This window comes from Meles meles, chromosome 2, assembly GCF_922984935.1.
Source record: "Meles meles chromosome 2, mMelMel3.1 paternal haplotype, whole genome shotgun sequence".
NCBI lineage: Eukaryota > Metazoa > Chordata > Mammalia > Carnivora > Mustelidae > Meles > Meles meles.
This window is the reverse complement of record NC_060067.1, coordinates 89,400,170-89,522,065: the sequence shown is the minus strand read 5'-3', so window position 1 is coordinate 89,522,065 and position 121,896 is coordinate 89,400,170. Positions and strand designations below refer to the sequence as shown.

General features: G+C 35.9%; 2 protein-coding genes across 3 annotated transcripts; one reads left to right on the top strand and one right to left on the bottom strand.

Annotated features, from left to right (window-relative positions):
- The first annotated feature begins 16,140 nt into the window (after positions 1 to 16,140).
- On the top strand, positions 16,141 to 79,531 carry ADAD1 (adenosine deaminase domain containing 1). Of its 2 annotated transcripts, none has more exons than XM_045997537.1 (11): positions 16,141 to 16,312; positions 17,488 to 17,676; positions 20,311 to 20,478; positions 32,195 to 32,263; positions 37,248 to 37,373; positions 41,245 to 41,368; positions 43,853 to 43,990; positions 45,590 to 45,819; positions 58,597 to 58,834; positions 66,262 to 66,394; positions 79,418 to 79,531. In XM_045997537.1, exons 1-11 carry the CDS (start codon positions 16,141 to 16,143, stop codon positions 79,529 to 79,531), a joined length of 1,701 nt encoding a protein of 566 aa, XP_045853493.1. The 2 variants fall into 2 exon arrangements, with proteins under 2 accessions (XP_045853493.1, XP_045853492.1); XM_045997536.1 differs by having other exon boundaries at positions 43,820 to 43,990.
- Positions 79,532 to 109,141: 29,610 nt separating this feature from the next.
- On the bottom strand, positions 109,142 to 114,022 carry IL2 (interleukin 2). Its single transcript, XM_045997539.1, has 4 exons — positions 113,873 to 114,022; positions 113,722 to 113,781; positions 111,038 to 111,184; positions 109,142 to 109,258 (listed from the first exon to the last, which is right to left on the bottom strand). The coding sequence occupies exons 1-4, from the start codon at positions 114,020 to 114,022 to the stop codon at positions 109,148 to 109,150; spliced, it is 468 nt and encodes a 155-aa protein (XP_045853495.1). The 3' UTR covers positions 109,142 to 109,147.
- Positions 114,023 to 121,896: the final 7,874 nt, after the last annotated feature.

The window sequence follows — 121,896 nt, the reverse complement described above, 5'->3', positions numbered from 1 at the left end:
CTTTTTAATATAGCGTTACTCTGAGGTGCAGGAAACATAACAAGCTTTCATAACATGCAAAAGATAGAAAGTTAGCCAAAATGACAAGATGGGGGGCGCCTGGGTGGCTCAGTGGATTAAGCTGCTGCCTTTGGCTCAGGTCATGATCTCAGGGTCCTGGGATCGAGCCCCGCATCGGGCTCTCTGCTCAGCGGGGAGCCTGCTTCCTCCTCTCTCTCTGCCTGCCTCTCTGTCTACTTGTGATCTCCGTCAAATAAATAAAGAAAAAAAATCTTTAAAAAAAAAAAAGACAAGATGGAGGAATTCTCCCCATAAAAAAGGTCAGAAAGATATCGTAACTAGGGACTTGCTCAAAACAGATATAAGCAATATATCTAAACAAGAATTAGATCAAAAGTGGTCATAAAACTACTAGCTGGCTTGAAAGAAGCATAGAAAACACCACAGAAATGCTTGTTGCTGAGATAAAAGACCTTAAAACTAGTTAGGCTGAAATTTTTAAAATGCTGTAACTGAGATGCAGACTGAATATAATTACAATGAGGATTGAAGAGGCAGTGATAATAGGTGATATAGAGAGTAAAATTATGGAAAATAATGAAACTGAAAAGAAGAGGGAAAGAAAACTATTACATCACAAAGGTAGACTCAGGGAACTCAGTGATTCCCCAAAGAAAAATAATATCCGTATCATAGGAGTCACAGAAGATCAGGGAAAGGGACAGAAGACTTATTTGAAGAAATTATAGCTGAGAACCTCCCTAATCAAGGGAAAAAGAGGCATTCAAGTCCAAGAGGTACAAAGAACTGCCCTCAAAATCAACAAAAACAGGTCAACTGCATGAATATCATAGTGAAACTTGCAAAATACAAAGATAGAGAATTCTGAAAGCAGGGGAAAATGGTTCTAAACTTATAATGGTAGAAACATAAGGCTGGCAGCAGACCTGGCCACAAAGACCTGATAGGCCAGAAAGGACTGATATATTATGTCAGGAATGATATATCATGCTAAATGGGAACAATATGCAACCAAGAAACTTTATACATCAAGCTATCATTCAGTATAGAAGGAGAAATGAGGAGTTTCCAAGACAAACAACAATTAACAGAGTTCATGAAAACTAAATCAGCTCTGTAAGAAATATTAAAGGGGACTCTTTGAGCAGGAAAGAGAAATCAAAGACTAGAAAGAAACAGAAAATCTACAGGAAGAGCAACTTTACAGATAAAACAATGGCACTTAATTCATATCTTTCAGTACTTACTCAGTGTAAATGGACCAAATGCTCTAATCAAAAGATACAGGGTATCAGAATGGATTAAAAAACAAGACACATCAATATGATGGGTCTCTTATAAGAGACTCATTTTAGATGCAAAGACACCTCCAGACTGAAAGAGAGGGGGTAGAGAACAATTTATCATGCTAATGGACATCAAAAGAAAGCTGAAGTAACTATACTTATGTCAGACCAACTAGATTATTAACCAAAGGCTGTAATAAGAGATGACGAGAGAGACACTGTATCATAATAAAAGTATCTATCCAACAAGAAGATCTTACAATTATAAATATTTATGCCCATAACCTGGGAGCAGCCAAATATATAAATCAACAACAAACTTAAACTCACTGATAACAACATAATAATAGTAGGGGACTTTAACAGTGCCCTCACAGCAATGGACAGATCATCTAAGCAGAAGATGAAGAAAACAAGGACTTTGAATGACATACTGGACCAGATGGACTTAACATATATATTCAGAGCATTTCATCTTAAAGCAGCAGAATACACATTCTTTTCAAGTGCACATGGAACCTTCTCCAGAATAGACCACATACTGGGTCACAAATCATGCCTCATCTGGTAAAAAGACTGAGATCATACCATGCATATTTTTAGACCACAATGCTATGAAACTTGAAGTCAATCACAAGAAAAAATTTGGAAGGACCACAAATACATAGAGATTAAAAACATCCTACTAAAGGATGAATGGGACAACCAGGAAATTAAAGAATTTTAAAAAAATGGAAGCAATTGAAAATGAAAACATGTCTAAAACCTTTGGGATACAGCAAAGGCAATCCTAAGAGGGAAGTATTTTGCAATCTAGGCCTTCCTAAAGAAGCAAGGAAAATACACAAATACACAACCTACCCTTATACCTGAAGGAGGTGGATAAAAGAAAAGCAAATAAAGCCTAAATCCAGCAGGAGAAGGGAAGGGAAATAATACAGGTTAGAGCAGAAATCAATGATTTAAAAAAAAAAAAACCACAGTAGAAAAATCAATGAAACTAGGAGCTGATTCTTTGAAAGAATTAACAAGATTAATAAACCCCTAGCCACACTTACCAAAACAAAAGAAGGCAGGGGGGAGTGAAGAGAGAAAGAGAGAGAAAGAGAGAGGGAGGGAGAGAGAAAGGACCCAATAAACAAAAACATGATTGAAAGAGGAGATGTCACAACGAACACCAAAGAAATACAGTTATAAGAGAATATTATGAGCAATTATATGCCAACACATTAAACAATCTGGAAGAAATGGATAAGTTCCTGGAAACATATAAACTACCAAAAGTGAAATAGGAAGAAACAGAAAACCTGAACAGACCCATAACCAGGAAAGAAATTGAATCAGTAATCAAAACTCTCCCAACAAACAAACAAACAAACACACAGCCAGGGCTGTGTGGCTTCCCAGGGGAATTCTACCAAACATTTAAAGAATTAATACTCACTCTTCTGAAACTGTTCCAAAAAATAGAAAGGGAAGGAAAACTTCCAGACTCTTTTCATGAGGCCAGCAGTACCTTGATCCCGAAACCAGGCAAAGACCCCACTAAAAAGAATGACAGACCAATATCCCTGATGAACATGGATGCAAAAATCCAATCAGATCCAATAGCATATTAAAAGGATTATTCACCATGACCAAGTGGGATTTATTTCTGGGCTGAGAGGTGGTTCAAATTAATGAACAAATAATTAACAAAAGGAAGGATAAGAACAATATGATCATCTCAATGGATGCAGAAAAAGCATTTAACAAAATACAACATCCTTTCTTGATAAAAATCCTCCACAATGTAGGGATAGAGGGAACATACTTCAACATTATAAAGGCCATATATGAAAGACCCACAGCTAATATTGTCCTCAATGGGGAAAAACTGAGAGTGCTTCCCCTAATGTCAGGAACATGATAGGTATGTCGACTCTCTGCTGTCCAACACAGTACTGGAAGTCCTAGCCTCAACAATCAGACAACAAAAAGAAAGAAAGCATGCAAATCCGCAAGGAAGAAGTCAAACTTTCACTCTTCACAGGCAACATTGTACTCTTGGTAGGAAACCCGAAAGACTTCACTAAAAAATTACTGGAACTGATATAGGAATTCAGCAAAGATACAAGATAAAAAAATCAACAAACAGAAGTCTGTTGCATTTCTGTACACCAATAATGAAGCAACAGAAAGTAAAACCAAGGAATCAATCCTTCTTTCAATTGCACCCCAAACAATAAGAGGTAGGTAGGAATAAACCTAACCAAAGAGGTAAAAGATCTGTGCTCTGAAAACTAAATCACTTCTGAGAGAAACTGAGGAAGACACAAAGAAATGGAAAAGTGTTCCATGTTCATGTATTGGAAGAACAAATATTGTTACAATGTGTATAGCTACCCAGAGCAATCTACACATTCAGTGCAATCCCTATCAAAATAACGCCAGCATTTTTCACAGAGCTAGAATAAACAATTCTAAAATTTGTATGAAACTAGAAAAGACCCTGAATAGCAAAAGTAATATTGAAAAGAACACCCAAGCTGGAGGCATCACAATCCCAGACTTCAAGCTCTATTACAAAGCTGTGATCACCAACACAATATGGTACTGGCACAAAAACAAACACATAGGTCAATGGAACAGAATAGAGAACTCAGAAATGGACCCTTAACTCTATGGCCAACTAATCTTCAACAAAGCAGGAAAGAATGTCCAAAAGAAAAAGAAGAGCTTCTTCAGCAAATGGTGTTGGGCGCCTGGGTGGCTTGTTAAGCGTCTGCCTTCGGCTCAGGTCATAATCCCAGAGTCCTGGGATCGATCCCTCCTCTGGGCTCCCTGGTCGGCGGGAAGCCTGCTTCTCCCTCCCCCACTGCTTGTGTTCTCTCTCTCTCCTCTCTCTCTGTCAAATAAATAAATAAATAAATAAATAAATAAAGGTGTTGGGAAATTTGGATAGCAACATGAAGAAGAATAAAACTGGACCACTTTATTACCTCATACACAAAAATAAATTCAAAAGGGATGAAAGACCTAAATATGAGACAGGAATCCATCAAAATCCTAGAGCAAAACAAAGGCAGCAACCTTTTTGACCTCAGCTTCATAAACTTTCTACTAGACAAATCTGCAGAGGTGAGGGAAACAAAAGCAAAAATGAACTATTGGGATTTCATCAAGATAAAAAAACTTCTGCACAGCCAAGGAAACAATCAACAAACCTAAAAGCCAACCTTCGGAATGGGAGAAGATATATGCAAATCACATATCAGATCTAGGGCTAGTAACCAAAACCTATAAAGAACTTACTAAACTCAACACCTAAAAGCCAAAAAGTCCAGTCAAGAAATGGGCAGAAGACATGAACGAACGTTTCTCCAAAGAAGACATACGAATTGCTAACAGACACATAAAAATGCTCAACACCACTCATCATCAGGGAAATACAAATCAAAAACCACAGTGAGTGGTCAGAATGGCTAAAATGAACAACTCAGGAAACAACAGATGTTAGTAGGATATGGAGAAAGGAGAACCCTTTTACGCTATTGGGTGGGAATGCAAACTGGTGCAGCCACTGTGGAAAACAACATGGAGGTTCTTCAAAAGGCTGAAAATAGAGCTACCCTATGATACCACAATTGCACTATTAAGTATTTACCCAAAGCATACAAAAATGCTGATTCAAAGGGATGCATGCACCCTGGTATTTATAGCAATATTAACCACAATAGCAAAATTACAGAAACAGCCCAAGTGTTCATTAACTGATGAATGAATAAAGAAGATGTGGTATATATACACAATTGAATATTAATCAGCCATAAAAGTAATGGAATCTTGCCATTTTCAATGGTGTGGATGGAGCTAGAGAATATTATGCTAAACAAAATAAATCAGAGAAGGACAAATACATAGGATTTCACACATATGTGGGATTTATGAAACAAATGAGCAAAGGGGAAGAAAGAGGCAAAGCAAGAATCAGAATCTTCATTGTAGAGAACTGGTGGTTACCAGAAGGGAAGTAGGTGGAAGGATGGTTTAAATAGTGATGGGGATTAAGGAGGGCACTAGCTGTGATGAGCACTGGGTGTTGCACGGAATAGCTGAATCACTATATTGTACACCTGAAACTAATATTGCACTGTCTATTTTTTAGAGATTTTATTTATTTGTTTGATAGACAGAGATCACAAGCAGGCAGAGAGGCAGGCAGAGAGAGAGGAGGAAGCAGGCTCCCGGCTGAGCAGAGAGCCGTATATGGGGCTCGATCACAGGACCCTGCGATCATGATCTGAGCTGAAGGCAGAGGGTTTAACCCACTGAGCCACCCAGGCACCCCAATGTTGCACTGTCTTAACAGGCATATAAAAGCTTAAAAGAAAAAGAAAAAAAGGATGATAAAGCAGAGAAGGGAGACATAAAATATTTGTAGAGAAAGGGATTAAAATATCAGATAAGATATTTAAGGAATACCTCACTAAGAAGACTTCTTCTAAAACCCTAATGAAAATTAACCTTGATCAATTTACCTGGATTCTGAGTCTCAATTTATTTCTTCCTCTGCAAATAGGCATATCATCATCTACTTCACTGGGAGGAAAGTTGCTAAATAGCATAGTACCTTTTACCCAGTAAATGCTTGGGATTATTTTACTTCACATATGAATAAGTACTAAAGTTTTAAAGATAACTAAATTTTAAATGTTTATCACAGAATTTAGTACATAAAACTTCCATGACGGAAAAATAGATGGTTTAACCCTCATTTCTGCAACCGGTCATAAGATTGTTGTTAGAATTTGTTATTTATTTCTTGTACACCATTCCATGTCTGTTGCCTCAATCACTGTCTCAGATTATTAAGGTTCCTTATTCAGGGAAATCAAGAAGTGTGAAGGGTTTGAGAATTTACTCTGCTTGAAAGCTTTAAAGTTTGCTAACCCAGTTTCATGGATGCTGGCAGAAGACATGAGCCTCCTGGGTCTGAGACTAAGGAAGGACTTTTTTATTCACAGCATGGACATCTGCATGTCTTTATAGTTCTGCTTATCTGGATCATATGGAGGTAACATGTATGGGTCCAGATTAATGCTCCATACACAGTGGGGTGTGTTACAGTAGAAAATCTCTGAACTAAGGGAAATCTAATACTTAACAAGGACAGAGGAAACACTGTATCTTCCAGGGCTGTAAGCAAATCTACTCTTTGCACTGGGGGTAGATACTATCTCTGTTTACCAAGGTTGTTTGATATACAAACGTCCTTGAAAATATTGTCCCGAACAAAGAGCAGTTAGATGTGCTTGCTAAAAATGCAGAAATGTGGGAGACCCATTGAAAATATCTTCCACCATAATCTGATTTCTCTTTCTGAGCGTTCTGAGCATTTATGGGAATGCATGGAGTTGCTCTACTCTGTTACTAACTTAGGGGCGCTAAGAGACTTTTCATCATGGAGCTATCTCCATTCCTCTTTGCCTCCATTGTGTAGCAGCAACCCTATTTCCCCAATGATCAGAATTAGTCACTATAGCCACACCTATTTACTAGTTGAACCAGTTCACACTTGCAAACCCACATAACTGGGTGGCAGCCTTCGATTCTAATTTAATAAGACTGTTGTTGCATTCCTAGGAGAAACATTCCTCCCTTGTATACTAAGAGCTCTTGACAGCAGAATCGGACAGAAAGCATAGATTTCGAAGGAGCTTATTAGGCATAATAGTGAGAGGTGACACTTCTTCCTTAAACCCTCAGGTATTGTACTCATGTATTCTGTTTATGGGAGGTATAGTATGAGATACTGATGACGAGTTTAGAACATCTACTACATCCTATAGGGCAGCACCCCAGCTTTATCTTTCCCAGGCCAGGGAACTACTGAATCTTCAATAATCTGTTCCACTGGTGTAAGTACAGCTGCATCTGGGTAATGGCAAAACTAGTGAAACCCATGGGCGTCAACTTTCTTTTATTGTAAAGTAGGTTAATTTTCATTCTTTAGCAGGAGACCATAACAATAAAAAATTATTTAAATAGGAAACTACTACTATTCATTTTTGATGCTTAAGATTAATAAATATTGTCTTATTCCTCTTCAAAGGCTGAAATTCATAAAGACACACAGATATATGTGTGATATCTCCATATCAGAGATATGGAGGTTTAAAAAAAAGTCAGGTTTATCGCTTAAAGAATCAAAATCGGAAAATGTGGCTATTTATATGGCCAAATGGGGTTGCTAATGCTCTCTAAATACACAAACTTATTCTATTAATGCAAGCTGGACAAATTCAGCTTTCTCCCTTACAGCATGCACATCAGGGGAAATCAGATTTGCATCCTCCTTGCAGGCAGGCTAGCTTCAAAAGATGAAAAGAGAGGGAGGGGCTGAGTTTATTTTCTTAGCTCCAGAGCATGAAACAGGCCAAGTAACTTCTGGGGAGTAACTTCTGGGGAGGAGTAAACGAAGTACTGAGAGGAAAAACTGGGTTATTCTCCTCATAATGGAAACATGAAGCCAGGGGAAAGGAGCTAATCAAAGAGAATTAGTTTATAAATTTTTGTCTATCCTGTACCACTTCACTTGCCATTTGACTTGATAACCTGACCAGTCAACCTGTATTTGACCTGAGAGCCCAAGCTTTGTTGCCATCAATCTCCTGACATCACTCTGCGTATCTAGGCCAATGCATATCCACTTAATGAACTGGCAAGGGTCTACTTGCTATCACTCTTGATAGCACTTGCTCTCTTTCTGTGCTTTTTAATAGCACCTCATTCTGAAAATGCTTCTCAACTTCTGATACAGATGAATCTAATTATATTGTACTGCACTTGATTGCACCTTACAGATACCGTATTTCTTACGAATTGATGGTTTGTGGCAATCCTGCATCAAGCAAGTCTATTGGCACCATTTTTCCAACATTTGTTCCCTTTGTGTCTCATGTTTCATTCTGATAATTCTCACAGCACTCTAAGCTTTTTCATTATTATTATACTTATTGTGGTGATCTCTGATTATCAGTCTTTGATATTACTATATAATTGTTTCAGGGTGCCAAAAACCGCACCCATATAAGATGGCAAACTTAATTGATAAATGTGTGTATTCTGACTGCATCATTGACTAAACGGTTCCGCCATCTCTCTCCCTCTTCTCAGACCTCCCTGTTCCTTAAAACACAAGTTGTGAATGCAAAGGAAAGTTCTTGAAGGAAATTAAAAGTGCTATTCTGATAGCCATTTGTATGTCTTCGTTGGAGAAGTGTCTGTTCATATCTTCTGCCCATTTTTTGATATGATTATCTGTTTTGTGTGTGTTGAGTTTGAGAAGTTCTTTATAGATCCTGGATATAAACCTTTTGTCTGTACTGTCATTTGCAAATATCTTCTCCCAATCCGTAGGTTGCCTTTTTGTTTTGTTGACTGTTTCCTTTGCTGTGCAGAAACTTTTGATCTTGATGAAGTCCCAAAAGTTCATTTTTGCTTTTGTTTCCTTGGCCTTTGGAGACATATCTTTTTTTTTTTTTTAAAGATTTTATTTATTTATTTGACAGAGAGAGAGATCATAAGTAGGCAGAGAGGCAGGCAGAGAGAGAGGAGGAAGCAGGCTCCCTGCGGAGCAGAGAGCCCTATGTGGGGCTCGATCCCAGAACCCTGAGATCATGACCTGAGCCGAAGGCAGTGGCTTAATCCACTGAGCCACCCAGGCGCCCCTGGAGACATATCTTGAAATAAGTTGCTGTGGCTGATATCGAAGTGGTTACTGCCTATGTTCTCCTCTAGGATTCTGAGAGATTCCTGTCTCACGTTGAGGTCTTTTATCCATTTCGAGTTTATCTTTGTGTACGGTGTAAGAGAATGGTTGAGTTTCATTCTTCTACATATCGCTGTCCTGTTTTCCCAGCACCATTTATTGAAGAGACTGTCTTTTTTCCATTGAATATCTTTTCCTGTTTTGTCGAAGATTATTTGACCATAGAGTTGAGGGTCCATATCTGGGCTCTCCACTCTGTTCCACTGGTCTATGTGTCTGTTTTTATGCCAGTACCACGCTGTCTTGGTGATCACAGCTTTGTAGTAAAGCTTGAAATCGGGTAACGTGATGCCGCCAGTTTTGTTTTTGTTTTTCAACATTTCCTTAGCAATTCGGGGTCTCTTCTGATTCCATACAAATTTTAGGATTATTGCTCCAGCTCTTTGAAAAATACTGGTGGAATTTTGATCAGAATGGCATTAAAAGTATAGATTGCTCTAGGCAGTATAGACATTTTAACAATGTTTATTCTTCCAATCCAAGAGCATGGAAACGTGTGTTGGAGAGGATGTGGAGGAAGGGGAACCCTCTTACACTGTTGGTGGGAATGCAAGTTAGTGCAGCCACTTTGGAGAACAGTGTGGAGACTCCTGAAGAAATTAAGAATAGAGCTTCCCTATGACCCTGCAATTGTACTGCTGGGTATTTACCCCAAAGATACAGATGTACTGAAAAGAAGGGCCATCTGTACCCCAATGTTTATTTATTGCAGCAATGGCTACGGTCGCCAAACTGTGGAAAGAACCAAGATGCCCTTCAACGGATGAATGATAAGGAAGATGTGGTCCATATACACAATGGAGTATTATGCCTCCATCAGAAAGGATGAATACCCAACTTTTGTAGCAACATGGACGGGACTGGAAGAAATTATGCTGAGTGAAATAAGTCAAGCAGAGAGAGTCAAGTATCATATGGTCTCACTTATTTGTGGAGCATAACAAAGAACATGGAGGACATGAGGAGATGGAGAGGAGAGGGAGTTGAGGGAATCTGGAAGGGGAGATGAACCATGAGAGACTATGGACTCTGAAAAACAACCAGAGGGTTTTGAAGGGGCGGAGGGGGGGGTGGGGTGGGAGGGAGGTTGAGGAACCAGGTGGTGGGTAATAGGGAGGGCACATACTGCATTGAGCACTGGGTGTGATGCCAAAACAATGAACATTGTTATGCTGTAAATAAACAAATAAATGAATAAAAAAAATAAAAAATAAATAAATAAAAAGTGCTATTCTGGTGAATACACCAATGTTAAGAAAGCAAAACGGCCAGATTGCTGATATGGATAACGTTTCAGTGATCTGCATAGAAAATCAAACCACAACATTCCCTTAAGGCAAAGCCTAATCCAGAGTAAGACCCCATTCTCTGATTTTAAAAGGCTTTAGAACTGAGGAAGCTGCAGAAGAAAAGCTTGAAGCCAGCAGAGGTGGTTCATAAAGTCTGAAGAGAGAAGGCACCTTCATCACATAAAAGTAAAAGGTGAAGCAGCAAGTGTTGATGTTGAACCTGCAGGAAGTTATCCAGGAGATCCAGCTCAGATCATTCACGAAGGAGGCTACACTAAACATATTTTCAATTGTAAACAAAACAGCCTTCTATTGGAAGATGATGTCATCCAAGACTTTCAGAGCTACAGAGAAGTTAGTGCCTGGCTTCACAGCTTCAAAGGACAGGCCAACTCTCTTGTTAGGGGTTAGGACAGCTGGTGACTTTAAACTGAAGACAGTGCTCATTTGCTATTTTGAAAATCCCAGGGCTCTTAAGACCTGTCCCAAAGCTACTCTGGAAGTACTCTTGTGAGCACTTCGTTGTTCAATGGAACGGCAAAGCATGGATGACAGCACGTCTGTTTATAAAATGGTTTAATGAATGTTTTAAGCTTATTATGGAAACTTACTGCTCAGAAAGATGATACTTTCAAAATAGCACTGCTCATTGGCCATGTACTTGATCACCCAAGATTTCTGTTGGAGATATATGATAAAATTAAAGTTATTTTTGGTAACACAACATCCATTTTGCAACTCATGGGAAGATTAATTTCAACTTTCAAGTCTCAACTAAGAAATCCAGTTGTAAGGCTAGAGCTGCCATAAATGGAGCTGGGCAAAATAAATGGAAAACCTGTTGGAAAGGATTCAGCATTCTAGACGCTATTAAGGACATCCATTATTCCTGGGAGGAGGTCAAAATATCAATATTAACAGGACTTTGGAAGAAGTAACTGCAGATGTGGTGTAACTAACAAAAGAACTAGATTTAGAAATGGAGCCTGAAGATGTGACTCACTCGCTGCAATCTCACTGACAGACCTTGAATGGGTGAGGAGTTGTTTCTTATGGGTGAACAAAGAAAGTATTTTCTTGAGAAGGAAACTACACCTAGTGAAGTTGTTGTAAAGAGAGTTGAAACGACAACAAAAGACTTAAAATGGTACATAAACTAAGTTGATAAAGCAGCAGCAGGGTTTAGAGGATTGACTTCAAATATGAAAGTTGTGTTACTAAAATGGTTTTGAGCAGTACTGTGTTCTCCGGAAACATCATTAGTGAAAGGAAAAGTACTGATGCAAGGAACTTCATTGTTGCCTTAAGGAAACTGCCACAGCTACCCAACCTTCAGCAACACCCTCCTGGTGAGTAAGCAGCCATCAACATTAAGAATTAAGGCAAAATTCTCCACCAGTCAAAAGATTATTACTCGGAGAGTGGTAGCATTTTTTAGCAACAATGTATTTTTAAAATTTTGGTATGTACATTGTGTTTTTAGACATAATGCTATTGCACACTTAATAGACTATAGTATAGGTTAAACATTACTTTCCCATGCACTGGAAACCAAAAAATTCATTTGACTTGCTTTATTACTTTTTTCAAAGATTTATTATTTATTTATTTGACACACAGAGAGAGATCACAGGAAGGCAGAGAGAGAGAGGGGGAAGCAGGCTCCCTGCCGAGCAGAGAGCCCAATGTGGGGCTCGATCCCAGGACCCTGAGGTCATGACCTGAGCTGAAGGCAGAGGCTTACCACACTGAGCCACCCAAGTGCCCTGACTTGCTTTATTTCGATATTCACTTTATTGCAGTGGTCTAGAACTGGACCTGCTATATCTATGAAATATGCTTGATTTAAAAGTTGCTAAGAAAGTATATCTTAAAAATTTTTATCACAGAAAAGAAAATAATTGGGGGATGGATGTAACTAGAATTATTATTGTAATCAGTTTACAGAATATACAGGTAACAAATCATTACACTGTATACCTGAAACTAATTTATGTCAATCATATCTCAATAAAAAAGAAACTGAGCTCAGAAAGCATATTTAAAAAAAAAAACACACACAGTAATAACTGTTTCAGGCAAGACCCAAAGAAGAATGAAAATTATTGAAACTCTAGGGTGAAACAATGTATTTGTATACTTCTAATTATCTTCCTCAAAATATTTATTGGTATGGTGGGTTTAATATATGTCCATAAATTCTGTGATACTCCTCTCTCCAGGAGGTGGATCTCTATTTCCCTCCTCTTCTGTGTAAGATGGAAGCCTTCTACCAAAAACAGTACACAAAAGGAAAAAAACCAGTAACTTTACAGTGGATAAAAGTGGATAAACCTGACAGCCTTAACCAAGTCATCAAGACTAATATTGTCAATAGTTGCTGACATCATGTACTCCTTAATATGCTATGAGAAGTGCCCTTCATCTATGTTTTCGTCTCCCCAATACCGTTAACTCTTGTATAACCACCAGAAAACATCAGGCAAACCCAAAATTGAGGGCCAACCTACAAAATATCCAACCATTACTCTTCAAAAGTGGCAAGGTCATGAACGCAAGGAAAGTCTTAAAAACTTTTATATGAGACAGATGACTAAGACGTGACCACTAAATGCAATGTAATATTCTGGACTAACTCATGCAACAGAAAATGGACATTAATTGAAAAACTGGTGAAATCCATATGATGTATATAGTTAGTAATGTTGTACTAATGCCAATTTCTTAGTGTTGATAATTGTGCAATGGCTATGTAGGATATTAACATTAGGGAAAACTGAAGGGAAGGGTATAGGGGAACTCTTTGTGTTATCTTTACAATTCTTCTGTAAATCTAAAATTATTTCAAAACAAAACATTGTATATATACCCACTTCATCTTTAAGAGTAATTTTTATTGGAGCACCTGCGTGGCTCAGTTGGTTAAGCAGCTGCCCTTGGCTCAGGTCATGATCCCAGGGTCCTGGGATCAAGCCCACATTGGGCTCTCTGCTCAGTGATGAGCCTGTTTTTCCCCCTCTCTCTGCCTGCCTCTCTGCCTACTTGTGTTCTGTCTGTCAAATAAATAAATAGAATCTTTAAAAAAAAGTAATTTTTACCCATTCCTTTTACTTCTTGAGCTTCTGTTTCCATTTCAAGTTCCTCCTCAAATTTGATCCTGATGCAATTGTGTTTTTTTGTACTCAGAACTTTCATTCATTATCCCTATCATACTTCTTGGCAACAGTATTTGAATTCTTAATTTGTTGTAAGCAAAGGTCTCCAAACATTAAGGAGAAAAAGTTCTGCTTTGAGTTATTATTACAATTATTAATGGGCATTTGATCAAACCAACATATCAATACATTTTGATAATCACTAAAGAAAAACAAGATTTATTGAAAATGCATTGCTTAGGGGCACTTGGATGGCTCAGTTGTTTAAGTGTGGACTTTGGGCTCAGGTCATGTTTCCAGGACCCTGGGATAGAGTCCTGCATCTGGCTCCCTGGTCACTGGTGAGTCTGCTTCTTCCTTTTCCTCTCCCTGCTTGTGCTCTCTCTCACTTTCTCTCTAAAATAAATAAAATTTAAAAAAAAGAAAAGAAAAGAAAATGCATTGCTTTATGAAAGGAATGAAGCTTTTCATTCTTCCAATTAGCCCATATGTTTTTGGGTAGCTATTTCCTCTTGTTGTAATGAGGTAGAATATTATCAATTTTATTGTTTTCTTTCTCTTTCCCTTTTTCCTTTAAAACAATGTAATTCTTGAGAAATCTTATCTATATAAAAAAGCAGGGGGTCGCCTGGGGGGCTCAATCGGTTGGCGTCTGCCTTCAGCTCAGGCCATGATCCCCGGGTCCTGGGATCCAGTCCCACAGCAAGCTCTTTGGTCAGTGGGTAGTCACTTCTCTCTCTCCTTTCCCTGCTGGTAGTCCTCTCTCTCTCAAATAAATAAATAGAATCTTAGAGGAAAAAAAAGGGAGGGACGCATTTATATATTGTTATAATGCTGTCACTCAATTCCTTGAATTCCTTCTGGGTGATAAACCAAACGGTTGGTAATTTACTAAAGAGAAACTGAGCCAGGCATTAGCCAGAAGATAATTAGTCATAGGTGTAGTGTGGTCTTGTTTTAATATTCTGCTTGAGCAGGAGGGGAGGGCTCGAGCCCTTTTTTTTTTTTTTTTAAGATTTTCTTTATTTATTTGACAGAGATCACAAGTAGACAGAGAGGCAGGCAGAAGAGAGAGAGAGGGAAGCAGGCTCCCTGCCGAGCAGAGAGCCCGATGCGGGACTCAATCCCAGGACCCTGAGATCATGACCTGAGCCGAAGGTAACAGCTTAACCCACTGAGCCACCCAGGCGCCCGAGGGCTCGAGTCTTTACAAAGTGCTTACTTTACACAACCATAAGCAATTGAGGTTATTTTAATAAAATCAGCTCCCTTGGATTTGGGCTAAGGCCAAGATTGACCTAGGGCATATCGAAATCTTGTCTATAACATAATGTGTATAAATAAGAAAATCAATTGCCTTCATAGGGAAATATATACCATCTGTCAGCTAACACCTCCATTAGGGTCTCCTACATCTTCCGAGTGCAAAGAACTGAAAACACCCACGATGGGTTTGTCATTGGGTTTCAACCTCCTGCCTGTTCTCATGAGAGTTCGTTGTTTGGCTCCTCCAGGGAAACTCATGCAAGGAGTCCAAGGCAGTTTTTTCTATAAACATTAAAGACACGGTTGAGGCCAAACCTTGTCCACAGGGGCCTCCTCGGAGTATAACCAGGGTTAGAGCCCAAGGTTTCCTTGAAACCACCCCCACACTGGCACCCCAGGGACAGCCTCTAATCATTCTGGAAAAGGACGCCCCAACACAGTGCTTTGTGAGGGCAGTGGTGAGCAGGGTGTGAAGGGCACTTGGCAGGACGGTGAACGGGCCACACCACGCAACTTTCATCTGAATTCTGTGGTAGCGACCGCCCCAGTAAGCTTGAGTACGCAGGCTCACAGGGCCTCGAATGCGCGCGCATGACGTCTGACGTCTCTCCGCTTGTTGACGCAGGCAGGCCTTAGAGCGCGCAGCCGCCTAGCCAGCCTAGCCCGAGGGGAACTGTGGGGGCGCGAGCGCAGGGCCGGAAGCCCTGCCGCGGAGACGGTTGGTGATTGGATGAGGCTTCGTGTGGGGGTGTTGGTCCGGGTACTGCGGGGATGCCACGAGGCGGATTTTGAAAGACGCAACCTTGGGGCGCGTGGCTCTCACGCAGAGCGCCCCAAAGCCAGAGATTGAGGCCAGGAGGAGGAAGCAACGGCGTCGGCGGCTGGGGCCGGCGAGCCCCGGGCCTGTGGCTCGGTCTCCCGCCTACGGGGCAGGAAGGACAGTTTTGGTGGGTGGGAGTTGGGCTGGGAATCGGGCCGTTGAGGGTCTCCTGTTTTTATTTTTTAATTATTATTTTTTTCTTTCTCTCTTTCTCCCTGAGCCCCGAGTAGTTGTGAGGACCGCCCCTGCGGACCGCTTTGACCCTTCTTTGCCCTTTTGTAGCAGTGCTTTCGAAGGGATGTAGGAGGGATGAGCCCCGTACCTGTTAAAACTCCAGGCACAAAGCAGTCATGACAAGAGTTAAGAGATTTAGTCCTGTGTCGTGTGAGTGACTTTAAGCCATGTAGGTGTATTTTTAATTTCAAAGTATTTTTATCTAGTACATTTTTTTGTTTTCTGCCAATTTTCTTAACGATTTGCAGGTGAGAAAATGTCTGGCAACAATGGCTGGTTTCAGAGTTCCCGGGTCCCTAGCTTTGCTCAAATGCTGAAAAAGAACTTGCCAGCTCAGCCATCAACCCAGACGGTATCTACACCCACAGGATATTCTTCAGAAAGTTACAGCCTGTCGAATATGGCTTCCAAGGTTACGCAAGTGACTGGTACGACTTTTTCATTTGCAATAATGCCTTGTTTCTTTAAGATTCTAGGGTGGCCAATAAGTACTGCTGAGCCTCCAGTTTAAATGTTGCCTGTATACATACCCATTTACTAGGGGCTATGTCCCTCCTGGAGCTCCGATTTGACTCTAAACACCGTAAGAGGCCTGTGGAAATCCTCCTCCTTGCTGCTCAGTTATTCTAACAGCTTCAAGCCTGTCTTTCCTTTTTTTTTTTTTTTAAAGATTTTATTTATTTATTTGACAGATCACAAGTAGGCAAAGGCAGACAGAGAGAGAGGAAGGGAAGCAGGCTCCCTGCTGAGCAGAGACCCCCCCCCCCTCCCCATGTGGGGCTTGATCCCAGGACCCTGAGATCATGACCTAGGCCCAAGGCAGAGACTTAACCCACTGAGCCACCCAGGTGCCCCCTGTCTTGCCTTTTTTTTTTTTTTTTTAAATTTATTTATTTGACAGAGAGAGATCACAAGTAGGCAGAGAGGCAGGCAGAGAGAGTGAGAGGGAAGCAGGCTCCCTGCCGAGCAGAGAGCCCGATGCGGGACTCGATCCCAGGACCCTGAGATCATGACCTGAGCGGAAGGCAGCGGCTTAAACCACTGAGCCACCCAGGCGCCCCCTGTCTTGCCTTTTTAAGGTGAGGTTGTGTTGGTCCCTTCAGGGAAGAGACTGGGCTTACACTGGTTTATAGTCCACATACCGCTTAGCGTAAGTCCAAACACTTAAATTCAATTGAATTCAATATTAAAAGTAATGTAAAATAGTGAGTAGGAAATAGAAATGGACCTTAGTCCCAGGTCTGTGTCTTTAGGCCAGGCCTTCGTAAAACCATGTGTAAAAAAAAAAAAAAAAAAAAAGGATTTGAGGGCCTCTGACAACCTTGACATCATTAAAATTCTGTGATTCTTTGATATCACTTCACGTTATGACAGTGATAGCCCTTCTTTGCAAAAACCCTTTGGTGCTCCAAAAAGTATATGCATCAACAGGTTATAGTTGTCATGTGTGCAAAAATTTTTTTAGTAGAAACTTACTTGTAATGAAGAATACATATAATAGATGTATCAGGGACAATCTTCCATTTTAGGGGAGGGTTTAGTGTTTTTACTTTTTCTTTTTTTTAATTTTACTGAACTGACAACTCTAACCATATATTTTTAGGTAATTTTCCAGAACCATTGCTTTCCAAAGGCCTTTCATCTATTTCAAATCCTGTCCTTCCTCCAAAAAAAATACCTAAAGAATTCGTAATGAAATACAGACGTGGAGAGATAAATCCTGTGTCAGCTTTGCACCAGTTTGCACAAATGCAGCGGGTTCACCTTGATCTTAAGGAAACTGTAACAACAGGCAAGTGCCAAGTTGTATCTGGTTATTACAATACTGGAAGATATTTTCCTGTTAAAAGCAGAGCATATAAGTACTACTAAATTTGATTATTTTCTACATTCACATAATCTTGGGATTAGGTAACTACTGGTATGTTTTAACAAGTATACTTCAGAAATTTTTATATTCATATTTTTCTGCAAATAACTTACATGTACAAAGTTTTTATAATCGAATTTTAATTTTTTTGTGTATGGCTAGTTGAACTGAAATCCCATCAGCCTTGTGGGTTATTTTCAGGTGTAAGTACTTGTAGATTAAACATGGCTTTTGAAGAGTTGTTAAATATTTGGATTCTCTAATGAGAAAGATTCTGTGATGATTATACCAAACAAAATTATGGTCTAATTTAGCTTCTGAAATTCAAGGTATAGAGGTGAAAATAGCACTTCCATGATTGATACTTTATCTGCAGACTTGTCTGTGACTATTTTCTCCATTCTCTCTTAAACTTCCCTCCCAATCTGTGGAAGGCTACAGTAGTACAGATCAAAAAAAGGCAAAAAGCAGCCTCTAATCTCTTAACGTCATGAACAGTGATTAGAAAGAACTTTAGAAAAGTGAAGGAATAAGAGAATAAGTGCTCTTAATAGACATGGACAAGCTAAAAGTATCAGAGTCAAAGAAACACAGTTGTTAAAAATACATATATGTGTGTACGTGTGTGTGTGTGTGTGCGCGTGTGTGTGTTTATATATACAAAGACATTATCAAGTAGCTTGGTTTTTTAAGTTTTCTCTTACTGTTGCTAACTTTCACCAATACGGGTCTCAAGACATCCTTGAAAAAGAATTCGAAGCTTTTGAGATTTTAGCCAAGACTGTCATAGTAAAGTCACATCTCCAGTCAGTTGTTTTGGAAGAAAAAAACAGTAAACAGGTGACAAAAATAGTCATAATATAGAAGGTGGAGTTTTCCTAGGTACAGTTACTGTAGGTTGGATTACTTCATGATCAATACTGTGAACTTAATTTTTGTGTCACTATTTTTCCCTCCATTCTTCTCAGACTGTTCTTGGAAAATGTAAACTCGATCATAATAAGAAAAAGAAGTGTTAAGGGCAAATCTTTATTGATCTGAGTAAAAGCTACTCAAAAACACAATCCACTGATTAGTAATGGTATTCACTTTGTGTTCATAGTACTAGCTGAATAATCTGAATCAGTAGGTTTAATGATGAGACCAGAGTATCAGTATTTTCACAATTCTATAGGTGATTTAAATACATACTAAAGTTTGAGAATCTGAATGAAGGATGAAGCTTAAAGGCTCAGCACTCTGACACCGAGTACTTAACAAATTTGATGGATGCTATCTCACACATAAAAATCATCAGGGCCACTAGTTAAATATACAAAATACTCTCAGGTTTTGTAAATTTGGATTGGAACCTAGGTGATCATAAGGAAGGAACTTGGGAAACTGAAGTCATAAAGAAAATCAGTTTACTCAGATGCGGTGAGGAGTTTCTTGTAAAACCTTGATGTACATCTTTAAAAAATCCAGGGATGCCTGGGTGGCTCAGTTGGTTAAGCTGCTGCCTTCGGCTCAGGTCATGATCGCAGCATCCTGGGATGGAGTCCCATATCAGGCTCCTTGCTCGGCAGGGAGCCTGCTTCCCCCCCTGCCTCTGCCTGCCTCTCTGTCTGCCTGTGCTCACTCTCACTCCCCTCTCTCTCTGACATATAAATAAATAAAATCTTAAAAAACAAACAAACCAGAAGTTAGTGTAATATGCAAGAAAATAATGATGATGACGACGACAAGGCTTATGTGGAGTGACATTGTACCTAGCCATCCATAAACAGGGTAGAATCTTAAGTTGACTAAAGGTCTTCTAAAGTCTGAATTATCAACAAGAAAACTTGAACTGGAAAAATCTTTGCCCTGTAAATTTAGATGATTCCATTTCATTTTTCATTAGGCAAAAATGAAAACTAGGTAAAAATAATTGTGTAAAGGTAATCCTTCTAGGAATTTTGGATGGCTGGACATTGAGTTTAATTCTTTAGCATGTCTTCTATTGTTTGTTTTGGTTTTCCTCGTGGATTCTCTCCCTCCACTTGCCCTCAAGGCTATGGTGGTGTGAATAGCTTATCAAAACTCCCTGATAGACTCACAAGATTTCTGCAAAAGGATCCCTTTTATTCTGGAACTTATATAAATGAGTGTCAGAGCACTCAGAAGGTGGGAGAAATTGAGCTTTATTATTGTTGAATTTCAAAAGAAGAGAGATGTGGCCAGAGGCTCCACATTTTACCTCTCATTGGTCATTCATTAGATACTTGGATGCTTACTATTGCCAGGCTTCATTATATAAGACATTGTTGCTCCATACATGATCTGTACTCTAAAGCTGTTTCTACTGTTCATGTTGAATCTGGAGCCAAACTGGCTGCCGGATAGGTTCCTCAGAACTAGTTCAGGGGCTCACCCAGCTTTACTTTTAACTTGCATTGTAAAAAACAAAACACAAAACTGATAGGCCAAGATCGTTTTCCACAACTTTTGTACTGGGATATTTTTCTTATCAAATGTCATTTGCAGGATCATATTGTGAATTATTGCAGCATTCATTCTGACTTCTTTTTCAAGGTAATGTTATGGGACCATATTTTGCTTTTTGTGCTGTGGTGGATGGTATTCAATATAAGACTGGACTGGGACAAAATAAAAAGGAGTCTAGATCCAATGCAGCGAAACTAGCTCTTGATGAGCTTCTACAATTGGATGAGCCTAAACCAAGAGTTTTAGAAACAGCAGGTAAATACTCTTGATTATTATTTGTAAAATGTATCTTTTTCCAGAAGAAATCACCTGAAGGATTTGTTTTTGAAGAGTTTCATGGCAACTGCAAGATAGAAGTTGCAGAATTTATTTCCTTCCATTGCTGATTGCTGACATGTTTAATATTAGTTAAAATGTTCTCGTAGAGGGGATTAAAAGTACACTTATGGTGATGAGTACTGAGTAATGTATGGAACTGTTGAACATTATATTGTACACCTGAGGTTAATATAATACTGTATATTAATTGTACTGGAACTAAAAATAAAAATAGCAAAGAAAAGAATAAAAAAATAAAGGTTTTATATAAAAGAAAAAAATACTCTTGTATATTTCAGCACCATAAGCTATAAACATGTTGAGTGAATTGTCTCATAATTTGTCAGATTCCCAGTAGCTTCACATCCAGAAACTTGATTTTCTCTACAATTTATTGGATTTTTATTATGCTCTTAATACAGTACATTTAATAGAGGATTTTAAAGGCAATTTTTTTGAAGTTTATCTATTTTTATTAAATTCAGGAATGGTAAAGCTACTTGAAAAAATAATGGCCTAAAGCAAACTCCAGAAATAGATTATGTAGGTTGAAATATTGACCATGGATAGGCATGTTATTTGCTTTCTAAACCTGTTTCATCATTTAAAACATGGGGACATTAAAAAAATAAGTAATAAAAAATGGTGACTCTGATAGTAACTACCTCCTATGGCTGTTCTTAGGATTAAATATGCATGCACAGCTCTCAACCAGTGCTTGGTGAATAACTTTTAATGTAAATGATAGTAACTCTTATTAAATATTAATCATATATTAAATGGCAACATATTGAGGAACATATTCCTCAATATGTTGCCATTTTATATATGTGGTAGCATAATAAGCAGTTTTTGTCAGTGGTCCCTTAATGGCAGATTATATTATCTGTAAATAAGTTAACTTTAAAAAAGAAAAACAAATTTTATTTAAGCAATGATTATAAATTCATTCTTTTTAAATTCAAATTATTACTTTTATTGTACTACTGGGCTTTTTTGGCTTTTAGTCTATTCATTTTCTTTTCTAATACTTAATCTCTTTTTGTTCTTTCTCTAAGTTTAACTCTTATTTCACGTATTTTATTTTTGTTCAATTAAAACCATTATTTAGTAATTAAAATGATTTATTTTGCTACATGTAAGTTTTGATGTGGAGTTTTTTTTTCATTGTTTTCAAATATTTTTTCATACTTTGGATTTATTAAGTACTTAGGAAAGTATTGTGTTAATTTTCATGTTATTTTCTGTTTACTATTTTTCAGGTTAATTTTCAGGGCTAGGTATGATTTTTGTCTTATACGTGCTGGCACTATAAATGTCATATTATCCTTATTTTATTGAAATACTTAAATTCTTACATGTTATTTGACTTGTAAAGAGAAATGATGCAGTGATTTAATTTTGTTGGAGAGTATACTTTTTAAAAATTCAATATAAAATTATTTCTTTTTTATCTTGCATATTTTATATATGTTATGTGTTTTTGGTCTTAAATTTCTTTTAATTCTCACAGTGCTACTTTTAGTTACCTTTTGTGTTTGTTTAATATCTTTATCCTGTTTGACCTTTAATGATTTTCTATTGTACATAAAATTATATTTTTTTGACATAAAGAATATTTCAATTAAAAAACTTCAACATTTGGGCGCCTGGGTGGCTCAGTGGGTTAAAGCCTTTGCCTTTGGCTCAGGTCATGATCCCAGGTCCTAGGATCAAGCCCCATATCGGGCTGTCTGTTCAGGAGGGAGCCTGATTCTCCTCTCTCTCCACCTGCTGCTCTGCCTACTTGTGATCTCTGTCTGTCAAATAGATAAATAAATAAAATCTTAAAAAAAAAACTTTAACATTTGCATTTATTATGAATGGTAAGTGTCATATTATTTTTTTTCCTTTTGTCCTGTAGATTTTTTTTGACTTTTTTCCCTTTAAATATTTGGAGGGTATGTACTGATTTTAACCTAGAAATTCCTCTTTCTGATGTGAATTCAATTTTGATAATTTTGAGTTTTGATTTTATTTCTTGATAATTTTGCTGTCGTATTTACCAGTATTCATATTTGTCCATCATTCATTTATTCAGTCTCACTGATTCATTCTCTGGGTGAACAAATCTTACTCACCTGGCACGTAATGGTGATGAGTGATTTATTTCTTTTATAGATATATGCCTTTGCCTTTCCAGAGTCTTCAACAAATTAAGGTGAAATGCAGAGGTGGCAAGAAATATTCTTAAGACATTCCTTCAGTTTATTAATGGAAATTCTTTATATGTGATTATCGTATCAGCTATTAACCCACCTAGGTATATCCTTATATTTTCCCAGTTTCCTTCCAACTATAGTATGCAGTAGAATCAGTAAATCTATATTTTCAGGATATGCTGAGTTCCAAGGACTGTGGTAGGTATTGGGAATTTAGAGTCAAGTAAGATCTGTCCTCTGCCCTCAAGAAACTAAAATGCTTTGTTGAAATTAAAACAAGTCTACAGAAATTCCCAACTAATTTAATTGTCAGAAGTGGATGTTTATGATTGGCTTGTAATGATGAATACTTTTTTCCCAAAGGGTCTTTAAAATGCTTATCTAGGGCTAGCAAATGTTTTGCCTGGTGGATTACAGTTTTTAGTTTCTAAGTATTTATCTTTTGCCTTCTCTAAAAATTAAGGTAGCACTTTTCCATATCCACTGATGCCCCGTTTATATTCACCATTGTTTTCTCAAAGAGTACCAACAGTACCTTAATTAAGACTAAAGGTTTTTTAATAATGTATTTTCTCTTGTCACAGAGCTAGTAATAATTTAATTTAATAATTTAATTAGGTCACGTTTTCCCTTATATTCTTTAAAATGTCCTAAACAGCCGAGTTTAAAGATTTATTTTTACTTGTGAAGGGTATGCAAGATAAGAGGTGAGTATTTCTTTGCTGTGAGCTTTATATCAGTTTTTCTGATCTGTTCATTTATAACATAAAACTTAAAAACTTAATTTTTTAAAAAATTTTGAACTCATCAAAATTATTTTCCACCGGTATCTTTTCATATTTTATGTGTGGTGTTTTTAAAGTATAATCTTATTTTTTTAATTGTACAAAACTTCTTACTCTAATTTTTTAAGTTTTGAAAATCTTAACACTTCTTAAAAAACTTTTTTTAAAAATTTTTATTTGAAGTAAGCTCCATGCCCAACGTGGGGCGTGAACTCAAAGACCCTGAGACTGAGTTGCATGCTCTACCAACTAAGCTGGCTAGGCAACCTGAAAATCTATTTTCTTACTTTTTGACACAATGAATTAAGAACCTGGTTCTAAGTTTATTTCAATACTCCTTATTTAAAAATCATTTAAAAGGCTTTTAGTGTAGTCAAATAGAATTTTATAATGCATATATATAAAACAAATTTTAGTATCTTAATGATTTTAAGTGTACAGTTTAGTGTGAAATACATTAACTTTGTTGTGTATCCCATATCCAGAACCCTTTGCATCTTGCAAAACTGAAATTCTATACCCATTAAACAATTATTCCTCATCCCCCCCCCTTTTACCCCTTTTACACCAAGTTCATGGCAATTACTATTCTACTTTCTGTCTGTATGAATTTGACTACTCAAGGTATTGCAAAGTGGAATCATACGGTATTTGTCTTTTCATGGCTGGCTTTTTTCACTTATAATGTCCTTAAGGTTTATCTCCATTGTAGCATGTGTGAGAATTTCCTTCCTTTCTAAGACTGAATAATATTCTCTTGTAGTATATACCACATTTTGTTTATTTTTCACCCGTCGGTAGATACTTGGGTTGCTTCAACTTTTGACTGTTGTGAAAAATGCTGCTATGAATGTGGATGTACAAATAGCTATGACATTCTGGTCTCAGTTCTTTGGGTTTCATATCCAGAAGTGGAATTGCTGGATCATATGGTAATTTTATATTTTTTTTAAAGAACTGCCTTACTGTTTTCCATAATGGCTACACTGTTTTCCATTCCTTCCTGCAGTGCACAAGGGTTCCAGTTTTAATACATCCTCACCAATAGTTGTTATTTAATGGGTTTTTTGTTTTGTTTTTGATAGTAGCCCTTCTACTAGGTATGATGTGGCATCTCATTGTGGTTTTGACTTGCATTTTCCTAATGATTAATGATGGTGAGCATTTTCTCACGTGCCATTTTATATCTTCTTTAGAGAAAGGTAATAATGCCTTTGCCCATTTTTGAAAGAGCTTATTGTTTTGTTGTTGTTGTCATTGAGTTTTAAGAGTTCTCTATAAGTAATTCTTTCCTTATTCATGGTTTCACTTTCCACGGCTTCAGTTACCTGTGGTCAGCTATGGTCTAGAAGCAGATGATCCTCCTTCTGACATATCAGAAGGTCAGTAGTAGCCTAACACTATGTCACAATGCCTATGCCATTCACCTCACTTCATCTCGTTACATTTTTTTTAAATTAATTTATTTTTTCAGCGTAACAGTATTCGTTGTTTTTGCACAACACCCAGTGCTCCATGCAAAACGTGCCCTCCCCATTACCCACCACCTGTTCCCCCAACCTCCCACCCCTGACCCTTCAAAACCCTCAGGTTGTTTTTCAGAGTCCATAGTCTCTTATGGTTCCCCTCCCCTCCCCAATGTCCATAGCCCGCTCCCCCTCTCCCAATCCCACCTCCCCCCAGCAACCCCCAGTTTGTTTTGTGAGATTAAGAGTCATTTATGGCTTGTCTCCCTCCCAATCCCATCTTGTTTCATTTATTCTCCTATCCCCCTACCCCCCCATGTTGCTTCTCCATGTCCTCATATCAGGGAGATCATATGATAGTTGTCTTTCTCCGATTGACTTATTTCACTAAGCATGATACCCTCTAGTTCCATCCACGTCATCGCAAATGGCAAGATTTCATTTCTTTTTATGGCTGCATAGTATTCCATTGTGTATATGTACATCTTCTTTATCCATTCATCTGTTGATGGACATCTAGGTTCTTTCCATAGTTTGGCTATTGTAGACATTGCTGCTATAAACATTCGGGTACACGTGCCCCTTCGGATCACTATGTTTGTATCTTTAGGGTAAATACCCAGTAGTGCAATTGCTGGGTCATAGGGTAGTTCTATTTTCAACATTTTGAGGAACCTCCATGCTGTTTTCCAGAGTGGTTGCACCAGCTTGCATTCCCACCAACAGTGTAGGAGGGTTCCCCTTTCTCTACATCCTCGCCAGCATCTGTCATTTCCTGACTTGTTAATTTTAGCCATTCTGACTGGTGTGAGTTGATATCTCATTGTGGTTTTGATTTGTATTTCCCTGATGCCGAGTGACGTGGAGCACTTTTTCATGTGTCTGTTGGCCATCTGGATGTCTTCTTTGCAGAAATGTCTGTTCATGTCCTTTGCCCATTTCTTGATTGGGCTGTTTGTTCCTTGGGTGTTGAGTTTGCTAAGTTCCTTATAGATTTTGGATACTAGCCCTTTATCTGATATGTCGTTTGCAAATATCTTCTCCCATTCTGTCAGTTGTCTTTTGGTTTTGTTAACTGTTTCCTTGGCTGTGCAAAAGATTTTGATCTTGATGAAATCCCAATAGTTCATTTTTGCCCTTACTTCCCTTGCCTTTGCCGATGTTCCTAGGAAGATGTTGCTGCGGCTGAGGTCGAAGAGGTTGCTGCCTGCATTCTCCTCAAGGATTTTGATGGATTCCTTTCTCACATTGAGGTCCTTCATCCATTTGGAGTCTATTTTCGTGTGTGGTATAAGGAAGTGGTCCAATTTCATTTTTCTGCATGTGGCTGTCCAATTTTCCCAGCACCATTTATTGAAGAGGCTGTCTTTTTTCCATTGGACATTCTTTCCTGCTTTGTTGAAGATTAGTTGACCATAGAGTTGAGGGTCGATTTCTGGGCTCTCTATTCTGTTCCACTGATCGACGTGTCTGTTTTTGTGCCAGTACCATGTTGTCTTGATGATGACAGCTTTGTAATAGAGCTTGAAGTCCGGAATTGTGATGCCACCCACTTTGGCTTTCTTTTTCAATATTCCTTTGGCTATTTGAGGCCTTTTCTGGTTCCATATAAATTTTAGGATTATTTGTTCCATTTCTTTGAAAAAAATGGATGGTATTTTGATAGGGATTGCATTAAATGTGTAGATTGCTTTAGGTAGCATAGACATTTTCACAATATTTATTGTTCCAATCCAGGAGCATGGAACATTTTTCCATTTCTTTGTGTCTTCCTCAATTTCTTTCATGAGTACTTTATAATTTTCTGCGTATAGATTCTTAGCCTCTTTGGTTAGGTTTATTCCTAGGTATCTTATACTTTTGGGTGCAATTGTAAATGGGATTGACTCCTCAATTTCTCTTTCTTCTGTCTTGTTGTTGGTGTACAGAAATGCAACTGATTTCTGTGCATTGATTTTATATCCTGACACTTTACTGAATTCCTGTACAAGTTCTAGCAGTTTTGGAGTGGAGTCTTTTGGGTTTTCCACATATAGTATCATATCATCTGCAAAGAGTGATAGTTTGACTTCTTCTTTGCCAATTTGGATGCCTTTAATTTCTTTTTGTTGTCTGATTGCTGAGGCTAGGACTTCTAGTACTATGTTGAATAGCAGTGGTGATAATGGACATCCCTGCCGTGTTCCTGATCTTAGCGGAAAAGCTTTCAGTTTTTCTCCATTGAGAATGATATTTGCGGTGGGTTTTTCATAGATGGCTTTGATAATATTGAGGTATGTGCCCTCTATCCCTACACTTTGAAGAGTTTTGATCAGGAAGGGATGCTGTACTTTGTCAAATGCTTTTTCAGCATCTATTGAGAGTATCATATGGTTCTTGTTCTTTCTTTTATTAATGTGTTGTATCACATTGATTGATTTGCGGATGTTGAACCAACCCTGCAGCCCTGGAATAAATCCCACTTGATCGTGGTGAATAATCCTTTTAATGTACTGTTGAATCCTATTGGCTAGTATTTTGGCGAGAATTTTTGCATCTGTGTTCATCAAGGATATTGGTCTGTAGTTCTCTTTTTTGGTGGGATCCTTGTCTGGTTTTGGGATCAAGGTGATGCTGGCCTCATAAAATGAGTTTGGAAGTTTTCCTTCCATTTCTATTTTTTGGAACAGTTTCAGGAGAATAGGAATTAGTTCTTCTTTAAATGTTTGGTAGAATTCCCCTGGGAAGCCATCTGGCCCTGGGCTTTTGTTTGTTTGGAGATTTTTGATGACTGTTTCAATCTCCTTACTGGTTATGGGCCTGTTCAGGTTTTCTATTTCTTCCTGGTTCAGTTGTGGTAGTTTATATGTCTCTAGGAATGCATCCATTTCTTCCAGATTGTCAAATTTGTTGGCGTAGAGTTGCTCATAGTATGTTCTTACAATTGTCTGTATTTCTTTGGTGTTAGTTGTGATCTCTTCTCTTTAATTCATGATTTTATTTATTTGGGTCCTTTTTTCTTTTTGATGAGTCTGGCCAGGGGTTTATCAATCTTATTGATTCTTTCAAAGAACCAGCTCTTAGTTTCATTGATTTTTTTCTATTGTTTTTTTGGTTTCTGTTTCATTGATTTCTGCTCTTACCTTTATGATTTCTCTTCTCCTGCTGGGTTTAGGGTTTCTTTCTTGTTCTTTCTCCAGCTCCTTTACGTATAGGGTTAGGTTGTGTACTTGAGACCTTTCTTGTTTCTTGAGAAAGGCTTGTACCGCTATATATTTTCCTCTCAGGACTGCCTTTGCTGTGTCCCACAGATTTTGAACCGTTGTGTTTTCATTATCATTTGTTTCCATAAATTTTTTCAATTCTTCTTTAATTTCCTGGTTGACCCATTCATTCTTTAGAAGGATGCTGTTTAGTCTCTATGTATTTGGGTTCTTTCCAGCTTTCCTCTTGTGATTGAGTTCTAGCTTCAGAGCATTGTGGTCTGAAAATATGCAGGGAATGATCCTAATCTTTTGATACTGGTTGAGACCTGATTTGTGACCCAGGATGTGATCTATTCTGGAGAAGGTTCCATGTGCACTAGAGAAGAATGTGTATTCTGTTGCTTTGGGATGAAATGTTCTGAATATATCTGTGATGTCCATCTGGTCCAGTGTGTCATTTAAGGCCTTTATTTCCTTGTTGATCTTTTGCTTGGATGATCTGTCCATTTCAGTGAGGGGAGTGTTAAAGTCCCCTACTATTATTGTATTATTATTGATGTGTTTCTTTGATTTTGTTATTAATTGGTTGATATAGTTGGCTGCTCCCACGTTAGGGGCATAGATATTTAAAATTGTTAGATCTTCTTGTTGGACAGACCCTTTGAGTAGGATATAGTGTCCTTCCTCATCTCTTATTATAGTCTTTGGCTTAAAATCTAATTGATCTGATATAAGGATTGCCACCCCAGCTTTCTTCTGATGCCCATTAGCATGGTAAATTGTTTTCCACCCCCTCACTTTAAATCTGGAGGTGTCTTCGTGTCTAAAATGAGTTTCTTGTAGGCAACATACTGATGGGTTTTGTTTTTTTATCCATTCTGATACCCTGTGTCTTTTGATTGGGGCATTTAGCCCATTAACATTCAGGGTAACTATTGAGAGATATGAATTTAGTGCCATTATTAGCCTGTAAGGTGACTGTTACTGTATATTGTCTCTGTACCTTTCTGATCTACTACTTTTAGGCTCTCTCTTTGCTTAGAGGACCCCTTTCAAGATTTCCTGTAGAGCTGGTTTGGTGTTTGAAAATTCTTTCAGTTTTTGTTTGTCCTGGAAGCTTTTTATCTCTCCTTCTATTTTCAATGATAGCCTAGCTGGATATAGTATTCTTGGCTGCATGTTTTTCTCATTTAGTGCTCTGAATATATCATGCCAGCTCTTTCTGGCCTGCGAGGTCTCTGTGGATAAGTCTGCCGCCAATCTAATATTTTTACCATTGTATGTTACAGACTTCTTTTCTCGGGCTGCTTTCAGGATTTTCTCTTTGTCACTAAGACTTGTAAATTTTACTATTAGGTGACAGGGTGTGGACCTATTCTTGTTGACTTTGAGGGAGGTTCTCTGCATCTCCTGGATTTTGATGCTTGTTCCGTTTGCCATATTAGGGAAATTCTCTCCAATGATTCTCTCCAATAGACCTTCTGCTCCCCTCTCTGTTTCTTCTTCTTCTGGAATCCCAATTATTCTAATGTTGTTTCATCTTATGGTGTCACTTATCTCTCAAATTCTCCCCTCATGGTCCAGTAGCTGTTTGTCCCTCTTTTGTTTGGCTTCTTTATTCTCTGTCATTTGGTCTTCTATATCACTAATTCTTTCTTCTGCCTCATTTATCCTAGCAGTGAGAGCCTCCATTTTTGATTGTACCTCATTAATAGCTTTTTTGATTTCAACTTGGTTAGATTTTAGCTCTTTAATTTCTCCAGAAAGGGCTTTTATATCTCCAGAGAGGGTTTCTGTAATATCTTCCATGCCTTTTTCGAGCCCGGCTAGAATGTTCAGAATCATCATTCTGAACTCTTGATCTGATATATTACCAATGTCTGTGTTGATTAGGTCCCTAGCCTTTGGTACTGGCTCTTGTTCTTTTGTTTGTGGTGATTTTTTCCACCTTGTCATTTTGTCCAGATAAGAGGATATGAAGGATCAAATAAAATACTAAAAGAGTGGCAAAGACCCCAGAAAAATGCTCTGTAACCAAATCAGAAGAGACCCCAAATTGTGGGGGGGAGAAAGGGGATAAAAAGAGGTTCAGAAAAAAAAAAGAAAAAAATTTTAAAAATAAATAAAGAAAAAATATAAAAAAGAAAGAAAAAATATGTATATTTAGATAAACTAGTCAAAAAATGTTAAAGAAAAGGGTAAAAGTTTTAAAAAATTTAGCAGAAGAAGAAAAAAGAAAAAAGAAAAAATCATCTCATTACATTTTAAAATCATTACAAGTTGGGTGAGTATAATATAAGATATTTTGAAAGAGAGAGAGAGACTATGCTCATGTTTTTATTACAGTATATATGTTCTATTGTTTATCTCTTATTGTGCCTAACATACTTTATGATTAAACTATCATAAAGACATATGTATTGGAAACGTAACATATTTAGGATTTTGTATTATCTGTAGTGGAACCAATCCCCTCATATAGGGGAAGACTACTATATTTTCTGGATATCAATCCCTTATCAGGTACGTGATGTGCAAGTATTTTCTTTTTGTGATTTGCAGTTTTACTCTGTTAATAGTGGTTTTTGATTCATAAAAGTATTTAATTTTGATGAAGTCCCAACTTTTTCTTTTGTGCCTATACTTTTAGTGTCCTATCTAGGTAGTTATTGCCAAATTCAGTGTCATCCTTAAACTTTTCTCTTGGGTTTTCTTCTAAGAGTTTTATGGTTTTCACCCTTATGTTTGCGTCTTTGATGCATGTTGAGTTAATTTTTGTATATGGGGTTAGGTGGTGGTCCATCTTCAGTCTTTTGCATGTGGCTCTCCAGTTTTTGCAGCAGCACTTATTGAAAAGCCTGCCCTTTCCCCTTTTGATACTGCCCCCCTTGTCAAGAATCATTTGAGAAAATGTGTGAGAACTTATTTCTGGGTTCTCTATCCCATTGATCTATGTGTCTGTCTTTATGCCATTACCATACTGTTTCGATTTATTATCACTTTAAGTTTTGAATAGGAAGTGTGAGTCCTCCAATATTGTTCTTTTTCAAGATTATTTTGCCTTTTCGAACATGGTGCTTTAAAATGCAGGCCAACTTGTGCAGTCCCATTTTTTTATTGAAATTTTTTGTTCTTGAAGAACAGGATTTAATATATTTGGTTTTCGTTCTACCTGAGCCCAATTCTCCTGATTAAATGGAAAAAAACCATCTTTCTCTGAGTTTTTAAAATTCTGCTTAAAGTCCAGAGTGTATATATCTAACTCTAGTTAGCCTTTTGCTTAACTAACGTAAGCTGCAAGATGACATTGCCAGTCTTTCCTTGCTAATTTTGGTATGTTCAGTCAGTATTTTGTCGTACTCAAAATTAAGTCCAGAGTAGCAGTATTGTTTGCTTCCTTCATTCTTATGAATGATTCTTGAGAGATACTAATTAATTCAGTTGAAACTTTGCTCCTGGAAACTCTTCTTTTAATCTTTTCTGATCTTTTTTGTTGTTGCTGTTTCTTTGGTTTAATGTCATGTTCTTGTTTGTTTGTTTGTTTTTCCTGGATTCCCCATGTCAGGATCCAAATTGGAAAGCCATTGCAAAGAATGAGACTAAAAGCTTTGAAAACTTTGAACATAGTATCCCCCTAGGAAAAAGAGTAACTTTTACTTACTAAATTGTGACAGGATATTAATTTTAAATATTTTGCATAGTAGTGTAAGTAGAAAATTGTTCATGAGCATCTGAAACAAGGTTTCATTCTTAACTCTTTGGAATATGGCATCTGTGACAATGCAAACTGTATAGCAGCATAAGATAAGGAAATCCAGGGCTGTGTGTGTTTAATTTCATTATAGGTAAGATATTTATCAAGACTGAGCTAATGAATATTTGGTGGCCTAGAGTTGGCAGAACTATACAGAAAAAATAATCATTTTAAGATTGCTGTTTCTTATAGAATAGTAAGGTACCTGTTCTTTGGAACATTGAAGTTTCATGTTTCTTTTCTTTTCTTTTTTCGTTTACAGGTCCTCCTCCTATCCCTGCAGAACCTGTTGTTTCACCCGAACCAGTATATGTCTCAAAAGTACATTATGGTAGGAAAGTCCTTTATGATATTCTTATTTCTTTTGTTCTTTCTTTAATTTTTTTAAAGATTTTATTTATTTATTTGAAAGACAGAGATCACAAGTAGGCAGAGAGAGAGGAGGAAGCAGGCTCCCTGCTGAGCAGACAGCCCGATGCAGGGCTTGATCCCAGGACCCTGAGATCATGACCTGAGCCAAAGGCAGAGGCTTTAACCCACTGAGCCACCCAGGCACCCCTATGACTCTTTTTTAGAAGAGTAACCCAGTAAAAAATTAAAATTAAACATATAATCAAAATATGCTTTAGGTATTAACATATACATTAGTATTTTATCATTCAAACCTGTCACACTTCTACAAGGAGGAGATTTTCCTTCTGTATTCTGCTAAAAAAGAGAAATAAGTAGGGGAGAGTAAAAATTGAAGAAATGGCTATTTTTCTATATGGAGGTGGTTCATCAGTTTTGTATAGCTGCTCTTTTGAGAATGTTTTGCTTTGGTAGGCTTGTCATTAATGAAAACCAATGGCTTTCTGGTGGTTAATGGTTGGGACATTCATTTTAAATAATCTATTTACTTGGGCGCCTGGGTGGCTCAGTGGGTTAAGCCTCCGCCTTTGGCTCAGGTCATGATCTCAGGGTCCTGGGATTGCGGCCTGCATCGGGTGCTCTGCTCAGCAAGGAGCCTGCTTCCCCCTCTCTGCCTGCCTCTCTGCCTACTTGTGATCTCTGTCAAATAAATAAAATCTTTAATAAATAAATAAATAATCTATTTACTTTTAATGGCAATTATTTATCACTCAAGCCCAAGAAAACTAACAATTGCAGTTACTAATTGTATCATCTACAATCAGCTACTTCTCCATGCACATTAATTTTTCCATCTATAAAATGGCCATAACAATAATTACCTCATTGGGTAATTATGAGGGTTAAATGAATTCATATATGTAGATACTTAAATCAGTGCCAGTAGATGCTTCCTAAATAGTAACCTTTTTTTATATCACTTTCTCATATTCGACATGTGTTGTAGTTGTATCCATTTCCTATCAGAGTATGAATCCTCTGAAAGTCAGGAAATTATTTCTCCATTGTTTACATAGTGGTTAACACTCAGACTCCAAAGTTTAGAGTGCTTATAGAATTAAAATGAAAATGAACCTTTTGCTTCTAAATCTGGAGATTAGGATTTATTTATTTATTTATTTTCAAAGATTTTACTCATTTATTGGACAGACAGCGATCACAGGTAGGCAGAGAGGGGGGTGGGGAAGCAGGCCCCTCTGAGCAGAGCGTCCAGTGCAGGGCTCAATCCCAGGACCCGAGCCTAAGGCAGAGGCTTTAACCCCTGCGCCACCCAGGCGCTCCTGGAGATTAGGATTTAAAAATAAACTTTATACCTATTCAGACTTGGTTTGTACATTGTCTTTTTTAATTTACATTGTCTTTCTAAAACAGAGGAAGACTGAGTTTGTTTGGAGTAAAAGGACCAGACCAGGGAAAATAGGCCTATTCAAATGGCAAAATTTACCAAAGTTTAGTATAGTAATTTGATCTAACAGTCCTAAGAATTGAAGAAAAGAAGGGAAGTGTGAGGTGAATCTAGCAATAATCATCCTTTAACATGGGAGAGGGCTCTAGTCTGTCTTTTCAGCCTCTGTGGGCAACTTTAATGAATAGTGGAATAAAAACTCTGATCAGTGACTGACAATATAGTTTAATATTACCCTGAGAAAACAGATAAATCTGTGAGGAAGAAAGAAAATGTGGTTAACAGTATGTTTAAGGAAGTACATGATTAGAGCCAAATTTAGTAGGCTCAGACAGGAGTCAAGTTGTCAGAACATGTAGAGCAAACCTTATCCTTCCAGCTTATGGGTAAACACAGGAGTTAAATGCTGTTGCCTTTGGAGAAAAAAGATTTGAGGCCCACAGTAATTTCCAAAACAGATCCTGGTTGGGCCAGTTACAGAGTGTATCACTATTTCACAGCCTGTCTGCATTGTCCTATTTCTAATTGGACCATATTTCATTAAAAATAATTATATTTTGGGGTACCTGCTTGGCTCAGTCCATAGCTTCGACTCTTGATTTCAGCTCAGGTCATGATCTCCAGGTTGTGAGATGGAGATCGGCATTGGGCTCTATGCTGGGTGTGGAGCTTGCTTAGGAGTCTGTCTCTCTTTGCACTTCCTGCCCCCCTCTAAAAATTAAATAAATAAACAAATAAATAAATACAAATTTTTAAAGAGTGGTATTTTGACTCTGAAGATAGGTTTAGGTTATTCATGATACTGAAGATTACTTGAAATTAGCTACTCGAAATTAAATGTTAAATGGCATTATGCATGTCACATTTTTAAAAATTTATTTATTTAACAGACAGAGACCACAAGTAGACAGAGACAGGCAGAGAGAGAGGAGGAAGCAGGCTCCCCACTGAGCAGAGAGCCCAATGTGGGGCTCGATCCTAGGACCCCGGGATCATGACCTGAGCCGGAGGCAGAGGCTTTAACCCACTGGGCCACCCAGGCGCCCTGCATGTCACATTTTTATCTTATCTTTCATTTTCAGTACTTTAGGAGAACATTTTATTTCCTTAATAGTACATTACACATATACATGTATAAGGAAAATGGTATTGCATTTTCTATTTTTTAGAAGAGATACATTTAGTAACTGAGACTTGGTTATATTCACAATATTATTTACCTTCAACACTGAATTAAGATCAAGAGGTATACTGGTATGTTGTTAAGTCCCAAATGTGCTTTATGATATTTAGGTATAACCTTTTAATGTGTAGCAGAACATTTTTTTTTGTTTTGCCCCATATACAATTCTTGTTCTATACTAATCACAGTGTGTTTTTTTACTCTGTATCATAATGCAGAACTTGCTAACTCTATATGATATGATCAAACAAATTACAGTTCACTCATTCTATGGACCCATTAAGGATAAGGTAATACTAATGTCTACCCTTGAGTGATGTTCAAGACCAAGTAAATGCAAAAAGTGCATTTTAACATGTCCCATTTTTGTTTTTTGAAGTGATACATATATATATATATATATATATAGATTCTCAAAATTTCTATTAGAACTGGTAACATTGCCTGCATTTGGTGATGCAACTTCTGAATGTATATTTTTATATTGCTGTTTCAGTTTTTTTAAAAAGCTAAATTTGGGGTGCCTGGGTGGTTCAGTGAGTTAAGATTCTGCTGTTGTCTTGGGTCATGATCCTGAAGTCTCAAGATGGAGCCCTGCATCAGGTTCCCCAATCAGTGGGAAGTCTGCTTTTCCCTCTGACCCTCCCCCATCTTGTGCCCTCTTTCTATCTCTGTGTCTCTCTCAAATACATAAAATCTTGGGGCACCTGGGTGGCTCATCGCTTAAGCATCTGCCTTTAGCTCAGGTCATGATCTTAGGGTCCTGGAGTAAAAGGACCAGATCAGGACCCACATCAGGCTTTTTTTTTTGGAAGGGAATCTGCTGCTTTCTCTCCTCTGCCACTCCCTATGCTCATGCTCTTTCCCTCTCGCTTGCATGCAATCTCTTTCTCTCAGGTAAAATAAAATCTTTAAAAAAATAGATTAAAATATTTTTTTAGAAAGTTAAATATCATTAAATGGATACTGCTTCTTCTGTACCATGAGTTTTTGGTGATACGCAGAGACAAGTTGTGAGTACTTCTCATATTTTTACTACATAAGGACTAAAAGCTAATTTGTGCACCACACAACGATGGTTTTTTCAGTATCAGTTTTAGTGAAATATATGCTAGCATGCAATTACGGTAATAACTAGCACCTCCACATTATATATTTTGTGAGGAGATAGAAGAATATAACTACTACTTCATTCTCTTTTCTCTCAGAGCTTCATTTTGTAATTTTGTGGTTCACATTCTTCTTGATAATGTGAATTTGTTTTTGGCAAGAAGATAGCATTAGCAATATTAAGAGAAAAATTAAAGTTTAACAGATGTAAACAAAAATATGTAAATGGCCTAACTGAAATGTATTGTGTCCTATTAGCAGAATGTTAGCGGAGATTGCCAACATGAAACTTTTATCATTTGTGTGGTTTTTTTTTTAACGTAATGGTTATTAAGCAGGTAGAAAGAATTTCTGTGGAAATTGTATTCATTTCATATGTAATGCATGACAGGAAAGTTGTTTCATTGCATTTTTTACTCTAAAAATATGAAATTGACTGCAAGCCACTTGATAGACTACTGAGGAACCTCATGAAACACCAGGAACTATCAGTGGCTTACAACTAAACTTGGAGAAACACTGTGTTAGGTCATTCTGCAACCTCTCATTCTCCAAAACAATGGTTCTTCAGTAGGGATACCAAAGCAACAAACGACCAGGGCCCTATCCAGAATCTTAATTTTAAGCTCTGTCATGTTTTTTAAAAAAAATGCATGGGTAACTTTGATGTATATTTTCTTGGTTATAAACTGTCCTCTAGTGATCCTAGTTAATTAAAACTATCTTTATCCCCTTTCAAAGTTTAGGACTTTTTTAGTAGGAACATGGACTATATCAAGGGTCTAAGTGCTTAGTGCTTTGCAGTAGTTCTTAGTGGGGCAAATACTAAGGAGTGTATTTTAATTATTACATTGTTGAGGGAAGACTGCTGGCATTCAGTGAGATGTTGGTTGGCAATATGGGAGCATCTTATTCAAAGAATAATGACTTGTGTCTTGTAGGACTTTTGAATATTTCATAAATATCAATAATTCTTTGATATGTAATATTAATTTTTTAGGAGTTTTCCATAAAGCTCAGTAATGTAGTTGTTTTATAGAATTGAATGCTTTAAAATATCAATCATGACATAAATTATAATTTACTCCCTTATCTATAAATAACAAAGTCACTCAATTGCAGTTTTATAATAGGAATAATAGAGGCCTCTGGGAGAAAGCAGTGTGTTCTTCAAATTCATATTCCATTTGATTTTTTTTTTGCCAGAGGGGAGACATATTCAGTATGCAAAGATTTCACAGATTGTTAAAGAAACATTTAATCACCTAATTTCCAATCATTCAGAATACCTGAAATGTAGCAATTCGTTGGCTGCTTTTATAATTGAAAGAGGTAAGTCCAAATATTTGGCCTTGTGGAAAAAAGTATTAAATATCCTAATCATTTGAGCTGTATATAGAAGTGTTTTAACTGACTATCTTTGGCCGTTTTTATAATGGTATTGCTTTGATTGATTTGAAGTGGCCTTTTCTAGTGAGTGTGGATCATTAACTACAAAGGCTTTTAGAGTTAAAGTATATATATATCTCCAAAAATGTATGAGAATTCATGGACAGTTGAGAGCTGACAGAGTTAAAATATTTGGATACTGGGGCACCTGGGTGGCTCAGTGGATTGGGCCGCTGCCTTCGGCTCGGGTCATGATCTCAGGGTCCTGGGATCGAGCCCCACATCGGGCTCTCTGCTCCGCAGGGAGCCTGCTTCCTCCTCTATCTCTGCCTGCCTCTCTGCCTGCTTGTGATCTCTCTCTCTGGCAAATAAATAAATAAAATCTTTAAAAAAAAATATTTGGATACTGAAACTTTAAGTTTTAAATTTAAGTTAATAAGACTTGAATAAATGGAGGAGAGAGAGAGAGGAGAGAGAAATAGAGGAGAGAAAGAAGAAAGCAACAATGAGAACAGTGACAATTGTTTATAGTACAATAAGAAATTTATTACTAGTGCAGAAATATATATATTTAGTCCATACATATGTATGTGTGTATATATATGTGTATATGTGTGTGTGTGTCTGTGTATATAAAGTAATACAGAATATACTTAGGTTGATAAGATTTACTGAATTATGGAGTCATTTAAAATCCAGTCAGAAGTTGGGTTTAATGAGAAAGATAGTAATGGTGAAAGATTTTTGGTCAGGGATTGACTAATTGTTGGGAGTGGCACGAGACTTAGCTCTGCTACTTAAATGACTTTGAGCATGTTATATAATTCTCTCCAGTTTTCTTCTAATTTCTTAAAAGTAGAAATAATCTCTACTTAATGAAGTTACTAGGATTAGATGTGATAATATAAATACTTGACACAGTACTTGGCATTTAGGAAAAGCTTAAATTACATTTGTAATGATTAAAATAAGTTGATGTTTAAGCAATAATTGCCAATAGTTTTTTTTTTAATACTACAAGGGTTGGGGCTGAATTAAGGAATCATAATTTAGGTGATTGTGATGCAGCTGCTTACGTTAGAGATGAGATAGAAACAAACGGAAAGAAAATATTTTTTAGAAATTGATGTGATAAGATGAAAGTGACAACAAATGATAGATGAAGTGGGATGAATAAAACATAACATTTCAAGTTTACATTAAATGTAAAAAAGCACAGTGGTGCTTTCATATACACAGGAATCTGAAAGCTGATGTGAAGTGTGAATAGCTTGGATGAGAGTAATAAATCTGGTTTTGGAAATACAGTTGCGAATGTGGGGTAGGAAAGGACTGAGTAAGGTTAAGTACGTGTTCCTGGAGTAACTCAGATAATCAGTACATACTTAAAATGTATTAGAAACCTCAGATGGGTATTCCTCACTGCCCAGCCAGCCTGTGTCTCCAGTAGGGTTGCTCACACATTCCCTGAAATGTCCATTTCATACTTTTCTTTGTCTTCAAATATCCTACATCCTCTCTTCCATCTTCCTTTCAGCTAATGGGCATGTCTCATAATTTTTTACTGTGTCTGTAAGAAACTATCAAATCCAAACTTCTTTCTGTTCTCTACCATCAAACCTATGTAATTCCTTGCATTTGTGCTCATCTTCTCCACTGTGAGTGGAGGAAGGATCTTTCCTCTTATAGCTAATCCCTTCATTTAAATTTTGGTTCTATTCCCTATCATATCTTGAATTTCTTCTTTTGGTTTTCCCCTCTTTTTCTTGCATTATCCAGCTAGTATCTCACTGAAACACGGCAGGTCGAGTTACAGAGTTGAAGTAGGAACTGAGTTTCTATTTGTAAATCAGAGCTTTACATCTCCATTTCAGAACTTACACTGACACCCTATAATTCCCTTTTACCATCACCATCCTCTCCTTACTGGAGCAGCTTTGTTTGTGATAATGGAACTTTATATTTTTCCCATCTAATTTTACTCCTACTCCAGCTTTCTCCATCTGAATAAATGGCATTTTCCCATTTGCTCAGACAGACTAAAAGGCTACGTCCTTTCCCTAGTACTCTACAGTTTATCTCTAAGTTCTGTTATGTCTCCAAATTCTCAGATCTGATTATTCTTTTCCAACCACCCTTCATCACTCAAATCTTAAGTCATGTCTTCAGCTTCTTGGACTTACAGCATTCTCCACATTCTCCACATAAAGAAGTGATCTTAAAATGTAACCCAATATTGTTTTCACTCTCTTACCTTCAGTAGCTTCACCATAGCTCTTGGGTAAAACCGCAGACTCCTTAGCATGGTTTATGATGCTTTATTCTCTAACCTCATCTTATGCCATTCCTTTCACTCTTTATTGGAGCAGCTATACTGGTCTCCCTCTGACCAAGGACTGCACAAGCTCTTTCTTTTGACTGCAATCCCCTTTACTTCACTCATGCTGCTCACTCCTCATACTGAAACTTAAATTTCAGTTTCATAAGGAGAGATTCTGCAACTAGTTTGCATAGGTAATCCCCCCCCATTATTCTTTACATTGGCCCCATATTTTTTTCCTTTAAAGCATGTATCACAGTTTGTGGTTTGTTTAGTCTTTTTCTGTCTTTCCTATTAGAAGCTTAATGAGGGCATGTCTTGCTCAGCATTTTATTCCTAGCATCTGCTTTAGCACCTGGAACTTCATAGGACCTCAACAGTTTTTGTCAAATTAATGAAAGTCCTTTAGGTATTTGCAAATGTGACACTTTTTTCTTTTTTTAAAGAAAAGAGTGTGTGCAAGCATGTGAGCTGGAGGAGAGGCAGAGGGAGAGGGAGAGAGAGAATCTCAAGCAGACTCCCTGCTGAACCTCCCGACTCAGGGCATCATCTTGTGGGGCTCCAACTCAGGACCCTGACTGAGATCATGTCCTGAGCCAAAATCATGAGTCCTGACACAACTAACTGAGCCACCCATGCACCCCTGAAACTGAACTTTATCTGAAAGTCTAAGAGACTTTCTGAAATCATCAACACAGATGTAGAAGAAAAAGCAAGAGGAGAATATTCCAGAGGAAAAAGAGCAATGAGCTTAGTGACTATGCTATAGAAAGGTCTTATACTTAGGATGTGAAAGGAAAAAAGAAGTATATAAGGAAACTCATTCAGCAAAAAGCAAATGGAGCAAAACTATTAGAAAAAGAATAAGGTGTTTTTTCTTTAAAACAGTTTCAGGGGTGCCTGGAGGACTCAGTTAAGCATCTGACTTCTGCTCAGGTCATGATCTTGAGGTCCTTGGATTAAGCTCTGGGTCAGGCTCTCGGTCAGTGGGGATTCTGTTCCTCCCTTTTCCTCTGTTCGTCCCCGCTGTTCATTCACACACACTGTCTCTCAAATAAATAAAAAGTCTTTTAAAAGGCAGTGTCAGTAGAACAGGGAAACTATAATTTGTAGAGAATTTGAGTGGATTAGGAAAAAAAATAGAGCCACTATAGATAACTTTAAGGCAAAAGTAAAATAGCAAATGAAGTCTCTAGTAAGCCAAACATATCTAGATGTAAAAGAAATAAATGCATGTTTGAAAACTAAGGATATCTGATGATTCTATTGATTGTGGTAAAATTTTAGATGAACTGTTATAAAATGTCTTTTTAATTGAAATATTATTGAAGTATTGAAAATACTGGTTCCTAGAAGACTCAAACTCTTATTTGAAACTGTGAAATTTTTCCATTTTTTGGTCAATATAAGTAATTTTAAAATGGTAAGGTAGAGGTTGAACATATGGACGAGGGAGGTCATAATAACCTGCTACTGTTAACCTTTTCCTTTCAGCTGGACAGCATGAAGTTGTAGCTATAGGCACAGGTGAATACAATTACAGCCAGTGCATTAAGCCAAATGGAAGAGTGTTGCATGACACTCATGCTGTTGTTACAGCAAGAAGGTCTCTCCTTAGGTAAGATAACACATATATATATATATATATATTTTTTTTTTAAAGATTTATTTATTTGACAGATAGAGATCACAAGTAGGCAGAGAGAGAGAAAGGAGGAAGCAGGCTCCCAGCCAAGCAGAGAGCCTGATGCGGGGCTCATGACCTGAGCTGAAGGCAGAGGCTTTAACCCGCTGAGCCACCCAGGCGCCCCGATAACACATATATTTAATGCCACCAAATGTTAATGCTTTCAGTCCAAAGTAACCACATAATGGTGTCTTTATTTACAAATGGAATTTTACTGATCATTAAGCCATGGATATGACTGTCCCTTACTTATCCAAGTCCTTTGATTATTTCCATGTCATTTTTTTTTTTAAAGATTTTATTTATTTATTGACAGACAGAGATCACAAGTAGGCAGAGAGGCAGGCAGAGAGAGAGAAGGAAGCAGGCTTCCTGCTGAACAGAGAGCCCAATGCGGGGCTCGATCCCAGGTCCCTGGGATCATGACCCGAGCTGAAGGCAGAGACTTTAACCCACTGAGCCACCCAGGCGCCCTTCCATGTCATTTTTTAAAATCTTACAGTAACTACAGTGTCTATAATTGGTGGATTTTAGTGGCTTCTATTATCAAGAACTTATGAACTCAGTTTCAAGAGTTCTACAGCTTTTTTTAAAAAATACATCATCTTTTTTATCAAAGTAATTGGAATATATAGCTTTATATCTAGACCAAGTAGACTTGGTAATATCATCCCCCCCAAGTTAGTCATAGTTATCCAAAGGTATTACCTGAAGCTGGTAAGTTTCTATATAAGGTCTATGCAAAGTTTACCATATAGCAGAACGTAGATACGATATTCTTTTTTTTTTTTAAGAATTTATTTATTTGACAGAGAGAGATCACAAGTATTCAGAGAGGCAGGCAGAGAGAGAGGGGGAAGCAGGCTCCCCGCTGAGCAGAGAGCCTGATGCGGGGCTCGATCCCAGGACCCTGAGATCATGACCTGGGCTGAAGGCAGAAGCTTAAACCACTGAGCCACCCAGGCGCCCCGATATTCTTTTTTTTTAACTAAAATGTAGTTGACATACAATGTTAAACATGTTTATGTTCAACACTTACCACATTCACCACCATGATAAATATACTCGCCTTCTGTCACCATATGATATTATCACAGTATTATTGACTATACTCCCTGTGCTATATTTTTCATCCTCCTGACTTGTTTTATAACTATAAGTTTATAGAGGCTGGCAGATCTCAAAGAGGGAGAAAAGGGCTGAGGTGAGCATACCTAGTTTCTTTTCCCAAATTCTTCAGTAGTTGCTCTGCTCCTTACGAAAGGAGTGAATAGCAGGTGGGAGAGAGAAGCCAGGAATGTTACTCCTTAGAAGTCTCTTTGTATGAAAAGTGAGAAATCTGTAATTTTCTCCAGGATCCACCAGATTTTGGTTCTGCTAAGGCATTGAGCTTTTTATAAAACTTTATACAGAAATTTTCAAACATAAGTAAGAAAAAGATAGTGAATTCTCCCATTCAGTTATCAGCATTCTGATACCAGTATCCAATGATCATATCCAGTTACCAGCATTCTGCTCTTCTTATTTAACCTATGCATCCACACTTTTTGATGGTGCTATTTTCTTTGGTAGAGTATTTTAAAACAAAGTTAGACATTATTTTGCCTGAAAAACTAAGTACATGTCTCTAAGGAAAGAATCCTCTAATCTTAAAAGGAAGGTTTTGAGGAAATCCATGAAGGTAATGCAAGTCATTGTCTTTTAATCCTCGGTGCTTATTGAATTACATGATCTCTTTAAGATTACCTCTTTTACATTTATTTCTTCCCATGCTTGGCACTATTATATGCTTGTGCTGAATTTTCTTATTTCCGATGAAAGGACTAAAATTGTGTTTTTTATTTAATAAGCAAAATAGTATTTGTCCCTTGATTTGATTAATATTAATTTTTCAGGAGACTTGTTTCACTTTTTAGTATAACTTACGGTCTTCATGGTATTGTTCTTGTATTTCTGTGTTTTTGTCTTTAAAACCACTAAGGAGCAGGAACCACAGTTGTTGTTTGTTTTGGTGGGGAAAGAAAAATAGAAGCAAGGCAGAATTTTGACACTTCAGGTAGGAGACTGAGAGTAGAACTGTCTGAGAACAAAGAGAGGGATCAGTAGAGAAATGGGGATATGACAGTTGAGGACCCAAATGTGAAATGAGTGGAGTGGTAGTCAAGGAGTGGCACTTTTAAGCAGGTCACATGTCAGACTGGGCTCCAGTTGAGGACCTCTTGCAGGATTTAACGCTTCATTAAATAAGGCTCAAGTTATTTTAGGAGTTCTTATCACTTTCTACACAGGGAGGGACATTGCTCAGGACACTTACGAATATGACGCTTAAGATGAATTACTTTAAAATTTCATGACTTGATAAAGTTATAACCTTTTTTTTAGGTATTTTTATAGACAACTTCTACTCTTCTACAGCAAAAATCCTGCTATGATGGAAAAATCAATATTTTGTACAGAACCAGCTTCTAATCTACTCACTCTGAAACAGATTATCAACATTTATCTCTATATGAACCAGTTGCCTAAAGGGTCAGCCCAGATTAAGTCACAATTGTAAGTATCATGGGAGTTGTTTTTAAAAGCAGTCAGGAGGAGTGCCTGGGTGGTGGCTCAGTGGTTAAGTGTCTGCCTTCCGCTCAGGTCATGATCCCAGGGTCCTGGGATCGAGCCCCACATCCAGCCCCACACTGGGCTCCCTGTTTCGCGGGGATCCTGCTTCTCCCTCTCCCACTCCCCCTGTTTGTGTTCCTGCTCTTGCTCTGTGTGTCTCTGTCAAATAAATAAATCTTTAAAAAAAATGAAAGCAATCAGAATGGCTATATCATATATTCTGAATCCCTAGAGCAATAGAACATGGAAATTCGTATCTATCTGAATTCTCTTTCTGGCTTGAGGTGTTATTTGTGGCCTGCTAGAGGGCCACTCAATCTAATCTGATCTATTACTACTTCTCTACTCCTCCCCTCCACTCAATCTGATCTACTACTACTACTTAAATATTCCATGTACTTTACCACTTTCTTTCCATGCTGTTGAAATCTTTTTCTGTCGAGTTTTAAGACTTCATAAATGTTAGGAAAGCATAGATTTGTGCACTATCACATACTAATGCAGGAGCTAAGAAATTCCATTTGTTTTTCTGGTCAATCTGTAGCTAAAACTTCATTATCTTGATGAATGGTTAGCATCAGCATAATATTTAAACAGAACAGGCAAGCACAAAGGAGAAGCAAGTGTGACTATGTAGAGATAACCATGGTTAATATTTTGTTACAGATTTTTCCAGTTACACCTTTGAAGACAAAGGGAAGGAGTCTTTCTGGGGAAAAATTTCAGGAAAAATGATTTTATGTTTTTTAACATATTTTATTGGAGAAGAATTGAATACAAATTGTCAGTGTTTTTTTCCTGCATTCTTTTTGTAGTTTTAAAAAATTTCCATACAGAGAAAGACAATAAGACTTTCGGTAGGAACAAAAATTTTTAAGGGACATAAAGGCAGTAAAAATAATTTATCTTTACCAGAAGCTGTAAATATGGTTAATTTCTATTTGGTATTTATCTTGTGGGACCAAGTCACTCCATCCCAAACTTGTTTTAGTTTTGCATTTGTTTTTATTACTAAAATTACTAGTTTTGCAATTGTTTGTATTACTAGAATTAAATGTACCTGGCAAGTTAGACATGTTTGAAAACAATTCTTAAGTACGTATAGATTTTATTTTTAAAATTTTTAATTTTTTAAATTTTTAATTTAAATTCCAGTTAGTTAACATACAGTGTTATATTAGTTTCAGGTGTACCATATAGTGATTTAACACTTTCGTACAACACCCGGTGCTCAACACAAGTGCACCCCTTAATCCCCGTCTCCTATTTCACCCATCCCTGGAAGCCATCTGCGTATTGACAATAGTTAAAAGAATCTGTTTCTTGGTTTGCCCCCCCCTTTTCCTTTTTCTCATTTGTTTCTTAAATTCCACATATGAGTGAAATCATATGATTTGTCTTTGACTGACTTTCACTTAGCATAATACACTCTAGCTCCCTACATATCATTGCAAATGGCAGGATTTTGTTCTTTTTATGGCTAAGTAATATTACATTGTGTATACTTTGTTTTTTAAAAGAAAAAACTTTTCCTTTTTCTAGGCGTCTGAATCCACATTCTATATCTGCATTTGAAGCCAATGAAGAACTGAGTCTCCATGTGGCTGTTGAAGGCAAAATTTATCTGACTGTCTACTGTCCTGCAGATGTTGTTAATAGAGTAAGCAGTATGTCCTCAAGTGACAAATTGACAAGATGGGAAGTGCTTGGTGTACAGGGAGCATTGCTGAGTCACTTTATACAGCCAGTTTATATCAGCAGTATACTTGTTGGTGAGTGGGATTTTATTACCTCCTGGCCTCTCTCACTAAGTAAATATATTTTACTTAATCAGAATAAATTGAGATTTTGCATACATGATCCTTTATTTAAGGTAAAAAAAACATTGTTTCATTGAGATTTTCGTTTCATAGTAACTTGCGATCATACTTTGTGTAATTTGACTTCTATCTTCTTATCAGGAGGAGGACAATTAATATTTTAAATTAGCCAGTTAGATGTATTATACTTTGAACTTACACATTTGTTTGCACAACATTTCAATTTTTCCCCTTTCTTTGGGAGAAAGATGTTTCCTTGAACTTCTCAAGTCTAAAAGCTTATATTTAATTATCTTTAAAATAAGAAAAGTCTTAAATGCCCATTTGGTTTTTTAGCTACCTTTTTCACACATTTGGTTATGATCTGGGAACTTTTAAGTTGTCAAATGAGTAGACAGTAACTAGAACACAAGATAAATAATGGGAACTAGTAATTCATTCTTCGGTGGGAGGTATTACCGAATTATGTAATTACATTTGAATGGTTTTTCAACCATTGTCAGTAAACAATTAGGGGACTCATTTGTATAATTTTCATAAAACCCTGAGTGTTGCAAAACTTTAATTTATACCTGTGAAACACCTTAAGTACTGCTGTTACTTGGTTCTTCTTTGCTTGCCATTCCTTTCTGAAAACAATTGCCTGTATAAGCCTGAGATCCTCAGATAGGTAATATTTTTGTTTTTAGGTGGTGGTATTTCTGTTTTTTTTTTAAAGATATTATTTATTTTTTAGAGAGAGAGAGTGCACAAGTAGGGGGAGCAGCAGGCACAGGCAGAAGTAGGATCCCCACTGAGCAAGGAGCCCAATGTGGGACTTGATCCCAGGACCTTGGAATCATGAACTGAGCCAAAAGTAGACACTTAACTGACTGAGCCCAACCCAAGCATCCCGATATCCCAGTATGCTCACTGTTTGAAAGACCATTTGGGGTAGCATCTGGGACACCATCCCAGAAGACCCTAGAGTCCTTTTTTCTTAAAAATTATTTTTATTAACATACATTGTATTATTTGCCCCAGGAGTACAGGTCTGTGAATCATTAGGCTTACACATTTCACAACACTCACCATAGCCCATACCCTCCCAATGTCCATAACCCAATCACCCTATCCATACCCCCCATCCCCCAACAACCCTGTTTGTTTTGTGAGATTAAGAGTCTCTTATGGTTTGTCTTCTTCTTGATCCATCTTGTTTCATTTTTTTTCCTTCCCTATCCTCACAACCTCCCGCCCTGCCTCTCAAATTCCTCATGTCAGAGATACCATATGATAATTGTGTTTCTCTGATTATTTCTCTCAGTGTAATACCCTCTAGTTCCATCCACATTGTTGCAAAAGGCAAGATTTCATTTCTTTTGATGGCTGCATAGTATTCCATTGTATATATATACCACCTCTTCTTTATCCATTCATCTGTTGATGGACATCTAGGTTCTTTCCATGGTTTGGTGATTGTGGACACTGCTGCTATAAACATTCAGGTGCACACGCCCCTTCGGATCAGTACATTGTATTTTTAGGGTAAATACCCAGTACTGCAATTTCTGGGTCATATGGTAGCTCTATTTTCAACTTTTAAGGAAACTCCATGCTGTTTTCCAGAGTGGCTACACCAGCTTGCATTCCCACCAACAGAGTAGGAGGGTTCCCCTTTCTCTGCATCCTCACCAACATCTGTCATTTCCTGACTTGTTAATTTTAGCCATTCTTACTGGAGTGGGGTGGTATCTCATTGTGGTTTTGATTTGTATTTCCCTGATGACGAGTGACGTTGAGCACTTTTTCGTGTGTTTGTTGGCCATTTGGGTATCTTCTTTGCAGAAATATCTGTTCTTGTCTTCTGCCATTTCTTGATTGGATTATTTGTTCTTTTGGTGTTGAGTTTGATAAGTTCCTTATAGATTTTGGATACTAACCCTTTATCTGATATGTCATTTGCAGATATCTTCTCCCATTCTGTCCATTGTCTTTTGATTTTTGTTTTTCTGTTTTTTTTAAGATTTTATTTATTTTTTGTCAGAGAGAGAGAGGGAGAGAGAACGAGCGAACACAGGCAGACAGAGTGGCAGGCAGAGGCAGAGGGAGAAGCAGGCTCCCTACCGAGCAAGGAGCCCAATGTGGGACTCGATACTAGGACACTGAGCCAGAGGCAGCCGCTCAACCAACTGAGCCGCCCAGGCATCCTGGTTTTTGTTTTTTTTTCAAAAGCTTTTGATCTTGATGAAATCCCAATAGTTCATTTTTGCCCTTGCTTCCCTTGCCTTTGGCAGTGTTTCTAGGAAGAAGTTGCTGTGGCTGTAGTCAAAGAGGTTGCTGCCTGTCTTCTCCTCAAGGATTTTGATGGATTCCTGTCTCACATTGAGGTCTTTCATCCATTTGGAGTCTATTTTTGTGTGTGGTGTAAGAAAATGGTCCAGTTTCATTCTTCTGCATGCGGCTGTCCAATTTTCCCAACACCATTTGTTGAAGAGACTTTTTCCCATTGGACATTCTTTCCTGCTTTGTCGAAGATGAGTTGACCATAGAGTTGAGGGTCTGTTTCTGGGCTCTGTATTCTGTTCCTTTGATCTATGTGTCTGTTTTTGTGCCAGTACCATGCTGTCTTGATGATGATAGCTTTGTAATAGAGCTTGAGGTCTGGAATTGTGATGCCACCAACTTTGGCTTTCTTTTTCAACATTCCTCTGGCTATTCGGGTCTTTCCAGTTCCATATAAATTTTAGGATTATTTGTTCCATTTCTTTGAAACAAATTGGTGGTATTTTGATAGAGATTTCATTAAATGTGTAGATTGCTTTAGGTAGCATAGACATTTTCACAATATTTGTTCTTCCAGTCCATGAGCATGGAATATTTTTCCATTTCTTTGTGTCTTTCTCCATTTCTTTCTTTTTTTTTTTTTTTTTAAGATTTTATTTATTTATTTGACAGAGAGAGATCACAAGTAGACAGAGAGGCAGGCAGAGAGAGAGGGGAAAGCAGGCTCCCTGCCAAGTAGAGAGCCTGATGCGGGACTCGATCTCAGGACCCTGAGATCATGACCTGAGCCAAAGGCAGCGGCTTAACCCACTGAGCCACCCAGGCGCCCTTCTCCATTTCTTTCACTAGTACTTTATAGTTTTCTGAGTACAGGTTCTTTGCCACTTTGCTTAGGTCTATTCCTAGGTATCTTATGGTTTCGGGTGCAATTGTAAATGGGATCATCTTCTTAATTTCTCTCTCTCCAGTCTTGCTGTTGGTGTATAGAAATACAACTGATTACTGGGCATTGATTTTATATCCTGACACTTTACTGAATTCCTGTATGAGTTCTAGCAATTTTGGAGTGGAGTCTTTTGGGTTTTCCACATAAAGTATCATATCATCTGCAAAGAGTGAGAGTTTGACTTCTTCTTTGTGATTCAGATGCCTTTTGTTTCTTTTTGTTGTCTTATTGCCAAGGCTAGGACTTCTAGTACTATGTTGAATAGCATTGGTGACAGTGGATATCCCTGCGGTGTTCCTGACCTTAGGAAAACTGAGAGGAAAAGCTCTCAGGTTTTCCCCATTGAGAATGATGTTTGCTGTGGGTTTTTCATAGATGGCTTTGATGGTATTGAGGTGTGTACCCTCTATTCCTACACTGTGACAAGTTTTGATCAAGAAAGGATGCTGTACTTTATCAACATCTGTTCGCTTTTTCAACATCTGTTAAGAGTACCATATGGTTCTTGTTCTTTTATTAATGTATCATATTGATTGATTTGCGGATGTTGAACCAACCTTGCAGCGCTGGAATAAATCCCACTTGGTCGTGGTGAATAATCCTTTTAATGTACTGTTGGATCCTATTAGCTAGTATTTTGGTGAGAATTTTTGCATCTGTTCATGAAGGATACTGGTCTGTAATTATCCTTTTTTTTTTAAAGATTTTATTTATTTATTTGACAGACAGAGATCACAAGTAGGTGGAGAGGCAGGCAGAGAGAGGAAGGGAAGCAGGCTCCCTGCTGAGCAGAGAGCCCGATGTGGGGCTTGATCCCAGGACGCTGGGATCATGACCTGAGCCGAAGGCAGCGGCTTAATCCACTGAGCCACCCAGGCGCCCTGTAATGATCCTTTTTGATGGGGTCTTCGTCTGGTTTTGGGATCAAAGTAATGTTGGCCTCATAAAATAAGTTTGGAAGTTTTCCTTCCACTTCTATTTTTTGGGATAGTTTCTGGAGAATAAGTATTAATTCTTCTTTAACTGTTTGGTAGAATTCCCCTGGAAAGCCTTCTGGCCCTCGGCTCTTGTTTGTTCAGAGATTTTTGATGACTGCTTCAATCTCCTTACTGGTTATGGATCTGTTCAGATTTTCTGTTTCTTCCTGGTTTAGTTTTGGTAGTTTATACGTCTCTAGGAGTGCATCTATTTCTTCCAGATTTTCAGATTTGCAGGCATATAGTTGCTCATAATATGTTCTTATAATTGTTTGTATTTCTTTGGTGTTGGTTATAATCTCTCCTCTTTCATTCATGATTTTATTAATTTGGGTCCTTTCTCTTTTCTTTTGGATAAGTCTGGCCAGGGGTTTATCAGTCTTATTAATTCTTTCAAAGAACCAGCTCCTCGTTTCATTGATTTGTTCTCCCGTTCTTTTGGTTTCTATTTCATTGATTTCTGCTCTGATCTTCATGATTTTTCTTTTCCTGCTGCATTTAGCTTTCTTTGTTGTTCTTATTCCAGCTCCTTTAGGTGTAGGCTTAGGTTGTATACTGGAGACCTTTCTTGCTTCTTGAGAAAAGCTTGTATTGCTATATACTTTTCTCTCAGGACTGCTGTTGCTGTGTCCCACAGATTTTGAACAGTTGTGTTTTCATTTTCATTTGTTTCCATGAATTTTTTCAATTCTTTTTTAATTTTCTGATTGACCCATTCATCCTTTAGTAGGACGCTCTTTAGCCTCCATGTATTTGAGTTCTTTCCAACTTTCCTCTTGTGATTGAGTTCTAACTTCAGAGCATTGTGGTCTGAAAATACGCAGGGAATGATCCCAGTCTTTTGGTACCGGTTGAGACCTGATTTGTGATCCAGGATTTGATCTGTTCTGGAGCATGTTCGATGTGCACTAGAGAAAAATGTGAATTATCTCTTTTGCCTCATTTATACCAGCAGTAAGAGCCTCCATTTTTTATTGCACCTCCCTAATAGCTTTTTTGATTTCAACTTGGTTATATTTTAGTTCCTTCATTTCTCCAGAAAGGGATTTTATTTCTCCAGAAAGGGATTCTCAAATATCTTCCCTGCCTTCTTCAAGCCCAGCTAGCACCTTGAGAATCATCATTCTGAACTCTAGTTCTGACATACTAACAATGTCCATATTGATTAAGTCCCTGGCCTTTGGTACTGCCTCTTGTTCTTTTTTTGTGGTGAGTTTTTCTGCCTTGTTATTTTATCCAGATAGGAGTATATGAATGAGAGAGTAAAATACTAAAAGTGTGGTAGAGACACCAGAAAAACAATACGTTAACCAAATCAGAGACCTGAAACTGGGGGGAGAAGATAGAGGGGAAAAAAAGATTAAAAAATAAAAAAATATATATATATTATACTGGTGAATAGAACAGAGCCACCCACTTGATTGGTGTATTTTTGTCTCTTAGAAGAAACTACTTTCCAAAATTTTAAAGAAAGAAAAACCTATATGTATAGAAATAAGGGTAAACATGATGAAGGGATGGACTATGACTGTAAAGATGAAAATTTAAAAAGATTTAAAAAAAGAATTGATAAGCTAAGTTGATTGGAAAAAGAAAAAAAGGAGAGAATGTGATCAGGCTGGAGCTAGATTTAGGGTATATTTTGATCTATTAGAAGAAATTATATCCCAAAATTTTAAAGAAAGAAAACCTGTATGTATACAAAAAATAAAGTTAAATATAATGAAGCCATAAAATACAACTATAACAATGAAAATTTAAAAAGCTTTTTTAAAAAAAGTATTGATACGATAAAATAATTTTAAAAAGTTAAAAGAGGAAGAGGAAAAGTTAAAAAAATAGAATAAGAAAATAATAAAATTAAAAAATTTAACTTTGCAAGACTGAAGGATCATGGGAAAAAGCCATGAATTCTATAGGTTCCTTTCCTCTAGCCCTGGAGTTCCGCAGTTCTCGTTTATCGGTAAACTTGGTCTTGGCTGGATGTTCTTGCTGATCTTCTGGGGGTGGGGCCTGTTGCAGTATTCTCAAATGTCTTTGCCAGAGGCGGAATTGTACCACCCTTACCAGGGGCCAAGCTAAGTAATCTGTTCGGGTTTGCTCTTGGTAGCTTTTGTTCCCTGAAGGCTTTCTGTAGAGCTTTGGAGGATGGGAATGAAAATGGCAGCCTCCCAGTCTCTGGTCTGGAGGAGCCAAGAGCTTGAGGACCCACTCCTCAGTGTGCCCTCAGAGAAAAGTAGTCAATCCCTCCTGTCTCTGTGGTCTCCGGCAGTGCTCTGTGCTTACCCGGCCTGTGACCAAGCCTTTCTATCTCTGGCACACAGCCCCTTTTGGAATCTCCAAACCCAGCAGATTCCCACCGCGCGCTCCCGCATGCCGCTCCTTCCAGAGGAGGAGGGAGGGGGTCTCTCCAGATCTGCCACTTGTGGTGTCCCTGCTTGAAGATCAGTGGCCCAACTCTGCCTTGGATCAGGGTTTAAGGTAACCCTGACCTGAGAGTTCCCACCTTGTCTCCCATCTCTTTAGCCGTCTGCTCCGCTCTGATACTTGGGGGCTCTGCCACACTCAGACACTCCCAGTCTTTCTGGGTCCTGAGATCACACTGTCCCCGTGAAGTCTCCAACCCCACTTAGCCTCTGGAGCGATGTCCCTCAGTAGATCAGACTTCTAAAAGTCCTGATTTTGTGCTCCACTGCTTGCAGGAGCCAGCCCCTCCCCCCATGGTTTATCTTCATATTACTTCAGATTCACTTCTCTGGACATCCTACCTTCCCGAAAGTGGTTGGTTTTCTGTTCCTAAAATTGCTGCTCTATTTTTCTATCTCCTGTTGCATTTTTAGGTATTCAGAATGATTTGGTAACTATCTCGCTGAACTCCTGGCACCTAATGCTATTTCAGCCTGCCACTACTCTACCATCATGCTTCCTCCTTGATATTTTTTTATTGATTTTTTGTTTATATATTTTATACCCATTTCTTGGAAATTTCTCTTACAAGTAATATTTTTTTCAGTTTCATGTGTATACAAGGTGCTATTTTTGTTTGGCTTTAATAAACTGTAAAAGGGAAATTGGTTATTTGTTTTCTAATTAAGCTTATTATCTTTGTATAGAAAATATATTACTTGATTCACAATTCAAAGGATTCAGAAGGGTTTTCAGTGAAAAGTTTTTTCCCTCCTATCCTAGTGCCCCAGGCACCCATTTTTCTTCTGTGGCATTCATTGTTCCTAGGTTGTTGTTTTTCTTTCCAAAGATAGTTTATACTTAAAGAAGTAAATGCATATTCTTTTTCTTTTCTTTTTTCTTTTTTGTATTTTGTATGAATAGATAATACAATTCATACCTTGATGTGTTTTGTTTTTTTCATTTAATAATATATCTTGTAAATATTTCCATGTCAGGTATGTAACGAATTTCTTCATTATTAATTGTGTCTCGTTGTATGGTATTTCTTTGTATAAAGGTATCATAATGTATTTAACCACTTGTAGGTTGAGGGAATTTTAGATTGCTTCCAATTTTTTTCAGCTACTAAAATGCTATAGTGAATGACCTTTTTATATTATTTGCACATGTATGAATGCATCTGTTTCTAAGATGAATTCTGAAAGTAGAATCACGGGCAAAAATGTATGCATTTGCAATTTTGAGAAATGTTACTAAGTTACCCTTCAAATCACATTCCCACTGGTAATATATGATAATGCCAGTTATTCTTACCCTCAAAAGTAGTTACTTCTAAATCTTCTTATTCCAAATACATATTGTGGATGGTACATTTCTTAGATTTAATTTGCTTACTGAATTTCTTTGCCTTGTTTTCTTTTGGTCTCATACATTTTCAGGATTTAAACTTTTCTCAATTTCCTTTAAGAAAGGACTTTTTTCTTGAATGTCTATTAAGTATATAAGAATTGTCTATGCTATCTCTAGAATCACAGTTTTCTTTGAGATTGGTGAAGAAAATACTGTAAAACTTGTCATTTTATATAACATAACTCCATACTATATTTAGTTTCTTAAAAGAATGGATATAGGCTCTTGTAAAATTATTTAGTATTTAGCTAGTGGTTTGAGACAGGAGCTTAAAAATTAAATCTCTTGTCATTTTGAGTGTCTTCTTGCTCCTAACAGTGAGGAATACCAGGTAGCAATAAAAACACTATAGACTTTGTAAAATTGTTTCTGCTCTTTTTCTTGGCATCTTTGTGGGACACATCTTAAGCTAATTGGTGTTCTTCGTGGTATAACCTAAGTGATTTTAATGTGTTTAAGTTGTTGGTTAAAAATGCCAATTTTTGGACCTCTTAAAGATCTCTATTCTGTGTCTGGGGGAGGGAGTTTTGAGACAGAGGAATATACATGTAAAAGCACCACTGGGTGATTCTGATACAGATGATATTAATGGTTCTGAGAAATACTCATTTAAAGTTTCTGTACACTAGGAGAAAACCTTCAGAGTTCAGTGAACTTTATTTGTAGTCTAGTAGAGCTTTTCACTTAGTAAGTAAACTCTTTTTATACCATTCCTGATAGAGTATCATCTAGCCCTATTTTAAAACTGTAATATATGGGTAGTGGTATTAAAATGTAATGTGAAGTGTAGGATTTAAAACCAATCTGTTCTATTAATTGAATAGCCCCAGTTGTTTTTTTTAAAAAAAGTCTTTTTATTTATACTTGAAATTTGCTTCCTGTAAATCTATACTGACAATATAAGTTAAATCTAATTCTTTGAGGATAATTATATCATCCTGTTCTCTTATAATTCTTAGGAAATCTTTTACAGTTCTTTATTTAAAATTCTTAAAAACCTTAATTATTGGATCCATTACCAGTGGGGAGAGTATTATATTTTAACTTACTTAACTTTTTAGAAAGTTTACAGAAGCCAGTTTTGTGCTGTGAGTGTTCTTAGATATTCATTTTATCACTTTATGGTGGTAGTATTCTTTTTTAGGAAAAAAGTCTTAGGCTTGTTAAAAAGACATTTACTATTATTAAAAAGAAAATAATCCAGAGTAGGATTTCCTGGGTGGCTCAGTCAGTTAAGCGTCTGACTCTGAGTTTGGCTCGGGTCATGATCTCAGGGTTGTGCCATCATGGGGCTCTGTGCTCAGGGCCTAGTCTGCTTGAGATTCTCTCCCTCTGCCCTGGCCCCTGTTCATGCACATGTACTCTCTTTCTCTCTCTTAAATTAAATAAATAAATAAATAAAATCTTTTAAAAAATCCATATAAAGAAGAAAATCCACTTTGCTTAAGTACTTAAGAGCTAGATTTTATTTTTTTAATTTTCAAGGTTTTTAAGGTGTATTTTGAAAATTTGGTATTCTATTATGGTAAGATCCTCTGTCTAAATATTTCAAGAGTGTTCGTACAGAGGTATTTCTGTCCAGTTCTTTTAATACACTAATTTGAATTTTACATTTGGATTATAAAGAATACCAATTTCTAATTCCCTCCTAGTGAAAGAATCTGTTTTAAACATAGTTCATGGACTTTAAAGAAACATTTGATAACCTGAGAGATTCTGTATTTGTTTCTTTTTTTTTTTTTTAAGATCAGTAATAGGTTCACAGTGTTAGTAAAATAATTGTCCCAAGTCAGTCAGTTTGCCTATTGGCAGAGCCTGTACTCAAAACAGTTTTATAACTTCTCATGCTGCTGCATTTTGTATTAAATTGAGTTCTGATAGCTTTGTCTGAGCATAGCGAGTGAGTAGAATCTCACTGCTTTGTCTATTAAACTTGACATTCTTGAAAGCAGGTGCTTTGACACACTCCTCTTGGTCCAGTTTGTGCTAGGGGGTCAGTAAATGCTTCATGAATAAATAGTTTGAATCAGCATGTTTTGCTTTTGAAAGTGCTCTTTTTCTACTTAAAACTAATTCTGCCCAGAACACTTAAAAAATAAATTTTATTTTTTATGCTTGTTGTATTTTATGCTAACCCAGGAAGCTTTTAAAATAATGTGAGAATGGCATTGGTATTAATATCCCAATCCCTCAAGAGTCTAATATGCATCCAGGATTGATAATTACTGGTCTCTGATAATCTAATCTTTTATATTCTTGTTTTCATCAGGTACTTTTTAAGCCCCCTACTATATGCTAGGTGTTATATACCATTGCATTACTCTCAGGGGTACCATTCATACAGTAAAATACAGAGTGGTGAGCATTATGAATACAAAGCTAGATGCTTCTTGCCTTTATGTCTTCTCCTAGCCACACATTTGTGTTTCACAGGAACTTGAATTGTTTTCTCTGGATATTCTGTAATATATGGGTGGTGGTGTTAAAATGTAATACCTCAGACTAATTATAATGTTCCAGATGTAAGACCAGTGCATAGTTCTTTAATGTTTGATTCTTTGATTTATATACTATATTCTTACTCATGCATCCTCAGTTTTTAATAGCTGTTTCAGCAACCATTTCTGCTGACTTACATTACACTTATTATAGATTAATCTCCTCAGAATCTTTTCTGTATAAAAAGGTGTCCAGTCAAGTCAGCTATGGTCCTCGATTAGATTTAATTGTTGACTTTACCTTGGGGTTTCATGTTATTTTAGATGACTCAAGATAAATCAAACTTTCCTTATTATATGACAGTTTTAGAGTTGTATTTTTCCAGGAACAAGATGTAGCCTCAAGATATAACCAAAACCATACTTTGGATTTAGTTAATAGTTAAAGTGTACACATATAAAGGGAAAAATAAATTTTCTAATATTAATATACTTTTTTCTATTACATTACTGCTGTTATACCACCTTGTTGAAACATTTTGGTGAAACAGTTTGGTATGTAAGAAATCCCAAATGGAATTCTACTTACAAATTCCATTTGTTTGTTTTTTTACACATGTATCTTGGTATTTTAGGCACAAACAGCACCATTATCTCATTACAGTATGTCTTAGTCTGTTTGGGCTGCTACAATAAAAATTCCACTGATACTGTAGCAGGAATGAGAGCCTCTTTTTAAGGGTTCCTCACAAAGGCCTTACTATCTCATTGGAAAGGTTTAACCTATTAATTTTATTGGGACACATTTATTCTGTAGCACAGTGTGTAATAATATGTAACATTTTCTTTTGAATCTATGTCTTCTGTTCATTATAGACACAGTGACTATTCCATAGACCTTATTTCTTTTCAACTATTTGGGTCCAAGCATATTTTTAACTAGTCTTAATTTGTCAGTATTTCTTAATTTGGGTTATTCAAAGGAATACTTAGTGTCTCCTGATACATGAATAAAGAAGATGTGGCATATACATACAATATTACTCAGCCATCAAAAAGAATGAAATCTTGCCATTTGCAAAAGCATGGATGTATCTAGAGGGTATAATGCTACATGAAATAAATCAGAGAAAGGCAAATACCTATGGTTTAACTCATGTGGAATTTCAGAAACAAGCAAGAAAAAAAAAAAAAAGACAAACCAGAAAATAGACTCTTAACTCTCATAACTGTAGAGAACAGACAGAGGGGGGAGGAGTGGCAGGTGGTGGGGAGGGATGGGTGAAATGCATGATGGGGATTTAGAGTACACATCTTGATGAGTGCCAAGTTATGTATAGAATTGTTGAATCCATATATTATATGCCTGAAACTAATTTAACACTGTATGTTAACTATACTGAGATTAAAAAAAAAACAACACAAAGGAGTGCTTAGAAAAAGGGTGTCAACAGTAATTCATGTTCTTTTTACATCATTTTCTAGTTTCCAAATAATCATAGTGAGTGTAAGACCACTAGCCACCTCAGCAGTTCCAATGTATGGAAACAAAACTTTGTGATATAATGTCTAGTGGTATGTAAAATGTGTCTTTGAGAGAACTTCTCTAAGGAGAAAAGAGATCCAGTTCTGAATTACTAATTTTTAAATAGGAATGACTTGTCCAACTTCTATTTTAAGTTTGATCTACCCACTATATTATACTACACTAATGATATTATACCTTTTTAAGCATTCTTTCAACAATTATTTTAACTGAAAACTCAAAGATTTTGATATTAGCCACAACTGTAACCAGAAATGGTCATTATTTAAATTGTTTTGTGAAAGTGGAACACTGTGGTACTGGAATAGTTGTAATTTGTGGCTCATAGATGTGGAAAAATAACTTAATCTTACCAACCATTTCTCAGCCACATTTATTTCTTGTATTATTTGCTAGTTTCATGCTGTAATCTGAGAATTCAAGACAGGATGAACTAGTTCTCTCTGACAGAACCTTGTAAAAAGCACTATATTTTTTTCTGGGTCAGTTCTGGCTCTTCACTTTTAATCACTGGAATGTCGATTTGTTATTTTCTGTAGAATGTTTTTTTAATGGAAATTATGACCATTGTTACTTTGTCCAGGTTCTGGTAAAAGATACAGAAGTAGCTGCTGAGAAGTAGGAAAGGATAGGTTGCAAGAAAAAAGTAAATAGACTTTAGACTGTTTGCTTTTTTTTTTTTTTTTCCTTTTGGTCTTTCGATATTGAACTTCTGGGTGTTTTGTTTTTACTTTCTAGGTGATGGGAATTGCAGTGATACTAGAGGTTTAGAAATTGCTATAAAGCAACGTGTTGATGATGCACTCACTTCAAAACTTCCAATGTTTTATTTGGTCAACAGACCTCATGTTAGTTTAGTACCTTCTGCATATCCACTTCAAACGAACTTGGAATATAAATCCCTGAGTCTGAATTGGGCTCAAGGGGACATTTCTTTGGAGATTGTGGATGGCCTAAGTGGAAAGATCACTGAAAGGTTTGCATTATTAATTTCTTTTAAAATCACATATTTAAGTAGGACACTTGTGATGAGCACCGGTTGTTGGATATAAGTGTTGAATCACTAAATTGTACACCTGAAACTAATATTACACTTTGTTGACTTACTGGAATATAAATAAAAACTGAAAAAAAATCTTAAGAGAAAATATATTTACAGTACTGTATTTATCAGGAAAAAATGTGCATATAAATGGACCTGTGCAGTTTAAAACTGTGTTCAAGGTCAACTGTATTTGGAAGGGTCCTGTGCAAGTGTAAGGAGCCCAGAAGGTTAAGCTTCACAATAAATCTACCTCCATCTTTATCTATACTATAATAAAAACAGAACAAAACCCATAAAAATATTAAGCAAAAATTCATTTTAATGGAACTTTAAAAATTATTCTAAGTTCAGTTTTTTGAATTTTGAACAATAATAATCATTGAGTGTGACTCTTTTGTAGGCATTGTACTAATTTAAAAAAACAACAACAAACATTTTTTTTTTCCTGATGAGAAGACAGACCTGGAGAAGTTCTATAACTTACTGAAATTGCATAGTAAGTTGAAAGGAGAGAGTATTTAAAATCAGTCTCCAGAACCTATATTTTTCTAAGTATCATTTCATGATTTTAATTGACACTAGAATCATATAATGTTTTGTTTTTTTTTATTTTTATTTATTTTTTTAATCTTTTTTTTTTTAAGATTTATTTTTTTGACAGATAGAGATTACAAGTAGGCAGAGAGGCAGGCAGAGAGAGAGAGAGGAGGAAGCAGGCTCCCAGCCAAGCAGAGAGCCCGATGCGGGGCTCGATCCCAGGACTCTGGGATCATGACCTGAGCCGAAGGCAGAGGCTTTAACCCACTGAGCCACCCAGGCGCCCCATATAATGTTTTGTTTTAAAAATTCATTTCCTCTTACTGAATCTGAATTTCTCTATCTAATTCTAAGAACCTGTATTTGACCTGTGTTTTCAAATATTACTTATATATACTTGAATGTGAAAACTAATATACTATGTTTGTGCTGCCTTCTTATAATAACTCCATAGATTAGGTGGTAGTGTTGATCTTTTACAGATGAATTGCTTCAAGCTAGGTTTAGTATCTTTTATAAAGTCTCCCAAATGGTAACACATCTGGGATTCGTATCTGGACATTTTATTTCCAAAGCCCTTGTCAGTAACCATAATATGCTATGCCTTTTAGACATTTCTTTATAACATCCTTGCCATTCATTATCGAGTAAAACTAAAACTGTACTTTTAGCGTGACCATACATTTATAATGAGGTAATGAATAATGTTAAAATTTTAAATGCCTAAACTGCTTTCTTTCTGAAAGATGGGTTTAAACTAAGACCACATACAAATGTTTCTCGTTATGAACTCAGGCATACTACTGATTACTTCAGCTAGTATGAATTACACTATTCTTACCTTGAATCATCTGTTAATGAACAAACTATACACAGACAAACAAAACAATTCTTTGTTAAAACATTAAAAAATGTTTTACTGAGAGCAGATAAAATATAAGCATAACAAAGCTGAAATTAATGTAAAATGAGCTTAATTAACTTATTATAGCTAAGTGGTACAAAGAGAGCAGATGTGATCTAAACTTTAGACAAGACATTGTTCAGCTCCAAAGCATTACATAAGGCAGAGGAAACTATTACTAAACTGTGTAATTCACAAGGAAGAAAGAATAGTTATGGATAACTATGCAACAAATAGCATAGTATCAACATTCATAAAGCATACGTTACAGAAGAGGAGGAAAATAGAAATCCACTACTAGTTGAGACAGTAATTGACCTTCCAGTTCATGATCAGATAGATAACACAGTAAGGAAGGATATAGTGGTTTTAAATAACAAAAAGGTAGATTTGATTAACTTACACAAAACTCTGCACCGTAAAAATATAAAATACACCTACTTTTGAAGAACCTATAGAAAATTGAATATAGAATATTGAAAAAAACTGATCCTATGTTAGGACACAAAGAGAATCTCCAATTCTAAAAGTTAGAAGCAATGTGAGAACCCAGAGGTAGACCCTCAATGCTATAGTCAGCCAGCTAATTTTCAACAAATCAGGAAAGAATATCCAAAGGAAAAAAAAAAAGACAATCTCCTCAACAAATGGTTTTGGGAAAACTGGATAGAAACATGCAGAAGAAATGAAACTAGACCACTTTCTTAAAACCATACACAAAAATAAATTCAATAAATAATAAATTCAAAATAGATGAAAGCCTTAAATGTGAGACAGCAGCTTTCTACTGACAGTCTCCATAGGCGAGGGAAACAAAATAAAAATGAACTATTGGAATTTCATGAGATAAAAATCTTCTGCACAGCAAAGGAAACAAACCTATAAGGCAGCCTATGGAATGGGAGATGATATTTACAAATGCCATATCAGATCAAGGGCTAGTATCCAAAATCTATAAAGAACTCAACAAATTCAACATCCCACAATCAAAAATCCAGTCAAGAAATGGGCAGAAGACATTCACCGACATTTCTCCAAAGAAGACATACAAATGGCTAACAGACACATGAAAAAATGCTCAAGACCACTCATCATCAGGGAAATAGAAATCAAAACCACAATGAGATAACGCTTCATCCTGGTCATAATGGCTAAAATGAAAAAGTCAGGCAACAATGGATGTTGGTGAGGATATGGAGAAAGGGAAATCCTCTTACTCTGTTGGTAGGAATGCAAACTGGTGCAGTCACTGTGGAAAACAGTATGGAGATTCCTCAAAAAGTTAAAAAATAGAGCTAACCTATGACCCAGCATTGTACTACTATGTATTTATCCAAAGGACACAAAAATAGCGGTTTAAAGGGGGCACATGCACGCCAAAGTTATAGCAGCAATTTCCATGATAGCCAAACTATGGAAAGAACCCAGATGTCTGTCAGGAAATGAATGCATAAAGAAGATGTGAGAGTTAGGCATACACACACGGAAATATTACTCAGCTATCAGAAAGAATGAAATCACGCCATTTGCAATAACGTGGATGGAACTAGAGTGTATTATGCTAAGCAGAATTAGAGAAAGACAAATACCGGTATGATTTCACTCATGTGGAATTTAAGAAAGAACAGCATAGAAAAAGAGAAGGAAAAATAAGATAAAAACAGGAAAACCATAAGAGACTCTCAAACTGTTGGAAACAAACTAAGGGTTGCTAGAGGGGAAGTAGGTAGGGAAATGGGGTAACTAGGTGATGGACATTAAGGTGGGCACTTGATGTAATGAGCACTGGGTGTTATAAACAGCTGATGAATCCCCAAACTCTACCCTGAAACTAATAATACACTGTATGTTAACTAACTTGAATTTTTTTTTTTTTATGGCGTGGTGCAAAAACAATGAATACTGTTACGCTGAAAATAAACAAATAAAAAAAATCCTTTAAAAAAACTAACTTGAATTTAAGTTAAAGTTAGAAGCAATGTAGATAGTATTTTTTGATTATGATATAGTAAATCTCCAAAGAAGAAAATCAGTATACTAGGAATTTCTTTCATTAGGGATAAAAGTCCTCTAACTTTTGGCTCTAAAGAGGAAATATAAAATGAAACTGCAGATATTTAGAAAGCAAGGATTTTGAAAGCATTACATGTCAGAACTTGTAAGATATATGCAGCTAAAGCTAAGCTGAATGGAAAAGCCAGTTCTTCAGATGCTTAGATCAAGAGATAATGGAAATAAACTTAGGAGAATGTAGAAATCAGCAAAACTTTAAATGTAATTTAAAGAGCTAAATAATGAAAAGTCAGAAGTAATAAAAATCTGATTCTGTGGGAAAATGTCACTAGCTAATCTCATATTTAATAAAAAGGGATAATTAACAAATAGAAGATTAAGATAATCACAAAAGCTTATTTGCTCAACCATGTACTTCTAAAAACCTTGTGAAATACATACATTTCTAGGAAAAATTATTTCCATAATGGTACAAATGAGGGGGAAAACCTAAACAGTTTATTTTCATAAGAAAGTTATCAAGAAGGCGCTCTAACTATTCTCAAAGTACCATTCTGAGGAGGATCAGAGGAATTTTTAAACTTTTAAATAGAAATTTCCAGTGCTATCTAAGATGTAAAACATTAAAATCCTTTTATGGAGCAGATGTATCACTGCTACTTAAATCTGATAGAACGTTGCTGCCCTCTCTCCACAAAAGTTATAGATGAAACTTTGTTTTATATCCAAGCAAAATATCTCAATAAAATATTAGGAAGCAGAATGTAGCACTACATTAAAAATATATATATTTTATACAACAATACCAATTGGTATTTTTTATAAAAGTGAGGATAGTAACATAATAGAAATAATACCAGATTAGGAATTCTTATTAAAATTGTCTTATTAATTGATCTAGGGATACCACACATTCATGGCTCAGAATTCTAAGAAAGCATATAATATAGCACTTCAGCTAGTCTAGGTAAAGATAATAAAAAGGAAATTGTTCAATACAGATAAAAATCTGTGTTTACAAAACAAACTGAGGGTTGCCTGGGGGAGGGGGGTAGAGAGAGGGTGGTGGGGTTATGGACATTGGGGAGGGTATGTGCTATGTTGAGTGCTGTGAAGTGTGTAAATCTGGCAATTCACAGACCTGTACCCCTGGGGCTAATAATACATTATATGTTAATAAAAAAATTTAAAATGTTTGTTTATTAGTCAAAGTATCATCATGATTGATGATAACATCTAGAACAAGACACAATTGTTTACTATTGTTAATATTTTATTTAAAGCATTTGGATAAGAGATATGAGAGATTATAAAATATTGGAAGGGAGGAGGTAAAATTACCATTCTTTGCATTTGGTGTCATATTATACTTGACAAGCCCAGGAGAATCATTGGGAAAATGACAACAAAAGGTATCATGGTGAAACTATTAATGGAGAGATCAATATATTTTATACACAGGCTCATATGTTAACTATTTTTGTATATAAAACTACCCCAAAACTTAGTAACTTAAAATAACCATTTTTGGGGTGCCTGGGTGGCTCAGTCAGTTAAGCGTCTGCCTTGAGATCTGGTCATGATTCCAGGTTCCTAGAATCAAGCCACACATCAGGCTCCCTGCTCTGTGGGGAAGCCTGCTTCTCTATCTTCTACTCCCCTGCTTTGTGTTTTCTCTCTCTCTGTCAAATTAATAAAATCTTTAAAAAAATAACCATTTATTACTGATTACAAGGTTTTAGGTCAACTGAGTTGGATTTTATTGGGCTCCCTCATTCATCTGGGGTTAACTCTAGGCTAACTGAAATTCAGCTTGGCTGATCTTAGAGGTATGACTGCTGTGGTCCACGTGTTTTCTCACCATTTTGTAGACTAGTCCCAGCTGGCTCATTTGGCATTCCCTAGAGAATGCACACAAACCTATGAGGCCCAGGCTCAGAACTGACACATCCTCTATTCCAGTCACCAAAATAAGTCACAAAGCTTGCCCAAATTCAGGGGGAATGGAAATCAACCACAAGTTACTGAAAGGAGAATGTGAAAAGTCACATTATAAAGAGTGTGGAGTAATGCTGAGTTTGAGAAGTTCTTTGTAGATCTTGGATATCCAGCCCTTTGTCTCTAGTGTCATTTGTGAGTATCTTCTCCCATTCCATGGGTTACCCCTTTGTTTTGTTGACGGTTTCCTTTGCCGTGCAGAAGTGAACAGACACTTCTCCAATGAAGACATAAAAATGGCTAATGAAAAAATGTTCATCATCGTTATCCATCAGGGAAATTCAGATCAAAACCACATTGAGGGGCTCCTGGGTGGCTCAGTGGATTAAGCCACTGCCTTCGGCTCAGGTCATGATCTCAGGGTCCTGGGATCGAGCCCCGCATCGGGCTCTCTGCTCCGCGGGGAGCCTGCTTCCTCCTCTCTCTCTGCCTGCCTCTCTGCCTACTTGTGATCTCTCTCTCTCTCTCTCTCTCTCTCTCTGTATCAAAAAAAAAAAATCTTAAAAAAAAAACCACATTGAAATATTACCTTACACCAGTTAGAGTGTCAAAAATTAACAAGGCAAGAAGCAACAAATGTTGGAGAGGATGTGGAGAAAGGGGAATCCTCTTAAACTGTAGGTGGGAATGCAAGTTGGTGCAGCCACTCTGAATAGTGTGGAGATTCCTCAAAAAATGAAAAATAGAGCTACTTTATGACCCTGCAATTTCACTACTGGGTATTTACCCCAAAGATACAGATATAGTGAAAAGAGGGGCCATATGTACCCCAATTTTCACAGCAGCAATGTCCACAATAGCCAAACTGTGGAAAGAACCAAGATGCCCTTCAACAGATAAATGGATGAAGAAGATGTGGTCCATATATACATATAATGCAATATTACTCATCCATCAGGATGAATACCCAACTTTTGCATCAACATGGATGGGAGTGGGCGAGATTATGCTGAGTGAAATAAGTCAAGCAGAGAAAGTAAATTATCATATGGTTTTGTTTGTGGAACATAAGGAATAACATGGAGGACATTAGAGAAGGAAGGGTAAACAAGGGGGGGACTTTTGGACTTTTGGAAGGGGGAGACGAACCATGAGAGACTGTGGACTCTAAGTAACAAACAGAATTTTGAGGGGTGGTGAGCCTCATGGTGGGTATTGAGGGCACGTATTGTATGGAGCACTGGGTGTTATACCTAAACAATGACTCTTGGAACACTACATCAAAAACTGATGGTGTACTGTACGGTGAATAACATAACAGTAAAAAATAAAGTGTGGAGGTGAGTGAAAGATTTGGACAATTTTGTGAATACAAGAACAACTAATAAGATATAGTGAAGAGAGTTATAGCAAAAAATTTCATGGTCTATGGACCCACTTTTATTAGAAACAAAAATATATCTTCGTGCACATATGTATACATAGGTGGAAGGAAGGTCATAAATATATATATATTTAGTAAGTTCAAATTTATATGCAGTGACATGTACTGTATAGTTAATAACTTTTGATACATGAATATGCCTGTATAACCATCACCCCGTTAAAATATAGGACATTTTCATCATTCCAGAAAATATTTCTATCCCTTTTTCCAGTCAATTCTGCTACAACCACTCTTCTTATTTGGATCAACATAAATTAATTTTGCTTCAAACAATAAACTGTTCCAGTATCCACCATCTTTAATTTTTAATACAACACTATAATAATTTAAGCTGTAAGTTAATAAAAGAAATTAGCTTCAGGAAGTAAATTTCAGAAGATTTTTGTGTAAAAATCACTATCTTCGTTGTATATAGTTTAGAAAAGTATTTGTAGATTCTGTGTTGATTTTAATCTCTACAATTGTCAACATAAATTCTTGAATAATGATTAGTGGATGTTTCATTCCTTTCTACTTTAGTTCCCCATTTAAAAGTGGCGTGTCAATGGCAAGTCGACTTTGTAAAGCTGCAATGTTAAGTCGATTTAACCTCCTTGCCAAAGAAGCTAAAAAAGAAGATTTACTTGAAGCTAGTACATATCATGCAGCAAAGGTAAGTCCTTAAAGGAATGAAACTGACCATAGAAATAATATTTAAGATAACAAAAATGTAATTTTATGATAATGAGCTATAGGAGAAGTTGCTTGAAATAGTTAACTAAATATAAGATACTGGTACTCGTACTGGTAGAATTAATTTTTAAATGAATATGCCAGAAATTGAATATGTAAGTGAATGTTGCCACCTACAGTAGCCACTTTAGTATGGTGTGTACTTATTTTGATGATATTTTATCAAAACCTGCTTTCATACCCAGAGAAACAAAATGATAATAAAATTTTTTCTGTATGTATTAACTTTCTAACTTTAGAAGTATTCTAAAATAATACAATAAGATTTCCATATAAATTAATTTTCCTATTTTAAAGATGTGAAACTGCTTTAATTTCAGTGTATGACTTGGGCCTGATTAAGTAGGTGATGTATATAGCCTTTTTCTCTCTTTAAAAATATTTATTTTTTTAGTATTACAAACATAATGCATATTTACAGAATTCAGCAATTTTTTAAATACAGAGGAAAAATACTACTTGTAATTCATCCTATTCAAATTATGATACCCTTAATCCTGTAAGCATGTTATTTCAGTTTCTTGTGTTTTGCATATATATATATATATGTGTGTGTGTGTATTTATGTATGCATATATTTTAGAATATTATACTGGATGTGTTTTTTAATCTGCTTTTTTTGTTTGGTATAGTCTGAGATGAACCATGTTATAATATGACATATGCAAGACATCAAGTTATTAAATACAAATTGTTTCTGATAACCTAAATTTAGTTTCAGTCAGTAATCTGGTATTGTATGGAAGTCTCTTAATTTCAACAATATCTTAATGCTCAGACTGTATATTCCCAACCTGTGAAACAATTTACTACAGATTTGTGGGTATGTACATACATTTTTAAGTATAAAAGCTTATCTAGGCAATTTCTGTCTTTGGTGGCATGAAGTCACAGATCCTATTTAGAAAAGCACGTATAAAAACTGGGCAAAATTGTCAAAAAACCACCTTTCACAACTCTGGAAGTTGAAGACAGAAGTGTGTATTATTGAAAAACAGCTTGGGCTTTGGATAAGAACAACAGGATTTTGTGGTACCTTCATCCAAGGGCTGGCTGTTCCTGTTCTTTCTTCCTCTTCTGTGCTAGTTTAAATGGCAAGAACTATAGTTTTCACTAGAGTGAAGATGTAGTAGTTTGTTTTTTTTTTCCCTTTTTATTAATTTTTTCAGCGTAACAGTATTCATTCTTTTTGCACAACACCCAGTGCTCCATGCAAAACGTGCCCTCCCCATCACCCACCACCTGTTCCCCCAACCTGTAGTAGTTTTGCTGCTTGAGGGTAGACTTAATTTGGGGCAGAGTGTAAAAATTGGAAGCTTTGTCAGCTACAAGTGCCAAACCTAGTAGGAAACAAATGGGGAAAATCAATAATTTTGTTGCCCTGAGGTTGCAGTCCTTGTTGGCGCAAGTGATGGACTAACTAGTAACTTACTTAGGTAGATTTTTAAAATGAAAGAGCCATGGAAGGGCTGAGATAAATTCTCCATATATCCTTGGCTGAATGAGAACCTACACTTGTGCAGGGAAGACCCTAGAGAAGGTAAAGAGTGAAACTATAAAAGAGAACTGGCTGCAACATTAAATCCAATAGTCCCTCCTTATTCTTGGGGGATACTACCAAGAACCCCAGCGGCTGCCTGAAACTACAGGTAATACTGAATCCTATATATATTGTTGTTTCTTATATATACATATCTGTGATAAAGTTTGATCTATAAATTAGGCACAAGAGATTAACAACAATGATTTAAATAGAACAATTTCAACAGTGTATTGTAATAAAAGATATAAAAAAAGATATATGATCTCTTTCTCAAAATGTCTTGTCATACTATACTCAGCTTTCTTTTTCTTGTGATGAAATGAAATGGTAAAATGCTTATTTGATGAGATGAAGCGAAGTGAGTGATGTAGGCATTGTGACATAGCGTGAGGCTACTGTTGACCTCCTGATACATCATAAGGGGGATCCAGACTGTGGTTGACTATGGGTGACTGAAAACAGGGAAAGCAAAATCATGGATAGGGTGGAGGGACTATGTACACAATCTCCTCCACCAATACACACACACATTGATGAGAAGGTAGATGCCTTATAAGTTTAAGGTGTTTGAGCAGTGTCTGCTTAAATCATTTATCATTAAGCTGTGCAGGTATAGCATAACTATTAGTAAACCAGGCTAAAATATAAAAATAAGTAATAAAAAAACTGGGAAGGGACAACAGCAGCTGCATACCATGGAGAAAACAGATCTCACAATTTAAGCAAGCTAATTTAAAAATAAAAAACTTCAGAAAAAAATAAAACCACATCCAGAGTTTCTACAATATGTTGTCTAGAAAGTTTAAGTTTTAACCAAAAAATAAAGGATATGTAAAAAACAGGAAGGTGAAATCTATTCTCAGGAAAAAATAATAGTCAATAGAAACTGGTTCAAAGTGGGTCCAAATGTTAAATATAGCTAAAACTTCAAAGCAGCTATTATAAATATGTTCAGAGAATTAAAATATAACAGTGTATCAAAAAATAGGCAATCTCTTTTTTTTTTAAGGATTTTATTGATTTTTTTTGACAAAGCGAGCGTGCGCACAAGCAGGGGGAGCTTCAGGCAGGCAGAGGGTGTGGAAGAAGGCAGGCTCCCCGCCAAGCAATGAGCCAGATGTGGGGATCCATCCCAGGACCCTGGGATCATGACCTGAGCCTAAGGCAGCCACTTATTGACTGAGCCATCCAGGGGCCCCAACAAATTGGCAATCTCAGTAGAGAAGCAAACTACAAAAAAGAAAACCAAGTGAAAATTTTAGAATTGAATCAATATTTAATAAGTGAAACATTCTTTAAATGGGCTCAACAGCACATTTGAGATGGCAGATGAAAATCAGTGAACTTTGAAGATAAATTAATAGTTATTTTTTAAAGACAGAATGAAAACAGATTGAAGAAAAATAAGCAGAGCCTCAAAGATTTGTGGAACAATATTAAGCACACCAATAGGAATCTCAGATAGAAAGGAGGGAGACAAACAGGAAAAAAAAGAAACAATGACTGAAAAAATCAGTCATCCAACTGGATGAAAAACATTAACAGATTCAAGAAACTCAGCAAATCCCCAAGAAAAGAAAAAAATTTAAAAAGATCCATACCTAGCACTGGGTGTTGTGCAAAAACAATGAATACTGTTACGCTGAAAAAATAAATAAAATGGAAAAAAAAAAGATCCATACCTGCTAAATCCATCCATTAGAGAAAGACAAATACCTTATGATCTCACTCATATGTGGAATTTAAGAAAGTAAAAGACTTTTAAGTATAGAGTACAAACTGGTAGTTGCCAGAGGAGATGTGGCTGAGGGGTGGGTAAAATAGATGAAGAGCATTAAGAATACATTTACTGTGATGAGCACTGAGTAATGTATTGAATCATATTGCATACCTGAAAGTAATATAACTTTGTATATTCATCATAATGGAATTTTAGAACATATTATTTAAAAAGATCCATACCGGGCGCCTGGGTGGCTCAGTGGTTTAGGCCGCTGCCTTCGGCTCAGGTCATGATCTCAGGATCCTGGATCGAGTCCTACATCTGGCTCTCTGCTCTGCAGGGAGCCTGCTTCCCTCTCACTCTCTCTGCCTACCTATGATCTCTCTCTGTCAAATAAATAAATAAAATCTTAAAAAAAAAAAAGAAGATGGAATAAAAAGATCCATACCTAGACATGTCCTATTCAAACTGTTTGAGACCAAAACAAAGATTAATCCCATCATTAATCATTAGGGGAATACAAATAAAAACCACAGTGATTTACTACTACTTATGGTTATTAACCATAGGGCAGTACAACTAAAGGTTGATTTCAGCAACAATGGAGGCCAACCTAAAATAGCCAGAACAGTCTTGAATAAGAAGAATATAGTTGGATTATTCACACTTCTGATTTCAAATCTTACCATAGAGCCACGGTAATCAAGACACTGTAATACTGGCTTAAGGATAAACAAAAAGCTCAATAAGATATAATTGATAGTTAAGAAATAAACCCTAACACTTATGGCAGTTGATTTTTAAGATTACCAAGATAATTCAGTGGCAAGAAGTAGTTTTTTCAACAAATAGTCTTAGGACAACTTGATATCTACAGGGAAAAGAATAAACTTAGACCTCTACCTCATACCATGTACAAAAATTAACTCAAAATGGATGATAGACCTATATAAGAGTTAAAACTATAAAACTCTGAGGTGAAAACATAGAAGAAAATGTGTGTATTCTTAGGTTAGAGAAAGGTTTCTTAGATCTGATACCAAAAATACAATAATCCAAAAGAGGAAAAAAAAATGGTACTTTAGACTTTATTACAGTAATGACTTTTGCATTTCAAAAATTAAAATGAAAAGGCAAGCTACATACTATGAAAAAATATGTGCAAATTACGTATCTGATAAGGGACTTGTATCCAGAATAAATAAAAACTCTTGCAACTCAGTAATAGATACATGACCTAGTTTTTAAAATGACCAACGAATTTGAATAGACATTTCTATAAGTAAAATAAATGACCAATAAGAATATGAAAAGATGTTCAACATCATTAATCATTAGGGAAATACAAATAAAAACAACAGTGATTTGCTACTTTACACATACTAGGATATATAAAGATATTAAATGTTGTCAAGGATGTAAAGAAATCAAAACCATCACCATTGCTGGTAGGAATGTAAAATGATGCAGCCTCTTTGGGAAACAATTCAACAGTTCCTCAAAAGTTAAATATTGAGAGGTGCCTGACTGGTTCAGTTGGATGAGCATGTGACTCTTGATCTTGAGGTTGTGAGTTCAAGCCCCACATTGGGTGTAGAGATTACTAAACATAAACTTTAAAAAAGTTAAATATAGAGTTATCATGTAACCCAGGAATTCCCCTCCTAGGCATATTATTAAGAAAATTGGAAACACATGTTCAGACGAAAATTGTAAATGGATGTTTGTAGCAGCTGTATTCATATTCAAAAAAGGTGGAAACAACCCAAATGTTCATCAGGTGATGAATGGATAAACAAATGTGGCATATATCTTTAATCATCCATAAAAGAGAAAATGAAGTATTGATACATTCTACAACATGGGTCAACCTTGAAAACATTATGTTAAGTGAAAGAAGCCAGACAAAAGGCCACAGATAATATGATTTCATTTATATGAAGTGTCCAGAATAGGCAAATTCATAAAGATAGAAAGTACATTAGTGGTTTCCAGGAGCTGGGGGGAGGAGAGAATAAAGATTGATTGCTAATGGGTATAGGATTTGGTTTTGGAGTGATGAAAAAATTCTGGAATTACTGGTAATGGTTATACAACTCTGTGAATATACTAGAAGCCATTTATTTATTGTATACTTTAAAAGGATGAATTTTATGATATATGAATTAGGTCTTAACAAATATGTTAGAAAAGAATGCAGTGAATTGATGTGCTTATGGATTGGAGGAAAAAAATACTGTTAAAATGTTTATATTACCCAAAGCAATCTACACATTTAGTGCAATCCCTATCAAAATACCACCAGTTCACAGAATTAGAACGAACAATCCTAAGGTTTGTATGGAACCACAAAAGACCCCAAATAGTCAAAGCAATCTTGAAAAAGAAGCAGCTGGAGGCATCAGAATTCCAGACTTCAAGCTATATTACAAAGCTGTAGTCATCAAGACAGTATGGTACTGGCGTAAAAACAGATAGATAGATCAATGGAACAGAATAGAAAACCCAGAAATGGTCAACTAATCTTTGACAAAGCAAGAAACAGTATCCAAAAGAAAGAAGTCTCTTGAACAAATGGTGTTGGCAATATTGGAGCACTTTTTAAATCATACACAAAAATAAATTCAAAATGGATGAAAGACCTAAAAGTGAGACAGGAAACCATCAAAATCCTAGAGGAGAACACAGGCAGCAACCTCTTTGACATTGGCCATAGCAACTTCCTACTAGACCTTTGTCAAGAGGCAAGGGAAACAAAAGCAAAAGTGAGCTTTTGAGACTTCATCAAGATTAAAAACTGCACAGTGAAGGAAACAATCAACCAAAAAGCAGTTTACAGAATGGGAGAAGATATTTGCAAATGACATATCAGATGTTAATATCTAAAATCTATAAAGAACTTATCAAACTCAGCAATCCCCCAAAACCCAAAAAAAATCCAGTCAAGAAATGAACAGAAGACAGCAATAGACACTTTTCCAAAGAAGACATCCAGATGGCCAACAGATACATGAAAAGATGTTCAGCCTCACTCATTATTAGGGAAATCAAAACCACAATGAGATACCACCCCAGCCCTGTCAGAATGGCTAAAATAACAATACAGGAAAGGAGATGTTGGAGTGGAGAAAGGGGAGCCTTCTTACACTGTTGGAAATGCAAACTGGTGCAACCACTTTGAAAAACAGTATAGAGGTTCCTCAGAAAGTTAAAAATAGAACTACCCCATGATCCAACAATTGCACTACTAGGTATTCACCCAAAGGATCAAAAATACTGGTTCAAGGGGCACATGTACCCTGACATTTACAGCAGCACTATCAACAATAGTCAAATTATGGGAAGAGCCCAAATGTCCATTGACTGATGAATGCATAAAGAAGGTGGTGTGTTTGTGTGTGTATATATATATATACACATATATGTATATATATGATACATATATAATGGAATATTCAGCCATCAAAAAGAATGAAATCCTGTCATTTGCAACAATGTGGATGGAGCTAGATTGTATTATGCTAAGCAAAATAAGAAAGAAATATCATATGATTTCACTTATATGTGGAATTTAAGAAACAAACGGAGGGGGAAAAAAGGGAAGCAAACCATAAAAGATTCTTAACTACAGAGAACAAACTGAGGATTGCTGGATGAGAGGTCAGCAGGGGAATGAGTTAAATGGGTGATGGGTATTAAGGAGGGCACTTGTGTTGACCACTGGGTGTTATACATAAGTGATGGATCACTAAATTCTACTCCTGAAACCAATATTACATGATACGTTAACTGAAATAAAATTTTGCGAAAAAAAGAAAAGAAAAATATGTTTAAAGTGCTGAAAGAAAAACCTGGTAACCAGGAATTGTATGGCAAGATAATTCTTAAAAGCAAAATAAAAAAAATCCCCAGGCAGACAAAAATAAAGAAAATTTGTTAGTATAACTTACTTAAGAGGAATTCCAGAGGAAGTCCTTGAACCTTGGAAGAAATAACACGAGCTGACATATAAATCTACAGAAAGGGACAAAGAATACTGAAAATGGTAATCATGGGATAAATATAAAAGGGTGTGTGTATGTGTGTGTTTCCTCTTATTTTCTTTAGAAAGTGGAAGTTCTTTAATACAATTTTAACTGTATTAATTTGTAACAAAGGTAGATGCAATATAGACAGTGATAGTATAACAAAGGACAGAGAAAGAAATCAGTCAGTATTGGAACAAAGATACTGTATTTTACCAGATTAAGTCAGTATGAATATGAAGTAGGATATAGTAAGACACAGAAGCATAGGGCGCCTGGGTGGCTCAGTGGGTTAAACCTCTGCCTTCAGCTCAGGTCATGGTCCCAGTGTCCTAGGATCAGGGCCCACATCAGACTCTCTGATCAGCAGGGAGCCTGCTTCCCATCTTTCTCTGCCTGCCTCTCTTCCTACTTGTGATCTCTCTCTCTCTCTCTCTGTCAAATAAATAAATAAATAAATAAATCTTTAAAAAGGAAAAGATACAGAAGCATATTGTAATTCCTAAAGTAACCATGAAGAAAATAACTGAAAGCTGCATGCAGAATATCAGCACATGAATTAAAATTGTATATTAAAATTAATTTTTGAAAAAAACTAGAAGGCAATAAAGAGGAAGCAGAGAAATAAAAGACATGGGACTTGGAAAACAGTGAAATGGCAGACATGAATTCAGTTTATCAATGATCACATTAGGTTCTATTAGACTAAATGCTCCAGAGAAAAGGCAGAGGTCATCAGAGTGGGTTAAAAAAAGGGGGGGGGGCAAGATTTAACTCTATGCTGTCTGCAGGAAACATGAAATTCAAAAACACAAATAAGTTGAAACTAAAAAGATGAAAAAAACATATGCTAACTGTAGCAATAAAGAGAGCTGAAGTGTTTATATTAATATCAAATATATGTTGAGAAATATAAGACAATGAGTGATGTTTAATTGTAGTAAAAAGGCTAATGCTTTGAAACATATAACAAATACTTATGTAATAATTACATGTGTTAGTAACAACAGAACCCAAAAATACATAAGCCAAAACTGACAGAATTGAAAGGTGAAATCGATAATTCTACAATTACAGTAGGAATTTTTTTCCAGAAAAAATGTACTTTTTAATTTTTTTATTATGTTAGTTACCATACAGTACCTCATTAGTTCTTGATGTAGTGTTCCATGATTCATTGCTTATGTATAATACCAGTGTTCCGTGCAATCAGTGCTCTGCTTAATACTCATCACCAGGCTCACCCATCCCGCACACTCCCCTTCTAAAACCCAGAGTTTGTTTCTTGGAGTCCACAGTCTCTCATGGTTCTTCTCCCCCTTCGATTTCCACCTTCTCTTCATTTTTCCCTTCTCCTAATGCCCTTAAATTATGTAAGAGGTTTTAATAGTCTTATTTCAGCAGTTGATAAAACAACTAGACAGAAAATAAGAATATAAAAGGCTTAAAAATCAGTGCCTGTACTGGCCTGTATTAAACACTACGTAACTGAATATACATTATTTTCAAGTACACTGGGAACTTTCTCCAGTATTGGTAATAAAGCAAGTCTCAGTAGAAATCAGCAGTGGAATGAAATCTGGGAAGTTAACCATTTGAGAATTAAGCAGCTTAACTTCTGAATAACCTGTGAGTCAAAGAAGAAATTATAAGCAAATTAAAAAAATTTTTCTGAATCAATCAAAAATCAACTGAATGAAAATACAACATATTAAAATTTGTGGAATATAACTGAAGGAGTGGTTAGAAATTTATAACTTTATTCACATATTAGGAAAGAAGGGAATTGTAAAATCAGTTATTTGAGCTTCCACCTTGAGATGTTAGAAGAAGAGCAAATTACAAGTAGAGAGGGAATAATATAAAATGGTATAGAAAATTCTAGAAAAAAAAAGATCAATGAAATCAAAAGTTGGTTCATTGAAAAAAAATCAACATTGATAATCCTTTAGACTAACTGATAAAATAGGACATAATACAAGCAATCAAAATTTGGAATGAAAGATGAGTCATTACTACAGACCCCAAAGAGCTAAAATAATGATGAGAATATTATGAACTTTTTTTTTTAAGATTTTATTTATTTGTCAGAGAGAAGAGAGCACAAGCAGGGGAAGTGGCAGGCAGAGGGAGAGAAGCAGGCTCCCTGCTGAGCAAGGAGTGAGTTGCAGGACTTGATCCTAGGACCCTGGGATCATGTCCTGAGCCAAAGGTGGACACTTAACTCACTGAGCCACCCAGGCATCCAGTATAAACAATGTTTTTTCAAAAAATTAGACAAGTCAGATGAACACATTCCTAGAGAGATACAAATTATAAAATGTGACTAAAGAGAATATCCAGATTGAAATAAAGTAGTTGAATTGTTAACTAAAATTCTTTTCCTAAAAAGACAAACCAAGAAACAGACTCTTAATTATAGATAACAAACTGATGGTTACCAGAGGGTGTGGAGGGTATGGGTTAATAGATGATGAGGATTAAGGAGTGCCCTTATCTTGAGCACCAAGTAATGTATGGAATTGTTGAATTGCTATATTGTATACTTGAAACTAATAAAACACTGTATGTTAACTGGAATTAAAAATAAAATTCTTTTCCTAAAGAAAAGCAGAGTGCAGATACAGCTTTACTGGTGAATTCTATCAAACGATATGTGAAACAAAAAAGAAGCAAAAATCCTACAAAAACCTAATAAATAGAAGAGAGAACACTTGCCAACTTTTATGAGGTCACTATAACCCTTATATCAAAACAGGATTAAAACATCACAAAAAATGAAGACTACAAACTTTATCTCTCCAGAACATAAATGCAAAATTTTTAAGATATTGGCAGAGTAAATCCAGCAGCCCAGAGAAAGGATTATACACCATGACAAAGGAGGTTTGTTCCAAGAATACAAAGTTGATTAAACATCAGAAAATTATTGGATGTATTACCATTATATGAATAGAGTCAAGTTCAAAACCCACATAATTACCTCAAAAGATGTCCAAAATGTATTTCACAAAATCCAACAGCTATTCATAGTAAAAATACTGAATAAGAAATAGAAGTAAATTTCCTCCAATGAAAAACCTACAATTGACATCATGCTTAATGGTGAAAGAATACTCTTCCCCTTACCCCCAACACGATTAGAGAAGAAAACAAGAATGTCTGTTCTCATCTCAATTCTATTCAACAATACTCCGTACGTCCTAGCAAGTTCAGCAAGTTAAGAAAAAGAAAAGGCATTGAGACTGGAAAGAAACAGAAAAACTCATTTTATTTCTAAATAATGTAATCTTGTTTGCAAAATATCCTGTGGAATCTATTAAAAACAACTATATCATATGTGAGTTTAGTACACATTGTAAGGACAATATAGAAAAACAAATTGTGTATATGTATATATACTAGGAATGAGCACTCCTAAAATTGGGAAAACTGTTTTCTCCAGAATAGCATAAATAATGCTTAAAGATGATTTTAACTAAGTATAAGATCTATACACTGAAAATGATGAAACGTTGCTGAGAGTAATTGAAGACCCAAATAAATGGAGAAATGTACCATTTAATGGGTTGGAAATAAAACATTTTAGGATGTCACTTCTTGCCAAACTAATCTATGGATTCAAGGCAAACTCTTACTAGAATCCCAGCAAGCTTTTGTGTAGGAATTGACGAGCTGTTCTGATCAAAATTGAAATGTAAATCCAAAGGACATAGAAGAACCAAAACATTTTTTTAAGATTTTATTTACTTATTTGACAGTGAGAGACACAGCAAGAGAGGGAACACAAGCAGGGGGAGTGGGAGAGGAAGAAGCAGGTTTCCCACTGAGCAGGGAACCTGATGTGGGGCTCAATGCCAGGACCCTGGGATCATGATCTGAGTTGAAGTCAGATGCTTAATGACTGAGCCACCCAGGTGCCCCCCAAATCAATTTTTTAAAAGCAGATTTACACTACTTAGTTTCAAAATTCATCATAAAGCCACAGTAGTCAAGACAATGTATTGACGTAATGATAGACATATAGATCAATGGAACAGAATAAGAGGTAGAAATAAATCCACACACTTATGGTCAATTAATTTTATATAAAGGTGCCCAGGTAACTTAATGGGAGAAAGAATAGTCTTTTTAATAAATAGTGCTGGAACTGTTGGATATTTGTGGACCAAAAAAAAAAAAAAAAAAGGAAATTAACTTAGACTCTATGAGTCATACAAAAAAATTAAAATAGATTTTATTTCTGAGAGAGCTAAAACTTAAAAATTCCAAAAAATATCAAAATATTTGTATTCTTAGGTTAGGAAACAGTTTCTTAGATGTGATATCAAAAGCACAATCTGTAAAAGAAAAAATTGATCATTTGGATTCCAGAATGTAAAACTTGCTTTTCAAAAGTCATCATTAATGAAAATACAAGCCATAGACTGGAGGAAAAAATGGGCTAATCATACATTTGATAAAGATCTTGTATCTGTAATAATACATAATGAACTCTTAAAAATCAATATTGAGAGGGCAAACAACCAAGTTTTTAAAAGTAGCAAAGAATATATACAAACGGCAACTACACATATTAAAGATGCTCAGCCTCATCGGTCAGTAGGTATTGACCATACTATACATCCACTAAACTCCAAAACACTATATACTAGGTATTGTTGCAGAGAAACTGGAGAACTCTTGCACTGCCAATGAGAATGTAAAACAATATGGTCTTCTTGGAAAATAATTTGGCTGTCTTGCAAAAATAATCATATAGTTACCATGTGATCCAGCATTTTCACTGGTGTCCATCCAGGAAGAACAGAAACGTATATCCACAGAGGACTTGTACATAAATGTTTACAGCAGCATTATTCATAATAATGCATAACTGGAAACATTCAGTTGTTCATCAGTTAGTGAATCTATAAACAATATGATAAATCCATATGATGGAGTACTAATCAGCAATGAAATAGATCAAACTACAAATACATGAAACAGTATGAATGAATCTGAAAGCATTATGCTAATCAAAAGAAGCCTGACACAAAAGAGTTCATATTGTGTTCCATCAATTTTTATGAAATCTCTAGAAAAAGCAAAACTCTAAAGACAAATAAATTCATGGCTGGCTGGATCTGGGAATACAGACTGGACTGCAGATGGGCACAGTGGAACTTTTTTGCAGGTGATAGAATTGGTTTACAACTTGACTGTGGGATGGTTGCATACCTTTATAAGTTTACTAGGAATCATCAAACTGTATATTTGTGAGTGAATTTATGGTATGTTATTATACTTCTGTAAAGCTTTTTTTTAAAAGTTCATCTATAAGTTGATTTATAGAAAATGAAAGAAACCAAAATGATGATTATCTATTATTTGTGCCTTATACACAGATTTTATTTTCTTCTTTATATTTTCTCTACTTTTAAAGTTTTCTGTGATGAGTATGATTATTTTAATAAAAAATGTTCAAAAAGTTGTCTTTAAGGAGTGTTGAAAAGGAAAATGTTTAGTTTCAAAAACAATGAGAAAAATAGGAATTCAAAAATATTTTAATTTTTAAAATGTCAAACTTAAGAAGCAAGATTAGGGTTACTTAACTTTTCATAAACCAAATTCTGCTTATATTCTATAATTCAATTTTTTCTCTTTCTATAGTGTATGTCTGGATCCTATCAAGAAGCTAAAACTTTGCTGAAATCGTACTTGCAGCAACATGGCTATGGCTCCTGGATTGTGAAATCTCCCTGTATAGAGCAATTTAGTATGTGATTTAGGCAATCCATTGTCATATTAAAAATCTTTTGTTTTTTGGTGTCTTTGACTAGTAAATATATTTTAAAAATCTTGGTGGTTTTCAGCTTTCAAAACCAGAGTCTTGTAACAGCAGTGTTCAGATTGCTGAAAATAATAATTTATATTAAAATATTGAGTTTTTTTCTGTTTTTTTTTTTTAAATTATTACCTGAGTCATTATGCAGCTATTTTGCATTTGTTTTTACAGGAATTATAAAGCCACTGCCCTTTTTATAGTTTAAAAGAAAATTTCTTTTTTTTTTTTTTTTGATGAGATTGACTTTATTTTTTTTTTATTTATTTTTTCAGCGTAACAGTATTCATTGTTTTTGCACAACACCCAGTTTTGCATGGAGCACTGGGTGTTGTGCAAAAACAATGAATACTGTTACACTGAAAAAATAAAAAAAATAAAGTCAATCTCCTCATCAAAAAAAAAAAGAAAATTTCTTTAAAGTTTTTGCTTTTAAGCTATTTAGCAAATATATTCAACATTGTTTCTGGTATCTTACTCAGGTTGTTTCTTTTTAAATTAAGAATTAGAACCCAGGAATACAAATGATAATTTTTGCTCATGTGTTGATTAATTCAATGAACATATGAGTGCCTAATATTTGCCAATCACCATGCTTGTGTGATAGTGAAAAACAGCAACCAGAACACCATTTCTCATGTCCAAGAAGTTTATGAATGCAAAGTGCACATATATATGCAGAAAAATGTTAACATGTTAGAGAATAATTTCATAAATTAGTTATTCTGATTAAAAGTCATCATAAAGGCTTTAAATAAGATTGACCATTTTCAAGTGTTGTGTAAGATCCATCCAAATGTGATTTAATATTTATAATTTAGGTAAATAGGGATTTCTGATAATCAACAAAATATTATTTAACTTTACATTTATATTTGTTTATAAAGTGATTAGATCAAAAGACAAAGTTTGGTTATACTTGAGTTAGGCTAATGTATCTTCAGTGAAATTGTGGGTTTGTTCCATACTTCAGCTTCTTAAACCTATTCCTTAGTTTCATTCACAGATGACTTAAGCATTATTGGTCTCAGACTTTATTCCTCTTAGCTTGGGTCTTTATAATCTCTGATACGGTCTGTGTAATTTTTTTGTTTTGTTTTGCCTATTCTAAAAATATCTTTGCAAGACAAATTGATACTAGTGGTTGGCATTCTTTGTTCAGAAATATAAGCTTGATAGAAAGGACTCTAGACTACCTTACATGAAAAGCAGCAACGTTTATTGCCTCTTTTATGTATTATGGTCTTATAAGATATTTGCCTGAAGAAAAGCAAACTTCTAAATTCAGACTTCTAAACTTTAACTTTTAAAATTGTTCAAAAGCCACTAAACTAGTTACATCTAAATTTAAGTCCTCTTTTAGCTCTCAGGTTCTGTTATCTGAGATAAACATTAAAGGATAGATAAAAATTGAGAAAGCTGAAATGGGAGGGAGGATATATTACAGTTGGAAATAATAAACCAAAGATTAGATGGGAAGTGTTAGTGTTTGAGGCTAGAGTATAGAACACTGGATGGGAAAGTTGAGGGTTGAGTCTAGCAGATGTTCTCATTTGGGTAGTCAGATGGGAAACCTTGAAGGATATTCTGTAGGAAAGTGATGTACATTAAGGCACAATTCCACAACATTTTTTTTGTTTACTTATTATGGAAATTTCCAAACATACAAAAATAGAACAGTAAATGAATCCCCATGTACCCATCACCCAGCTTCAGTAATTATTAAAACATAGCAGTCTTATTTTGTATATGTTGGATTATGCTAGAAAAAATGCCAGACAAGTTATTTTTTTTTTAGTTTTATTTTTTAAGTTTTTATTTAAATTCCAGTTAACATACAGTGTAATATTAATTTCAGGTGTAGAATATAATGATTTAATACTTCTCTGTATGTCACTTGGTGTTCATCACATCAAGTGCACTCCTTAATCCCCCTCTCCTATTTCACCCATTCCCCCACCCACTTCCCTCTGGTAACCATCAGTTAGTTCTCTATAGTTGAGTCTGTTTCTTGGTTTCTCTCTCATCCGAAAATACTTTGGTACACATCTGTGAGACATAAGAACTCTTTAATACACACACACACACCTTTATAGCCACAATCCAGTTAGCACACCTTAAAAATTAATAGTAATTCTCCCAATATCTCTCTTAAGGATTGTATAGATTGTTGGAATCAAGATGAAAACCAATATCCATATGTTGGACTTTGTATGTTAAATGTCTCTTAATCTACAGATTTCCTCTCACTTCTTTTAATTAGTTCCTGGGGGAAAATAAAACAACAACATTCTTAGTGGAGTCTTACACGATCTCATTTTTGCTGCTTACATTTCCATGATGTCATTTAGTGTGTTTCTCTGTGATCTGTATTTCCAAAAATAAATAGTTAAATCTAGAGGCTTTCAAATAGAGGTTCAATTTTTTTTTTTTTTTCAAAAATACAGGTAGTATTGTATACATTCATCACAAGACACAATGTGCAGGTTTTCTCTTTTTGTAATATTAGCAGTCGTTATCATTGCCCAGTTCCGTTATTTCACTGGAGATTGCAGCTGATAAATTATCTCATTGGATGGAATGCTTCTGTCAAAAGAAATGTTTGCTTATAGATGATTTGATGACCTGGGGTATAATTAGTACACAAAGGCTAGATTGCCTCTCTGTCTTTATGTTTTTAAAGTAGTTGGTTCCCTATCATTTTTTAAAGTTCATAGAATTTTTTCAATATCATTATGAATTTAAACATATTTGTGTTTCACTCATTACAATTCATATTCATATTGTTCTTGTGTGTCAGTTGGAACCTATTCTATACCTCTCAGTGTTTTTCTTTTAGTTTATGTTTCTAATATCATTTTGTATCTTAAGCGGAGATACTCAGCAATTGGAAACACAGGTCTAGAGACCTTTGAGAACATTTTAGAGTAAGGATAAAAAATTAGGAATCACTTGCAAAGAGGCAGCTCTCAAGTTGTGAGAAAAGATGTTTGCTTTTTCTTGAGCATGAAAAAAATATTAGGGCTAGATTCCCAAGAAAGTCTTATATTTTGCATTTGGAAAAATAAGAGGAAGCAACAGATGAGTGAAGAATGAGGTTGGAAGAAAGAGAAATTTCAAAGAATAGGGTAGGCATTCTCAGGTGCTCTACAGGTCAAGGAGAATGAGAACTACAAAAATATCACTGGAATTGGCAACCACAGTTGTCACAGATGGCTAAAATAGCAGTTTCCCAAGCTGATTCCTCAGAAGAGGCATCACTCCAGGGCACTCTGATTGAGCAGATCTTGGAAAAGCCCCCAAATCTGCATTTTAACAAGTCATTGCAGATGATTTGATGTGGGTAGTACATTGACCATACTGAAAAACACCAGCCTGCATAGTAATAAAAGTTTGGTGGTGGCAGAAAGATTGTCCACAATTAAGGAATAAATGAGAGATGAGGATTTGGAGTCAGTGATTGAATTCAATTCTTTCTTGCAGTGTGATGGTGAGACTAATATGGTTGTGTTTGGGTTTTTTGGATCTTTTTGCTGTAAGATGGAGAGTTCATCAATGTGCATGAATTTACAGTAGAGCCATCTAATGTGATATTGATGACTTTGGGGGAGAATAGTGGATGTCAGTTCAGATAATTGGCCTGGTTGCAATCAGATCAACTCTGCTTAGAGAATTTTGGATGATATGAATGTATTATTGAAATGGCTCAAGCCAAAATGGCGGGAATAAACTATGAGTAATAGAATTAAGTGAAGTAAAGCAGTTTCACTGAGAATGCGAATATAAGAGAACAGGAGATTTTGTATTCAGGGTATTTTCAAAGTTCAAACTCATAGGTATTTAACATTCTGGCCTGTATTTTGTCAGATTTCACCTTCAATCTAACCCAGTTATTAGTTGAAATCTAGGCATAAAAAATGGCTTATGAATTGAGATTTAGTGTTCATCCATTCACTCTTTGAGGGATCTTTGTAGTGCCAGTGATAGCTAGAGCTCTGGACAGTCAACCCTGGCCTTAGGTAGCCTGTTTGTTGCCCCTATGTTCAGTAATGCCATTTTCTTGTCTGTGCCGTGGTATGAAAAATTTAGAAGACAGCATTCTAAATTTTTTAAAGATTTTTTTAAAATTTTGATTTAGTTAACATATACTGTATTTTTAGTTTCAAGGGTAAAATTTAGTGATTCATCGTTTGCATGTAACACCCAATGCTCATTATATTAAGTGTCCTCCTTAATCCTCAACACTCCGTAACTCCATCTCCCCATTCACCTCCCCTCCAGCAACCCTCAGTTTATTCTCTACAGTTAAGAGTCTCTTATGGTTTGCCTCCCTCTCTGTTTTTATCTTATTTTTCCTTCCCTTTCCCTTTGTTCATTAGTTCTGTTTCTTAAATCCCACATATGTATGAAATCATGTGATATTTGTCTTTCTCTGACTTCTTTTGCTTAGCATAATACACTCTAGTTCCATCCATGTTGTTGCAAATGGCATGATTTCATTCTTTTTGATAGCTGATTAGTATTCCCACATCTGTATATCTGTATATATACACCACTTCTTTACCCATTCATCCCTTGATGGATATCAAGGGATATTTTGGCAACTGTGGAAATTGCTGCTATAAACTTTGGGGTGCATGTGTCCTTTCTAATCACTTATTTTTTATCTTTTGGGTAAATATGTAGTAGTGCAATGCTGGGTCATAGGGTAGCTCTATTTTTTAACTTTTTGAGGAATCTCCATACTGTTTTCCATAGTGACTGCACCAGTTTGCATTTCCACCAAAAGTGCAAGAGGGTTTCCCTTTGTCTGTATCCTCACCAACATCCGTTGCTTTCTGAGTTTTATATTTTAGCCATTCTGACCAGTGTGAGGTGGTATCTCATTGCGGTTTTGATTTCAGTTTCCCTGATGATGCGTGATCTTGAGCATTTTTTCATGTGTCTGTTAGCCATTTGTGTGTCTTCTTTGGAGAAATGTCTGTGAATGTCTTCTGCCTACTTCTTGACTGGGTTTTTTGATTTGGGGGTATTGAATTTTGTGAGTTCCCTTTAGATTTTGGATACTAGCCCTTGATTTGATATGTCATTTGCAAATATCTTCTCCCATTCCATAGGTTGCCTTTTAGTTTTGTTGATTGTTTCCTTTGCTGTGCAGAAGCTTTTCATCTTGATGAAATTCCAATAGTTCATTTTTACTTTTGTTTTCCTCACCTGTGGAGACTGTCAGTAGAAAGTTACTGAGGCTGAGGTCAAAGAGTTGCTGACTGTGTTCTCCTATAGGATTTTCATGGATTCCTGTCTCACATTTAGGGCTTTTATCCATTTTGAATATATTCGGTGTATGGTTTTAAGAAAATGGTGTAGTTTCATTCTTCTGCATGTTTCTGTCCAGTTTTCCCAAAACCATTTGTTGAAGAAATTGTGTTTTCTTCCCTTTGGATATTCTTTCCTGATTTGTCAAAGATTAATTGACCATAGAGTTGAGGGTCCATTTCTGGGTTCTTTATTTTGTTCCATTGATCTGTGTGTCTGTTTTTGTGCCTGTACCATATTGTCCTGATGATCACAGCTTCCTAAACTTCTTAATAAAAAATGTGTTGATCATGTCTTAAGGCTCTCTGGAACACCTGGTGACTCTTTAGGTTAAGCATCTGCCTTCTACTCAGGTCATTATCTCAGGGTCCTGCGATTGAGACTCGAGTCAGGCTCTCTGGTCAGAGAGGAACCTGTTTCTCTTTCTCTCCCTCTGCCTGCTTCTCCACCTGCTTGTGTTTTCTTTTTTCTTTCAAATAAATAAATAAATAAAATCTTTAATTAAAAAAAAAGTCACTACCTATAGGGAATAGAACAGACATTTGTTTATATCTGTGTTAGAAACAATTGAAACAATTTCTTGGTGGGGGGGCGTGGTACCTGGGTGGCTCTGTCAGTTACGTGTGTGCCTTTGGTTCAGGTCATTATCCCAGGGTCTTGGGATGGAGCCCCACATCGGGCTTTCTGCACAGTGGGGATTCTGCTTCTCCCTCTTCCTCAGCCTACCACTCTGCCTACTTGTGTTCTCTTTCTGTCAAGTAAATAAATAAGCCCTTTAAGAAAAAAAAGGAAGCTCTTGGTTGGGTGGTACTTTTAGATAATTCTATTTCATTTTGCACATAAGGTTAAGTGACATGACTGAACATTACTTTAAGGAAGCCTTAGATGAACCTTATGAAAAATAATTTGAGTAAAATATATGTATTAAATATGTACAAATACTTTGAAAATATTGATGGGGACTAGATATGAATGTTGTCAAGCTTTATAATGACAGTTAATTAAGAATCACTATTACTTGCAAATGCAAGTTTATTTTCTTTAGAATGGGCTGAAATTGATGGTCCTAGATAAAGATAATCCTTTGATGTGAGAAAGGAAAAAGAATATTGTTAGGTAAACAGGAAACATGAGAATTTACTCTTTAGAAAAATTTTGATCCTGTTACCATCCTATGAATTAAGTTGATTTAAAATACAGTTTAAGCTGTCACTTCTTATGTCATAATAGATGTCAAAAATAACTGATTTTGTTTGTCTTAGTAGTACCAAAGGAACATCCTGATGACCAAAACAACATTTGTGTTTGGAAATAGCATACACCTTTCTGTTAAAAATTCTGCTGAGCCCGAATTGTCTGTCTTTATGAGTATTTGAAGTCTGGATTGTTTTCTGTTTTCATAGAAGCTAAAATTTTTATTTGTTACATGATGGTGGAGGAAAAGGGTATACTGATCCTGGAAGGTTGGTATTACCATTTAAAACATAAAAATGCATTATTTCCTGGGAGTTATAGTTTTAATTATTCTACATGTATTAGTACGCTTGTCAGAGTTTTACCTTGCACTTTGACTGTAATATAGAGGAAATTCACTCTTAGAGAAGAAGCATTCTAATATGTAAATTGTTTGGACAGATGACTTAATATAATTAAGCTACATCTATGGACGCTTTTCCAAAATTTTAGTAACTTTATTCTATCCACTTTTTTGAATTACTCCATTAATTGAAAAATACCTAAAAGTACAGTCTTATATCATTTGCAAATTAGACTTCGAATATTATAGCTCTGAGACTGTCAAGCTTTACTATATTTGATAATTGAAAAATATGATTGTGGCATTGCCTTCAGTGTTCTTTACCATATGGAAATCCTTGATTTTTTTTTTTGAGTCTACCACAATTATTCCTCAGTTAATTTACTACTTCCCAGTTCTTTAATAATACCCTGTTTTTTAGCCAATTAGAATAATTCTGGTTTTTAAAAATATAGTCTGTCTTTCCTGCTATATTGTCTAATGCTCTTCCCTCAACTCTGTGGAACAGTATCTCCAATCCATCTTACCTATGACAACTTATATTTATAGCAGCCTATTTTAAATTGATAACAACTTAAGTTGAATGCATCTGAAGCTCTACATTTTTACTCCACCAACCCAACCAAAAATGTGTTTTTGATGTCACAGCTTATGTCTTTTTATCTTGTTTATTCTTTAATTATTATTGTAGTTAGTTATTTTTCCTACTTTTGTCTTCTAATCTTCATCTTTTCCTTAAAATTGATCTACTACTTTTAATATACATTAAACAAATCCCTTTAAACTTTCTTGTAGGGTGTTCAGTGGTATGAACTTCTTTATCCTTTAGCTTTTGCTTATCTGGAAGACTATTTCTCCTTCAATTCTGAAAAACAATTTGAAGAGTATTTGTGGTTAGCATGTTTTTTTTCCTCTCAACACTTTGACTATATCATGCCATTCTCTTCTAGCCTACAAAAATTTCTGCTGAAAAATCTGCTAATACTCTTTTGGGGATTTCCTTGTACATAACAATTTGTTTTTCTCTTGCTACTTTTAAGATTCTCTCCTTGTCTTTAGGTTTTGACATTTTTATGTTAGTCACCATATAATACATCAATAATTTTTGATGTAGTCTTCCAAGATTCATTGTTTACATATAACACCCAGTGCTCCATGCAATATGTGCCTTCCTTCCAACCACCAGGCTCACCCATCCCCACACTTCCCGTCCCTCTAAAACACTGTTTGTTTCTCAGAGTCCACAGCTTCTCATTCTCGATTTCCCCCATTTGACTTTTCCTTTCCTTCTCCTAATGTCCTCCATGTGATTCCTTATGTTCCACATGTGAGTGAAACCATATGATAATTGACTTTCTCTGTTTGACTTATTTCACTCAGCATAATCTCATATGGATGGGACTGGAAGTTTTGACATTTTAATTATAATGTGTCTTGGTGTGGTCTCTCTTGGTTCACCTGAGCTGGTACTCTTTGGACTTTTTGGGTCTGGATGTCTGTTTCTTTCTTCAGGTTAGAGAAGTTCACAGCCATTATTTTTTATATGTTTTCTTACCTTTTCTTTCTTCTTCTGGAACTTCTGCAATGCAAATATTGGCCTGCTTGAGATTGTCCCATAAGTCTTAAACTGTCATAATTTGTTTCATTCTTTTTCCTTTTTGCTGCTCTGATTGGGTGAGTTCTACTGCCCTGTGTTTAGATTCACCCATTGTTTCTTCTGCCTTACCTAGTCTACTATTGAGTCCCTCTGTTGTATCTTTTAGTTCACTTATTGTAGTCTTCAGTTCTCTGAATTCTTTTTGGTACTGTCTTACATATTTCTGTCTCTTTGTTAAAACTTTTACTTTGTTTATTCATTCTTGAGCTCAGTGATCATTTTTATACCCATTGTTTTGTACTTTACCAGGTAAATAACATCTCCATTTCATTAAGGACTTTTTGAAGTTTCATTTTATTCTTTATTTGAAATATACTCCTTTGTTTCTTCATTTTCCTTGAATCTGTGGTTGGTTTCTGTGCATTAAATAAAACAGTATTGTAGGAGTGGCCTCGAGTAGGGAATGAAACGTATCGCTCAACCTTGTCTTAGCTCTTCTTGTCTAGCTTTTGTGATTGTCCAAGCAGTCTATTTCTTTAAGGGTTGTTTGATTTGTTTTTTTTTTAGTTTGTTTTTAAGTTGTTGTTTAGATTCCAGTTAGTGGCACACCATCAACTACTGGAAACTGTTCAGTATTTTCTGTTTACATATATGTACATACACACATATAAACACAGTATGCTTTATTTCAGTACATTACTGAAATTCTGTTTTATTTTTAATAGCTCCCAGTAGTTGAGGGTGTACTAAAACCTTTCAGTGTCTCAAAGTGGAGGATCTCAGATCTCATTGTAAGCCAGCCCCTCAGGCAATAGCTTCTAATGTATGCGTAAATATATATAGTCACGTGTGACTACAAGCATAAGTCCTGCTGGCCCCAGATACAGGTAATCTGGGGGTGTCCCCTGGGCAGCAGTTATAAAAATTGGGGCTCCAAATAAGTGTATAAGCTTTCTGGGAGATACTAGTGAACTGTAGCAAGGTAGGGATAGAGTACAATGACAGTGTTTTCCAATTTATGCTCCCTGAAATGACCTCTGTTGCCTCTAGGCATATACCAAATCTGAAGTCTGTTACTAAGGTTGAAACTCCAGGACTAGGAAGTAGGCCTCTTTCACAGAAAGCCTGGCGGTATTTTATTTTATTTTAGTCTGCTATCTGTGCCGTGCTCTTGGAGTGGTAACCTCCGAAGAACTGTTTCGCTGTTTCTTTGACTGTTACAGTCCCAGAGAACTCAGGATCCCAAGTTCCCCAAGCTCCCCCTGCCTCCCACAACCAGCCACAAGCACCAGATGAGCATGGGGTGGCAACCACAAAGACTGTCACCAGATGTAAAAATGAGGATACCAGATGTGTGGAAGCTCCATTCCAGGAGATACTCTGGAGTGTGGCAGAGGGAGAACACAAAGATGTTTTGGCTGGAGCCAGGCAGAAAGGCCAAAGATGACACACCTGCTGCAAAAAAGAAAAAAAAAAGATGATACTGACTTTAGCAAGGCAGGTGGAGAGCAAGAACATGGTACCTGCTAGCCTCTGTCCCTGCAGAGTATTCCAGAAAGCCCTGACCCTCAGACTGATGCTTTAAAATTAACTTTTTGAAATGTTGCTTCTGTGCTGGGCCCTGGAACAGCTGGGTCTGTGCACGAGCCCTTTAAAAACTATTCCTCAGTTGGCCACTGCTCCCACAGGTCTCCTGGGCAAGAGTCCTGTTGGTTTTCAAGGCCAGATGTTTGGGGAGCTTGTCCCTCAGATGCTGGTTTTAAAAGTTGGAGTGCCTGATGTGGGGTACAGACTTTTTTCTCCTCAGGGAGAAGCTGTACATTTTGAATTCTCTCCCAATTCTGGGTAACTGTGCTGGGGATGAGATTTATGGTAAGATTGTGTCTCTGCTTTTTCCCTACCTTGCTTTGATATTGTTTCCTTCCTACTTGCCAAATGTGAGGGAATTGGTCTGATAGGTTTTCTTCAGAGAAAATTATTCTACAATCTGTAGGTTCAATGTGCCTGTAAGAGGAAGTCAGTTAAGGATCTATGTTCCATCTTGAATTGGAAACTCTCCAGTCCATTTTAATCAAAGTTCTTCCATTTTAGCTATAGCTTATAAAGTTATATAAATATAAATATAACTTTTCCATGAAATTTTTCTGAACCTTTTAGTTTTAAATCTCTTTCTTATCTCTGAACTCCTATATATCCTGCCCCTATCTTATTACATCTATTTTTATATTTTTATTACTAAATTGTAAATTTATTCATTTTTTAACTTATTGCTTCTTGGACAATGACTTTCCTATAGTAATTAGTTAATATTTATTTGAAAACTGCAATCAGTTTTTAAAAATTTTTTTCCCAAAAATGAAAGATACAGCTATCCTTCATATCCAGAAAGAGTAAAATTTACTACTACAGAAATTTGGAGCATTTCTGGCTTCCTTTAGCTATATGTTCTTTTATATAAACAATTATCTTATTTAATCATTTATTGCTAGAATTTTAATTACCACACTCATAGAACTGTGTACTTATAAACATAACTTGCATTTTTAGAAGCCAAGAACTTTCTTAATTATTATGGTATATGACACAAAGTTTCATGTGTTCTTTTTTAAATAAAGGAATTATTTTTCCTTTCAGAATTTTAAAAACTCTTATTTTGAAATAACTATAGGCTCATAAGTTTGTTGAATAAGTAGTACAGAGAGATCATGTGTACCCATTACCCACCTTCCCTTAATGGTGCATTTACTTAGTTAATTATAGAGAATTATCAAAACTAGGAAATTGACATAGGCACAATACTATTAAGTAGACCACAGAACTTAGATTTCATCAGTTTTCATTTATACTTCCTTTTTCATGTGCATAGTTACATGAAATATTTTCATATATATATATGGATATACATATACATTTTCATATGTATATATGGATAAAATTATCACCATAAAAGTATCACTACAAGGAGCTCCCTTAGGCTTTATCAAGTCTTCTCCCCAACCTCTAGCAATCTCTATATATAATGTTTTCACTTTGAGAATGTTGTATAAATGGAATCATATATATACTATTTGGAAATTGGCTTTTTTCACTCATGATGATGACCTTGAGATTAATCCAAGTTCATGAGTATATCAGCAGTTTGTTCTTTTTTATAGATGAATAGTATTCCATTTAGTATATTATCACAATTTTATTCCTTTACCATTTTAAGGACATTTGGGTTGTTTCCAGTTTTGCCTGTTGTAAATAAATCTATAATGAACATACACACATTTTTTATTGTTAACAAAAATATACAAAAGAAAATTTGCTGTTTTAGCCAGTACAATTTAGTTCTGTACAATTCTGTACAATTTAGTGGTACTAAGTACATTCACAGTGTTGGGCAACCATCACCAGTACCCATTTCTGGAACTTTTTAAATCATCATCATCACAAATAGAAGTTTTGTACCCACTAAACAATAACTACTACTCCTTCCTTCCCCCAACCCCCAGGTGAGCAGTAGTCTATTTTTTGTCTCTCTTGAGTTTGCCAATTCTAGATACCTCATATAAGTGGAATCATACAATATTTGTCCTTTTGTGTTTTTGTCTTATTTCACCTAGCATAATGTTTTCAAGGTTTGCTTATGCTATAACATGTATCAGAATTTCCCTTTTAAGTCTGAGTAGTATTTCATTGTGTGGATATACTGCATTTTTTGTTTATCCATCTGATGATGGGCATTTGGCTTATTTCCATCTTTGGGCTATTGAAATTTAAAAAGAAACATTCAATTGATCTGGCAATATTTCTGAAAAGACTATTTTTTCCTCACTGAATTATAGTTGCATATCTAGTATAACTTTATATACATTGGTCTTTTTTTCCTCCACTGCTCTGTCAGTCAGTTCCACACTCTTATTTACTGAGTAGCTTTTTAATGTCTTGATATTTGGTAATATGAACCTTCCAACTTTGTTTTTCTTCAGGAAGGTCTTAGCTATATTATTTTACTAATTTATGTATTTACATTTTATTTTTATAAATTTTAACTACAAAGAGGGTAATTGTTTTGTAAGAAGAAAATTAGGTAACTTCAGTTTTTAAAAAAAATTTTTTTTTAAAGATTTTATTTATTTGACAGAGATCACAAATAGGCAGAGAGGCAGGGAGAGAGGGAAGCAGACTCCCTGCTGAGCAGAGCGCCCAATGTGGGGCTCGATCCCAGGACCCTAGGACCATGATCCAAGCTGAAAGCAGAGGCTTTAACCCACTGAGCCACCTAGGCACCCCTAAAATTTTTAATTCCAGTATACTTAACATACAGTGTTACATTAGATTCAGGTGTATGGTATAGTGATTTAGCAGTTCTGTACATTTCTCAGTGTTTTTCAAGGTAAGTGTACTCTTAATCCCCTTCATCTATTTCACCCATACTCTTTCCCACTTCCCCTTTGGGAACTATCAGTTTGTTCTCTATAGTTAAGGGTCTGTTTTTTAGTTTGTCTCTTTTTTTCTTTGTTTATGTGCTTTCTTAAATGTCACACTTGAGTGAAATCATATGGTATTTCTCTTTGACTTAGCTTGGTATTTTGCTTTCTAGATTCTTTCATGTTTTTGGAAATGGCAAGATTTTATTCCTTTTTATGGCTGAATAATCTAGTGAATGTGTGTGTGTGTGTCTGTGTGTGTCTATACATACACACACCATTACTTTATCCATTCAACTATCTCTGGATACTGGGCTGCTTCCATACTTTGGCTTTTGTGAACAATACTACAGTAAACATAGAGGTGCATATATCCTTTTGAATTAGTGTTTTTGTATTCTTTGGGTGAATACACAGTAGTGGAATCAGTGGATCATGTGGTAATTCTATTTTTAATTTTGGGGGGAACCTCCATACTGTGTTCCATGGTGGCTGCACCGGTTTGCATTCCCACCAACAGTGCCTCTTTTTCTTCACATCCTTGCCAACACTTGTTTCTTATGTTTTGATTTTAGTTATTCCAACAGGTGTTAGGTGATATCTCATTGCAGTTTTGATTTGCATTTCCCTGATGATGAATGATGTTGAGCATCTGTTCATGTGTCTGTTGACCATCTGTATGTCTTTGGACAAGTACCTGTTCATGTCTTCTGTCCATTTTTAAATGCATTATTACTTTTTTGAGTGTTGAGTTGTAGAAGTTCTTTTTGTATTTTGGAAACTAATACTTAATGGGATATGTCATTTGAAAATATCTTCTCCTGTTGTAGGTTGTCTTTTAATTTTAACATCTTTGCTGTGCAGAGCTTTTTATTTTGATGTCCAAATTGTTTATTTTTGCCTTTGTCTCCATTGTCTCAGAATTATCTAGAAAATATTGCTATGGCTAATACCAGAGAAATTACTGCTTGTGCTCTGTTCTAGGACTATTGTAGTTTCATGTCTCACATTTAGGTCCTTAATCCATTTTGAGTTTATTTTTGTGTATAATATAAGAATGTGGTAGTTTAATTCTTTTGTCTGTTGTACAGTTTTCCCAACACCAATTGCTGAAGATACTGTCTTTTTCTCATTCCATATCATTGCCTCCTTTGTTGAAGATTAATTGAGCATATAATCATGGTTTATTTCTGGGCTCCATTCTGTTATCTGATACACTATTTTTGTGCCAGTATCTACTGTTTTTATTGCTTCATATTTTTAGTATATCTTCACCCCTGGGATTGTGATACCTCTAGTTTTGTTCCTTTTTGGATTGCTTTGGTTCTTCATGGTCTTTTGAGGTTCCATACTAATTTTACAATAATTTTTCTCATTCTATGAAAAATGCTGTTGCTATTTTGATAGGGATTGCATTAAATCTGTAGACTGCTTTGAGTAGTAACACATTTAATATTTGTCCTTTTAACCCATGAGCATGGAATATCTTTCCATTTGTTTATGTCATCTTTAGTTTCTTTCATTAGGGTTTATAATTTTCAAGAGTACAGGTCTTTCATCTCCTTGGTTAAGTTTATTCCCAGGCATTTGGATATTTTTGGTGTGAATGTAAATGGGATAGTTTTCTTAATTCCTCTTTCTGCTACTTCATTATTAGTGTATATAAATGCAATGCATTTCTGTATATTGATTTTGTGTCTTGTGACTTTTCTGAATTCTTTTTTTTTTAATGATTTTTTAGAGTGAGAAAGTTGGGGGAGGAGCAGAGGGGATAGGAGAAGAAAAGGGGAAAGAATCTCAAGCAGTCTCTGGGGTCTTTTATATATAGTATCATGTCACCTGCAAATAGTGGAAGTTTTACTTCTTTCCTACCAATTTGAATGCCTATTAATTCTTTTTCTTATCTGATTGCTGTGGCTGGGACTTCCAGTACTTTGTTGAATTAAAGTAGAGGGAATGGACATCCTTGTCTTATTTCTGACCTTAGGGGCTAAACTATTAGCTTGTCACCATTGAGTATGATGGTCTTTATTATGTTGAAGCATGTTCCTTCCAAACCTACGGTTACTGAGGCTTTTTATCATGAATGGATGTTGTACTTTGTCAAATGCTTTAACTGCATCTATTGAAATGATTATTTTTTACTCTTTTATTGATATGTATTGTGTTGATTGATTTGTAAATAATGAATCACCCCTTGCATCATAGGAAAAAAATCCCACTTGATTGTGGTGAAAGATTTTTTTAATGTATTGTTGGATTCAGTTTGCTAAAATTTTGAGAATTTTTGCATTTATGTTCATCGTTCTATTTTCTCTTTTTTCGCAGTGTCTTTATCTAGTTTTGTTTCCTCAAAGAATGAATTTGAAAGCTTTCTCTTCCATGTTTTGGAATAGTTTGAGAATAGGTATTAACTCTTCTTTAAATGTTTGGTAGAATTTGCCATCTGGTCCTGGACTTTTGTTTGTTGGAAGTTTTTAAATTACTGATTCAGTTTCCTTGCCAGTAATTGGTCTGATAAAATTTTCTGTTTCTTCCTGTTTCAGTTTTGGGAGATTATGTTTCTAGGATATGTTTCTAGGAATTTATCCATTTCTTCTCCGTCGTCCCAATATGTTGGCATATAGTTTTTCATAATATTCACTTAGTCCTTTGCATTTCTGTGGTGTTGATCCTTACTTCACTCTCATATCTGATTTTGTTTGAGTCCTGTCTTTTTGTTCTTGATGAGTCTGGATAAAGGTTAATCAATTTTGTTATCTTTCCAGAGAACCAGCTCCTGGTTTCATGAATCTGTTCTGTTGTATTTTTAGTTTCTGTTTCACTTATTTCTGCTCTAATTTTTATTGCTTGCTTCCTTCTGATTTTGAGTTTTGTTTGTTCCTCCTTTTCTTGCTCCTTTATGTGTGGAGTTAAGTTGTTTGAGATTTTTCTTGCTTAGGTAGGACTGTATTACTATAAACTTCCCTCTTTAGAACCTCTTTTGCTGCATCCCAAAGGTTTTGAACAATTGTGTTTTCATTTTCATTTGTTTCCATGTATTTTTTAAATTTCTTACTTGATTTTTGTGTTTGTTTGGTTAACACATTCACTGTTTAGTAGCATGTTATTTAACCTCTATGTATTTGTGCTGTTTTCAGATTTTTTTTTTCCCTGTGGTTGATTTCTAATTTCACAATATTGTAGTCTGAAAAGATGCATGGTATGACTTTGATCTTTTTTAATTTGTTGAGACCTCTGTTTTGTGGCCTAATAGGTGATCTGTTCTGGAGAATATTCCTTAGACACTTGAAAAGAATGTATATTTGCCTTGGCTATTTTAGATTCCTTGTATTTCCATATAAATATTAAGTCTCACTTTCTTGATTTTATGTGTGCTTTCATCACATGCACACATTTAAAATTTGAAAGTTTGAATGGGCTTGCATTAATGCTATAGATCACTTGAATACTGTTTTATAATTCATGAATGTAGTATCTGCTTTATTAGGCCTTTCTTTTAGTAATATTTTTGAGAAGGAGATATATATATTTTAGCACATCTTTTCCTAATTTTTTAATATTTTGTGCTATTACAAATGGTATTGTCATTAAATTTTCCTTATCTGTCTGAGGATGGCATATAAGATACAATTTAATTTTTGTATATTAATCTTATTACTAGTTACCTTACTATGTTCACCCATTATTTCTAATATTTTATAGTTGTAGATTCTTTTGGATATTCTATTTATACACAAATTTGTGAAAAATTATAATTTTATTTCTTTATAATAATTTACTTCTTTCTTGTTAAATTTGTTAGAACATCCACTACACTACTGAATAGAAATGACATTATATATCTTTGTCTTAGTCTCAAACTTAATCTCAAATTTAGTATTCTATATTTTATCATTAACATACTGGCTGTGGTTGTTGTGACAAAGATACTCAGATAAAAGAAATTATCTTCTAGTCTTATTTTTCTGGACACTTTTTATTTCAGTTCTCTTAAATGATATTTATACATAATTGAATTGATACATGTAGTCTATATAAGTTTTTTTTTTTGTATGCAGTGAGTTACATTTTGTTTTTTAACATCAAGCCAGTCTTATGTTCCTAATTTGGTCACACATATTACCTTATATATATAAAACATTGATTTTATTAATATTTTATTAAAGCTTTTTGAATCTGTGTTTATCCGAGATACTGGCCTATACTTGATTTCTCTAGTAATGTTAGTTTGATGGCAGGGTTATGCTAGCTTTATAGAATGATTTTTGAAGTCTCCTTTCTTTTCCTTTTTTTTTTTTTAATTTTATTTATTTATTTGGCAGAGAGGCAGGCAGAGAGTGAGGGGGAAGCAGGCTCCCTGCTGAGCAGAGAGCCTGATGCAATGCGGGGCTGGATCCCAGGAACCTGAGATCATGACCTGAGCCGAAGGCAGAGGCTTAACCCACTGAGCCACCCAGGTGCCCCTCCTTTCTTTTTCTACTTTCAGATTGTTTGTATTTATTCCTTTTCATTTCTCTCAGATTCTCTGTTTCCTCATTGTGTTCAGCTTGTCCTTTAAATCTTAGACTTATTTATAATAGTGAATTCCATCATCTCTGTCATTTGCTTTTCTGCTTCTGTTGAGTGTTTTTTTTCTGCCCATCATAGGTCACATTTTCATGTTTTTTCACATGCCTATTCATTTTTGATTTATGCTGGATTGGGTTTTGTTATTTTTATTTATTTTTGTTTCAAGTTTTTATTTAAATTTTAGTTGACATAAAGTGTAATATTAGTTTCAGGAGTAAAATTTCATAATTCATCACTTACATGTAACACTCATTGCTCATCACAAGTGCCCTCCTTAATATCTCATCCCCCACCTCCCCTCTTGCAACCCTCAGTTTTTTGTCTCTATAGTTAAGAGTCTGTTTCATGGGTGGCCTTCTTTTTTTTTCCTGCCCTATGTTCATCTGTTTTGTTTCTTAAATTCCATATATGAGTAAAATCATGGTATTTGTCTTTTTGTGACTGAATTATTCACATAGCATAATACACTCTAGCTCCATCCATGTTGTTGTCTTATTTTAGGCAATGTTGAATTTTGTTCTGGAATAGAATTAATTTACTTGTGATTATCTTGAATCTTTCAAGACTTGCTGTTGAGCATTGTTAGGGCATGTATAGAGTGGTCCTTAAAATAAGGCTTGATTGGTCCAAAATCTAAGTCCTGGTCTTTTTAGGATTTCTACCAAATTTCCAGGGTGTTCAGTAAGGTTTCTCTACTCTGCCTTGTTAGATTTGAGCATCTACATCAAAAATTAATGATGTACTATATGTTGGTTAACTGAACATTAAAAAAAAACAAGAATTGGAGCATCTTCTAATCTTAGACAAGCTTTTGTGGTTGTTTAGATCACAATTTTTAAGGATACATGCCTTCCCTATTAGTTATTCTTTGATTGTCATTGATCAATGAGGTGGCTGTGCCCTAGGACTCACCTTATTTTTGTCCATTTTCTTAAGTGTCTTACTTCTATACTGCCTGTTTTTCACTGCTCAACTTTTATGGTTATAAGAGACTAGTCTGGTACCAGTTACTCAAAGCTGGAAAGCAGATGTCTTGTTATATACAATTTGAAGTTATGGAATTATTAAATGGATCAAATTTGGTTGTTATATCTTCTTATGGAATGAAGTCTTGTCATTATGAAATTTATCTCTATATTTATATATATCTATCTTTTTCTTTAAGGTCCCATTTTTTTAATATATAAAATAGCTTTATTTTTTTCTTTCTTTATTTTAATATCTTAATTTTGTGTGGTTTTTTTTAGTTTTCCAAGATTCATTGTTTATGCACCACACCCAGTTCTCCGTGCAATATGTGCCCTCTTTGATACCCACCACCAGACTTACCATCCTCTCACCCGCTCCCTTCCAAAACCCTCAGTTCTTTTCTCAGAGTCCATAGTCTCTCATGCTTCATCTCCCCATCTGATTTACCCCAGTTCATTTTTCCTTTCCTTCTCCTAATGTCCTCCATGTTATTTCTTATGCTCCACAAGTAAGTGGAACCATATGATAATTGATTTTTCTCTCCTTGACTTATTTCACTTAGCATAATCTCTTCAAGTCCCATTCACTTAGCATAATCTCTTCAAGTCCCATCCATGTTGATACAAAAGTTGGGTTTTCAACCTTTCTGATGGAAGCATAATATTCCATTATAGATATGGGCCATATCTTCTTTAATTATTTGTCTGTTGAAGGAAAGAACTCCTCAAACTCAACACCCAAAAAGCAGATAATCACATCAAAAATGGGCAGAAGACATGAACACACACTTCTCCAAAGAAGGCACACAAATAGTTAACAGACACATGAAAAAATATTCATCATCATTAGCTATCAAGAAAATTCAAATCAAAACCTCATTGAGATACCACCTTACACTAGTTAGAATGGCCAAAATTATCAGGACAGGAACCAAGTGTTGGAGAGGATGTAGAGAAAGGGGAATCCTCTTGTATTGTCAGTGAGAATGCAAGTTACTTTGGAAAACAGTGTGGAGATTCCTTAAAAAATTAGAAATATTGAAGAGGCTGTCTTTTTTTCCATTGGACATTCTTTCCTGCTTTGTCAAAGATGAGTTGACCATAGAGTTGAGGGTCGATTTCTGGGCTCTCTATTCTGTTCCACTGGTCTATGTGTCTGTTTTTGTGCCAGTACCATGCTGTCTTGATGATGACAGCTTTGTAATAGAGCTTGAAGTCCGGAATTGTGATGCCACCAACTTTGACTTTGTTCTTCAATATTCCTTTGGCTATTCGAGGTCTTTTCTGGTTCCATATAAATTTTAGGATTATTTGTTCCATTTCTTTGAAAAAAATGGATGGTATTTTGATAGGGATTGCATTAAATGTGTAGATTGCTTTAGGTAGCATAGACATTTTCACAATATTTATTCTTCCAATCCAGGAGCATGGAACATTTTTCCATTTTTTTGTGTCTTCCTCAATTTCTTTCATGAGTACTTTATAATTTTCTGTGTATAGATTCTTCGTCTCTTTGGTTAGGTTTATTCCTAGGTATCTTATAGTTTTGGGTACAATTGTAAATGGGATTGACTCCTTAATTTCTCTTTCTTCAGTCTTGTTGTTGGTGTACAGAAATGCAACTGATTTCTGTGCATTGATTTTATATCCTGACACTTTACTGAATTCCTGTACAAGTTCTAGCAGTTTTGGAGTGGAGTCTTTTGGGTTTTCCACATATAGCCTCTTCAATAAATGGTGCTGGGAAAATTGGACAGCCACATGCAGAAAAATGAAATTGGACCACTTCCTTACACCACACACGAAAATAGACTCCAAATGGATGAAGGACCTCAATGTGAGAAAGGAATCCATCAAAATCCTTGAGGAGAATGCAGGCAGCAACCTCTTCGACCTCAGCCGCAGCAACCTCTTCCTAGGAACAACGGCAAAGGCAAGGGAAGCAAGGGCGAAAATGAACTATTGGGATTTCATCAAGATCAAAAGCTTTTGCACAGCAAAGGAAACAGTTAACAAAACCAAAAGACAGCTGACAGAATGGGAGAAGATATTTGCAAACGACATATCAGATAAAGGGCTAGTATCCAAAATCTATAAGGAACTTAGCAAACTCAACACCCAAAGAACAAACAATCCAATCAAGAAATGGGCAGAGGACATGAACAGACATTTCTGCAAAGAAGACATCCAGATGGCCAACAGACACATGAAAAAGTGCTCCACGTCACTCGGCATCAGGGAAATACAAATCAAAACCACAATGAGATATCACCTCACACCAGTCAGAATGGCTAAAATTAACAAGTCAGGAAATGACAGATGCTGGCGAGGATGTGGAGAAAGGGGAACCCTCCTCCACTGTTGGTGGGAATGCAAGCTGGTGCAACCACTCTGGAAAACAGCATGGAGGTTCCTCAAAATGTTGAAAATAGAACTACCCTATGACCCAGCAATTGCACTACTGGGTATTTACCCTAAAGATACAAACATAGTGATCCGAAGGGGCACGTGTACCCGAATGTTTATAGCAGCAATGTCTACAATAGCCAGACTATGGAAAGAACCTAGATGTCCATCAACAGATGAATGGATAAAGAAGATGTGGTATATATACACAATGGAATACCATGCAGCCATCAAAAGAAATGAAATCTTGCCATTTGCGACGACGTGGATGGAACTAGAGCGTATCATGCTTAGTGAAATAAGTCAATCGGAGAAAGACAACTATCATATGATCTCCCTGATATGAGGACATGGAGAAGCAACATGGGGGGGTAGGGGGATAGGAGAAGAATACATGAAACAAGATGGGATTGGGAGGGAGACAAACCATAAATGACTCTTAATCTCACAAAACAAACTGGGGGTTGCTGGGGGGAGGTGGGATTGGGAGAGGGGGAGGGGGCTATGGACATTGGGGAGGGGAGGCGAACCATAAGAGACTATGGACTCTGAAAAACAACCTGAGGGTTTTGAAGGGTCAGGGGTGGGAGGTTGGGGGAACAGGTGGTGGGTGATGGGGAGGGCACGTTTTGCATGGAGCACTGGGTGTTGTGCAAAAAGAATGAATACTGTTACGCTGAAAAAAAATAAATTAAAAAAAAAAAAAAAAAGAAAAAAAAAATTAGAAATAGAGCTACCCTATAACTCTGCAATTGCACTACTGGGTATTTACCCCAAAGATACAGATGTAGTGAAAAGAAGGGCCATATGTACCCCAATTTTCATAGCAACAATAGCCACAATTGCCAAACTGTGGTAAGGTCCCATTTTTTTTTAATTAATTAATTTATTTTTTCAGCGTAACAGTATTCATTGTTTTTGCACAACACCCAGCGCTCCATGCAGCACGTGCCCTCCATATTACCCACCACCTGGTTCCCCCAACCTCCAACCCCCGCCCCTTCAAACCCCCAGGTTGTTTCTCAGAGTCCCATTTTTTAAATTAGTGCAGTTATTTCTGTTTTGGGGGATGTTTTGATTTTGGCTAGTGTTTGCATTATATCCTTTTTCATTCTCTACTTTTAACCTTTCCTTGTCTATTTAAAGCATATTTTTAAAAAACTATAATATTTTATTGGAGATTTTAATTCATTTTTACTTAATGAGATTGATGGGGCTTGTTTTAACTCTTCCTTTTAGCTCTTTTCTGTTTCATTTATTCTTTCTTCCTTTAGCCTCCATTTGTTCCTCATTCCTTTCTTTTTCTAGGTTGGATATTTCTAATATTATATTTCCTGCCTTATTACTTTTTAGTTCTACTATTCTTTTAGAGGTTACCTATAATATGCAAATTTGACTTATGTCAAAGGTTCAGAAATAACAGAAATAAAACCAGTAAATCACCCAAAGTAATTATATTTTGCACACATTGGAAAGACAGTCAGCAAACTGGAAGCACTAAAACCAAAACACAGAATGAGGCTTGTGGGCATATTGTTATGAGTAGGCTTATACAGTGGGAGAGTGGTGACTAGGTTGTGTTAGAGTATTCTTAAGTTGTAGGGAACTGTTCAGTGGTTATCTCATATCAACCTGGGAAACAGTTCAAGTTTTACTTATTATTTCCAGAGGTGAAGGCAAGATGACCCAGGTCAAGTTAGTCTTGCAAAAAATAATCTAAATTAAGCTTTGGTTTGTATGACTAAACTGGTGGTGTCTGCTCAGGAAGTTTCCAACATAGGTCTCCATTTGTTTTATTTTAACACTTAACTGCAAGTCTACCTAAAATACATTCCTTTAGCACTTCCCAAACAATGCAAGGATCCTGCAATATTTTAATTTTTACATAAATTTTTATTTATCATTTTTTGCTCTTAGTTTTTTTTTTTTTGTTGTTGTCAGATATGTTACTTATGTGGATGTTAAAATGCACAAGATATATTGCCTTCTTACTTTTTTTTTTTCCCCCAGGTTTGTGCTTACATCTGGGAATTTTCCCTTCAGACAAAAATTTTTCCTTTAGTACTTCTTGTAGTTCAGGTCTGCTTTTGACTAGTTTTCTGAGGATTTTGTCTGTAATATCTGTTTCACCTAAATTTCTAAGGAATTTTGGGTACAGAATTCTAGATTATCATGTGTTTTATCTTATCATCTATATGTCATTCCTTTGTTTTTCTAACTTCCATAGGGGTTGTTGAAATATTAGCCAGCAATTTTTTTATTGTTCTGTTAAGGCAATGCTTTTATTCCCACTGGATGCTTTTTGTCTTTGCTTTTCAACAGTTCTGTGATTTCCCTAGATGTGGATTTAAGGATTTTTTGTGGGGTTTTTGTTGTTTTGTATTTATCCTGCTTGCTTTTTCTTACTTGTTCCTTGTGTTTTTCTTGTTAATACCTTCTTTTTCCCTTTGGTATTCACTTTGGATATTTTTTTCCCATTTTATTTATTTTTTTCAGCATAACAGTATTCATTGTTTTTGCACAACACCCAGTGCTCCATGCAAAACGTGCCCTCCCTATTACCCAACACCTGTTCCCCCAACCTCCCACCCCTGACCCTTCAAAACCCTCAGGTTGTTTTTCAGAGTCCATAGTCTCTTATGGTTGGCCTGTCTTTAGATCACTAATCCAGTCTTCTGATATGTCCAGTATGCTGATGAATACATCTAGTGATTTCTTAATTTTAGATACTGTATTTCTCAGTTCTAGAATGTTACACTTGATTTTTTTCAAATAGATTTCAATTTTCTGCAGAAATCTATATTTCAGGTGTCATGCTGTTTCCTTGAACATATTAATCAGTTATTTTAAAGTCTGTGTGTTATAACTATATATCTGAATTTTGTGTTGGAGATTTTCTTTTTTTTTTTACTGGTTTGCCTCTTAATATTGGGTGCGTTTGCATGTGTTAGCGTACCTCATAATTTTTTAACTAATGCCATATGTGGATGAAATATTACAGAGGCTCTGGATGATAGTATCTTTAAGTTAAATTTTCTTCAGGGGGCTAGTAGAATCAGGCAGATACCTTTAATCCTTTTGAGGTGTGGTTTTAAGCTTTGTTAGAGCTGTTAAGTTTCACAAATGCCCTTATTTCAAGGTTTGTTTACCTAGAATCTTAGCCCTTCTTTTTTCTCATCTGAAATCTTGACATGTTTACTAGACCCTTCCCACGGCAGAGCTTAAACTCCAGCCTGTGTCTCCTCAGCACCACAAGCTCTCTACATAGCTCATTTGCCTCCTAGTTACTGTTTTCTGCTCTCTCTCTGTGTGTGTGTGTGTGTGTGTGTGGTTGAGAGGTGCAGCTGATGGATCAGCCATTGAAGAAAATTTATATGTGGATGTATGGGCTCCTCCTCCACAGTTCCCTTTGTTTTGCTTGCTTCTCAAATACCATACGTTTTGAAATTCTGAACTACTTTGATTTCCTTGTGGGACTACCACTTGGGTTCCATTTCTCTGTGCCATAACTTGGAACATACCCTCAGAGAAAATCCTTATACACATTCTTTCTCTTGAGGAATATAACATGCAAGACCTGTCTGCATTGGTTTCTGTCCTCATATAGGGAGACTTCTGCCAGGCTTAGGCCTGAAGGGAGGAGGAGTGAGTAGATTACTGGAAACTTAAGGACAAGGTCATGAAAAAAGGAGCACTTTGAGAGGAATATACGTTCCATCAAGTGATGCAGCCGTCCTGAGGTGATCTTTCATCCAACTCTTACCATGGATCCTCTTTGGCCAAACTCAACCAGAAACCAGAAAGCAAGGAAAACACATTAAGATAGTCCTCACAAGTCTGCTTAGCAGGATGGGAAAGGTGTAGAGTCATCAGGAGAAAATAGAAGATATCTAGCACACTTTGTCCCTTTATTCTCCAACATGTACACTCTTCCTTCATTTGGGAGGAAAGTGGCCCTAGCAGAGGAGACACATGAAGTTCTCCAAGCTTGGCATCATTGTGAAGTTATACCAATTCAAAAATACTTCTCCTGAAACTTAAAATATTAAGCACCACCAGTATTTTTCACATAAAGAAAGTGAGATTATGCAAAGTCCCATTTCACATAGTATGGGACAAGAAGAAAGAAATACAGGTAAAATAAATACACTTGTCCCTGCTCAATAGCTAGTCATGAGAGTTAGTAATCATAGCTTCCTTCTTCCAGTATTCTTTGCATATTCTCCTTTACCTTCTGCCATTACTTTGGCTGGACGGAATTCTTTACCTGGTTAGTGGACTTCAAATTTCAATTCTGGGGAATCTGAGTCTTTGATGTTCTTGCATTTTGGGGATTGGTATAGTTTTCCATTGACTAGTGCTATTGGAAATAGAGTGCTTTAAAATGCCATGCTGGATTTCCTGGGTTCCAAATATAGTGCTACCCTTTGTGTAGTATTGCCTCTGTTCTGTAGCAGGAACCTCCATTTCCCCTTGTCATCAGAACCAATCAGTCTGGCCAGTACAGTCGTTCTTTATGTACCTGTTCATTCAGCTCCATGAAAAGGCCCTATATGGCCAAAACATAGTCTTAGTTTCCATGTCATCAGTTACCAAAGTCAAGACTGCTGGTAGAAACATGCCTTCTTGAGCACTAGGACCTTAAAAATGACAAAGTTAAGGTTTTACTGATTGGAGGTAAAGATATTTCAAGTGAGTAAGTATAGTAAGTAAGTGAGTAGTAAGTATACTTATTGATTGCCAGACTTAGCCATCTGTCAGGGGAGACTGTATTATATATTGGCTGCTGGTTTAACATAAATAGTGCATCCTGTAGGACCATACCTGATCTTCACAATATTTTCAAACAGATGTCATAACTGAAACTTTAGCAGGTTATTTCACACTCATCAAGCCAACTGCTTCTGAATGATGGAATACATAGATCAGTGAAATCCATGAGCATGATGCCATTGCCACACTTCTCTTGTCATAAAATGTTTGGAGGCAGTGTTGTGATGGAGAAGGCATTCCATAAATCTAATGGTGGTGCTGCAGAACATGAGGCAAAGAAAGAAAATCTGAATTAGAACATATATCCTCTTGAGGACAAAATAGTGTTTAGTCTATGTTTACTTCCTAGTGATAGGGATCCGTTTAATCAATCTACCATCTGATAGCCACCTGGTTTCTCTAGGGAATGGTGCCATATTGAATGCTCAGCCTTGTCTTATGCTTTTGGAAGCTGGGTACTCAGTGGCAGTGGCAGATGGCAGTGACAATGGCAGTCACTGTGAGTGAAAGGCTATGTTGTTGGGCTCATATATAGCCCCCGTCTTTGTTGCCATAGCCACTTTTTACATAGGTCTATTGAGTAAGTACTAGATTAACCAGGGAAATAAGCTGGTTGGCATTCACAGGAGGGGTCATCTTGTTTACTTGTATAATGAGAGTCTTTAGAGAGGAACATTAGTATTTTTACATTCTCTACTCACTCAATAGGTCCATTCACATAACCCTTTCCCAGACCTCTTTGTCATTATTTTCCATTTTCTTTGTCAATGTATGATCATCTAGTGAACTCATTTGTCACTTCCCATAAGTCAGTCTTCTCTAGATCCATACCTATGTCCATTGTTCCTTCTGCATGAAATAGACAAATGCACAATTTTGAATAGGGTTATAGTTCTGGGATCATCCATTTTCTGGCTGATAATATCAGCCAATCAGCAAATCAATTTTTTTTATCGTATTTTACTTTATTGTGCTTCACAGGTAATAACATATTTGACAAAAGTGAAGGTTTGTGTCAGTGCTGCATAGAGCAAGTCTATCAGTGACATTTCTCCAACAGCATTTGCTCACATTTAAGTAATTCACACAATATTTTAAACTTCTCTATTATGATTATTTTTTTTCCATTTTATTTATTTTTTCAGCGTAACAGTATTCATTGTTTTTGCACAACACCCAGTGCTCCATGCAATACGTGCCCTCCCTATTACCCACCACCTGTTCCCCCAACCTCCCACCCCTGACCCTTCAAAACCCTCAGGTTGTTTTTCAGAGTCCATAGTCTCTTATGGTTCGCCTCACCTCCCCAATGTCCATAGCCCCCTCACCCTCTCCCAATCCCACCTCCCCCCAGCAACCCCCAGTTTGTTTTGTGAGATTAAGAGTCATTTATGGTTTGTCTCCCTCCCAATCCCATCTTGTTTCACTTATTCTTCTCCTATCCTCCTAACCCCCCATGTTGCAAGAAGATGTGGTATATATACACAATGGAATACTATGCAGCCATCAAAAGAAAAATCTTGCCATTTGCGACGACGTGGATGGAACTAGAGCGTATCATGCTTAGTGAAATAAGTCAATCGGAGAAAGACAACTATCATATGATCTCCCTGATATGAGGACATGGAGAAGCAAATCAATTTTTAAACTAGGTTCTTATTCCTCTCTCTTAAATTTGTAATAGGAAGCTCCCCAAGAATCCAAAAGGATGGACTGAGAAAGAATGTTAATCAAGTACCATAAGATTCTAAGCTACCTCCTTATGCAGTTTAATTCTTCCTCCTAGATCCGTTCAAATACTCACTTTCGTTTTTTGATGAAATGCTGCTCTGTTCACCCAATATTGTTTCAGTACATCATTTAATAACTAGCCCATGATGGGAAGTTCAGGTGGCATAATCATTTGGTGTTCTGTAGTCAGACATTTTTCTCTGCCAGGGTTTTGTCACAAGCCAAGTTACGTTTTAACTTTATGTTTAACTTTATGTTTTAAGTTAAACCTGCACAAGGCATGGTTTGTTTGGTTTCCTCCCCCCCCCCCCCCCCCCATGGAAACAGTCCATGATTCTCAATTATGGTGCTTTTTCAATTATTTCTGCCCAGCAGAGTTAGAATCTTTGAATTTTTAGGGATCTTGTGATCACTCAGTCACCATTGCAGATCCTTTTGGATCAATACTTTGATTAGCACTTTGTCCTATGGTTTATTGTAGTTAGTGATTGCTTCCACCTTATTTCTGAGGGCTAAATTCTCTCACCTGAACTTTATCACTCTAGGGCTCCACTAGTCTCAGATCAGGGAAACCAATTCCATTGCATCACCATCTGTTATTTCTGGTTTAATGAAAAAAAAACAAAAACCCACCACACAACTTTGGTTGATGCTAGTGTCCCCCTCACCATTGCATTTCTTCATAACTTCTTAGGCAAGATGAGAAGACTGCACATAATAGATCCATTCCAGTATTTCTATTTCCCTCGTCCTTTGGACTCTTTATTCTACAGGGAAATTCTGGCATTTAAATATCATTTAAAAGGCCACTGTGGAGTGCAAGAATTTATTCAACCAACTATTAATGCCATTTGCAAGTTCTCTTTAAATTCTGAATCCCAGGGAGTTTCACTGCCTTAAATTAAATCAGCCTACACCTGACTTAGTTTTCACCCTTGTTGGTCTAAACATGTTTTATTCTCACAACCTCAGTGATGTTGAGATCTTAACTTTCATTTTAGGCCTAGAGGTAATGACAGGGGGTAGAGGTGAGTTCTGAGGAAAATTAACCTTAATTTGTAAGTCACTGGAAGGTTTTTAAGCAGAAGAGTGATTTTTCCTCAAAAAGGATGCTATTAGAGGTTGGCTCTGTCAGTAGATGTTTAAAATTCTCAGCCTCTATATCTGGCAAAATATCTGCATCTCATATCTCACGATCTCTCACGATCTCACTCCTATATCCCTGATGAAGCCAGACCCAGATCTGATTTTGGTAGTCTATTTGTTGTGGCTATTTCTGGCATGATTAATATGTTTGAGCCAGAAAAGAGATGGCATACTCAGAATACGTCAAGGAGGATCTAATAAAGAGACAATTTACCAAACTATGATCATGGTACAGGGAAGCTGCAAGGCTAGTAATAGTTGAAGTGTTACTATCCCTAGGGCTGAAGGGGGGAGTGGAAGGAAAAGTTAGCAGAACCTAGAAGGAAAAAGTCTTGAGAGAAACTAGGTTTTTTGGTTGGGAGGTAAAGCCATCCAGAGACTACTTCACATGTAGAGTCAGGTGATCTCTTCTGTCCCCCAGACATCCTACCAGAGCTCCCCAGTAGTGGGAGCCATTGGAAAGCCAGAGGGCAGGGGAGAACTTTGGTGTATGTTATACAAGTAAGCCTCCAGACAGCAAGTTGTAAGATGCTGGAGAATGGATAGAGAGGCACACCAATTGTACGAAGAGTTTCAAGTTTGGCATCTTGTTTAAGGCATAACCTGAAGAAGGAAAGTAGTGTGATTTGATGAGATTTGCTCAAACTAGAACTAAGGATCCAATCCGCTTATGAAAGGAGAAAGCAAGAACTTTGAGAAGCCCATTTCCATATTCCACGTACCTCTCCAGGGGAAGAGTGGGTTTTGGAAGCATCTTAACTATCTTATGAGTTCAGAAATGTTTTACCCTGTGCTAATCCTAGAACATTAAATGGCTAGGCTTATTTTTATTCATCAACTTTATTAAATAATTTTATTAACTGATCTACATAGACATTATATTTAAGAATTCCATATAAAAAATAAATATTTTGGGTTAAATAAGTGAGTTTTTAGAGCCCCTAGGGCTTACAAAAAGAATCTTAAAAGATCCATATTTACCATATGAAGTATAAGAATAATAATTACAAAAGGTAGCAAACCATACATCAAAAAATAAATATAAATTTTAAATATTTAAATAAATAGAAGGCCTGGTACATTTAAATAGGTGCTTATCAAGTCAGTGTTGAGAAGATGCTTTGACAAAAAGTAATCCATTTGTTCAGAAATTCTGTAATGGTTACTGTCTCGTCATCATATTCACATTTGAAACTTGTTTCAGATCCCTATAAAAGAAAAATTTTTAATTTTTTTATTTCAAGGTAGTTTCCCATATATACTTATTCCCAGTTGAATAATTTATGACTGATGCCCTTTATTTTCAAGTATGTTTAATATATTAATCACATTTTCTTGAAATGATTGAAATGGTATGGCAAAAAGTTATATGTTGATAACAAGTGATAATAACATATAAACTAAGATTTTCCTCATTTGTCAATTCTGCCCATCTCAGTGAACACAAGAATTCTTTTTCCTGGATTGTATACAGGTAAACATTTTAAGTAAAAACAGTTCAAGACAAATATTTCATTAAATGCTGCATGTAAAATAAAATTGTTAAACCTCTCTTCCTCTGGGCATATATCTATTTATAGGTTACATGTATATAGTCATTTACATATTATACTTCTTTTCCAGACCTTAAACCTCCTATTAACTTTAGTGAATCTCCTCATAGTTCCCCAAAGCAAAATAGAACCAACCCAGAGTAAATTAGGATAAGCTTTTGTTTGGAAAACATTTATGTGAAGAACATTTTCATACATACTCATACCCATTCCCACTCCACCTTAGTATTAATGCAGGTAAGTTTCCAAAATTTTAAAAGTCTAAACATTAGAAATTTTGTTCTGTGTACTGACTTTTTTAGAAATTAACGTCCTCTGCTAGTAGGAGCTATTTCAACTCTGCCTCTAGCTGACAAAATATTTTGAAATATAACAAGATAAAAGAGAGCACTTTTTCACACTGAGGTAATTCCTACCATGGAAATATAAACTTAGTAAGATAAGTATTTCCTTTAAATAAACTGTTGCAGTGTTATATACCCTCTTACATATAATTATTTGAATCACCTCTTGGGAAGGTTTAAATTTTTAAATTTTAACTTTTAAATTTAATTTTAAATTAAAAATTTTAAAATAGCTGACATTTTCTGTCTTGCACATAATTTTATCTTAATTTTGCATCAAGAATTAATGAGTTTTCTGATGGTCAAAAACTTTGTAACCTTTTGACATTATTATCTATCAATGTTTAGATGACATTGATTTCAATGTATTTTTTTAATTAGATGAAAAGAAACAGTCTACTAATACAATGACTTATTTGGAAACAACTGGAATTACGTAATTTTAGAAACTTGGCTCTACGGTAATTAAAATTATGCTATTTTGGAGGCCTATTAACTCATGAAATTTGTATTTTTTCAGATGTGATGAGAAAAGAGAGCCATGAATCTCTTCACGTCACCTGAGTCTCTTGTATATTTAGTATTTCCTGTGCATTTAAAAATACTTAAGTTCTTAAAAGTATTATCTCTAAATAAGGAGTTAATTTTCTAGCCCACTGGCAATTTTAGTTTTCATTTTTTTTTTTTAGGTAAATCTCTTAATCCTTCCACCAAATAATAGAGAAACTGCATTTTAAAAGCCTTTCAGGTAATTAGATTGGCTAATCTGGAAAATGATCTGAAAGAATTAGAAAATATGTAACAAAACCTGTCCGCTTTCTGCAAAATTCGCTTGCCTTTTCCCATTCCCAGTTTTGTATTAATGTGAAAGAGTGCTGGGTTATGGGCTTATCTCTAGGTGGATGGTAGGCAGAAACCCTCTAAATTATACTGCCCTGTTCCATAGTGTATCATCTAACATAAAAATGATACATGTTCACATTGGTCTTAAAATGCATGAGAACTTCACAAATTATAAAAATGTTATACCACTTTAAAATGATCTTCCATTTATTTTGTTTTCAGGAGAGCAAATAAAGTAATGCCTTACCTTTAGTTTCAGAAGTGTTACATTGATATTGCTCATTAGTTCCTTGATGTCTGTCAAGTGAAAGTTTTTGCTTTGAGCTAAATATAGCACTTCCTCCAAAACTTTGAGTTCTTCTGCTAGACATTGAAGATGAGTCAATTCTGTGGCCTTGAATAATAATAAAAATAGTTGTCAGGTCAGTTTGCCCTAAAGGTCAGAACCAGAAATTAGTCTCTAGTGAGAGTAGTTTTTTATTATTCTTCCTGTTGTCAGCATTACTTTAAATATGGACCAATGTAGCTCATAAGACTGGAAAAACTGGAGTTCACCTACCCATGTTTAGCATTAAATGTTACATAATGAGAGGGGCCTGGGTGGCTTAGTTAAGTGGCTGCCTTCAGCTCAGATCATGATCCCAGGGGCCTGGGATCAAATCCCATGTTGGGCTCCTTGCTTACCAAGGAGCCTGCCTCTCCCTCTGCCCTTCCCCCTGCTCATGCTTGCTTCCTCTCTCTAAAATGAGTGAATGAATGAATGTTAAATATAAGTCAATAATTTCAACTTAATTTGGCTTTGCCCAAAGTCAACATTTCTGTACCCAAATGCAAATCACAGATATAGGCTGAATTCTTTTCCCCTCTGTGTAGAAATTATTAGAATCAGAGCAGTCACAGCATGGAAGTATAGTATCACATTTTATAATTCTAACCTTTAAGAGTTGAGAATTACAGAATGTTTAGGACAGATGAGCTCTTAGATACTGTCACAATCCCAACATTTTATAGATTAGGGAATTTTAACCATATAGTAGTGACTTTCAATATAGCAAGTCATATAAGTGTCCTAATTTTTTACTTTTCCATAAGTATATTAAAATGCATTAAAAAATTATGCATCCCAACCAAATTAAAGAGTAGAATATTTGAAGGACTTTTGGGTGGCCCTCCTGACTTAAACCTATATACTTCCTCACCCATGTGATCTGTTATAATAATATTTCATATTTTTCTGGTACATTATAATTTTATTTAATATTAATATATAATATATTATTTGTTTCAGGGGTACCGGTGTGTGATTTATCAGTTTTACACAAGTCACAGCTCTCATCATAGCACATTATAATTTTAAAGTGTCTACTCCCAAACAAGCCCATTTAAGTCTCACAGCCACCTCTTGAGATAGCAATGCAGTGCTGTTATCTCCATTTTACAAAGAAGGAAAATAAATCTCAGAATCTAAGTGTTTTCCCAAAGTCACATGATTAGGAGGAACCAAGATTAAATTTTAGTTCTTTTTCTTATAGCTCTAACATAACATCCTTTGAATTAAATGTTTTTATAACTTCCTGAAATTTTTTTTGTGAACATAAAATGGTGGTAAAATGAGCAAATGAATGGAGCTTATCACATTACTTTGGGTTTCAAATAGATTTTGAGATGTGATTTAGAAACTGTTAGATTTCAAAGAATTTCACCACCCTCTAAATTACGCACATAATCTCATGTTATCTTTCTAGAAATCTTTAAAGCGTGACTTAGGACTACACCACACACATTTTATGACATTTCTATCCACTGGCGTTTTAACTTGTTACTACAAATTCAGAGCTTAACTTTTTGGAGCTGTTTTCCTCAGAAAACAGTCTAGTGTCTTTATAAAGCTAGAGTTATGTGGCTCTTAAGTTGAAGAAGCATCTCAAGTTATTTTCATCTTTTGAAAGAGTAGTTTGAAGAATAATTTCTTTCAGTTAATAAGAGGTCAATGAGATTACATCCATGACCTTTACATCCTTTTTTTTTTTTTTTCCCTGGGCTTGGATTCACCCTGGGACAAACTCTTCCCAGCACAATGTTATGCTCATTCTCTGTTCACTGGCACAACTACTAAGAAACTTTATATTTCTACCTTAGCCATAGGAGCTTAGATGATCTATGTTTATCTGAATCTTCAAATGACCAAATCTTGGAAAACAAGCCATATAGCATCATAAGTCTCTAGGTCTATTGGCATAAAAGATGTGTAAGTCCAATATTTTACATTATATTCTGAGGGAGAATTTTTTTTTACTAATAGCTAATGTTTATATGGTATTTTCCCTATATCAGACACAATTTTGAGTACTTTGCATTTACCTATTAATCCTCACAAAACTATATGAACTATAAATAACTGTCATTCACGTAAGTAGATAAGAAACTGAGTCAGAGTACGCAACTTGCTCAAGGTCACAAAAGTTAAGACATAGCTGGGATTCCAGTTCAGATAATCTGGTCCTAGGGACCATGCTATTGGTCATTACTATGCTGCCTCTCAAAGGAAGACTGTTTCTAAAATGATGGATTTTTAAAAATAGGAAATCAACTTTGATAATTTGCATGGTAAAATGATATAATCAAATATCTCTCAAGTTTTAAATTTTTAAATAAAAATAAGTCAATATAATCTTTTAAAATTGTCCCATCAATAAACTGGGAATATTATTCTTGTCTCTTCCCACTTCCTTTCCCAAAACACATGCCAATACATATAGAAAAATACATATGCAAAGCTATTTTACAGAAGCTTCCTTACCAAATTGTTTTTTTAAATATTGAAGTTACTGATGCTTTTCAGATGAAGTGCTATTAATCTAATCAGTTACAAATTTTCATACAACTTTGAATTTTATTAAAACATAAATTGAACGTCGAAGTTGTACTTACCTTCTTGGGCATGTAGAATTTAAACGTGAGCATCCTGGGGAGTTTGTGGCTGTCATAATTCTGAGAAAGCATAATATATTTTAATTAAAAAATGAACTCCAGTTCAAAAAATTATATATAATAATTTTAGTAGGAAAGGGAATATACTCACATTAACCCCATTCAAGAGCAACTGTAAGTCCAGCAGCAATTGCTCCAGCTGTTGCTGTGTTTCCTTCGTAGAGCTTGAAGTAGTAGGTGCACCGTTTGCGACGAGTGCGAGAGTCAGTACGATGCAAGACAAGAGTTGCATTTTGTACATTGTGGCAGGAGTTGAGGTTACTGTGAGTAGTGATTACAGAGGCTGATAGGAAGCACTTGAACAAGAGAAGCATTTTATACTCTTAATTCTGGAAAAATATTTATGGGGGTGTCAAAATGTTTTACATATTACACATATTTTCAAAGATTCTACCTGTGTGGCAAAAAGCATTACCTTTATTTTTCCTCTTCTGATGACTCTTTGGAATTTCTTTAAACCCCCATAAACTGACTGAATGGATGTAGGTAAAATCCCTGTTGGTTACATGAGCCCACACTTAGGTGACTGTTGTAATTCATACAACTAACGCCTTCTGTATGAAACAATTTTTCCTCCCTCTTTCTTTAAGGGGGTGGGGATACAAAAGTGGCTCATGAAAATTTTCTCTTTGTCATAAAACTATGGTGAACATGTGGAGCACTATGGTGTGGTGGACAAGAGTAAATAGTTGAAAAGAATAAATTTTTAGATTTGTTGATTAAACAGGAAGAATATTGGTTTCCTGTTTAGGATGGTTTTACCTTTTGATCTACACAATGACTGAGCTAATGCATACATGATAGATTACTTCTTACACAATCAGCTAAAAAAATTAAGGCTAGAATACATGAATGCTCATTGAGCTTGAGGTACTGTTTTATGCTATTTTAATTTGAGTATTTCTTATATCTGTTTTAATCTCTTAATAGCTGTTGTACATTTTTTTAATGGGCATGATGTTTAACAAATAAATACCCAGAAAAGGGCTTGCATGAAAGGGTACAAATGCTAGTTTTGGGGAGGAGGGTTTGGACAAATGTATTTTTGCTGCTTTATTATTTTTGCTGGGCATCAAGGGAATGTAAGGTGAGTTAGAGTGTCACAACAACCAGGGTGGTTTTACTTCCTCTTGGTCTTAGGGATCAGCTAAGCTATTAAATATTTTTCCCATTTTATGTCCAGTTCACTTCTCTCTCTCTCTCTCTCTCTCTCTCTTTTAAGCAGATTGCTTATATTTCTTTAAATATAAGGCATAAAATAAGAACAATAGGGATCACCAAGTTTGTTTGTAGGTATCTTACTAACTGAAATTTCTGGACACTATTTGTACATACTTTAGGAGAAAGAGAATATGATGTGGCTAGCTTGAGGTGTACCAATACTGGCCTAAGTAGTGTGGCTGGGGCTGAGAAAGGCATGGTAGTAAATAGACCAGGAGGCTGAGGCAGGTCATGGGGTGGGGGTGTTTGTGTGTGCATGTGACTTGTGGGGTAAGAGCAGTCCTCAGAGCAGGCATATTTGGGCTCATTTATTCCAAGATGATTCTTATTATACAGAGGTCAGAATTGAATTGACAGAAGTTACTTAGAAAGGGTATCCATTATAATTTTAGAGCACCTTTTATGAAAAAATGAATAAAGTACTACAAACAACACATGACATATATTGAGAAAAGGCTTTGCATCCAATAGTACAGATGCTAGTTTTATAATAGACTTTATATGTGCTCTATGTAAACCAGTTCATAAGTTTCAACTTATGTTTTTACCTCTTTAATAGACTTGGGTTTATCCACTGCAGCAGCTGGGATACTATGAGTGTAAAATAATAATGCTTAAATAAGATCAGATCAATATTCTTAAAGTCTGTAGAGTGGATAGGATACTTAGGACATGTGTTAATGGGTCCTCAGTATAATGCACTAACAGCTTCAGTATAATAATTATATATAATTCAATATAATAATCTCAATGAGATTGCTTATAACTCCTCCAATTTTACTACCTTATATTTTGTGTCTAGTCTTTAAAAAGACATTTCTCTAGCACCTCGGGTATATAGTAAGGGAGAGAAAAGAACAATGTGAACACACACAGCCTAGTTTAAACCTTATAATGGACTTGCAATGATTCCCATTTTGCAGATTAGAAAACTGAATCTCAGATACGTTAACTAATTTGTTGTGTATATAGGTGAGTGTAATCCCAGTAAAACATAAAAATTACTGCCTTAAGAGAAGTGGATATAAAGAATTTTGAAGAAAGAATATGCTTCAAACTGGATTTTGACGACATGGTTAAACTGTGGATATGTAAATTTAGGATGAGGAGGAGAGTGGTAGGCAAGAAAGGTTAGCCATTCAAAGGAGCATTTGTACTACCAAAAAAAAGGAAAAATGGTTTGGTTTAGTACCATTTATGCATCAGGTAACATTCTGAAGAATATAAAACATCTTTGTAAAATTTAAAAACAAGCATTAAATAGTTCCTTAGATGGAAAAAAAAGGAAGGAAAAGACAGATTAGAGATCAGTGATCTTTCAGAAAAGATTAGAGACAAGTTAGGAACAAATGATCATGATCTTTTCTTTTTATTACTAAAAAGTGCAAAATCTTTCTCTGTACCTTTCAAATCAAACTAAGCCTTAGTTCTAAGGGAAAGGCTATTTAATGATCTGTGGATCAACTTTGTTACACTTGTTTTGCTTCTCTAAAGACTTCAGTATTTCATCCCAGCATCATCAGCTCAGGCCTTTACCCTTCCAGAATGGAAAAATTCAGGCCCACACATTTTTCTGTGTGGGGACTTTTCCAATGAGGCCTTTGATGTTCTCATAGTCTTGATATTTCTAGTTCTCCAGCTATTTCCATTAGAGAATGGGTCAGTATATGGCTACATTGATGGGACCCTGTAGAAGACTGGGTTCTTAAGCCCCGGGCTTATCCCTATTATCACATAACAGGCACCATTATGAAGCTGGGCTGCTAATTTCTTTCTTTAAATGCTTGAGGATAAAACCACCATACACTGTGGCATACTTTCACTTTTTAACATGTTTGACACATCAGCTGGCTTCTCTGGCTGTAGTGGTGGTAAAATCAGTAAGAGAGTGCAGGCTGCTGGTTTGTCACACCCCCTACTTCCCCTTTGAAAATAAAATTCTATTCAGTAAGAAGCTATTTTCATTGCTAAATATTGTTTGTGACTCAGCCTCTTAGACTCAAGAGTAGCCCAAGTTCTTTTAAAAGAGAAGCCCTAGTCTCCGAAGCTGCCTGCCAAAGAGATTGGTCAGTCAGTTGCACACATTGTCCATTCATCAAAGCTGACTCCACCTCCTGCAAGAATGTTTTCTTCCTGACTGTTTCTCATTGCTTTGTAAAACTTTAATTTAGACTGATGCTTCAAGCCTGTATTAGTGTCTACAGGCCTCTTGGCTTTTCAAGACACAGTTGTCTCCCTTTGAAATTAGGACATATTGAGGAATAATGTTCATACCATCCAGGGAATATTCAGCTAAGAGCTCTGTGTTTCCCGTGAACACCTGAATTTCTTCAGGCATAGGTTGGTGCCCAGTCTTAGTCTTTATCAGACCTCTGGCCCTCTATGATGTGATAATACTATAAATCTATCTGTGGATCACAGTTAAGTCTCATTCATGTGTGCTTTTCTTCCATGTGGGCAATTTTAATGTTCATAATCTTTTGGGATGGAAGAATTATTTCCTTGGTACTTTGAGTTTTACAAAGTGTTTTCAAATTCTTTATCTCATTGAGTCACATTTTACTGACAGGTTAAATAACTTGCCCAGTAACACATTCTTAAGTTAGTGGTGAAGTTAGAGCAAAACCCCAAGACTTCCTGACCCCTAATGATCATGTGTATTTCCAGTGTAAAATAGTGATGCTGAATTCTAGGTGCATTAGGCTATAGAGAGAAGGCTGAATTTTATGCCTGCTATTCCATCTCACTTCACTCTATCAGTGATAGCTGATGAGTCAGGCAAGGCATCATCCACCTTCGCCTAACCAATACCTTGCCTGAGCAGTTTTAGGATTTCTAAGAAGTTAGAGCAGCTTATTTCATACAGCTACAGAAGCTAAGTTTTCTCTCTCTCTCTTTTTTCTTCATCTCTTTCTGGGGTCTTTTAGAAGCAGTAGAGAACTTGATGTTTCCTAACACTTCTCCTGTATCTGAAGTAAGAAAATAATTGCATCTACTGTGGACTTAGGTTGCATTGTACTTTTAGTAGTACAGTATTCTAAAGCTGACATGGGGTATCACACTAGGCAGTTGTCTGCATTTGGCAACCTAGAGACACTTCACTGCCTAAATGTAACGAGAATGGGATGATCTTCCAAACCCTAGGAACTTTACTTTTTGTGTAAATATAAGATCCGAGTCAAGATACACAGCAGTTACCAGATGTAGAATGGGATAAGCTGACAGTAACAGCAATAGATTTGCAAGACATTTCAAGTCTATAAAGCAGTTTCACATCCATTTGTCTCCTCTTACAGCAAAATAGGTAAAGAAACATTTTCTGGTTATATGTATTTCACTAACAACTTTATTTTCTTTGTACATTAAGAATTAAGCTTGCAACTTACAGATAAATATTAGCTCTCTCCTCTGCTAAGTGTTTTCATTAAAATCTTCTGAAGATAAAATTATCTTCCTTTAAATACTTTCCCAGTCTTTGTTTCTAAGTTCTCCGTTAACCATTTGTTCTTCCCTCTTCTACGATAGCTTCTTTGGATGTATCATTGAAATCCATTGTTCCATCATTCATGTTAAATGATAAAATGAGGTGTATTTAAAAATTTAAGAGTTTAAACAAAAATCCATTTGAATTGGGTAGCATCCCATCTAGCAGATAGAAGGGAGCTCTGAGGAGTTGTACAAAATGAAAGACTTTTATAGCCAGAGGGAGCAAGAATAAGCAACTTGTACCAAGCAAAAAAAGAAAAAGAAAAGTTGGTCATTACAAGACTACTTTCTTTTAGGGGATGGCATGGATATGTCAGGTGGATTATTATTATTTTAGGCCTGTTGTCTTGTTTTTAACACTAATAATAATTTTTAAAGTTATAGCCTGATTTTTTGTTTAAAAGTATAATTATTATCTAATTTAAAAATAATGCATAATAATATATATTCATTATAGAAAATTTGGGAACTACAAAAAAGCTAAAAAAAAGTGAAAATCAACTGTAATCTTACCTTATAGAGGTAACTATTGATATTATATACTGGTATAAGTCCACCTAGTCTTTTTTTCTGTGTTATAGTTTTCGTGCTTATTTTTCTTTTAATGTGTTATAAATATATCACATATTATGTATTCACTTAAAACATTATGTTTAATAATTACATAAAATTCTGTTGTGTGACTGTATTCTTTTATCAGAGTTTACGTTAATTCCAGTCATTCACCATTATGAACAGTGCTGTAATTCACTGAAAACTTTTGCACATAAATATTTGTGTAAATTTTTAGTCATCCTCTTAGGATAAAATCCTAGAAATGGAATTACTGGGTCAAAGACTATAAACATTTTAAGGCTTTTGATACTTAGAAAGTTTGTAAAAAATTAATATTCTTTATCATTGGTATGAGCTTATTTTTCTGTGCTGCCTATATTGGTTCCATATTATCAAATAGGGGAGGGGGCAAGAGGGAGAAAGGAGAGGATCTAGTGAAATGTATGCTGATTGGTGGTTATACTAATATGCTGAGGTCCATCATTGGAGCTGGTAGTCAGTCAGACCTGGGGTAGGAGTCCTATTTATCATTTATTGGCTGTGTGAGTTTGAACAAATTATTTATCTTCCCTAAGCATGTCTTCATTTTTTTTAAAAGATTTTATTTATTTATTTGACAGAGATCACAAGCAGGCAGAGAGGCAGACAGAGAGAGAGGAGGAAGCAGGCTCCCTGCCGCGCAGAGAGCCCGATGCGGGGCTCGATCCTCCTGGGATCATGACCTGAGCCGAAGGCAGAGGCTTTAACCCACTGAGCCACCCAGGCGCCCCACATGTCTTCATTTTTAAAATGGCAATATGGACCTCCCTGGACTCTTATGTATAACAAACAAGATAGCATAAATGAAAGCCCACAACATTAATCTATTAACTTGGAATGAATAAGTGATTCCATGATCTGTTTCTGATATGCTACCACCTTGTCCTTTTCTACTAAGATGTTTAAAATGATGGGATTTCCTTTGCAGACTTTCTTGATATCATCCAGGTTTGCTAATCTGCTTAATTTGAGGGTTGAGAAAGAGGTGAAAACTTTACCATCCCAACATTACCCAAATTAAACTCAGAATCTAATTTAATTAACCAAATAATTTTTAATCATTCTGTGAGGTCACTAGAGATAAGGTTATTATTCCATAATATGTCAGTCCCACCTAAGGGGACTCTGTCCATTGTAGAGAAGGAACAATCATTTGCGCTCTGCCCACCTACATGCTTGGCAGAGATCCCCCTCCTATGAAAAAGATTAATAGAAAAATGTAATAATTTTAACTGCATACATGCATACCTGTGGGATCCCCACAAAAATGAGACTCAAAGGGCACCTAAACAGCTGAAGCTTATATCCCATCCTGAGCTAAGGAAAGAGATGGGGGTCTGTGGCTTCAAAGGGGAGAAGGCAATTCATGGAAAGGTGAAAAGGAAGGTTTGGGAAGCAAAATTACCCTGCCTTGCCATGCACTTAAGTCTCTCAGTTGAAGAACTAATCTCTGGCAATAGCTTTCTTCCCAGCACAGGCCTCTTCCTAATGTAAATTTCCTTATAAACATAGTTTTCCATTGTAAAATACTAAGTTCTGCTCTATTTTCAGAACCTCTCCTGGGTCTGCAAGTTTTTCAAAATAATCAACTCAAAATAATCCTGATGCCAATGAAACATACTTTGAGATGGTATATTCTGCTATTGTTTACCATCAAAATTGGCCTTTTCTGATCTGAGTTGAAAGACAAACTCAGTTTTTAACACAACCAAAAACCAGAAAATTAATTTTTTTAAATTCCTTTGTGCAACAAATCTCATGGAAAAGATGATAAATGGGTTTCTTCTCATGCACTGAATTATTAGCAGTATATGCTTGGAATACTGTACTGAGAATAATTCTGTCCTCAGTGAAGAAACGTGTTATGGATATTCAATCTGAAATAGGCTCTGGAATGTGGAGTAATAGTATGGATGCTAGCTCTTTCTGTTATGACTATGCTTTCTTTAGCCCAATTCTAGCCAACTATGTTATTTGTTTTCAAGATGTTGGTAGCTGTGAAAGAACTGTGGGAATGGGGCTGTGTGCAGAATAAATGATCACCAACAGTTTAAAACGATAGGGCATAAGAGGTAGATAGAAAAATAGAAAATACATAAAGTACTTAAAAAGTGAAATAAATATAGGAACCAAAGAAAAAGCACAGCCTTCTGGAAACTTAGTATATGACCTAGTCATCTCATGTACCCCAACAGGTCCTGAGAGTCCTGTGTAGTAGCAGAGTATAGTGACTAACATTCACAGTAATGATTCCACCTCCTCAAAAAATGGTTTAAATTATGTTTTTCTTTGTTTATATCTGCTTTGTTTAGGAAGCCACAGTATGCCTAATATTTTGAGGAGAGATTTCCATTTCAAATGGGTTAGATATTAGAACAAAAGCAGATGAGAACACTTAATACATCTGCAAATCAAGGCAAAAAAATTATTATAGAAGACAGTAATGCTAGAGAAGAAGAGGAAATAAAGTAAATCAACACTCTGTCGGGGCCCACCCATGCAATCCATGGAGATGGGAGGAGGAGCCAGCCTCTGCAAATAAGATGCACCTATAGCTTCTATTACTAGGAACCAGAGAGAAAGCTTTCACACCACCTCATGGAAACTGGACTTTTTTACACTGGTAGAGCTTCCAGAAGTAGTTATACAGGTGGCTAATTTTAGAGTCAAACTTGCCTCTTTTGTAATTTTTTAAAATTTATAAATATGTACCTTTTTCTTAATTCTCTCCTCTGATAAGCATCAAGCTAGTCTCACAGTATTGGGCAAATAATTCTGAACTACTCACCTGAAGATATTAAGATTCCTGTAGAG

Bases quoted from the DNA above. Each gene is read 5' to 3' on its own strand.
- ADAD1 (XM_045997536.1), top strand. From the start codon at position 16,141: ATGTCTGGCAACAATGGCTGGTTTCAGAGTTCCCGGGTCCCTAGCTTT. The intron at 43,991-45,589 runs GTAAGTATCATG...TCCTTTTTCTAG, and splicing joins GCCCAGATTAAGTCACAATT to GCGTCTGAATCCACATTCTA. The intron at 58,835-66,261 runs GTTTGCATTATT...TTTCTACTTTAG, and splicing joins AGTGGAAAGATCACTGAAAG to TTCCCCATTTAAAAGTGGCG.
- IL2 (XM_045997539.1), bottom strand. From the start codon at position 114,022: ATGTACAAAATGCAACTCTTGTCTTGCATCGTACTGACTCTCGCACTC. The intron at 113,782-113,872 runs GTGAGTATATTC...ATGCTTTCTCAG, and splicing joins TGCTCTTGAATGGGGTTAAT to AATTATGACAGCCACAAACT. The intron at 109,259-111,037 runs GTAAGGCATTAC...TTTCTTTTATAG, and splicing joins TAACACTTCTGAAACTAAAG to GGATCTGAAACAAGTTTCAA.